The following is a 144,179-nucleotide window of genomic DNA, read 5'->3' on the forward strand; positions in this document are numbered from 1 at the left end:
ACTTGGTATGGGGAACAAGACAAAGACAAGATAAAAACTAATGCAGAATGTAAACCAAGATGGTGTACACTGTTACTGCACTAGTAAAAATCCAATACCACAGGGATAGTAGACAAACTTAAACAAAAAATACAACCAACGTTTGAACAGATAAACTGTCCTTCCTCAGGGACAAACAAAAATATATACAGGAAAAAATTGAATTGGATTCAAAATAAGCTTGCTATCCATCATAATTATGGTTTGTTTACACATTAAGTACCAAAGTGAGCTGCAACAATTTGTTTCCAGTATTATAGATTCATTAAAAAAATACTATAGACAAAGTAGCTCTCTGCAATCTAATTTCAAACTATACTATTGATATTGTATCTATGTTGTGTTTGATAGGTCATTTCAATATATTCAAAGTGTACAAGTATAGAGCCTCTCCTCATTATATCCCAATGCAAGCAGCTTGGAAGGTCTTGGAAGCACCCAACCTCTTAGATGACTTCTGTAAGTTCAAGCATTACACAAAGATCCTGAAGAGATCTAAGATATCAAAGAGTCAGGGCAATGCAGTCACATTAATGCACAATCAAAGTTTACTAGGCACATGGTAAAATAAAGCGCATGCCTATTTTATCCTCCATGGGTGACATGTAAACATGGCAAAGTCCGGACTCTTTTTTTAAGTCTGATCTCTTTGGGGATATCAACTCATGAAATTCATTATACTATTGATCTTCTATCTATGTTGTATTTAATAGGTCATTTCAATAATTTGAAAGTGCTGTACAGTGCCTCTAAGACAGATCCAGGCAAGGGTGCATGTCATCGTTACATCCCAACGGTAGCAGATCGCATCTTGGATGCACCCTACCTCTTAGATGACTTCTGTAAGTTGACATCCAAGCATTAAAACACAGATCTTATGAGATCTGCGATATCCAAAGAGATCATTAAATATTAAAGAGTCAGGACAATGCATTCGACAGTAATCAACACAAGCAAGCACTTTAAATCAAAGTTTATTAATGCACATGGTAAACTAATGCGCAGGTGTATTATTTTATCCTCCATGGATTACATGTAAACATGGCAAAGTCTAGACTCTTTAAGTCTGATCTCTTTGGGTCTGATCTCTTTTGGGGGCCCTGGACCCGGGCCCATCTGGCCCAATGGTAAATCCCGTCCTGCTTTTAACATCTCCGTTATCAGCACTTATTCATAATTTTCGCTTTAGTGCTTGGGGCCCATGGACTTCGCCCACTCTGTCCCCCCGCTTACTACGCCCCTGGTGATTGGTAAGTATATATTATCATTAAGTAGAAATAATGGTCGTGCATTCGTGTTATATTTTGAAATAAGATCGTGGTCAGATTTGCGTACAGCTGTTGGCAGCTGTGTTCATTCAAATAAAAAATTTATTATAGATAATAAAGAGGTAGAATATTAAAAACTTGACTAAGGTAAACTTGACTAGGAAATAGGCAATTTATACCTTCTTGCCAAATTTCCCAGCTTTTGGAGGATTCCACCTCTCTAGTACTCCGAGAAAGTGGTAACTATTTTACTGCAACTGATTTCATAATGAATACTTGACATTTGAAGACTCAACAAATAAAAAAACTACAAAGTAAAATATGCATCTTGCATTGTGGTTTTAATGTGACATTACTGTTTTTCCCCATCAGATCTGACTCTACTAGATTGGGGACCATCCAATTTTGCCGCTGTGGCACTTAATGATGAAATCTACCTGTGGAATGCACAGGATGGCAGCATTGATTGCCTTCTGGAACTTGATGATGAAGACACCTATATCTCCTGTGTGTCCTGGATACAGCAAGGCTGTATACTGGCTATAGGATCATCTGATGGTACTGTGCAGGTAGGAATCTGTTTGGAATCAGTACAATGAACTACCAGATTATTGACTTTTTTGCATGGCAATCTCAAACACAGGGTTCTACTTGCAAAGTGTGTGTTGTTTGTTTTTTCATATTCATATGCATGCTTTAACAACCACATATGCCATGCGAAAACATTCTGGCGAGTTGAGTAAATATGGGCAAGAATAGTGCAAAACGCAGTGGCAGCCAAGAGATGCAAAGGCAAAAAATTAGCTCATTTCCCTTTTTGGCAGATCATTTAGGTGGACAAATGTCATAAAAAAATAAGGCCCAGAATTTTCATCAACCCTTGCATGCTCAACTGCAATTGCCTAGACCAGCTATATTTGACAACATTATCAGCTGGGGTTTTGTGAGGGTTGATTGAATTTTACATATTCATTTGATTAATCATTGAAGCACACTAGATAGTCCAGTGCTTGCCCACTCCTACTCTCTTAATATAAAAGAGGGACATTGAAAATCTTGCTCTCCAAAAATGTGAGAAGAGTGAAAATCACTCTTTCAAGGTATGATATAAGGGAGTATCATACCTTGAAAGAGTGGTTTCCAATCTTTTAGGGAGTGATTTTCACTCTTTTACACATTAAGAGAGTGTATGTGACATGAACTGCTCCATGGGGGCCAAAGGAGGCATATACTGAAAACACCTAAGTTCTAGCATACTTGGTTCCAAAGTTCTGAAACTTTGTGATGTGTATTTTGTCATGTATTTTATTGTTTTTTTACTCCATATTTTAGTTTTTATCTCAATTTCAAATTTGCCACCTTTGGCCCCCATGGACCAGATCGTATCACATTATGTAGATTGGTTGACTTCGTATTGATCTTTGGATCACATAATAATTTTGGGAATGTGTTTTTTATTATGAAGCTTTGGGATGTAGAGCAGAAGAAAAATCTTCGTACCATGACAGGCCATGCTAGCAGAGTGGGAGCCCTAGCCTGGAATGAATATGTGTTGTCAAGGTAAACATGCTGCCAAAAAACCAGAAGTAACTAACAACTTCATATAAGATCAAACATGATGGCTTTAAATAGCTAATAAAATTCTGAGTCTCAAAGCTGCCACACACGTCAGTAAAATCCTCCTTGAAAATCACGAAGTTCAATTTTTTTTTGCTTTTTTTTTAAAAACAAAAATGCAAAAATAAAACTCAAAATTCTTATTTGATTTCAAGTTTTCAACAAGTTTTCAACACAGAGAAGAATTATTATAGCAGTGACTTTATTTGTCTACTATTCCAACATTTGCAACATACATTGGATACTTTCTGCACAAAACGCTTGTCCCAAAGTCTGTACTGACACATAAAAAAAACCACATTCCTCATTAGGTTTTCAATTTCTCACAAGCTTTGAGACTCAGGATTTAAGGTGGCAGTACCTATAATGTTGCACCCTTTCACTGTTATACAGAAGGGCCAGTCCATGTCAAAACAGATTGAGTGTACACCCATCCTCTTGGATTTTGCTCTCCTTTGGCTCAGGGGTACCTTTCATGGATCCAAATTCAAATTCCATTTCGTTTGCGAATGGCGGGCAATCAAAAGTTTGGCGACCTCGACCAAAATTGGGAATTTAAGGGGTCCAAATGACAAAGTGCTCTCTTTGAGGGGCACTTTCTTCTTAATTGAATCAGTTGTGATCCTCTTTTTGAATGTGGTCACTCACTGGCTGTGTCTGAAATACCTAATGCCAAAAAAGATAAGATTTCGGAATTTTGTTGGGATTTCAGAGGGGGTCAAAATCAGCACTTCGTACTGTTCAATCAAATTATCTTGATTTTGAAGGACCCATGATAATGTCACAGTGCACTTATAGGTCCTAATTATGTTCAGAATGGATTAACCATATGCCAATGTCTATGAGCAATTCAAAAAGAGAAATTTCTAGACCCCTACAGAATTTTAGGCCACCCCTAAAGTGGTTCAGCCACAAATGGCGCTTAAAATCGGCAAATTTTGACCCCTAATAACTTTAGGTGTACACCAGATATGAATTTCTAGTCTTTTGCATCTGAAAGGAACATAAGATTTGTTTTGTATTTTTTGTGTTTTAGTATTAAGTTGACGCTTTCAAAAATAGTCATTTAGCCATGCATACAGGATAAGCTAGGATACGGTACAAAATGCCAATTTTAGTACATGATATTTTTTTATATTTTTGATCACTTTATAGCCATTTGTATTATTTATCCTGATATTTCAAGTTGCTCTTGAGTCAAGTAATAAGAAAAAAACTACTTTCTAATCCTCTGTATGGATTTTTAAGGGGGTCAAAAATGCACTTCCTGGCAACGATGCACATGCAAAGTACAGGTTATGGGGGTCAAATTTTCAGAATGCTCCCAATTATGTCAAGTAATATATCAAATTACTTGTATGGTCATGAGGATTCCAAAAATGTATATTTTGTTATGTGTCAGACCTTCCAGGAGGGCGCTATGACGAAAAATGTTCATAGGTCAACGAACTTTTTGAATTCTGACCAAAGTGACCATAGTTAACAACGTCTGATTTTGGTAATTTTGGTGTCTAATTATATATGTTTTCTTGCATGAGAAATACAACTAAGCAAATTAAAAAACTATACAAGGAACCGATGACCCTTTTGCAACATGGCTGCCAAAAGCATCCATATTGTAATAAGGAGGTCATTGGTTCCTTGTACAGTTTTTTAAGTTGCATAGTTGCAGGGGCGGACTGGTGGTTTTAGGCAGCCGTGGCAAATTTATTAAGACCGGCCCTATTACTCAAATAGGCAGCGAAGCGAAAGCGGCGTAGCGACTAGCTGCTTATGGGGTCCAGGGGCGGCGTAAGGGCCCCTGGTAGGATCAGGGCAAAGCCCTGGTCAGAGAATCCAGGCGAAGCCCCGACAACTAAGGGTTTTAGCTATTCTATTGGGTCAGGAAGCCCGGATTTGACAACGATTTCTGAAGCCAAATTCCATTTGTACAGACTTGAAATATTCTTTATCCATTGTCACTCACTTGCAATAATCAAGATCAAACGAACAGTTATTCAATTTATAAGTAGTGTGCATGTTTTATGTTTTGACTCATTTGCACACATATAGAATTAGGCCTACATCTTTGCAGAACTGTGTTATCATATCGTGAGTATATTCAATCATTAAAAGACAAATGCTAAAAATTGTTTAGGCCTACTGGGTAAAGGTTAATAGCAACTTTTTAAAACTATTGCGATTTGGTAGTTCACAGCATCTAGCGAATGGTAGTGAGCTTTGGCAAAAATTGCATTGATCATTTCATAGCGAACGTGATAAAACTCCACAGTGGCGTAGATTTGTTTTTGACATTGGGGTTGGAAAAATATTCTTGAAATAGCACCTTTTGGCGACATTATAAGTTTATTGTACAAATGCGGCGTGAAAGCTTTACAGACATTTTTGGCATATTGAAGCTAAACTGGTGATGATATGCAGCGGAATAAATTCGCGCGAAGCACGAAAAAAATGACACTTTTTAGGCTAAAATGGCCAAATATGAGATTGATTTGGTCAGAAACTCACATAGGCAGGCTACAGGTGTCATCATGGGGCTTGTATGGATCATCCCCCTTTTAAAATATTGTTGTTGAGTAATGTGGCTGTAAGTATTATGTAATGTAATCCCTGTATTACAAGGAGCACCCCAGCCCAGAGGTTTTCGAATGATGGTCTAGCCGTGCTAGTTTTGATAGCTGATGGTGGTTCAAAGGGCCAAAGGCCTGGAGGGGGGCACTCACTAAAAATGAGTGAAGCGATGTGCGTGCAGTGCGGCCACAACCCACATTAACACCCATTTTTCAACTCCCTCTCACTCAATGACCACTTTTTTATTTTTTATTTTATTGAATAACCTGAACTCCTCACTCAATGACCCCTATTTTTTCTTTTCCTGTCACAAAAGACCTCCCTTTGTAAAGAATTTTGACAAATTTCTGGTAGTCTTTCACGTTAATTGTTTCTCAAAAAAATTTGATGACTTTTGAAAAACAATTATCAAAAATTTGTCAACTTTTATATTTTGACCCAAGTTTTGTCCCAGTCTCACTGAAAGAACCCCCTTTTGAGGCCTCCTTACTGAATGACCCACTTGGTTATATGGCGTCGAAGCTCTCACCAAAAGACCCATATACCATGTACCGGTATAGTTTCAAACTGGTGTCCCATGTCCGCACATCCCCGTCACTTCGAAAGTCGAGTGCCTGTCCCGGGGTGCCTGTAGGCCTATCAGCCCCTATTTCTACAGGCCTTAGGCCCTATCACTATGCAGACAAACAGCGGGCACACTGTGTAGGCCCTTATATTACTCATCCCCTCAATGCACTTAATGGTCCCCCTCCTTTCTTCTCTTTTCCTTTCTTTCTCCTATGCCTATATACCAAATGCTCATATCGGCCCTAGCCTCATTCCGCAGCCGCAATGAAATACCAATATTCCATTGACAGCCAGCCCAATATTTTGCTGTTGGCTTAACATTTAAAAAATTTACTGTATTGCATCTATAGTATTGGCCTTTTGCTGTGTTTACTTTCGTAGTTGAGAATTGATTCAAAGGCCATTTGTAGGTGATGCCGCGACGGTGTAGGGGAGACCGGGGATGGAAGTTACACGGGGAAGTTGTTACACCTCTCAGTGTGCCAAGCTGGAATAAGAGAGGGCAGGCTAACTGACATCCATATGTTGCCTACACATCACTTGGGTATACAGCCAAGCGCGAGCTTTCTCCATTGTTCTACTAAAATGTTAAGTCAAAAAACTTTTTTGTCCTTCCTAGTAACTTTCTGACAAAACTGTAATATTGTAATAGCTTCAACAACTGGAGGTGCGTTATGCTAGCTTGTTATGGTAAATATAGTATGTGTAGGTCACTAATATATCCCAGAGTCATGACCTGTAATTCTGCCTCAGGGTTGTGTTATAGTGGCTTATGTGTGTAAAACTCCCTATGGGGATAGTTGTTACACTATAACAACCTACCCCATGTAACAACCTACCCCAATTACATTTTACATGTGTTGAACTAAATTTTGGTTCAATTTTCAGGTTTAAATGTTTCGATATGTTTACTATGTATTTTGCTTTACCTAGAGCTGTAATTGTTCTCCTGTAATGATGCCAAGAACCTGAAAATGTAGATGGAGAGGGAAAACACCTCTTAATGTAACTTGGAAGCTGCTGCCCAACGTGTGTTGGAATATGGTGATTCTTTGCGAGTTGCAGCGGCTGACCATAATATAAGAGCATCATAGTTTAATATAAATGAACTTATTATAGAATAAAAATGATCTAAATGCTTCTAAAGGCCTATAAAAGGTCCATAAAATTTTGTAACATTGTAACAACTTACCCCGCATGGTGTAACAACTTACCCGGTATGCGGGTAAGTTGTTACAAAAATACCTTCATTAATTAATTAGTAGTTAATTAGTTGTTTGATGTTTTCATGTTTTGTATGCCCCAAGTTTTAGTAAACATAATGGGCTAACCACAGACCCAAGATGGAGTGTTTGAGTTCTTTCATTGGAATTATATGGGGCAAAATGTGAATTTTGTAACGTCCATCCCCGGTCTCCCCTACTAGTGGCCGGCCTATAATAGCTTAGTGTTAGGGCCTATACCTTCAGCCCTAGGGCCTATGTCTTAGGCCTTACGCCTTCGGCTCTCGGACCTATGCCTCAGGCCCTAGGGCCTATGTCTTAAGATACTCCTTCCCCATTCTCTCCCTTTTCTTCTATTTTCCCTTTCTTTCTCCTCTTTTTCTGTTCTCTCTTTCTCTTTTCTCCCTTCTCCTTTTTCTTTCTTTTTCTCTCCTTTTTGAGCAACCGGCCCTGAGCGGCCCAGAACCAAGCGGCCCATGTGGCGATCGCCACAACGCCACAGTGGCCAGTCCGCCCCTGCATAGTTGTATATCTCATGCAAGAAAACATAATAAGACACCAAAATCACCAAAATCGGACGTTGTTAACTATGTAATAACAGGATAAATAAGACAATTTGCTATAAAGTGATCAAAAATAGAAAAAAGGGTATGTTGAAATTGACATTTTGTACCCATAACCTGTACATTATTAGTCAAAATTGGGATTTTTGGGACCATCAACTTAGTATCAAAACACAAAAATACAAAACAAATCTTATGTTCCTAGTAACATTAGACTACATTCTTTCAGATGCAAAAGACTAGAAATTCATATCTGGTGTACACCTAAAGTTATTAGGTGTCAAAATTTGCCGATTTTAAGCGCCATTTGTGGCTGAACCACTTTAGGGGGGCCTAAAATTCTGTAGGGGGTCTAGAAATTTCTCTTTTTTTGAATTGCTCATAGACATTGGCACATGGTTAATCCATTCTGAACATAATTAGGACCTATAAGTGCACTGTGACATTATCATGGGTCCTTCAAAATCAAAGATAATTTGATTGAACAGTACTGAAGTGCTGATTTTGACCCCCTGAAATCCCAACGAAATTCGAAATCAATCTTTTTTGGCATTAGGCATTTCAGACACAGCCAGTGAGTGACCACATTCAAAATGAGGGTCACAACTGATTTAATTAAGAAGAAAATGCCTCTCAAAGAGAGCACTTTGTCATTTGGACACCTTAAATTCCCAATTTTGGTCAAGGTCGCCAAACTTCGATGGCCCGCCATTCGAAAGCGAAATTGAATTTGAATTTTTTCTTGTGACCTCACCTAGGGGTCCATGAAAGGTACCCCTGAGCCAAAGGAGAGCAAAATCCAAGAGGGTGGGTGTACACTCAGTCTGTTTTGACATGGACTGACCCAGAAAACAACTTTCCAAAACAAAATAAGCAGTATTTACTTCTTCACATTCTCTCTCAACCAGCGGTTCTCGAACTGGCAAGATCCACCACCACGATGTGCGTATCCAAAATCACCATACCACCACCCTGGATAACCACACTCAGGAGGTATGCGGTCTCAAGTGGAGTCCAGATGGTAAATACCTGGCTAGTGGAGGCAATGATAATGTGCTCAATATTTGGGAATATGGAGCCAATGTGCCACTTTTTAACCTCACACAGCATCAGGCTGCAGTCAAGGTATGTCATAAAATTAACTAGTTTGCATCTGACGTCAGGGCCACAGGATATCATATGCAAACTAGTCTTTTTAACTCAGTCGTGAATCATATTTATAATTGTATGCTGGATAAAGCAGTTTGGAGATCTATAACGGGAGTCCGACTAAAGCAAGCAAGCAAATCATAGTAGGGGATCTTGATTCCCCTCCAGCTAAAATGTGACGAAACCATAAGTTTTTTGTACCCACTTAAATTATCAGTAATTAGTAGAAGGGTGGGTACCAGCTTAAGACTGAGCCTTGTGAGGCTCTGTTGTATAAATATGTGTCACAAACTTGCAGAAAAATGGTTTACAGAAGAGGTGCTTTTTTTTACATTAATAATTGTCTAGTTTATGGTCTATCATAATATTTGAGTGTAATTGCACAATATAGTCTGCCTCTAACCCTAATCCTAACCTGATTTTGTAGGTGGACTAGATTCTGCAATGAAGCCGAGAGCGAGAGTTGGCGTTAGGGAGAGGGAGTTGGCGCAGCAGTAGTTCCCTCGCCTTGCACCACTGAGGTCCCGGGTTCAAGCCCCGGCCATGGCCAAGGACTCTATGTGCATTTGGTTTATCTCGGTTCCATGCTCGCTCTCGCAGGTTTTCTCCGGGATCTCCGGTTTCCTCCTGCTTTAAAAAAAATTGGTGATTAGTTGTTTGGTTATCAAAAACTTCCTTCACCCAATGGAATTTGGGGAGCTGTACAGATACTTGGTGGATGTTACAATCTAAGTGCGGATAGGTCTGCGCCTAAGGTTCGGCTGCAACTGGCCTAGATGATGCGATCTGATTGTGATAATTCACCATGGCAGCGAAATTACAGCGCTTTGAATCCTTCAAGATCTAGCTGGAAAAAGGCGCTACATAAATCCGAAATTTATTATTATTATTAAGCCAATATTTGTCAAATTTGAAGGACCAGTTTGCGGAATTCGAGCTGCACATCCTCATCGAAACCAAGACCTTGCCTTGGCTGTAAATGGTTTTATGGTAAATACATGAGTTTAGATCTTGTTAGAACAGATGCAAAATATCACATTTTATGTCAAGTTTACGATTTGATTTTTTTTAGGCTTTAGCCTGGTGTCCATGGCAAGCTAATGTGTTGGCTAGTGGAGGTGGTACAGCAGACCGGACAATGTATTTCTGGAATGCCAGCACAGGCAACAGCTTAAATCATGTGGATACAGGATCACAAGTAAGTTTGATATCAGACTGATATCACATCAACTTGTCAGAATCCATAAACATCTAAATGATTTGATGGTCATGGTCCAATGTAAAGTTCCAAAAACGAGTAATCTGCGAAATCACACATATTATTAGGTCCAGTTAGAGCCTTGGCCTTGCTGTTATGCCACCATGTTTAACACCTAGATCCATCATTGATATAACACCTGCCCTCAAGATGCAAATCAAAGCATTCAAAATTTAGAGAATAAAGGTATTGTTTTTAGCCCCTGGAGTGCATCTATCGTCTCATATAACACAGGCGACATCATTATTTTAAGTAAAACAACGAGGCGAAGCCGAGTTGTTTTACGCCAAAAATAATGATGTGGCCCGTGTTATATGAGACGATAGATGCACGACAGCTGCTAAAAACAATACCTTTATTCTCATTCTTAAACACTTCAATTCAAATAAAAATATCATACAAATTTTAATCAAATTAAACCTACATTTTGCAAGGAATTTCAGTGATGGCAAATTTAAATTAAAACAATGTCTCTTTAAAATTTACTATAGCATTCTCTTTAGTCTATTGTGTTAAATTCAGACCTGCAAAACCTTCTCTGAATTCTGAAAGTATTGCACACCTTAGTCTTTGAATTTGTCGGTACCTGGTTTGTGTACATGTACAAGGTTTTGGTCTCAATGTCCCTCATTCTGACTTCGGTAGGTTGGCAGGTCTGGCATTTGCAGCTACCGGGCTACAAAATCAAAACAAAAAATCAATTATATGCCCACTGTCCTGTACTTTTGCACAAAAAAAAAGGTTGAGTAGCCTTGGAAAGGCATTTTTAAGGGTCTCAAAAAGCTAACATCCAGGAAATTTCACAGGCGTTGATCCCATGCAAGGGCCGCTGCCCTTGGCATGAGAGTGCCACAACCTTTAGAAGCTCTTTTACTCTTCGCAGAAATCTTTTGCATTTACATATTCCAATGTTGGCAGCTCTGCATAAATATTGTGCTATGTGGGAAATAATACTATTATTATTATTTTGTGCTTCTTCGCTCTCCATCTTGCTTCCTTAATGCAATGTTGGGGTAGACATAATTATAGCACAATCCTTTCTCTGACACTCGTTCAGTACTCAACATAGATGAAGGAGAGTGGGGATGTATGAAATGGAGGAGGTGTCCCAATATTTTCACCCATGATTGTAGATACAACGCCACCTTAGTATTTTAGCCACCAAATAGTTGACTTAATTGAAAGCAGTAATTTTAATATTTCCTAATGTTTGCATTAAAATTTCCTGTAGGTGAGCTGTATACTTTGGTCAGAGGCGCATAAAGAGTTAATATCCGGTCATGGTTATGCCCAGTTTCAACTTACTATCTGGAAGTACCCGACTCTGGCGAAACTATGCAATCTCCGAGGTAAGAAGTACTAAGGAGGACAATTAACAGGCCTTGTCTTTTGAGGTGAGTGAGAGTGATCACTCGCCTAAAATGAAGCTGAGGAGAACTTTTTATCACTCGCCTACATTTGGTGTAATAATAATACAAGTGATTAAAATCACTCGCCTACAGCTCACCTGGCAAGTTTTGAGGAGAGTGATTTGTCACTCGCCAGCAATTTTCAAAAGACAAGGCCTGAATTAACATAGGCACATTCACATATTTCATAAGGATAGTCAACTGGAATATTTTAGAATGTCCATAATTATTTTGACTTCATGATGTGGTACATTCATAATCTAACATGAAATACCAAATTGCATTTGCAATAACATTATTTTTATGATAATTTTCATATTCAACAATTTTCAAATCTGTGAATGTCCCTTTAAAAATATGTTATTTCCTGCACCCTGACCAATCAGTAAACACATTTTATTGATTGTTTTTCAAATTCAGACAGAAAAGAATTCTTTTAATTTTAAAGAAAAAGTTAAGTTTTATTGGCTGTGTATTTTTTAATAATATTCATATTTTGAGTTATTTGGTCAATGTTCCTCACAATCAAATGTTTAGAAAATTCCATTAGTATGTATAGTTCATATGGCTAGCTGTGCACCTAAAGCCCATTCGATAATACAGAATTTTTTGTGATTTTTGCTATGTTTATGTCGCGTGTAAAACCCTTAAAAAATGATTGTCATACTATCAACCAATGAATGAGACTCACACTTTTTGAGTTATGATTAACTATACATCAAATATATATATGGACACTAAATTTTATGTTTAATTATCTTTTTCAGGTCATTCCAGTCGTGTTCTGTCTATGTGCCTGTCCCCAGACAAGACAACAGTCATGTCATGTGCAGGTGATGAAACAATAAGACTCTGGAAATGTTTTATGAATGAAAAGAAGACCACAAAGACGGTCAAGAAATCGAGCAAATCTATGAGCAGTACTCTGTCAAATATGCACATTAGGTAAAGAAAGGAAGGACTAACCAAGATTGCATAATTCACCCAAACTAGATGTTTGCAAGTCACATGTGAATAAATCTTCAATTGGAAGAAAACTAGAAGGAAACATCAACCTACAGCAATTGGTGCAGTGGTTTTTGGACACGGAGATATTGTACTTTGTAGTTTCAAAATTTGCAATAAATGTGCAAGTATCACAAGTGAGCACAAGTGTGCACTTGTAAGTTGTATACATATTTATATAAAGTTACAGATACCAACAATGTAGGCCTCCCGGATACGCCTAGACCTTGTACTCTACAAAAGAAAATGTGGCCCTATTTGTTTTCATATTGTTATTTGTGTAAAACAGAATTGAAAAATTATGTACCTATTTTAGGCTATTTATTATAACTTGACATATTGATAGATATCAACAATGTGGGGCCTACACTGTGCACAAGGACAAAATCAGGATGTCTTTGTTTTACATTAAACATAATGTGGTCCTATTCGCCGTAGAAGTGATGATGTAACAGGATTATTACCATAACAATAGATGAATACAATTTTTGAATACATCACCCTGCACTACAAGCAGGTTGCACTCATCACCTGTTATGTCTGCATCATATTTTAAATACAATACAACTTTTTTCAAAGATACTAATCTTACAAGTGCAAGTGATCACAATATGAATATTCTATAGAATTACGATCCAGGTCTGTGTCCTTGTTCTTTGACATCTTTGGTTCAATGCATTGGTACTGCATGAATGTCGTAGTACAGGGTGATATCAAAAATTGTATCCATCTATTGCTACGCTAGTTAATTCTGTTACATCATCACTTCTATGGCAAATTTGTTCTCATATTGTATTTTTGTAAAATAGAATTGAAATATAAAAGTATGAGGCTTATGTATGCACTCTTTATTATATCAGTAAAGTTAAAACAACTCTACTGAATATATTTAATAAATTGAATTATCTGTCCTATATAAATACAAGTATGTAAAAAACATTTGTATAAAAAATGGATTTATAGTGTAGTATTATTTATTTGTTCAAAGTATGAGGATATTTATAATGCACGTTTATGGATGGTTTCTGCAGCATTCTAATTTGTTAAATTTTGTATGTCATAGTAAGTAGTCATGTGTATTTTGTGAGCTTAGTTATTTCAGTTCGATCTACATTCACATGTTTGTTTAAAGTACACTCTTTACTTTTTGGCACTTGTTTGTTTGTTTGTGTGTTTATGTAAATGGTTGATTTGAAAACTATATCCATGTTGTGTAAGCTCTAAATATTAATTATTATGTGCTATATACTCAACAACAGGGGTGGTAAAAAGAAGACCAGTCTCATTGGAAAAATATATTTTCATGATAAATCTGGACAGAAAGAATAAATATTTCACTGTAGTCATTTTTGGATACTGTACATCTGTTTCCCCTCTAAGCCGGAACAAACTGTTCAATGACCAGGCTTGGTTTTGACCCATACTGGTTACATATGTGTACATCCATATCAAAACGATGCACTTGTCGGCTGCTACATGTGTTTCATTTCACATAGTAGCTAGGAATAAATACCAGACTCATATCAAGTGTAGGTCACTTCAAATCATCCCCAAGTCACATGGTTTGGGAATGTTCTCTGTATCCCTAAACCTTTTGACTTGGGAATGATTTGAAGTGACCTCTACTTCGGAGATGAGTCTGGTATTTATTCCTAGCTATTATGCGAAATGAGACACATGTAGCAGCCGACAGGTGCATCGTTTTGATATGGATGTACACATATGTGACCCGTTCCGACAAAACCAGGAACAACTGGTTACAAATCTGGATGTCATTCAGTCTGATAGTGTACTTTAATGTCAAGTTAATCATGGCAAATATTTCAGAGCCATTCATATAAACTTTCGTACTGCCACTTAATTGATAAATAATTAAGCTCATTTGCAAATGATGAGTGGAATCATTGAATATTTAAATTATCCTAGATGGGACAGTACACCTAAATAAAAGCTCAAACCAGCAATTGAATATAAATTATGTGCAGATGAATTTGCACTAGATGGCTTAATGCATTTATACCCAGATACATGTACTAACCACAGTGATTGCAGATGACTTGTTGTTCTAGCAAATTTCATTAAAATGTCAAAATATCAGAAAGTAAATTTTTAGGACATTCATGTTAAAAGATACTCCATTGTTTTGAATTAATTCGCTTAGTTGATGATTGAGATAAGCAAATTAATTTGCAAAATGATAAATCAATCATTAGTCAATGCAGTTCACATAACAAGCAGCATCGCTTGCAGCTTAATACGGTATTTCATACAGCTTAACTCACTGAGGATTCTAGCACCCATTTTGTTGTATAGAGCCTTCAAGAATCACTAATTCTGTACCCATGTAAAAATGTATTATATTTTTCAGAACTTGCCACAAGTTCTCATGTTTAATCATTCTGTAAATATTTAATGTAGACCTATATTTTTGTAATATCTTGGCATGTAATAAAATAAATATTTTGAATATGATTTACTTGTCTGGTTGCTTCACAATTCTTTTCTAGTCATTGTTGTATGTAAGCTGATCAGCGATGCTGAGAAACACATTAAAGCAGGAAATCAAACAAATCAATTGCATGAACGTAATATTTACATTTATTTGCAATGCCTTGAAACAATATAAATCGTGCATTTTACAGATGCATCATTTTCTTAACTGTTACTTTGACCCATCAAAATATAAGCAATGCGAGATACTGCAATGTAAAATTGCACAGATTTAAGCCAATTCTGATATTTTCTGATAAAAAACCTTAGTGGAAAAAATTAATAAGCATGAACTACATTCTTACTTCCATTTGGGGCATTTTACTCCTCCAAATATGCCCAATGATATTTTTTCAAGATGTTGAATGAACTAAAATATAAATATTTTGAACGATTCATCTTGCTTGATCTCATCACATCACGCCTTACCTCAAGCTGTCTTTGTTCTTCTAAAACTAAGGTTTGAGTGTGATGCATTGATAGAAACAAAGATGGAGAATCAAATTTGCCGCCAGATATTCAGGTATGGCAAATAATTGCGTTTTGCTCAGAAACAAATTGTCACTTGCGCTTGTTACTTGCAGACCATAGGCATAATATGAAGCACTTCATGGTGCAATGTACTGATTGCAATGAAGCGACACGTCGAAAGATTTGACACACAATTATTTTAGTTTGTTGCCGCGTGATGTTGACAATTATTCTCCCACAGATGACAATGCCAATATGCAAAGTGGAATAACAAGTTCACTCTTCTTTTTCAGTGAATGCACCAGGTAAGATCAAAGGTCAAAAACCATGAATGCATCAGACCAAAAGCTTGAAGAAACCCTATGAGACACAACTAGTTTGGTTAGGGAGGGAGGGAGTTGCACACAATGATTACATTTCTCATGCATTAAAAAACACATTGATGTTATGTTGTCCCACTTCCCATTTGGTTTTATAGTCTATATATCTACCTCGAGTCACCAGCACTAGCTTTGATGTTCAGCGTGTGCTGCGTTGGCTTAGCATGGTTTCTTGCGTGTGCATATGCATCATGTATACGCACCAAGTAACGCTAAGCTAACACAGATTATGCTGAACTAGTGCCGGTGACGCGAGATAGCTATATAGACTATAGTTGGGAGGGAGGGGATCGGCTTTTTACGAACTAGTTATGTTTAAGGCTCGTTTGATCTTTTGGTTTGTTCCCAGATCATGCTGATGTCTCCTTTTGGAATTGATTTGTATACCTTGACAACGTGTTGTACAGTTTGTTTAACATGATTTACAAATGAGACTTATTCTCACAAAGTAAGCGGAATGTCGCCAGGAAAGTAAAGGATATAGCTCATTGAACATGCCAAAACAAAGGAATTTTTCATTGAAATATTGTTTATTATAAATCTGGCCATAACTCAAATATTTGCAACCTTCCTCTCATTTTGTGGGAACATGTCTCAAATGTTTACTTCCTATTGATGACATTGTATAGCAGCAGAAAGCTCAAATATTTGCTGAAAAGTTTCACAGAGGCTACCTTTATGTATTGTCCCTTGGTTTATGATTGATGAGCTACACAAGAAAAGTCACCAATGTTTTGAAGTCAATTTTACAGAAAGAGTCCTCGCATTCTTCGCCCCATGCCTTGTCGGTCATACAGTACATTGAACTTGTTGACAAACTGTAGAGGAAATCAAAATAAAAAATGATCAAAATACATAAGTAGACTATGATTTTCGAGTGAATTTTCATATGCGTTGGTAGTTAAACAGCAATAAAAGTTTAAACAGTCATTCAACACTAAAATAATTGAGACCTACCTCAATATTTTGACGTTAAGACAAACGTCCTCATCAGAACACCAGAGATGTCAACTTCTTCACAACGTCTCTGGAGTTCTTCTGATGAGGATGTGTGTCTTCACATCAAAATATTGAGGTTACATTGTAGTCGCCATTGTTTTGTGTTGAATGATTGTTTAAACTTTAATTACAGACTATGATTTATAATTATATAAAAACTGTTGAGAAACCATGAATCAGTTGATTTGTGTAAAATGTTTAAATATGAATCAGCAATGATTCTCATGCTCTATACAAAATTCAACCCTGCAAGTGTAAGGGCTTTAACACCTATGTCCACACATGAAAGTGCCTGTTGATTGAGCTAATGTGACTGCTTGCAAGCAGGTATAGATAGACAAATCCATTTTCACGCATTCCTACACCTCAATGGCAGCCATAGCTGGGTCCTCCTTATGTCTATCCCACCTAAAATGTGAAATGATATGGCCTTGGCGAGGATATTAAACTGCATTCCATCACCCGTGTTACATGTAGACAAAAGAATGAAAGTTTACAACACAATACAATTCAACATTTTTAAGTGGATTTAATCCACCCAATTGGGCAGTAACAACACCAGCTTGGTGCAGACGGGACCCAGTAATGGCCGACTGAATTCTGACCATCACTTGGCTCGTTGGATTCGTCTATATAACCTGCTTGGTCATTGCAAGGGGAAAAGTCCTTGTAATTGGACAATTTGTCCTGATTGGAGGGGCAACATAAAATCGCTTCTGTCCCAATTTTTTGGAGGGACACTTTCCCCCTCCCCTCTAACTGGTACACCCTTGCAAGCTACTTACCTGGTTTATTGTGTTACAACCCTTGGTAATGGTGCCTAAGTATGCCATAAGTGATACATCATTACATTGCTGAAATGAAAACACATAAACATGCAATTATTACTAACAAATTATAAATTATTTTTGAGGTAAACAATATTGCTCTTAATCTGCATCATTGGCTTGAAAACTTCCTTTGTGCACAACGCATTTACGGTGCATAAATATGGCACCAGAAAAATCCCACTACTTGCTCATGAAGCATAAATGCATCAATGGCAAAAGCACTCGGCACCTATAATTTGGTTCATCTCAAGTTTGTTAGTGACGTATGTGCATATTTTGCTCATCCGCAGTATCAAATCGCACGCGTAAAGCTAAACGCTCTCAGTGTACACGCACGCATGCACACCCGCACGCTTGTTGACACCGCGAAGTAGTATTGATGTCACTACCAAACTTGAGGTGAAAAAATTATATCTTGAATATGCCAGTGCAGCAGAACATAATACAATTATTTCATCAACATTTCAAATGATTATTCCTTATTTAGTTTTGAAATTGACTTTTACTGCACATCCAAGATGGCTCCTCACTCTTCATATGCAGATTTGAAATGCACCTCAGCATACAGCATGTCCAAAATTACTGCACATGTCATGGCAGTCATCTTGGATGCACTGGGAAGAAAATATTTGACCAACAGGTTTGAACTATTTTTAAACACACCGTTAAAACACCACACCGTTAAAACACCACACCGTTAAAACACGTTGTTATCAGAAGTAATTTCAACTTGTTGGTCACCCGTTTTGACCAACAGTTGTGTAGTTCACCTGGTGGTTTGTGTTGGTTAGAATTTTTAAAACATGTGTTCTAACAATGTAAGATGTAGCTTTTAAGTCTGTTTGTACAGCGCCTTGACCTCTTTTAATAAGGCGCCAATGAATGCTGTCTAATAATAAGTGCCATTTATGGGTTGTGCTCAGGAAGTGTGTCCTTACTTGTCTTGGAAAATAGCTTTATATTTTTCGTTGCTCGCGTCGTTGCATGCATAGCCCTGCACAGTTGATGACTTTTGTCTACCAACTTGTCCTGGGCGTAAGTCCAGTCTTTGTTTTTCATTACTTTCTTTGTTTGTCTGTTTTGCTGAATAAAGATTGATGATATATAATCCTGTTTACTGAAAAGTTTCTTCTACTTTCATTTGCAATAATTATGCAGCTCAGACTAACAAATATACTAAAACCACACTAAGCTCCAAGATTACAATTTCATGTCTCAATGCTAGATTTAATACTCCCACTCACTGAAAACCCTCAAGGAGGTTACAAATTGCCAATGAGGTAAATGACCAGTTCTTCCTCGCATGAGATGGTATGCATATTGTATAGCCCTCCATTTCCATTATTTATTGTCAAAGTACTCACATTATAGAAGTCCTCAGTAAACCTTTCTGAGTTGAGTACTGGCAGGCGATGACTTAGACTGTACGCCTCTCTCAGCACCTCATGATTATGCGGCACTTCTCCAGCCTGTACTGCCTTGATGTAGTCTAGTATGAGTCGTACTCGACTGTGTAACATCTTGATGGCATTGTGTTGGGCTGTCAGATGCTCAGCAACTTTTATAATCAAAGGAAGAATTAAAATGATAAGAAATCAAATAATGACACTCTTTCAATACAAGATCACAATCCTCTTTACACCAGCATATCTTATTCTTAGCCTTCATTCATATGGCTCAAAATACTGTTGGTATTTATATTGCTTTTGCATAGAAAACAGGAAAAATAATTGGCCCCTAATTATCAGATTATTAACTAAAAAAGGTTGTTGGCATATTTACAATGAGGGTGAGTTGGATGGATTTAAAATTTGGGACTGTGAGGCAATCAGTACAGATGTTACGATTGTTAATGATAATTATGAAAATTTATTTACTGTAATCTTGTCACAACATTGTGACTGACATGCTACGTCATCACTGTGAACTGTGACTGACATGTTATTCCAATATTTGACTGACTGATATGTGTATGCATCAATGGTTTTCATTAAAGTATGCTTTGGCAGAAGTGGCAACACCTTGTTTAGCAACTTTACATTGGTAATGACATCATGATTGTGATAATGAATTTTGCAGTTGCAATTGACAAAGAATTACAAACATTCATAGACAAGTATTCAAGTCTCATCTCAAGTTGAGAGTAACATTATTTTCCTGTGGTAGATTTGAATTGGTGCATTAATGCGGTTGTGTTGCCGGCGTATGACAAATCGCTCTTCTACGTGTGTGAATATGCTTCGCAGGATTAGGTTAGCGTGCATGATTCAAATCTACAACTGCAAAATCCAACATGGCGTTACTCTCAACTTGAGACGAGACAGACTATAGCTATTGTTTGACTGAATGATTTTAAGTATTTATATTCTGCTAAAAACACTTGATGCAATCAAACCAACCATTTTAGATGTGTACAAGGAATACATGAACACACTGACACCACCGATAGCTACTAGAAAATGCTTGCAATATTCACTGACCTGTTAATGTGTACAAGGAATACATGAACACACTGACAGCACCGATAGCCACCAGAAAATGCTTGCAATATTCACTGACCTGTTAATGTGTACAAGGAATACATGAACACACTGACACCACCGATAGCTACCAGAAAATGCTTGCAATATTTACTGACCTGTTGAGCTTTCTGTTGTTTCACTTGTAGATACCCTAGCTACATGATCAACACCTATCCTCTCTGCTTCCTCTGTTGCCAATGTGTATGACAACTCTACAAACAACATGGTTGCCTCACCATTTACTAAGTCTATAACTGACTCAAAGATACTCACAGGTAGCTGGAAAATCAATGGTGTAAAACATTTATCAAACTTACGTAAAAAAACAAAAGGTCTAGTTTTGTTGACACCCTTTCTATCTCCCCATCTGTAACAAAGCTCATCTTTAACCACATAGCTCATATAGTGTCTCATCTCCAGTTCAGAGTAATATCATGTTGGATTTTGCAGTGGTAAGATTCGAATCGGTGCATTTACGTCACCAGTGTACGGACAAATCGGCCTTCTACACATGTGTATACGCCTAGCGGGATTAGGTTATCATGCACGATTCAAATCTGCCACTGTGAAATCCAACACGTCGTTACTCTCAACACACTCTATAGTAATTTTATTTGTATCAAATGTACAGGCAAACCCCTTCAGCACTTCTGCCTCTTTCCACCCAGTGGTAAGATTTAAACTAACTTGATGAGAAGGAGGAATGTTTCCATGTTCCAGTGTATGATGCGTAAGCCTCTTTCTCTGTTTGAAGGAGAAATAACCAAACTCAAAGAGCAAAATATTTTACTGAGGAATCTGGCCTACACATCAAGGAATAACAGACAAATACCTTGCTTGTACACACATGTACATGCAAGTATTGTTCCAGCATGATATCATAAATTTCCTCATCTCCTCCTTCCCCTGTTATGAACCTAAAATGCTTGAGCTTTGGTCAAATTTGTCAAAATATAATCTCATTAACTGACTGCAGAATAACATTGTCATCTTTGTGATACCTAATTTGTAACAGGGCGAGAATGAAGCTGTGGTCATTGAAATGATAAAAGTCACTAATTTTCAAAACTTTAACAATGTAAATTTAAATCAGCTCTACAATATACTTACATCAGTGTGCCTGGATAATGGGTTGAGCTTTAGAAATATGGGACTCTCATTGATGCCACAAATCTGTTGAGAAGGATACAGCAAAGTATGAGAGTTACAAATTGGATCATGAGTTGAATTTATTAACCAATAACCAATATAATGAACAATTTTCCAGATGAATATGTTTTGTATAATTAGTACATTATGACCAATACTACTGGTGAGTGAGTGTGACAAAAAGATGCACACGACAGGAAGTTTTCATTCTTATATACTGATGATGTAAAACTTGTTATTAACCCCAAATTACTGCCCTGGCACTGACCTGCTTATGAACCTTGATATCAGACTCTGTGGGTGGACCATCCGTTGTATACCAACCAAGGAAATCTAAATCCTTAAAAACTTGTTTAACTGAAAACAAAAATGTAACAACATAAATGTTAATAAACAAAAAGAGAAATAAGATCTGTGTAATGCTACAAGTTGAATAAAAATTGTAATACCGTATAAATACATGTGTACATCTATAACATTATCACAGCTACCGGAAGTGACATAACTTCCCGCCAGTCATCAGCTGTTGGATCATCACAACAACATCAAGCTTCGAAAAAGTCAAGTGGTTCACTGACGAAACTGTCAGCAAGAAAGTAAGTTTCTTCAAATTGGTTTTGATAAATCAAAAACTTTTAGAACCTGGGCTCTTTATTATTTATTAGAGGTGTAAGAGTTCAGCTTTTTTGGTTTTGATTTTCAGCTTTCTTTGTACACTTGCTCTGAACAAAATTATAGGATCTTCACAAATTACAGCTTTTCAGTCTCATCAGCTCTTTTTATATGCAATGACTCCTGATTTATAAAGCTGATAAGTTTAAAATTCTTCTGTAGATGGTAGTCTCATGGCAGAGTTGATATTGCCACAGAACTATTGCATCTGGTGAAGGATCAAGGATTTGTACCCAAGGCTGAGCTGTGAAGGGAAGACAAACTTGGACAAATTTATATTCATACATGATAGAGCTGTTAAGTTTACATGTATGGTGGTTATGTCTTCCCTTACAAGAAGACTTCCCATTTTTCACTTTTTTTTTCTATCCAATTACAAAATTCTTCCCCAAAACCTCACAGGGTAAAATTATTCCCTCCCTTGGGGGTAGTAACAGAAGAATAGATGCCCTGAATGGAAAGCTTCTTTTTACACTCAGTAAAATGAGTACTAGTACAAAGATTTAAGGTAAATCAACCAAACTTACACTGTTCTTCTTTTGTGTTGTAGTATTCCTTGTCCACTACAATGTCTCCCTCCACTAGGTCAAAAAGCAACTCAAATGAATTGAAAACCTCAATGTTACGTCCTTTTTGTTTGCCAATGAGAGCACCAAGAACTGAAAATAAGGAAAAGTGTCAAATGCTACTTATATTCCATCATCACCTTTTTCACATTATGTTCAATTTGGTACCATGCGATGACCCAATTTCACTATTTTCAGGGAAATTTCTGTCAAAAAAGAACCTTGTTTTCTAGTATTTTATTAGCAGTGGGCTAAATTACAAATGTATGGGCATCAAAAATGATTTTTTGGTTGTTTCTCTCTTTTGACAGTTTTTTTTCTATTCTACTTGACCTATCTCAACATGAAATGACAAAAGTTTTGGATATAGACCAAACAAAAAAGTGTGCAGCGCCATCAAGCGTCACCATACTTTATCTAGTGAAATGAGTGAATTATGGTGCAAAATCCTTCAGATTATTTAATATTTTGATATGATTTTGGTGTCTAAATATATGTAAATGAAATCGAAATATCAATTCTTGTAAGTTCCATGAAAATTGGATGTTGCGTTTTTGTGAAAATTGACATGTAAGGTCAAAATTGAGAGCAAGATTTTGCGCAAGTTGTTGTTGACCATTCTTTGCTTCTAAGTTTACATATATATATATAGTATGCAAGTAACCCCCCACCATGGTCGACTTAGGGGTTCTTTTCATGCTGAACACGATGGCGCTATTCACAACATGCGATACTCAATCGTTTAGCCTGAAGAGCATGATAAAACATATTGTCTTGTTATGACAGGACAGGATTACCCAATATTGCAGGACAGCAAAGTCCGATTGGTAAAGTAATTCCCGTTATTGCGGGATATGCGTGGGAAATACAACCAATACAAGATACAACAGAACAGGCTTTTCCATACAGTGAACAAAAAACAAGAAATGGAATCCAATGTTAACATATATCTGCACAAGCGACTGATAGCCTATCTTTGGTATTGATGCTTTCAGCTTTAAATGATAGCAAGAAATGGAAATCGCCCCAAAGGAAAGATTTTAATTGTGAAATTGATCGCCACATCTTATGGATTCACATTATCCTCCAGCGGAAATGTCAAACTGTCAATTACAACGTCTACTAGTGGACTGGTTTTTAAATCCACTCTTATCAAACTAATCAAAACTGTAAACTACAATTTTATCGAAAAAATCAAAAGAAGAAATACTAAATATTGCCTAGTTTCAATGATGCTTACCGATCGAGTCGCCTTGATGGTGTATTTCCGATCATTTTGCAACATGGTTGAAAAATATTTATCACCATTAGGCATGGCCCGGTAACCTGGATAAAATTTAACGCAATCGATCGTCCAATCCTAGTTCACCTGAGTGATCACGTGGTTTGCCGAATGAACGGTATCGTGTCGGAACAAGGACTGTTACTTGTAAACAAATCGTTTCGCCGGCACGTTTCAAGAAATTGAATTTACGATCTTTTGATAATTTAGTTAGGCATCGTTTTATTTTAACCTCTGGCATGAGAGATTGAGAATGTGGGTTAAAGATAAGCCACTCTGTGTTCTCATTTTGCAACTAAAATAGGCTTCTCATAAATCTTAAATTTGCGGGCCATGATGCTGGCCATCCATGTATTTGAAACATGGCGGATATACCAAGCATCCTCGGTCTACATTCGGGTCTGTGAGGGTGCTCGACCAGGCATGATAATTCATGAATTGCGGGACAAGTAGTTTTCAAAGGTGTCACGTGAGATGTGTAGTGCAAGTTTATAATATCTTCATTTACATGAAGCCTGCACTTCAGTGGGAGAAAGAAAGAAAAGAAAATTTATAATTTATAATATGAACCTTCTGAACCTTCTGAAGTTGTAGTCAGCAGGGCGAAAACCGCAAATCGCTAACTATGGTCCGGCGTTGCTGACCACCCGAAAAACGACAGCAATGCCAATTTTAGCATCGAATGAGTAGCTATCGTGTGCAAATTCGAGTAACATGAGTAAGTTAAAAGTTTGATTAAACTGGCGAGGACACTGACATGCTCACATGCGAGCTAGGAATGAGAGCAAAAAGTAGGAAGTCACCACGGTACTTTCCATGGAAACTTTTACCAAACCGACAAAGTCTCCACGGAAGAAAAATCAAGAAGCACAAAGTCACCACGGATATCGATCGTGAAGGACGCTATGGTGTCTTTTGAAATGTCCACGGAAACCAAACAGGCAAAGTCACCACGCTGATCGATCGCTATTTGCATAACAATGAAACAGGAAACGGGGGTGCTGGATGAGCTGACCTTTGACTGTTGTCACAAGCAGGCTTAATCAAGTTAATTAGTCGGGTGGTGGAGGAAGTGGAGGAGCTCTGTGTAATTCCAATGGGAAGTTGGTGTGCATAAAGAATTTCTGCACTTTGGTGCATCTAACTTAGTACAACTGCATTTTCATAGTGTTAATCTTAATTTTAAACTTAAGCAATTAAGGATTTAACAAGCTTTTAATTTATGCAGTGGAATATGTGTGTCATGCAATTCCGTGGGGTTTTAACAACTTTTTAAGGCATAAAAAGGAAAACTCAAGACTGTAACATGTACGGTATAAAAATAAATTGCATGATTTATAATAAGATTTTTTTTATTTGATGTTCAAAGTACTTAATAAAATAAGAAATTAGAAAAAACCCTTAGAAAATCAATATTATTTGATATCAGAAGAATTCAATTGGATATGTCTGATGTTCTCTCATGTCACACAAAAAATATTGTCAAAACGTTCATACCAGAGCACTTAATGTAAAATTTCCTTTGGCTAAAACTGGCATTACTTTTATACATATAAATATCTAATTCACATATAGGGTGTTCAAAAAAAATCTGGCATGATGTACGGGTCCGGGGACATTGAAATTGGGACCCGAGTGCACGGGTACTACAAGTCTGCCTTGAAGTAAACTTTATATTAAATCTAATGATATGTACTTCAAGTGTATGTAGCTGGGATGAAAAGCCGACCAAGCCGATCAATTGAAAATTGTGAACTTTCAAATATACATTTTTTTCTCGAAAAGACCTAATTTTTTGTGTGTTTTTGGAAAAAAAATCCATACTGTATATCTTCAATATGTGATGTCATAATTTTCAATTGATTGTCTGCTTTTCATCCCAGCTACATACACTTAAAAGTACATATCATAATCATTAGCTTTATAAAGTTTACTTTACAATCCTGTGTTCTACACAGTGCATTTATCTACTTAGTAATTCCAATCCTGAGGGTGGTGTAACTCAAAGCTCATACGTATTGGTCTGTGTGAGAAGGTTTTCTAACTTAGACTTTTATCTTCACACTGCCATCACAAACAACGCGATATAAATGCGCTTATAATTTTTGAGAAAAATGCAAAAATAGGCACATTAAAGTTGGCCAGGGGTGTAGTACCCCCTTAAGCATTTCAGTCCAAAGAAAATATGCGATATAGCACAAAATTTAATACAACATTTAAAACATGCTCCAAATTCACTAAAAACATATCAAAATCTTCGTCTGGGCCTAAAGATCACAAAAATGTAAGTAACATCTGTGCACATAGAACATAATAATAGTTACTAAGTTATGAAGCTCAGCATGTCTAAGATCAATTCAATTTGCATGTTGTACAGGCCGGTTGAAAAATGAAAGTTGCTCCGTTTTTTGTTAAGTGGGGGCAAACTGTTCCTCAAGTTCAAGTGATTCAGGGAAAGAATAATTACTATGTAAAGTTCAGAAGAGAGATGATAAATAAATATCTAATCCTATTGAATCCAACATTATTTAACTCTTTGCCGTGTAACATACTAACTAGACATGGTAGATATAGTGCAAACTTTTCATTTTCTGAAGCCTCTAAGCTAGATGAACAATTTGTCTTGATTTTTACTAAAGTTGGAGCAATTTTGGACCCATTCACAACAAGCAATTCGAACTTGGACCTTTTGTGTCCCATAACTTCTTAACTGTAGATTGTATGCGCACAAACATTTCTGGGATCCTTGGGATGGATGAATAATTTGACATCTTGGAAAGTGTTCTTGGTATCAAATTTGCCCCCCTATATACTATCCTATTGGGTCTTTTTGAGGGTCACAGTCTCAAAATTCTGCCTGGCAGACAATTGAATCAAATTCAGTATACCCAATTTAAAAAAAAATAAGCTGGTTGTCAACTTTAACGCAAACTTGCTGGTTGGAACACGGTCTAGTAATAGGCCAATCAAATTAAGATGAGTAAGGGGTTAACCCATCACTAATTGCAACAGAATCCATTTAATCACCATTCATTTCAAAAAACATTGTTATTAAAGAAGTCCCCGAAAATCCAAGTAGTGGAACAGTACCTAATTTGCATAAATCCAAAATGGCTGCTTATACAGGGGTGGAATTTCAAAGTTGATCAAATCCTGTTACTTGCTGTTAAAGTAAATTCACACCAAACCTCAATCATTTGTGCATCCTTTTAAGGTTGGTCTGAACCCTGGAATTATGGAAACTTTTGGGCCTCATAACAGGGCTGTCAACTTTTTTGGAATTGCTTGGCGTGAGACAGAGACGCACCGGGATTTGGCGACGCCAATGTTCATTTTGACCCATTATTATTTGAGCCTAGTACACTACCCAACAAACACACTTTTACAAAAAACGTTAAAATGTCCGGTTTTATAAAGGGTATAAAATCGTTTAAATAACACTCAAAACATTTTTGAAAACTTGATGCAAACATTCTAAACAAAATACTATTTTAAAGTGTCGTATTTTGCACAAATATTTGCCCAAAATATATTGCGGCTTACATACCGTACTATATAGGCTAAACATTGATTATGCGTATAATTATTTCACTATTATAAACGGTATTTTTTTGGCCTACTTAACTTAACAGTTTCATATATCATGATATGCCTACATATTGAGGTTGTATATTCCATTATCAAGTCATGTTAGGTTCATTAATGTTTTTTTTCTAATGATTTAGTAATGTCCACATCTCACTTTGTATTACATTTTCATGTCATAATTTGTATTATATATTATATCATATTATATTATATTATATTATATTATATTATATTATATTATATTATATTATATTATATTATATTATACTTTGGTTTTCATGCTGTATAATATTTATATAAGGTATTTTAATGCTGTGTAATGTTTATGTAAGCTCAATTTCTTATGGTTTTTAATAATGTATATTCTACGTGTATTTAATGCTTTTATATGTTTGTCTCAGGGCCCTACTGAAAATCAACATTGTAATATTTGTTGAGTAGGTTACCCTGCTTAAATATGGTTAATAAATAAATAAATAAATAAACAATAGGAGGATATAATTCGATTATCAATAATATACTAGTATATTGTTTGGTTCATATCTACTGATATAAGAGCTTTTAACTATAGAGTATCATGATTTGAAGTGGTCGGAAACCAGGAAATTTGATCAACTTGACCAAGGTAATCAGCTCATATGCAAATGCCGCACTATATGCATAAACAATAGCAACAATAGCGGGGGTATAATTCTATTAGTAGCCTATTATCAATAATATTCAATAATATTGTTTGGTTCATATCTACTGAAATAAAAACTTATGACTAAATAATAGAGGATAATTATTTGAAGTGGTCGGAATCCAGGAAGTATGATCAACTTGACCAATGTGATCGGCTCATATGCAAATATCCTATTGCCCTATTGTACACGCAAACAATGGGAACAATTGGGGATATAATTCGATGAAGATAATTAGGCCTATATGATATGATAATATGCAAAATATAGGATAGGATTTTACGACATCTAATTATTAAAATATGCACTGCATACATTAATAGAAAATAATGATTTACAATATCTTGGTGTAGATTATTCATCTAGCAGTTCAAAACATTATTTTATAATTATATTCAATCTAGGCCTAGGCCTATATATAGTAATAATACTGGAACTAAAATTTGCAACTCGCTTTGCTACGTTGCTTCCGATCAGATGCCTGATGAAATCCGAAGTTTTCGGACGCAACACGACCAAAGTGAGTTGCAAATTTTATAGTTCCAGTATGGCAGTATTAGATTGAATCATAAAATAATGATTTACAATCTTATAAAGATTATAAGATGTGTATCTTTAATGAATGAAGGAGTGAATGAATGAATTGTTGAATGAATGAATCTGAGACGAATATATGAATGAATGTATTGTTGAACGAGCTGATGGATGAATGAATGAATGAACTTATATGACAGCGTTCAAGATTTGACATACGTTTGGCGGACATGTGTGTGAAAAAAGTATTTAGGGGTGAAAAGAACCAAAATTCTTGAATGTTTATATGTTTCCAAGGGTAAAATGTCATTTAGTTTCAGATTTTGGCACTTAAAACTCCCTATCTTTTATACATTTTGAGAAAAAATAATTTTTTGGTCCGATTTTGGCCGAAAATGGCCATTTTGGGGTGACAAAAATTTTGACTTGCAGATTTCCTGTGAGTATATGAACATGAAAACTATCAAATAGTGCCTAATTTTCTATTCTAATTGTGTAACAAGGGTACAATTGTGATATTAAAAGCATTGAATGGGATCCATATATTTCTTTTATTTTTGTAGCAGGGGTAGAAACTTGAGGGTTCGGGTGACAATTGATTTAGAAAAATATACAATATTTGCATCATTTTCAATTTGAAAACGCCATATCTCCACAATGGTATGAGCTATAGGGATGCTTTAAGTGTTTATTTGCTCAGTATTTCATTAGCTAAATGGTGATATAACAAACAAGTAAGCTAGATCTACAGAAAATAAAATAACTTGCAAAATGCTACCCCACCCCTAAGGATTTTGAGGGCGTGAAAAAAGTCACAGATTTTGCAAAAAAAATAAGTCCTTCAAAATTGGGAGGTTTGAGGCTAAACAAAAGACATGTTGCCCTTACCAATGCCTCCCTCTAGAGCAACATGTTTTTTGTTTAGCCCTGAGTATCCCCATTTTGAAGGACTTATTTTTTTTGCTCCAATTTTTGCTCCAATTTGGGGACTCGGGCAGAAATATGCCTGTACAGTGCTATGGGGAAAATTTTCAAGTTGATAATTATGCATTTTTTATATCAGATTCAGTTTCAACACAAAATTTCACCTTAGAAAATGTTCCTTTAAGTAGGATATCTTTCACTTTAAGTTTCCACCATTCTGTCCGCCAAACGCAAGTCAAAGCTTGAACGCTGTCATATATGAATGATAGACTATCACCACACCACCACCCCAAACCCCCCCCCCACACACACACACAAACCACCACCACCAAACACTAACAACATTATAAACAGCAATGATAAAATATAATGTATAATTATCGTCAAGCACAAAACAGTAGTTTCGAGGATTGAATAGTGCAACCAGCATTACGATTTTCAACAAGCGTTTCAAAGCGACTGGATTGATAGACTACCGTGGCTACTTTTACAAAAATAGGGAAGTCACCATGTCTACTTTTACCAAAATGACAAAGTCGCCATGGGTGTAAAATAATGTCAAGTGAGCTCAAACTCTATTTTTCTGAATTCTGCGTCAAAATCAAAAGCTATAAATTAGGCCCTATAGGCCTACATTGAAAATATAGTTAATGAACGTGGGGTCTGCAGGTATACATGTGTGGGGTGTGTGGGTTTTTGTTGTTAGTGTGAATATACGCTTTACATGCTTACTCCAAAAAAGTTGAGACCATTGTATACCGTACCACCAGAAACCCTCATCGGTGCTATCTACTGTAGATAGCAAGCTACACAATCTTACATGTGCTATCTCATTAGAGATGGTATTAATTATGTATCATGCTGTGTTCCATATATATAGAAAATTATAATATATACGAGTGTGTATAATTATGCCCTTATAGTCCCAGTATCTACAGCATGCAGTTCAATTGCGGTACCTCTTCAGGTTCAGTATATAATTTATAGGTCTTTTGGTGCCAAGTTGATCGCTAATCTTAAGGGGCACTTCAGTATATAATCAACATCATCATCCCCCATCATCATCTTGCTCCAAGGCCATAAGATGGTATATAGCCAGTTTTAATTATGTATGACATGGTATGTACTATCATGCTTTTTAATATAGAAAATTAGGCTATAATATGCGAGTGTATAGGCCCTAGACCCAGCAGTGTTCACGCCACAGCATGCATTTTAAGTGTTCAATTGCGGTATAGGCCTACCACTCTAGTCTAAGTTCACTAAATATTTATAGGTCTTTTGGTGTCAAGTTAACAGCCAATCTTAAAGGGGCACTTCGTAATCACTGGCATCATCCCCACCCGACTTGCTAGCTCCACAAAACTATAATATTATACCATCAGAAATCTAGGAGTCATAGTTTTGTGCATGGGCTCGTTTAGCATAGTCATGACAGTACTTTGAGTACAACTTTGTAAACAAGCGATCTGCTAGACACTAGGCATACAGTCACGATAATACGGTGCTATCAACTGCATGCGGTATGATAATATTAATCATTAGGCCTACAAAGCGGTTTAATAGCCATATTTGGCGTTCTCAGCCGGGCGCGATTAAGTGGCTGATGGTGACTGTACCCACTAAGTTTCATGCCCAATATGACAGTTTTTACTAATTTAACCTCAGAGACCCCTGGTGACCCCAAAATGACCTTCCAGAAATTTGGCTCTAAATGTTGACTGTAGCCTATAGGGCCTACCCACCAAGTTCCATGCCCATACAACAGTTTTATTAATTTGACCTCAGATGACCCATGGGTGACCTTCCAAAAAATGGGCTTTAAATGTTGACTGTACCTACCAAGTTTCATATCCACACGACACTTTTAGTAATTTGACCTGAGATGACCACGGAGGTGGCCCGGGTCAGATGACTTAGTGAACATAAACTTCTTCTTGCCAGTACAGAACTACGACTTAACGAACATAAACTTCTTCTTGCCAGGACAGAACTACACCCACCCAAAAATCTAAATGATTTGATCATAAGGATATTCTTCAGTATGCAGAATGCAATTTGGTGTGTCTGATGGCCCCACAAAAACACCATACAAACGCTCCAATTAGCTCCAATTCCTTAAGCCTATTTCAATATTATATAGGTCATACTACTTTATTATACTGAGTCGGTTTATACTTTTTTTTTTATATAGTCTTGTCATGCTATATATCACGCATCTTAGGTAGGCCTATAATATTAGGCGTATTATAGCACTAACCGATTCGTCACGAAGACAAAGCATGAGGATAATTATAATTAAGTATAGGTCTATCATTTATATTGTGTGCAATGTAAACGACAGGAGGGTAAAATTCGATTGTAAATATAATATATATTGTTCGCTTCATATCTACTCAAATAAGAGTAGGCCTATATCCCTATAAGTTGAAAAATGTTGCCAATATTAACACAAGTCCCTTCACTTTATACATGAATTAACTTAACAATTTTTGTCAATTATGTGTTACTATTTATCTTCAGGCCCGGCTTATCTACGGCCCAATTTTTTTAATAACACATTATTTTTTTGAATGTTGAAGACTATAATGAGCAACCAGCATTAATACGATTTTAATACGTTTTAAGCGACTGGGTCAATAGACTACCGTGTCTACTTTTACAAAAATGACAAAGTCACCACGGCGTAAAATAAAATGGACTTGTTATACCGCCCTCATACACGTGATCACTCTAGTGGCGACTTAGCTATTTCTGTAGGAGTTTCCATGGCGTCTTTGCCATTTCTGTTCTATATTCCGTGGAAGCTTTTATGGAGACTATGTCATTTTAGTTAAATTTACTACCTGCACATGCATGACATGACTGAGCTCAAAATTTGGAAGGTTTGCAGTGCAACAACACTAAACAGAACACTGAGTCACTGGAGCGTGTGTGTGCATGTTGTGTGTGATGAAGTAAGCTTACCTTGCGTTGGCTTTCCTTCTTGTGCACGAATCCTCGTCCAGTGTTCTGATATATTCATGATGACAAGTGGATGTAAAGCTACTGTCACGCTTCCAGTTGTACCGCTGGAGGCCATCACAGAGCTAGAATTAGAAGAATTTGATGTTCCGGGCTCTTCGTCCACTTCCATTTTGGCAGCCATTTTCACAGGATTGTTTTTCATTTTTTGAAGGTTATAGCGCCCTCTTTCGTATAAAAAGAAAATTGGTTATATTTACGGAAGACCGAATAAGACAATTTTCTCTATCCAAGCAAAGTATTCCTTTAAAAAAAATGTAGCCCTGTTTGTTTTTTGTTTACAGGTGGTGCCGTGGTGGTGTAATAAGTATGTGTAACCCGGGGTGGTGAATTATAGGGTGGGGGTATATTTTGGCAGACCAAGGGGGGGGGGAAGCAACGTCACCAATTCAGTTGGAGGTGCCATGAGCCTCATTTTGAATTTTTATCAAAATATATAGTGTAGCAAATCTAAACTTCTGATTCATTGTTATGTTTTACTGCCTTTGGATAAAGTTAGGTCTTCTTAAACTGGACTGATGATGTTTTTCTTACCGTGTACGCCTCCTTTAACTCTATTCTATACCCTATCAATTTCGTGCCATGTAAAAAATATTTACACAAACTCTAATTCTCTGATCTTTTGAACTTAACGTTTTGATAATTTATCACTTCTCTGTTCTTTTATTTTAAAATGACATGGGGTTAATTTTTCTTAGAAACCCATATACAGGCATCAACATTGGGGGATGATTGTATGGACCATCACCATCAAAATATTGGGGGGTTTATCCCCCACCCCCGGGATCTACCCTATGGTCATTAACTCATTAGCTAATTACCGTTTGGAGTTATTACTCATTGGAGTCTGCTGTTACATCCAAATTGTAAAGTGCGCACATTTTGTTGATTTGTAGCTTGAGATTACAAAATTGAATACTTAACATTCAAGCGCGGAGCGCACAAAAATTTTGCAATGTACATGCCTTCTCATACATTTTACCCCGGAATTTTACCCTCAAATTGTTTTGATCCCCCCGCCCTATTAAGGACTGAACTTTTTTGATCCCCTTTTAGGACCCAAAATATTTTTGAGCCCCCATATTTTCCAACCCCCAGCAAAGTGTTTATGAACACTCCCTAATAAGGGACCGTTCACAAAAACTTGTAAGGGGGGGGGGACCTGATGCAAAAAAATTTTATCGCGAAAATTTTTCGGGCCCCCCCCTTTACAGACCTCGAAACTTTCAGGGCCCCCCTCTTTTTGATGATCAAATGGCTCCCTATTCTATTACTCCCACAAAAGTGGTATGATGTATTAACTACTGCGTTGCGTTATGCTTCATATATAAAACTTGTTCCCGTTCCTCGAGGGGAGGGGGTGCCAGGTGGTATGCGCCGTGCATTCTCTAAATTCAGTAAATTTCCATCGTCAACCGTGTAATTGAATGGGATTATTTTGAAATTTTAAAACGCTTGAAATATTATCACAAACAAATAGGCCTATGTTAATGAATAACATTAATACAAGCTAAAACCGTTGGGGTTCGATAATGAACCCCACAAAACTATAGGCCTAACCAGCTCTCTCCGCATGCCACTCGCCGCAGTTCCCCCGAATGGAGTCTGTTAAGGAGTGTAAACGAGCGGAATAACTGATTCCCCCCGAATTACCAACAAAAGTGGGGGCATATGCCCCCCCAGTCCCTTTGCCTCACGCCACTGCCGCCTGGGGAGTGCTAAGCAATCATAATTATGGGCCCGGCTGCGGCGGTGGGAGCTGCTGCGGTAATGTCCCGGTGTAATGTCCAAACTAACAAAGATGGTGTAAACTTTTTATTTTGAATGGTTTTACAACATTTTTGGTTAAAATCGGAACATTTTTACGATGTTGACCCCGGTTGAGGTCAAACTTTGGAAGTCTTGTTTGTTGTATGTGCAAGTATAGTATCTTTTTTGCTAATAACTCAAGAACCGTTCGTCACATAGGTCAAACTATACTTTTTCTGAATCCTTATGACAAGAGGAATACTTTGGTGGGGATTAATACAAGATTTGAGCAATTTTGAAATTTGACAAAACTACAGCACCTAAAGTCTTGATTTTTGCATGCAGAGTATCTATATTGACTAAAGTACATTACAATCGTGTAAAAACCAGAATTTAAAAACAAATTGAGTGCGTTCTCTCCTCAGCAAATGTTATAATATGGGTTTAAGTTCGGAACCTGTCGAAATTTGACCGAAATGGATTCATTTTTTTTTAAATGTGAGTTTTTACATTATCGGATTTTAAGGAAGAGGAAGTCATTTCAGTCAATTATGTGCATTTTTAATAATATAACCCGGAAGCGGGCCAGAGCTGGGGTTGTCCGGGTTAATTTCTCTGCTGATTAAAAGGTCAAAAGTGAATTTTGGGCACAGGGGTAAAAACTTAAAAAGAAATGCTCAGATTTTGTTGGATAGTGTGCAATTCAAAGTTTGAACCGGGGTTGATAACACCAAAATAGCTATTAAAGTTTTGAGGGGATGAACTCACAGCCCCCTAGGCCTATATTGGCTGAGTTCAACTTGAAAATTTAATAAATGAATATTTATGAATATAAGAGACCGTATTATTTTCTTAACTGGATGTATGATGTTTAAAGTTAAAAATGAAATTGCACCCTCCTACCTCAATGATTTGTTTCGTCCAGTTAATATCATTCATTCTGTTAACACTATAGAGGTAGTGTAAATGGCGATTTATATGTTCCAAAGTGCAATACAAATTATGGTAAAAGCTCTTTCCAATACAAAGGTAGCGTATTATGGAATGTTATTTCGAAAGATAGTCAAGTCAACTCACTAATGCAATTCAAAAAGAAACTCAAAGAAGACCTGAAATTGTAGCACAGTAATTCTGCAGTTCATACATGTCAAATGTTTTTAAATACTTATACGTGTTTCCCTTTCAATGATTTTTAATTACAAAAACTTGGTTTTCATGCTGTATAATATTTATATAATGTATTTTAATGCTGTGTAATAGCTACCGGTATGTAAGCTCAATTAATGTATAACTTCTACGTGTATTTAATGCTTTTATATATGTTTGTCTCAGGGCCCTACTGAAAATCAACATTGTAATATTTGTTGAGTAGGTAATACCCTGTTTAAATATGGTTAATAAATAAACAAATAAATAACTTGAATGAGTTTTGACGTAATTTAGGTCAAACTGAGCTTGTAGGCCTATATGGCCAGTGGCAGCACCAGGATTTTTTTTTTTTGGGGGGGGTGCAAAATCAACAAATTTTCGCAAATTTTGCGCACTGAATTCCCGCAAGAACGGAAATTTACGTAATTTGGTGGGTTTTGCCTCAAAAGTTGGGGAGTGGGGGGGCAAGACAAATATTGGGGGGATGCGCCGTCACTGTACATGGCAAATAAAGAGTGATTTAAAACATATGGTTCATCCCGGATCCCAGTCCGTTCCCGTAAATCGTTTTGCGGTCCTCATAGTTCACCGTATTGATCGTGCGTCCCTTTAAATTTTGATTACTAGTTTGTCTTCTGCACAATGATATCACTTATCATATTCTGAACTTTATCAGTTAGATTATAGAAAAAAGAGATATACTATGATTATCAGATTAACATATTTATGGAATTCTTTCAAAGTTCTTTGAGTTGAATCGAAACTATACTGTTTTAAAACTTTACATGCGTTTACTGCTTCTAAAATAGTAAATAAGGATTTTAAACGGCAACGACCTCTAGGTGGCTCTCTTACTTTCGCGGGGTTTTTACACGTAAAGGGATTGGAGACTTGATAAACTGTTTATTACACTACGAGAAACCTTGTAAAGAAACGTCGATATTTCCAGCATCCGGTCACAGATTTCGGTAAATACAAAGGATAATGTAGCGTAGATGTCTTTTGATTAAAACAAGTCACTTCGATTGTCTTAGCAGGTCACAGAGAATTACACCGAGATGCGTACAATTTGAGGTCATTATTTTTAAAGGTCTCGATCAAAATATTGGGATGGGTCATTCTTGATCGAAGGGTGATCGTGATCCATTTCCTGAGCACATCAGTTTTGTTTTTGTTCATGTTTGACGACTTGCATGGATGATTGAAGTAAAGGTAGACAATGTTTTTATTTTTAAATATTTTTTTCAAGCTATTTATTGATTGAAATACTGAAACACGACAGCAATTTTGTTGTCAATGTTGATGCCGGTAAGCTTAAACAATTGACATTGTTGATCATTACAATCGAGATCTATAAATCCACTGTTCCACGACAAGAAGATAGTTTAGACCTACATGTAAGTTAAGTAATTCTTGGCCAAATTGGAACATTATGTTGCGTCTATGTAGTGTGTGTACGCAACCAATGTAAGATGCGTGTATCATATGCTTTCTTGATTTGATAAAATTCTTCTGTACCTCGTCCTCGCTATTTGCATGATCTGCGCATGTATTTATCGCAGAGCCACAAGCATTCGTAGTGTTCGCTCTATTTCAAGAATTACTTAATGTACCTGTAGTCTGATGTTGCTCAGACTGATCATATTTATGGGTTCCTGTAGCCTAAGGCTTAGAGGGCCGATGCGATGACACACATTCGATGAGTGTAACTGATATTCTCCAAATTTGGACGGTGCAGGTGAGGTTGGCCTGGATTCAGGCATGAGAATTTTCAGTTTTTTAACTGAATTCAGTTTTTTTAGTCAAAATTTCTGCAACTTTATTTAATTCATTTTCAGCTTGTTTTGGGTACTTTGCCCAATTTCACACACATTTTCAGTTTTTTTAGGAAAGTGCAGTCTCATGCATGTGAATATGTTTTCAATATTATATTCGCATTTGATAGAGAAATCTATCAACTATCCACGACGACAGACGATAGCTACTGTGTGTATAGAAGATACAGTAGCCCCTAGAGTGTTGAACTATAGTATATTAATTACTTCAGTCACTCAATCGTCTCCAATTTTCAAATAGTTAAGACTATGTGAAGTTTAAATTACCGAAATGTGAAGTTTAAATTACCGATTAGCCCTAACATTCTGGCCATATTATCTGTTAAAATTACTTCTAGGGCCGCCAGTGGCACTTTCATTGAAAAACAATGTTGAGCATGCAGGTGTGTTCCCGGACACTTTAAAACATGCCATCATAGGTCCGTTGATTAAGAAATCATCTCTTGATAGGAACATGTTAAAGAACTATAGACCTGTATCGAACATTAAGTTCCTATCTAAGGTTATTGAGAGAATTGTTGTAAACAGCATTACCAAACATATGCAAGATAATAATTTGGGCGAGCCACTGCAATCGGGCGATCGTGCAGCACATAGCACAGAGACGGCATTATTAAAGGTCAAAGATGATATTATGACATCTCTTCATCATCGAAAAGGGTCTTTCTTGTGTTATTAGACTTGAGTGCCGCCTTTGACACGGTCAACCATAACATCCTTTTTCAGCGAATGCATCAAGAACTTGGTATCAGTGGCATAGCCCTTCAGTGGATGAAATCATATTTCAGCGGACGAACCACCAGTGTATGTGTAAATGGTTGCCAATCAGCGAAGTGGGCCCTCGACTACGGTCTGCCTCAGGGTCAATTGTTGGTCCCATATCTTTCAGCATCTACACCATCCCAATTGGAAGAATCATACGCTGAACACCGCCTTTCTTACCATCTTTATGCAGATGACGTGCAACTGTATACCAACTTTGACCCGGCATGTCAGTCGTCCATTGATCGTGCACTCTCCTCTCTTACATCATGCATTGGTGACATTCAATCATGGATGACGTGCAATATGCTTCAACTCAATCGTGAGAAGACTGAATTCTTCATCGCCGCTTCATCTCATGTTAAGAACCAGATGCCTGCTGTCACACTCCAAATTGGAAATGAGGCCATTGAACCATCTGAAACAGTCCGAAGTCTTGGTGTTATCTTCGATAACTGCATGACTATGCGTAACCAAATTTCTTCACTCACACGCAGTGTTTCATTCCACCTTCGCAATATCTCTCGCATTAGACGATTCTTGGACTTTGATACTAGTAATGACATTATCCGCTCACTTATCTTATCCAGGCTTGATTATGGCAATGTTCTCCTCATGGGTGCCAACACTACTGATATCGCTTTCGCCTTCAGACCCTCCAAAACTGGGCTGCTAAAATCATCTTTTGTGCGAAGAAAAGGGACCATGTATCGCCGCTTTTACATCAGCTCCACTGGTTGTCTGTAGAGGATAGAATAACATTCAAAGCCATGCTGTATGTTTTTAAATGCCTTGCCGGCATTGGACCAGAATACCTGTCATCATGTCTGGAACTTAAGAATCCTCGCGAGGGCCTTAGATCCGCCTCAGATCGCACTCGCTTGAATGTGCCGATCATACGCAGTTGGACTTTTAAATCCGCTGCCGACAAGGCATTTACCTACAATGCACCTCTGATCTGGAACAATTTATCGTCATCTGTGCGAAGTGCTGAAACAGTCTCTGCCTTTAAAAAGGCCTCAAAACCCACCTGTTTCCGCAAACATAATTTTGCTTGCTTCATTTTTCTTTTGTTTTTCAATTGTTTCTTGTATATATTTTGCATATGTTTTGGTTTTTCACGCTGTGATCTTTTGAAATGGCGTGTAACAAAAGCTCTCATGTATGTATGCAGATGCTTGAACGATCCAGTACAAAAGTTGAATCATTTTAATGCTAAAATCGAGAACCATGATGGTTCATTTTGCTGACATTCCTCTTGAAATATTCTTGTGAAAGGGATTCAATCAATTAAAGCTGCCCTCGCGAAGTAAACCCAGGCCCTTGCAACTCCTATACCAGCGCAATACAAAAAGGTGTGGACACCGTCGGCTTCCCCTGTGTATTATGCGCCGGTGTCATTATCACGTGACTGAAGAAAAATGCTGCTGCCACCACAGAATTCGAGACAGAGAACCGGGACTCGACCGCCATCTTGATACAGGCATGGAACAAACATTGGGGGTATTTGGTTTCCCTCGGAAAGCGAACGAGGCATTTGTCGTCATGCAAGTGCGACATCGCAAGTTCCGGATCGCATGATGGGCGCATTTGAGAGTCACACCTTTTATATAGGCTCTCATTTCGATAAAAATCACAGTTTATCGCACATTTGATCCGGGTTTTGATCATAAAATCATCGCACACGCCATTTTGTGAAAGTGAAGAAAAATGCTACTGCCACCAGATATAGGCTAAGTAAAACAGCATATTACTATCAAGACTTATGTTTGAAAGCTGTCCTCAGATCGATGCGTCAAGTTTCCAGTCCATCGCACTACGTGCTCTATATTATTAGTCCATGGTGAACCATGCAGATGACATGGATGCTTCACAGAACAACGGTGAAACATAATTGAATAATTAAGTGTGAAACCGTGTCTTTTGCCATTCATTTTAAAGGCCCATATCACTTTCATTAAAAAGCAGTTACATTGTCTCTTGTCCGTGAAGCACTGTGCCGTCCTTGATTTTTGTGAATTTGTCTTTCAGTCTGCATCCACAGTTCATTAGCATCACCATCCACTGAAACTCAATGTATTTTGACAAGGAAATCGATCATGATGTGGGATGTTTTAGCAAGGAGGGGTTTACTATTAGTATTATTGAGCACATCAGTTGCTGAAAGAGCTTGATTAATTAATGAGTACACATCTGAATTTCCTTCTTATTTTAGATCAACTTTGGAGCTATCACCGTCCATCATGACAGAAGGAGTACCCTTCTTGCGAATTGTGTCCAAGTACCCGCTACCCAAAGACCTGAAGCAAAGAGCCAAAGCATTCTGGCAGACTTGGACTCTCAGTCGGAAATCAGAATTACGAGTAAGTTAAAATTGTTGTCAGAAAATAAATCTGCCCATTTTTAGTAATAATATATGCATGCAAGACTTGGTTACAGATATTGAATACATATTGTGGCAAGCAAGTTATTATTTTCTCTATTTGCATTTTTCAGAATGATATCACATCTCTTGCAGTATGCACCTTGTATGTTGCCAGCGTTGACAAAAAGTAAGTTTGAACTTTTAATTAACCCTAACACCCAAAAATCGTACAAAATCTTACGATGCAAAATTCTGCGCATGCATGAATCCCAGGGTCTGCTTGATGATGCAATCACCCTAAGTGTTATATCGCGACGGAATTGCTGGCGGGCAGCAATAACCCGATGTAGCTACCGGTCCGTGATCGTGTGGTTGGCATGCGGGGGGTCAAAGGTTCAAACCGCGGGGGTGCCAAGTCAAAAATTCTTCTTCTCCTTGACTTTTTCGGATCTTCATTGACTTCCGATCCCAAAAAGCAGGGTCCAGTGTTAGGGTTAACTAAGATGTATTTTTCCAGATTAGAGCCTATGTTAACCCTAACACCCAACAATCGTACAAAATCTTACGATGAAAAATTCTGCGCATGCATGAATCACAGGGTCTGCGATGACGCAATCACCCTAAGTGTTATATGCGCACGGAATTGCTGGCCGGGCAGCAATAACCCGTGTAGCTACCGGTCCGTGACCGTGTGGTTGGCATGCGGGGGGTCAAAGGTTCAAACCGCGGGGGTGCCAAGTCAAAAATTCTTCTTCTCCTTGACTTTTTCGGATCTTCATTGACTTCCGATCCCAAAAAGCAGGGTCCAGTGTTAGGGTTAACTAAGATGTATTTTTCCAGATTAGAGCCTATGTTAACCCTAACACCCAAAAATCGTACAAAATCTTACGATGAAAAATTCTGCGCATGCATGAATCACAGGGTCTGCGATGACGCAATCACCCTAAGTGTTATATGCGCACGGAATTGCTGGCCGGGCAGCAATAACCCATGTAGCTACCCGTCCGTGACCGTGTGGTTGGCATGCGGGGGGTCAAAGGTTCGAATTGCGGGGGTGCCAAGTCAAAAATTCTTCTTCTCCTTGACTTTTTCAGATCTCCTTTGACTTCCGATCCCAAAAAGCAGGGTCCAGTGTTAGGGTTAATGGTAAATATTGATCTGTTAGTAATCTGCTTAAACACAGACCCGATAGCCATTTCAGCCTGTGATTTAAGCTGCCACAGGGAGTGTGCCACCATGTGATTAATTACGACCAACAAATTTGGCAATATTAAAATGGTGACTGTAATACTTCCATCCGACCATGATAATATATCAAGAATGTACATATATGTAGAGGCTTTAAATTGTTAGTTTTATAAAAGATATTCTGTTATTAATTTATCCCTATGATTTGTATCCGAATGGTTATGGGTGGCCTGGATATTGTTCAGGCTATCTAAGTTTGCGACTACCTGTGCAAAACACAAGTGGACAGGTTACTGCCTAATCCTGTGTCTGTAGGCTTGTATCCTCTAGGTCTAATAATCCCAATCATACTTGTAAACAAGCCTGTAATAGATTTCATGTGCAGAAATTCTGATCATTATTTTTAGGCTGTTTAAGCTATTTGTAGCCCATGTGCTGAGATATACATAATAATTGCAAGTATTGTGTTTGTGTGTGTTTCAGGCAGCAAGAACCAAATGCACAGGACAATCCCACATTATCACAGCTACTTGCTGCTACCAAAACAAAGTAAGTCAAGTACACATATTCACTTACATGTATTGGGAGGTTAAATTATCTTAGCATTATCAGATGTGCGTAAGGTACCTGGAACGCAGCTTGGGGTGAATAGTTTGTTGAAAAGAGTTACTTGTAAAGCAATCAAAAGCGTACGTACAAACAAACAAAGAAGCATACTTTATACGGTACTGGATTTAAAGAGATACTGAATATGAACAATTGTACTTGTGATAAACTGATCAACCTTGGATTGATTAATTTAAAATGGCAAAATTAATAAGACCAAATTGGGGCTGATATAGAAGATATTAATTTGATAGGCTCATCACAGCACCAGTAGGCACTGATGTTGGGTTGTAGCTACGGTGTAGCTCACCACTCACTTCTGGGTCCCACCACTGAAGGTTTATTTTGATACTAGAGCCAACCACTCAAACTTAAAAACATGTGTATTTTACCAAATTTATCCTTAAAGTGCCCACTTTTGTTAAAATCTTGCTAAATCAAGCAAATTCTGTAAATTGCTCTTGGCACTGAACCGTGCTGATATGTTGTGCAGTGTATCTCTTGTAACAGCCCAGCAAACACAAAATGTTTTACAGAAAACGTTTAAATGTCGGGTTATATAAAGGGTATAAAAACGTTTTAATAACATTCCAAAAACATTTTTGAAACTGGGGTTGAAAAAATATTTTGCGAAAAATGTTTGCCCAAAATATTTGCAATAACGTTTTAAAAACGTTTTTCACAACCTTTGTATAACCCGACATTTAAATGTTATTCAAACGTTTTGAGAAAAACATTTTAAGAACATTTCTGTGTTTGCTGGGAGTACAGTTAACGTGTAGAATGATAATTGTAGGTTGACATTGACAATCAAGCATGAAATAGCTTCAAGGGGTGATGTGTATTTCTACTCAACTCAATTTTGATAGTCTATCACTTTGAAAGAAACTTAAAGATGCCAGGAATGTGGGATGCCTTTTAAATGTTCTCACCAACTGTATTCATTAACTGATAAAAAAAAATGTACAGTAGCATAAACAAAACAGAATGAGCACAATCCAGCTTGGAACCGAGACTAGCAATATAGAACACGGATTTGAACGCTGTATAAACACACGGTACACGCAGCGCCTATGTAACATCGCAATCTCACTAATGTTACACTGATGTTGGTGCATTGATTCATTGTTTACATCGCCTATTTTTGGATGCTCGTATAACCACTGCAAGAGGATACTCACATAATGTGGATGTAATGAAAGTAAATTACAAGCAGAAACCTATTTGACAATTGTGTTTGCTAATTACTTTACACAGTATCGTCACATTCTTCAAAAGCATGAGCATCTTGCAGTCTGAACAGAGGTTGAGCACTGAAGTCAAAAGAGCAGTATTAGCAGTCAAAAAGAAGTATTGTGTCACAGTGGCATTGTTCAGAAAATTTGAAACGTAAGTACATGTATGCACATTTCTTTTACTTCTCTTTCAGTAATCACACACATGTTATTGTTACCAATTCAGATGCTATAATTCGAGACCGAATTAAAAAAGCCTAGTTTGCGTATGATGTCCTCTCATTCAGACTGAAAATGCGCAGGTCAGAAACCAATCATGCCGCGCCTTTGCCGTGACGTCAGACGCAAACTAGTCTTTTTAATTTGGTCTTAGATTACAACATAACATGATTGGCTAATCCATGCTTTGAAATAGTTTTAAACTGTACTAGGAATGCAACATTTCTTGATTGAATATATACTCTGATCAGCTCGTAATAGGCGGGACTCATAACATCGTGGATTGATACAGAATGGCGTACACACAGCTAGGCGCAGCACCTACGCGTTTTGCGTGAATGACGCACGCTTTTGTGATTTTATGTGTGCGTAAGTTGGAACTTTATTGACTCTCGCAGTAACAAAAACCAAATAATTCCCGCCTATTAAGAGCTGATCATAGTATAAGTCAGTTATCCAAGCAAATGCCAGCTGAATGAAACAGGAAAAGGTGAGATACCTTGGCCAGGTTGCATTAAGAAGTAAGTGAAAAAAAACCCTTAAAATGAATTTTGTACACATTATCTTGAGATGAGTTACTGTATTGATAATGCTCTGTTTACTAATCTATTCTAGGATCTTTTCCAAAGTCTTCCAAAATGAGGCCTCCTGTGCAGCAGGGAATGGAGCCATTTCAGATGCTGATGAAGTAACCCACCCAAACCGCAAACACACATGTTGGGCCCTGTATCTTCTTGCCAAAGGTCAGTACATGGGAACCAGGCCTGGAGTGTTACTTTTCAGGGTTCCTAGCCACTTAAGGGATTGGATAGCAACGTTTGCACAGTATTTTTTGTGGGATATGAGGGCACATCAGACACATCAAATTGCAGTGAATATGAGGAATGTCCTTCTGATATCAAATAATTTTGATTTTTTTAAATTCACAATAATACAAATTTTATGGCAAATTATTAAAAATTTATATTTTTGATATTTAACAGTCCTCGAAGTAAACTTTATAACTGTATGTAGCTGGGAGGAAAAGCCATCCATCATTTGAAAATGGTGACATTTTGTATTGAAGATATACATTTTTTAAGCTCTTTTTGGGAAAAAATTGTATATCTTTATTATGAAATGTCAAAAATGTTCAAATGATGGACAGCTTTTCCTCCCAGCTACATACACTTTAAGTACATATCATTAGATTTTTAAAGTTTACTGTTGAATATCAAAAATATCAATTTTTAATAATTTGTCATAAAGTTTGTATTATATTGTGAATTTCAAGAAATCAAAATCATTTGATATCAGAAGGACATATCCTCATATTCAAAATGCAATTTGGTGTGTCTGATGTGCTCTCAGGTCTTCTCCAACTCTAATTAGTTGTTTGAAACAGTTGACACTATGATACAACCTTGGTGAAGTGGAAATATTTCTCATGGAATTATGGAAAGTTGTCAGTGAAATATCAGGGAAAACTCAGGGCATAGAATTAAATATCCTATGTGGAATGGATCCAATGTACAATTGAGTAAATTGTTATTTGTGTATTTGTTATTATTGTTCATTTTTTACCCAGGTACATTTCTCAAAGACTGTACAGAGTTAGTATTACCATTGCAGTTACTGCTTTGTTGTATGGATTACATTGTAAGGCAGTCACCAGTGTTCATGCTCAGAGAGAAATATGGTAAGTATGTGCGGATGGTCTGCAACAAGATGAACCGTAGACAATACAGGTGGAGTTGTAAGATAAATTGATAGCTATTAATGACAATGGCATCTGGGGCTGGAAAGGGGACAGTTTTATCTGAGTTTAAGTATTTGTTGTCTTAAATTGGCCATTCCACAACTCTAAACACTGGAATGAAAGGTGGTTGTTATGGGAATGGGAAAGAGATAGAATTTGAAGCAGTTGCCCTTCATGATGAAATTCCAACTAGTAAGAATATTGTCTAGTTTCATATTCCCTTAGTTTCTGTAGAAGAAAATGTTAATCCATTGTACAAAAACTGTAATTTCCCTATGTGCTCAAAGTTTCTTCAGGTCCTGGGAGGAAAAGTGATAGATATAGCAATATTCGGTACTTGACCTGATCAACAGAATCAAGCAAACTTAAATGTTTTAGGCAATTGTCTATATTCATTATTACATTACTTCAACCAAACACAAACTTGGTTTCTGAAATATCTTTTACTATATGAAGTGATAATATTTTGGTCTTACCCTGGTTGCTGAAAGCACCAAATAAATAATAATAACAAAAATATCTAATAAATCGTCAGCTATATCACATACAGACCTATAAGTTTAATACCATTTAAACAAAATCGTTTTACATACAGAGCTACTATGTTACACAATGTTACTCGAAAGATTGGCATGTAGAATTCACTAAAATTATAAATTTCAAGTATCTTCTTCATAAAAAATACTCTCTGAGGAAACTTAATTTAGCAATATGAAAGTTCGAGGCTAAATCTAAAACCTGTATTGTATAGATCTGTATGTGAATCACTTTTGTCCAGTTTCATATAGAACAGTATGTGATGTGACCAACGAAATGATTCGTAAAAAGGCACTCAAATTTGATATTCTATTCATTTGAATTTGTATTACTTGTTTTACAGGTGCATCTCATTATTCAAGTGGGAACAGAACCTCAAGTAACCAGTCAGCCTCTTTAACAGCACTTTGTAATGAGGCTGGTTGTGGGAATGATACTAAAGAGGTTGAGTCTGTGTATGAGAATTACCTGACACCGTTCTTGGCCACCATACCTGAAGACAGAATGACACAAGGTCTGGAAGGATTACCAGAAGTGAGTATTGGTATATGGAAAAAGGAAAAGTTGTAAAATAATCAAATATACGGTGTGCAAAAAGTTTGTTCCGCCCTTATGTCCGGTAACAAATAGCCTTGAAATGCATTGTGTAAGTTTCAATTTAAACATGTTATAAAAGCTTTTGGGCAGGGGCAGAACGAACTTATTGCACACAGTATAGATTAGACGTTTGCCTTTCGTTGATGGAGGCATTGGAGGTCAAAATAAGAGTACCTTCAAATTATTTTGGCATTTTTCCAGGTGAACTTCAAAAGTGTTTGCTTGTCTCTGGGTTATCCATTTTGCCAATGATGTGCTACGTAAGCAAACCTTTGTAACACTCACGCTTGAAGACACAAATTATCGTTTGATATCAAGCTTTTGCCAATAAATGCTAGTTGGAAAAACAAGCAAACAAACAAATCTTTATTGAGTCACTCACTTACTGTTGTTCTTTTGTCTTGAAATTAGCTGGAATATTTGCAAATGAAATACCTGGAGATTTACCAGCAAGCCGGCGACATAGATGAGATGCAATTTCTGACTAGCACAAGTAACCTCTTACCAAGTACCATGTCTTCATCACCAAACAGTGATGAGCCAGACTCTACAGTGAAGACTGAGGCAAAGACTGCTGTTCCTATGACTCCTGTCAAGTGAGTGTAATTGGAATTCAAATGAATTTGTACAAGAGATTTTCCTAAATCCAAAGCTTCATGCCATGCTGGGAAGAAAGGTTTTCATTCCACCTTAATGCATGCAGCTTCGTCAATATAATTCTGTGTGCAATTTGTGTCAATATAGACATGCATTGTGTGCACATTGTAACCATCATTGCTTACTGAGTACCGATATACAGTGTGGAAACTGCCCTATTTCATTGTCTTGGAGCATTGCTATTGTGAGTCTTTACAAATGCAAGCTATGTGCACCTTTTAAAAAATATTTTGTAATAATGTACCTGAATGTAAATCCAAATATTGGAATGCTATAATGTTTTTTGCATGTCAGCAAAAGCAACCTGTGTATTAAATATTGTCATTTTGTGCCATTGCATTTCTACAGGCGAGCCATCACAACAGTGCAAGCCCTTAAGACATTACTTAGTGGTGCCAGTGATACACCAAGTCCTTCTCTTGCCAAATATTTTGAGGTAAGTGCACAGATGAATACAGCAGGTGGACAAGAGTGCAAATTGTTTGAGGGCTAATGGTTCCAATAAGTGACAAAATCAGCGCTCCCAACTGTGCATATAGCTGTTTAGCAGTATGTTCCTTGTCCAGGGGAATTTCAAACTTTAGTTTAATGGCGGGAAATGTTAGGTTTTTACCACTACGTCGAAAAGCAGACCCACGTTAAGAGTACTATAGTTGACAGGTCTTGCCTATATATTGCGTGTTAAAGAAAGTAGACAAAGTATAGGATTTGGAATTAATAATTTGTGATGCTTCTGGGGAGTGGTCTCTAGACAATTCTCAAAATAAAATATATTGATATTAATCAGCGATGTTATAAGGCCTGCTGATTATGAGCTGATCAAACTATAGCTCGTTTTTTTTCTCAAAAGAACAGTATTTTGACTTGGGGTGGCTTACCGATTGAGCTAATGGGCCTTCGTTACTGGAAGTTACAACCAAAGATACTACAATAAATAGTTTGACACTGGCATTGTGTACTTCTTAATTCTTGTATTTTCCCATGAACAGAATTGTTCCACCAATCCCAGTAGTAGTATTCAGGAGAGAATATCACAACTAAGAGAGGGCTACACAGAACACTTCACTGCAGAACTTGGCGTACAATCTATGGATGTAGCTAGGAGCAGGTTTCAACTGGGAGTCAGGCTATACTATAGAGTTATGGAAGCTATGTTGAAAAGAGTAAGTAGGGTACCGCCAAAATTTAACATAATTTACAGACTCTGTGACTTTCATTGTAAACAAATATTTCATCTATAGGGTTTTTCCAGCTCAGTGAAGCCAGTGATGCCAGGATTTTGGTACACCTGTGACTTCAAATATACCACTTTTGGGTGCTCATGTAACATGTATGTATGAGTAAACAAATGTGATTTGTTACTGGGACTTCTGGAAAATACACCTATGTCACTGACTCCTCAAAATAAGAAAAACATACAATGCTGAGTGGCTCTAAATAACCTATTATTGGATTGTATTATATAATTTGATTTTAGCAATAATGTTCTTGTCAGCAGCATTGTTTCTTGACAATACTTGTTGGAATTTTTGTGTTGCTCTGATTAAAACCATATGTGACAAGATCAAGGGGAATGAGTCACATGTCGGCAATTTTCAATTAGAAGTTTTGTACATACTTTACTGGCAGTTTACAAATGCTACATGTCGATGCAAACCCCATCAAAATTGGACGTCTGGTTACCGAGTTATGAGCAATTAATCAATGGCTGAAAACAATATAAAACAAAAGAATTTGAACACTGTTTTTGCTAATATCCCAAAAACAATATTAGTGACATCCGACTCATTCCCCTTGATCATGTCACATATTATGATGGCTCATTACTGATGTCCTAAATAGAATTGAAGGTAACAGGATATCTGACATCTGTTTGTTTTGTATGCTAGGAGGAACAGAGACTTTCTACCAAAGACTTTGGGTCATTACTTAACAATGACCTGTTCCATAGGTCATTGTTGGGCTGCTCCTTAGAAGTTGTCATGGTTACCTATGGTTATGCAAGTAAGTTTCAATGTCTCACAAAACATGTCTCAATCTGTAGATCTGTCTGTATTTATCTTTATTTCTATCTCTTGTAACTGAACAAAAGTTCAATTTTTGAGACAATTTCTAATTCAAATAATTGTAATTATCTGACATAGAGATGGATAGATAGATAATGGTGTAATAGCTTGTGAAAGGACATAGTAACCATCGGTTCAATTTGGCGTCAGAGTTCATAATAATCGGACCTGAAATGTTTTAGCTTTGTAGTGGATGTCAGCTTTTTTTGTTGCTCAAATTTACATTTAAAATAAACCACAAAACATCAGTTTCAGGTCTGAATAATTGAGAAAATAGACACAACATGTCTAGGACGTGTGACACGGCTAGGACGTGTCTTTGAACATTTTCTAGTTATGTGTGCAGATGCTTGTGGGCTTATGCCTGTGCAAAGTGCACTTTAAATCATGACTCTTTTTTTTAAAATGCCTGCAGGGTTTGCAGGTTTTTGCCGCAGCTTTTGCCACTTTTGCCAAGCAAAAACTGACAAAATCAGGTTTTTGCCGGCAAACCCGAACCCTGAATGCCTGTATTACAATTTACACTGCATCACTAACTTCATAATTTCTTTGTAACATTCATAGTGAGCCCAGGTATGTCAGGTGGTCAGCTACTGTTTCCATGGATACTAAGAGTGTTTGAGTTGAAGGCATTTGATTTCTGCAAGGTCCTAGAGAGCTTTGTCAGGGATGAGCCCAATCTAACCAAGGAGGCCATGAAGGTGAGAAAACAGCAATGTAGTGATCCAGTTAAAGTTTGTTTGGCTTATGAATATTATTCAGTTTTTGTATTAAGTCCTAATTTACTCTCAATATTACGGAAATATTTGCAGATTCAGACACTCTCATAATAATATAATGAACAACATTTGCAAGCTCTCTTATATTATACACACTTTCTTGATGTGACTCAATTAAATGTAAGGTTGATTTTACATCTGGTTTTTTGCTTATTTTCATTGCAGCATTTACAATCTGTGGAAACTCAAATAGTTGAAGGGTTAGCTTGGGAGACAGGCTCTCCTTTATTTGAGACCATCAAAACCATCGGTGGAAATTTACTCATGTCACCAACCAGGGTAAGACCAAAATACTATCACTTCATACTACACTGTTTCTTTTACTGTCTTACATGTGAGGAACAGTATCCATCTCAAAGTTGAACTAAAATGGCATGTTTCAAAGAAAGGTTTGCATGAGTATGCTTTTTGTACAAAAACCGACTTGCGGTTTGGTCAGAATAATTGTTTTGTAGTCTTCATTCCTGGATAATAAGCTTTGCAAATGTGAACTTCTCAATAAGATAATTAACAATTGCAAGTATATATAAGCAAAGATTTAATTTATGCATGCAGACATTTGGAATCTGTTAATAGTCGTAATTCTTTTCACTTTGGCTATTAACCATGTAGATGAGTTGAATATTGGGTTAATTTATTGACATTAATAATATTTATTTCAGCCGCCACCTGGAACTCTTGCTACGGGTCACAACGGAGTGTCTATATCTAAAACTACTGCTGCTGATATGTAAGTTATCCAGTTATATTAGTATGAAACTAATAAAAAATGTGGAATCATGGAAGCTTATTTTTAGAGAAATTTTGGGAATTGGAGGGAAATATTGCTTCCCCATGTAAGAAATACATAAGTTAATGCCTCCATTCTTGCAGAAAGCGGACAAAATTCACAGAAATTGCAAGTAAAACGGAAAACAAAGAAATCATGAAATATTAAAAAAAACCTAAAAATCTGTGGTAAAATAATAAAAAAATTCAAATATTTGAAAAGGGTTATTATAACATTGTCAAAATACAAACATAGGCTTGATTACAGGCGAGAAAGTTTGGCAGAAAAACATACCACTGAACTTCTATGCTGTACATCAGTGGTGACATTGAAGGCCGATTGCAATAAGCCAGCAATAAATTCAATATCATTACAGAGCAATTGCTATGTAAAAACCTAACTTTTTGCACGTGGTTTTAGAGAATGGAAGAAAACAGGAAATGGCAAATTTACAAAACCGAATTTAAATTTTACAAAATTGAGGAATGGAGGCTTTAAACATAAATAAATGGCAATTTTGGTATATTTGAGTGAAATTTTACTTATTTTCCTGTGAAATAGACTTTTACATACTAAAATGTTTGAACTTACATGCATGTTGATATTTTTTTAACTCAATACAGGTACTTATCTCCAATGAGACCGATGAAATCAAACAGAAATCTTCCCACCCTACCTCCATCTACACTAGGTAGTCCCCCCTCATCAGCTGACCCTCAGTCAAGTACCCAGCCTTCCCCTAGTAAGTCCAGCAATCAGTCATCACTCATGCCACGGCCTACCAGGTCTGTGTCATTGAATATCTTTTACAACAAGGTGCTTCAGTTGGCATATGGTAGACTACAGTCCTTGTGTAGATTACTCAGGGTGAATAGTGAACTAGTAAGTATTAGCTGTGTAGTCTTGTGGGATTGCATTAATCTGGCCTAAGTTGGGAAACTTTGAAATGTTGGCACTGTGAGATCAATTTTTATCAGCAACAGATTTATTTAATTCATATCAAAATGTGAGATGCAGTGTCCAAGTTGTACTGAAGTGATTGTGCTAATAGGTCACCCCGGTCATCCGGGTACTTATTTTACATGACGCTACAGTCGGCTACACTTACGCTTTTCAACCCACAATAGATCGTGCAGCTGAGCGACTACTTGAAGACTTGTAGCAGAGCTCATTCAGTTGTTTACGTTCTGCTTTGACCTTGAATCGAGCAAATTTCTCGGCCGATTTCGGTAAAATAAAGGTTACATACTTGGCGAAAATTGCATTTTATGTGAAGCTGAACACATGAACATGTAGAGGAGAGTCTTTATTTTTGTTGTTGGCTGGAGGCCCCATGTCGAGAAGTTATAGAAATGCTAGTATTTTGGCTGATTTGAAAAGGTACAAACCACAGAAAACTACAAATTTGACTTCTGAATCGGATTTGTTGTCAACGGAGGTCAACGGCTTGTGACGTCACTCCGGGGTCACCTATAGCAAAATAAAAATTTTAAAGCTAAAATTAAAATTATAACTTTTTTATTTTTGCTTGATTTTAGCCATCTACTAACAAAATATGAGGATACTATTTTGTCTTGATAATGTATGAGCGATACTTTCTACTTAGCACTTCAGAATAAGAAGGACTTGAGCAATTTGGGTTTGTACTACAGGCAAAAATATATATAAACTAATTTATTTGAAGCTAATTTATTTGCAAACTTAAGTTAAGAATGTAAACTGTCTTGATATTTATATCGTTGTCATTTTTTCTTTCCTTTTGTTATAGCATTGTTCAAAAAAATTACCTTGCCGTAACATTGGGACCACCTTCACAGTACACTGTGCTATTGTTTTGTGCATACACAAATATTATACTGTGCTATTGTTTTGTGCATACATAAGTATTATACTGTGCTATTGTTTTGTGCATATACAAGTATTACATTGTGATATTGTTTTGTGTTGCAGGAGAGGTACATATGGACATGTGTACAGCATTGTGTTACAGTGAAACCAGATCTACTCAGGGATAGACATCTGGACCAGGTCAGTGAACAGAGATATTGTTGCAAGCTTTTTTGTAAAGATTAATAAGGCCTTTCACAATTACGGAAATTTCATATTTCATATATTCCTTGCTTGGAAGATGAACATTGAGGACTCACTAAGGATTTTTCAACTCATTTATTGATTCTTTTACTACCTTCCTAACAAGCAATATGGATATATAATATCATCGTAGAGCTTATTTTGAGGCGAATTGGCCTGTCCAATACCTCAAGACTGAGTGAAAATGCTGACTTTTAATAGATCCTTTATAGTGCACAGTCACATATATGTTTTGTTAATTTTGAAGTATCATTATTTTTGTTTTTCAGCTTACAATGTGTAGTCTGTATGCCATCTGCAAGGTTGCAGACAACGAGTTGAAATTCAAAGACATAGTCAATGTGTACAGGACTATGCCCCATGCACAAGCTAATGTGAGTACCATTTAATTGTTGTTTTGTTTATACTGACATGGCCTTGTAATGTGTATGTCATGCTTCAGTCAATAATTAACATAATAATCAATGATCAAAGAAGAGGAGCATACTTTCTGGCACAAGTGAAATGATCAAGTTATTGGTTAGCTAATTATTGCTTGATTAGCAATTTATTGCTTGTCATTCATAACTTCATGAATTGATGCAATAAGTGTGATCCATTTCAAGCAGATTATTTGCACGTAAAGTGTGAAGTATAGGATATATAATGCTGCTATATGGGTGGCTGCATACAGTTCTTCGTAAAATTCAGCATATTCCTATATAGACTACCGTAGTTAAAATGGCATTACTTGACAACATGGCAGCCCGCATGAATAATTAATTACTTGCGGCTGCCGTCCAGCATATAGGCCACATAAAATTTAGCATATTGATGTATTGATATCAAGGCTTGTGGTCAAAGAATGATGTCACTGTTCTAAGATCGAGTTGTGTAGTTGCAACTCCAATGAAACTAATTCATTCAATATGGTTAAAGCATTGTTCCTTCATCTTCATCTGTTGGTATAATCTATTCATATGATGTTTACATTTCAGACGTATAAGTTGGTGAGAATTAGTGATAACCAGAGGGACTCCATTATTGTCTTCTATAATGTTGTTTTTATGCCTGAGATGAAGAACTATATATTGAGATTCCAACCAAAGAAAGCTGTAAGTACATAAATTGTTTGACTTAAACCTAAATCATAAGTCTCCTCTTAGAGGAGGGTGACGTGGTCTGACCAACATCCTCATTCATACTTTTCTCCATTGAAATGGAGATTTTGGTATCAGTGGAAAGCCCATATGATTATTATTGACCATGTTAAATTTTAGTACTGAAAGATATTTCTTTGGCTTTTATGAGCCAAAATATTATGTCTGATGTGGGTTAACCACTTTTTATTCACATATTATGAGGGCCTTCAAATGCCAACTCATATCAAAAGGGATTGAAGTACTGGCATGAAACCTGTAGCTGGGGAGTCGGGTTAGGGTCATTCAACAAATGTGGAAATGGCCTAAAATGAAATGGGACCACCCTCTAAGTGAGCATTACGTTCTTAGATTTTGAAGCACATCCTTATTCCTTATAATGTGTGAATGTATTTGATACTGAAATCAACATGTGTCAAATCATAAGACTCCTTTAACCTTGATATGTAGAAGTCCAGACACTGTTTGCAGAAAAATAACTTATTTCAGTTTGTCTTTGGAATTTGTGTAATAACCCAAACTTGATTATTGACATAAACCTAACTGAATGATATTTGTTTACTGATGTTCAATTTTCAGACCCCTTCATTATCTCCAGTGCCTGCCCGTTGCCAGTCTTTGTTCAGATCACCAGGAAATAAGTAAGTATAGATTAAACCATGGTAATATATGTGTTTGATTTGGAAACTGATATGCAGAAATTTGTTTGATGTTTTTAGTGAAGATATGCGAGAACAAAAGAGTGACATGATTTGAGGCCAAATATTGTCAAGTTGTATTCAATTTTGGATAAATAATCAGCTATCATTAAATGTGATCCAATTTAATATTTAGGGGTTCATTCATAGGATTGAGGGCATGATTGCTGTTTATAAATCAACGATCATGCCCGAAATCCTATGAATGAACCCCGTTCATACATACCAAACATTCTGAAAATTGTTAGCAATTCAATACAAATGAAAATAATAAGGATTTACAAGTTTAAATAACATTTCCACACTGTTTTCCTTCAAAAATTGGGAGAAAATGAGTAGGCCTACTTGCAGGAAGCAGCTCGGCTCATGAGGTGAACGGCCTGGAGTCAACGCGTTAGTCTTTGCGCCCAGCGTGAGGCGGGCGCGGTGACATGGCGATGTACACAACACTAGCAAATCGTGGATCGCGTTAATTGTGTTCCAACGATGCGTGACGCAGCTTGGTTATGCCCTTCGTACTGGTCATAAGCGGTATTTATGACCAGCAAAAATGGCCCAAATCCAATCACAAAGCGTTGTTATATCGTGAGTATGTATGAATAGTTTATGATTGTCAATAAAACTAAAATTATGTATTGATATTGATAAACTTGCTGCTTTGATGGAATGTTGATACTGATTTTACACTTTATTGACCTTGGTTACTTGTGCAGTACAAATTGGACCTGTTTTTCAATAACAATATATTAAATCAATCTGTCTTTCCTCTCAGGACTCCATTAAGCAAGAACCTGTATATATCACCAATGAAAGATTCACCATTCAAAAGTCCACAGCCAGTGAGAGGAGTGTTGTCACCACCAGGGGTACATATAACACCTAGAAAGAGGTAGGACCTTATTTGATTCTACTGAGTCAGTTTTAATGATCTTCTGGAACATCCAAATGCAATTAATACAAAAGTGCAATTTATGGAATAGATATGGTTTGGATCTTGAAGAATAATTTTGCGTATAATGGTTGTTTTATACTTTCCTGCCACTCTGACGATAATTTTGCTTCACTGCGCAGTCACACCAGAAACGCTAGCAGTGACCAGCGGCAAGCCGATATATCGATCACTCCACCGCTTTGACCAAAGTGGCAGATCACTAAGAGTTGAATCAAGTCAACTCGGGAGCAACGCCGCTCCGGCGTATAATAATAATAAATAATAATAAGAGAGACTTAATATAGCGCCCAACGCTGACAGCCTCTGGGCGCTGAACAATAAAATACCTTAAGCTACAAATACAGAAATACTTAACTTAAACATGATAATAACAAGCATATCTGACACAAGCAAAAACATTATAAAAGATCAAAGCACATAGTTTCAAATATCAAATCAAAGATATAAAGAGAGCGTGACCAGCACCATGTGAGTTGATTTAATTAACAAATAAAATACCTTAAGCAATATATTAAACACCATAAGATAAGCAAGATAATACAAAACCAATTTACATTTACGAGTATATTGAGTCAAATATTACTTCAACAATATAAATTAGGATATACAAAAACAAAGTACATATTTAAAAGTATCATATTTACAGAAAAAGCACAACTTAAAATAACTTTGGGAATGTGAAGACGCGTGACCAGCACAATAACAGGAAAAATGGTAACCCAGGAGAGGAGAGGTTACCAGCACTTCACTCTCAGTATGTGCAACAGCAACATACTCCCTGAAACACTAGGGCTGAGTTCACGAGAATGATAAAAGCGATGTGCCCGGCACAACAATGACGTAGAAAAATCCCTGGAGAGGAGAGGTTACCAGCACATCACTCTCAACAAGTGCAACAGCAACTTGCTCCGTAAGATGACACATCGGCAGGGTAATCAAATTAAATAAACATATACATGAAAAATGGTTGTATAACAGCTAGGTACATCAATATATATAAAACTCCAAACTGTGAAATCAGGTTAATCTGGCAGCGTGAATAAATGCGTTTTTAAGCTGGTCTTGAACTGCTCGATGGATCTTGAACCGCGAATGAATGGTGGGAGTTTGTTCCAAAGTGACGGCGCGGATGACGAAAATCGCGATAGCCGTATGTAGCAGTCTTGAGTGATGTAACTGGCGGTGGTTTTAGAAGCACTTCAGGCGATGAGCGAAGAGTGCGAGCAGGCTTCGAACTACAATGATCTCCTTGATGTAATCAGGCGCGAAACCGTGGATGGCTTTATAGGTAAGCAGAAGAATTTTGAAGATAATTCTTTTCTTCACAGGCAGCCAGTGGAGTTGGCGCAACACAGGTTTCATATGACAACGGCCTTTTACTCTGGTAACCAAACGCGCAGGCGAATTTTGTATTCGCTGTAATTTATCCAATTCAGAATTCGGAAGACCAAACAGCAGCGAATTGCAGTTGTCTAATCGCGAGGTGATGAAGGCATGTACCAGTTTCTCTGTTGAAGGTTGATCAAGGAAACTACGTAGTCTACCAATCTTGTACAGCGCAAAGCGAAGCACTCTTGCAGATACTGCTGACATGCTTGGACATGGTTACGTTGCTGTCAATAACAACACCGAGGTTGCGAGCTGAAGATGTTGTTTCAACGTCGAACTCACCGATATGGAGAGAAGAAATCGGTGTTGTTGGTACAAAACGAGAATGAAGATGCAAAATCTCTGTTTTGCTGTCGTTTAGCATAAGCATGTTTTGCACCATCCAGCACTTGATATCCTTTACACAGCTTTCGACAATGGGAACAACGTTGTCCAATTCACAAGATTTGAAGGTGATATACACTTGTGTATCGTCTGCATAGATAATGCACTGTAAGCCGTGGGCTTCTACAATTTCTTCAATGGGCGATATATACATTGTAAAAGCGAGAGGGCCAAACACCGACCCTTGTGGCACACCACGTGTCACGGGTACAGGATTAGATTTCGTACCATCAATCACAACATACTGTTGACGCTCGAAAATATGACTCCAGCCACTTAAGTGCAAGGCCACAAATACCAAAGCGATTTTGCAGACGGCGAAGGAGCGCATGATGATCAATCGTGTCGAAAGCTGCCGACAGATCCAACAGCACCAGCATGACTTCACAATGTTTATCAACGGCACGAAGGATGTCATTTGTGACACGAACTAGAGCTGTCTCGGTGCTGTGGAACTGTCGGTAAGCAGATTGGGCTTTTGCATGCAAGTTATTTTCAGACAGATACTGCTGAATTTGAAGAACCGCAGCACGCTCCAAAACTTTATGCAAAAAAGGCAGGTTCGAAATTGGACGATAGTCCGCCAGCACATTTGAGTCTAATGTAGGCTTCTTGATCAGAGGTGAAACCAACGACACTTTCAACTCAGCAGGGATATAACCACTTGAAAACGACTCATTGGTGATCTTCGTGATGACGGGTAAGACCGAATCCAGGATCTCAGCGAGAAGCGGTGTCGGAATTGGATCCAGGGTGCAAGATGTTTTCGAAGACTGCATGATAATCTTGCGAACCGTCATCTGCCACATTACGAAATTTCGCGAACTCAGTTGTACAGGAGTCAGATATATCAACAGACATAGTTCCCGGATCATAAGTGACAAGTTGCGGCGAATATTGTCTACTTTTGAATCAAAGAAATCTTGAAACTGACTGGTGAGGCTCTGAAGAGAATTAGAGTCCGGAAGGGTCTTGGCTGGCTTAGCAGTGGTGAGCTTGTCCACAGTGCGAAACAGTTCGCGTTGATTACAATTCGAAAGTTTTGTGTTGTAATAGACTCGCTTTGCAGACTCTAGTGATGTACGATAGTCGGAACAGAAAGATTGAAAAATCTGCTTGTCAATAGTAAGACCAGACTTGATCCATTTTCTTTCCAGGCGACGTTTCTCTCTTTTTTGAAGCACGGAGACTGTCATCGTACCAAAAGGTGCGTGCGGCGGAGGATATTTCACGTTCACATTCAGGTGCATGTTTGTCAAATGCATCATGAAGCACTGAGTAAATGCGTTTTAACAAGAGCTGAAAGATCACGATCTTCATGATCATTAAACAAAGAAGACGACTTGATATCATTTTGCATGACTACTCTGTTGATATTGCGAAGTTTACGAGATCTGATGACACGTTTACCCGGCTGAGGTTGGAAAACATTAATGGCACAACACACAGCAGAATGGTCAGATTTAAGACCATGAACCGTGAAAGGATCACTAACTGAATCATCACACTCTCGCGAAATGATGAGGTCAAGTGTATGACCATGTTTGTGAGTACTACCCTTAATGTGTTGCACAAGATTTGCTGACATCAAGATGTTTAGCATAGTAGTGGCATCAGAATCTTTCAGATCATCAACATGTATATTAAAATCACCGACGACAGCGAACTTTCCTGAGTAAGCAGACAGATCCTCCAGTAGCAAAGAAAAGTCACTGAAGAATTGCGTCATAGTGATTGGATTAGCCTTCGAGCGAGGTGGATGATAAATTGTCAATAAGCGGAAGGGCGATTGGTTTGTAGAAGTTATTAGAAGATCCAGACACTCAAGCGACTGGAACTTTGCAGAAGTATACTCTCTAACCTTGAATCCCTTTCGATAACGATGCATAAACCACCCCTGATCTAGCAATTCTTGGGGCACAGTGGACTTCATAATCAGGGAGGGTAACTTTAATGTCGGCAAGGACATGGTTGTCACGATGATCTCCAGTAAGCCACGCTTCCGTGACAGAGAGTATGTCAAGTTTTTCGGAGATAATAAGATCACATACATGGGTTGCTTTCTTTTGCATTGATCGTGTGTTCCATGATGCTAGTCTAGTACAGCACTTCTTACGGATTTCATTTGATGAAAGAAGTGGAATCTGAAGAAGATTACTTTTATTAACAGTTCTAGCAAAGTTATTTTGAAGGTGAATGTCCTTTCTTGGATTAAGGACCTGTTGAATTTTACGCTTTTTATGAGTTCCACCACGACAACCACGAATATTCACTTGGTAATTATTTTTCGATTGCGATCCTTTAGTGAAACAGTTGTTGATCACACCTTTGCAAACACGATTTAAAAGGTCGCGGTTATAGCAAAAAGGACGCATGATACATAAACTAAGTCAAAGTGAATGAACAATCGGTGATCACATCATGAAAAACAGATCAATATGGTCGATGTAAATGACCGAAGACAGGCAGCAGAGTAACTAACATAATACTGATACAGTAAATTCAACACGATAAAATCTTCTCAAAATACATAAAAGCAGCGAGAATTCAGAGTTTTGAAGTTAACACAGTTTATCTTGGTGTACTTACAAATCACTTAATAAGAAACAAACAGTTATTCGATGCTTCGAAACAGTGAAAAAACCATATCATAACAGAGAGGTAAACACTACGTGCCGCAGGTCGAGATCAGCGCATATACGAAAGATCTGTATAAGAACAGAAAACAATTTTTGACAGTGCTGACGGCAACATTGGCTTTCATAGTCATGCTCCACTTGCAGAAAAGTGCAAGCGGCATGATGAAGTGTCACACCGCTCAGAGGCAAGCGGCAGAAAGTATGAAACCAGCATAAGACTGGTGTTGGATTTTTGGTGTGTATAGGTTACTAATTTTGTTTTATACTTTACTTTTCAGAACAATGTACAGCTTTGGTGAAGGTCCAGGGGTGAGTACTCTTCTTTAATTGTATATTACATGTACATTGCTAAAATATGCATTTAAGGCTTGCATTGTTTTTATTTTAATATATATAATGAGATGTGTTGCATAACCTCTGTCGGCACAGATTGTAATTTGCATAACTTCATAGAGTCTGCAAATTTAGAAATCTATGTTAAATGCTGATTTCAGCTTTACTTAGAAAAGCTAATAACATGTCTGTTTGAATTCACACTTCAAATCTCAGTATTCATTGAAAAGTTGTACTGATAAAAGCTTCAAGTGTTTAATAATTTGGTTTGTTTCAAACATTTCACTTCTGTATTGACCTAAAAAAAATGATTTTCACATTACAGGCTTGGAATTAATGATGATTTTAACATAAATTTTCTTTTCTTGTATTTGCTCCAGTCTTCAGAAAAGTTACGTGAAATCAATGATCACATGCGAGAGGCATAAATTCAAATTCACCCCACAACACAAGATCTTCTACATCCAAACGGCTGAAATTTGAGATGTTGGATGGGCCAGATATGGATGATGATATGCCCCCAGCAGAACCAGAACAAAGGTAATACAGGAATGATCCTAGCTGGTATTAGATGTAACTTCATGATATTTTTGTGCTCTCATTATCCAATGTCGATAGATTTGTCAGTGTACATAAAAATTCTATTAATTGCTTTAATATGCTTTGAAGCCTCTGTTTAATGTAACATTAGCAAAAAACAACAACAAAAAACCATTGTGCAAACAAAGTATGTCTTAAAGCTTGAAGATTTCAAAAACCAATGTGGAATATGTTTTTTCGCCGACTCAACTCAATCAGCATGAACTTGAGAAAAATGGAGACAATCTGAACTTTCAAAAGTTACATTCTTAAACATATAATGAAATATTGTCACTCATATTAAGTCTTGTAAGATTAAAATTACACAATTCAACCAACAAACACATTTTACCAACATTTTTGTGAACAAGTAGCTGCTTTGAGACATTGGTCATTTGTCAAAAAAGTCATTTTGACAAACTAACGATTTGATTTGTCTAATACCACTCTCCTTCATTCCAATTTTATAGCGGTTTAAGAAGTTCTCCTATAGATCCATCGGTATCATCAACCAACGGTCACTCCAAATCACCAGACCCTAACAGTAACGGGAACCACAAAGATATTGAAATGGCATCACCTCTTATGCACAGAAGAATGTCACAACTAAGTAAGTAGAATTTTGGTTAGGTTTCAGATGTGGTTGATTTGTTGTCACTATAAATGCATGACCCAAAGGGGGATGTGTGTACATGTAACAAGACCACAAAAGCACATACTGTATTTCCTCGAATAGTCACCCCTTCAAATAAACGCCCCCACCACTTTTTACAACAAACAGGCCTTGCCGTCTAGATTTTAAAGGCGAGTGGTTAATCACTCGCTAGCATGATGGTGGGCGAGTGGTTGAATTTTCACAAATACCATTTATTTAGGTATAATCAAGTAGAGTTTTGGTCTTTAAAACGGTATGTTAAAATTTCTGACTTTCTCCGCTTGAAGAGGTCACATAATCGATTAAATGCTGAATTGGCTGGTTCAATTGCTGATTTTGGGAGATTCACAGCGAGTGATATTTAGTTTCTATGGTGAGTGGAAAATCGCTCGCTAGAAATCGAGTTTGGGCGAGCGAGAGCTATCGCTCGCCTCAAACGGCAAGGCCTGAACAAAGATGTTTTAAAAGTACTGATATTTCCATGCTATCTTGTGTAGTAAGCTTACCAAGGTGCATACATCGGTAATTGGCAAAAATCTGGTAGTGAACCCGGAAGTCGTCATTACTAAGTTAATAGTTCATCATTTCAGCGTGGGTTTTAAGCTTACCTAATGATTTTAATGTGAATTATCGTTCTAAAAATGACCTCTAATAAACGCCCCCCCCCCCCTTTGAATTATATTTTGGTCACAAGCAGTCAATAATCAAAGTCATTTATACCATTATGTTTTTTCAGATTCTGCCATGCAAAACAGCAAGTGATCAAGACTACACATAGCTATCAAGTTGTGGACTGAATGGACTATGTTATTGTGGGTAATGTTGAGAATAAAATACCATAAAGGATATACCAAGAATTAACTGATGAACCAATCAATAAAAGACCAAGTTTGCTTAGAGCATGGTGCTGCTTACCCAGACTGTAGTCATGGTTGAGTATCAAACCATGGTAACCATTCTGATTTGATAGGGACTGTCCATGTGTTATGCTTTCTTAATGTAAAAAATACAGACGGCTTTCCCAACATGAAATATAGGGATTGGCCAGATTTAGGAAATGAGGACAAAGAAATATCATTCATTATTAAATTCTTACGCATATACTTAAATTGTGCCAAATAAAAATATGTCATTGATGGCATCAAGTAGCCTCATCTAGGTTTTGAAAATGTTTGATCTACGAGTTTTGTAAGGCTGCTGTGATGATGCCTCCTGACAAGACTTGAGTCTACTGTGCAGATATCCGACGACTCATTTTAACAGGTATGTCTAAGCTGTCCCAGGACATGCAACTTGATTCCACAGATCATGCAAGGAAATCCAATTACACCATATGTTCACACAGGTTCAATATTTTAAAGTGCCTATATGGTGCTCGGCAGGTAAGGGGTAAGCATTAGTTATTGGTGAATTGATATATATGACATGTGCAAGTTCCAAGTTGATTTTTTAAACATAACAGAAATCGCTGATTACGATGACCCAGAGTCACCCCATAAACATTTTTAACATCATTACCAAAGTTGATGGTAGTTTTTAAACCCTTTGCTCAAGGTCTTACCAAGACTGGTCTAATTTTGAGCATTGGGCCATGTATGTAACACTGTGTTTTCCCATTTGATGAAGTGTTTCAAACAGTTTATAGCAAATTTTATTTCATTTTAGAACAAATTTTAATAGTTTTTTTCTCAAATCGAAGAGGTAATGACAACAATAATGATGAATTATTTTAGCTTTTAAAGCGATGTTGATAGTCTTTGTGTAGTCCAGATTACATTCAAATTTCTGCAGTGTTTAAATAACACATTTTATCATACATGGGCATTTTTTAATAACTTATTATTTTAGTAGTGGTCCATATAATTATGTTAGTGACACTGTATTACAATTTGTATATCCCCATGTTGGTGATGGACAGGATTTAGACCTACGTGTATTCACCCCTTGCATGGTTCCGCCATATTGGGTAGAGCCACTTTACACAATGTTATATGACTGGTTTAATTGAGGCATGTTGCCAGATCGAGGCTCTATCTTCAAATTTGATGACCATGCAAGAAGTGAATCGTTGATAAAAAAGTATAGTCAATAGTGTGTGTATGTATTTATAGTTGTAAATTGCATTTTTTAATTAATGTGATTTTCAACCAAAGGAGAAGCAAGTGGTTCTCTGCAGTTTGAATCTTGTAGAAACAAGAAAATAAAATGTTACGATGGATTCAATAGCAAATGAAAAAGAACCAGTGAGTGGTAGATTTTTCAAATGAGTTTGGGGCGTAGGTATGTATTGATTACAGTACAACTTTGGTTATCTGGCCATTTTGGCACAAAGCAAAGTGAAAAATCCAAAGAAGCAAATTACAGATAATTCTGAATTGTTTACCACCGTTTTTGTGGCATTTAATGTTCGCAAAATTGATACATTTTCTTAAAGGCCTTAATAATTGTTGGCATGAAAATTTCTGGAATCAATGTATTTGTGAAATGTTCATGCACACAAGTATTTCATGCTTTACAGTATATCAACCAATCTCTTGGAGCATAAAGTTGCAGGAAGTTCTTGGAAGAGAACTGGTTTTGTTGTACAAGATGCCTTATTAGTATCATTAATTGACAGGTGCTTCAAGTTTAAACATCTATTTATTGATTGCCAGCTTTTTAGATTAATTTGGTTTTATCAACTTGGTTTAGTATTAATTATCATGTCTAATCTTAATTGGTTTTTATCAAAAGATTTTCCACATTGTATAAACTGTACCAAAATATAATATAAACTGATTTCAAAATTTTGAGATGAAAAAAGTGTTAATAGCTGTAAAGAAAAAGTAAGAATTTAGTTAATTTTACACAAGAGTGTTTGTTTAACTTATGTAACAAATTAAGAATTTTGTTTTCAATGTTCCAAGCATGTAAAATATTTCCCCTCTTGGCAAGGTCTTGGATCTATTTTCAATTTGTACATAAAATGATTTGATGTTTTACATATTTTGCAATGAACATGTTTAGGAATGTTGTCTTTGGATGGTATAATTTCTGGGTCTAACGTTAGACTGATAAGCTCAGCAGCTTGAAGCTCATGAGCTATGGCCAAAAAATAAATGTGTTGTTGTCCTTAACTAACTGACCCTACTTCTTGAGCCGACTCAAAACATTTTAAGATTTTAATTTTTTTTATTTACCATTATATTGTCACATTATAAATGTAACACAAAATTTACATGGCACATATACATCAAATCTGATATTTGCCAATCATGTTTAATAATGTAATTTACAGTATAAATTTGCAGCAATAATTTTACAAATAAATAATTATTTTCTCACTTCAATTCTGTAACACCAAACGATTGTTGTTCCCCATGATGAAAATCCCTACAGTCAGAGCTATGGCTTTTCAGTAATTGCAATTGAATTTCATCGCTGATCACAAAAAATTCTTACCAACCGACTCTGCCTTCCAAAGGGTGGTTGAGGACTACCAAATAATTTGTTGGCCTTATGGTGCATGAGGCATATCAGTCAATCAGTTCACTTTTTAAACACTTTTTGTGCATGCTATTTGATTTTGATGACACTTGCTTGTAGAAAATTCAAATTAAGTTTTGCAAATTGTATGTTGCAACTTGTGAGACTCAAATAGCTGATTTCAGCCAAATTAATTGATTCCTGATATATTATTCCTTAATATACAACATGTGCGAAAGACTGTGTGGTTAGAGATATTGACCAAGTTTTGTGTCAAATCTGATCACTCTACACTAACTGAAATATGAGGGGATGACAAAAAATGTTTTGTCAAAAATGTATGTATATTTACTCTTTGATTTGAAATAATTATAATAATAAAACAATGTCAAACTGATCCAATGCACTGTGGAAGAAAAAGTTTTAAAAAACTAGGGAACTGAAGTGACTTGTATGCATAACGTTATTGGTGCTATCTAGAGATGAGACCATCCAAATTTAATATTCACCAAAGATGATCAACTTTTATTCTGTTATTGTTCTATTTTAATGATAAGAAGTTGGTACTTACCTGCTGACATGAAAGGAATGGATCAAAATATTGATGTTTTATAAATGAAGGGGTGGGGTCAAAGAGTGTTTATGTTTGAGAAAATAACGGTAAAATATTGATGCTGAAAATTATAAATGTTCAACATTTCACAAGTATGTTTGAGGCAGGAGGGAGGGGGTCAGATTTATAGGACATTGTCAATCTTTTGGTTTTGTTCCCTAAAAGATGACATGTGTGTTTTGTTTGTTGTCTGTTAATTAAAACAAACAATATTTTTCTTGTGAATTCCAGTAATTCAACAAAGGTTGTCAAATTTCAAGATAGACAATTAATGTTGTCACGATTTCTGATGCATTCTTTAACATAATTGGGTTATTCCAGTTGAAATCCATACACCCCTACCCAAACCACACAACCAATCACACATTGCCTGCAAGTTTGATGATAATAAGTTTGATAATAATCGATACCATGATTTAGTCAGGTTTATTGCTATTGATTAATGTTGACTTGCTTGATCCAAGGTGTTGCACTGATTTAAACCACTTTCAAAATGTCAAGTTGCTAACAGAACTCCCATTTGGGCAACTTCATGATTTTCTCATCATGTGACCTGCTACTTTTATCAAATTGAGCAGGATTCAACTGTGTAATATTAGCATATGTTATCCATTCCCACAAAATGTGCAACATGTTGGCAGACCTCATTTTGAGAGTTAAGGCCTACAATAATATAAAAATTGGTCTACATTTAGAAAGTTTGCTTCGATGTTTTGGTTGTGGTACCAATAATACTGTCCAAAGCACAAAAAAGTATTGATGAAAAATAATTTATATATTTTGGGCATGCATGATTGTAAAAGTCGTGAAAAGGCCTGTTACATTTACACAATTTTTCCAAAGAACAAGCCAAATAATGTATCATATTTTCAAAAGTATACATGTGCAAAATCAAAAAAATGTATCATTTTAACGTTTCTTTTTTTACTGTACAGCTGTATAAAATACAAACTAAAGTAACATTTTATGATGTTCCTGCTTTTGTGGGAAGGGGTCACATCGCATGTATACACACACTGTTTCTGATACAGAATTTTGCCGGCATATGATGGTTTATATGTTTGCAACCTTAATTGTGTGTTATAATAGCAGGTCATTGTTGAAATCAATTTCCTTTTGAAATAGTGTATATTTGTAGATTTAGAGTATACAGAAGTATACGGGTATGTGTATGGATTTAATGTTGTAATTTTGTTAATATTTGTTGTATTAGAGACTGTTGGGCATGTTTGCAGTACCCTTCTTGGGTTAGTATAGAGAATTATTGTCAAAGCACATGAATTAAGTGACTGACAGGGTTAGAGGCGGATGTAGTGTGCTATATGGTTGTCTTGTCCATATCATGGTTGTCATATTCAGCCCATGTGAGTCCAAAGTCAACCTGATCTTCAGCAACCACAGTTTGTGCATGACAGCCACATATCACTCTGCATCCATCCACCCTGTTCCTGGGTAGTGTCATGAGTAAACACACATCACTAACAAAGGAACCAGTACATTAATACATATACTCATATTTTTCCACAGTGTGTGTACAATTTTTGAAATTGTTAAATGTATACCACACAAAGAGATTCGTCTCTGGAGTCCAGACTCGGGATAGCCCGCGGTGTGTAATACTATAATGCGTCTCATCTCAAGTTGAGAGTAACGCCATGTTAGATTTCACATTACGCCTAATCCTGCCAGGTGTATATACATCCGTAGAGGAGGGATTTGTCTGTATGCTGACGATGCAAGCGCATACAGGGTGTATCAAAATGATTGGTACCCATCAATATCCAATGAGTATGGAGAAGAATGTCCCATCAAAATGCAGTATAAGATCCATCTTTTTGATAGATTGATGTCATAAAAGGTCATTAAACAATAAATTACAGTCATTTCAAGAGGGTTAAATGTTGAATTTGGGAGAAGCAGGCATTTTATTAGACAACAAAGCTGATGGGTACCAATCATTTTGATACAGTCTGTACATGCACTGATAGTCACGCTGAGCCACTCTCAACTTGAGACATGACACAGTATATGGTAGATGTGCCATATTGGATTGTCATGCAAAATAGTGCATCGCCTGCATTTTATCAGCAAAAGCCTGATGAATATCAAAATATAATTTTCATCTGTAAGCTCGAACGTAAGGGTGCGTGATTAAACCCAAAATGCAAATAAAACACTCACTTTAAATCAAACTTTTCGGACACAAAATGAAATAATCCAGTGGTATGCTATTTTTGCCTTTCTGTTGAGACATTCAAACATGGTGGAGTCTATTTGATACTCATTAATTGTTATCATCAGCTCTGAGACTATTTTGAAGTGTTAAATTGGCTATTCCATTTAATATCCACACTCCCCTGTGGAAGATTTCACTGCCATCACAATTCCAGTTGCACCTCACATACGGTCAATCCAGCTGGACATTTTTGTTACAGGTTTGTGTGAAATTCAAGTTGAAAATTGTTGGAATTTATATAAATCCAGTTGAAATTTGCACAAACAATTCAGGACTCAAATTTGGAATTCTTTTTATGGATGAAAATGGTGATATAAATGGTTGAAATTTGGTTGGAATTCCAAAATCGTCCACAGTGGGGTTGTGGTTTTTGAAATGGAACGGTCAATTGTGTTCATGGTTGAGTTTTCATGCTGCAACAATTTTAAATATTTCTGATTGTTCTGTAATTCACTATCTACATGCATTGATCAATACACTATATTATGACTTCAGTCCATCTATATACCTCAAGTCACTGGCACTAGCTTTGAAGTTCAGCTTGTGCTGTGTTAGCTTAGCGTTACTTGGTGCGTGTACATACTTTTATGCGCGAGACCAACGTGCCGCATATGTATACGCAAGAAACCACAATAAGCCAAAGCAGTACATGCTGAACTTCAAAGCTAGTGTCAGTGACTTGAGGTAGATATTTAGACTATAGACATGTTTTTGCACATGTAAATTTACTGAAGCCTGGAAGTGGATTTGCAGAATTAAACAATGTGTACACATGTATTGATGTGAAAGGTACCTTGTGTTCGCCATGACAGTTACATCAATTCCAATGGGCTATTCCAGAAATTGTCATGTAATCTCAAGATGACAATGATAATTTTTTTTTTTTATGTACAAAGTTTCAAATGCACACCTTAAATTTTGGACAGGTAAATCCCACTGTTTCCAGTAGGGTATTCCAGAAATTGTCATATACCCTCTAAAGATGATAAAGTTAAAATAATTTTGATGTGGGATTTCTTGTAGATGATTCAACAAAACTATATGGAGTTTCCCAAGCTATCCATAACATAACAGTGGGATTTACCTGTCCAAAGGTGTGCATTTGATACTTTGTACATTACAAATCTGTGTGCATCTGGATACAAAATGGGATGTTTGTATGAAAGGCATTTTCAAGAAGAGAATTCCCATCCAATATTCGAGGGGGAAATCCCAGTGTCATCTTTAGGGTTGGATAATTTCTGGAATGGCCCAATACAGCTAGTCATAAATACCAGGCATTTGGAGCAGGTGCTGTTGTATAGAGACCTGACTATTATAGGATTTAGGATGGGATTAAAATAGCTTTGTTTTTACATTGTGTAGGGATAAAAGACAAAAGGTACCTTTCTATAACATGTCACACATGGATGTTGCATAAAACTAAGCTACTCAGTGTTCCTTTCATGTGGGTTGCTGACTTTTCCAGTTGAAATCCACACATCCCATATGGAAGACATTACCTTAATCTTCCACACAGGTTGTGTATTTCAAATGGAGTTACCTGAATGGGTGACTCAATTTGACATTCACACTCCCTGTGTGGGGATTAAAGCCATGTCGTCCATAGTGGATGTATGGATTTCAACTGGAATTGCCAGATCATGTGTGGAATATTTCAGCAATTCCAGATGACATGTGTTAATTAATATAATCCATTTTGCCTAAACTGTATGTATGTACATTTGAATCACATTCATGTTGTTGAAACTATGCATTTGTTGTTTTGAAATAAAACCATGTTATTCTGGTTATAAAACATATCAAACCCTTTCTTTAGTATTTTAATGTGTCTAACCAAAATAACCAAATGATATTCAAAGATTAGAATGCCATTGATGTTAAACTGATTTCTGTTCAGATATTGAATGGATATATTTCCTAGGAGCACCAAAGGGAAAAGAGTTTGGATTCCGCCATGATTGCATTCACTCATGCAGGGCAAAAGAGTGTACATTTTAGGACTTTTGACCCCTTAAATGATTTGGAATCAGTACTTCCAAATTAAACAAAAACCACTCTCAAACCTTACTTCATACCTGCCAACTGTAATTGAAATGCCCAAAAATTTGAACATTTTACTGGGATATCTATGCGGGCAGTGCAAACAAAATTGTCCGTCTAAATTCATACTGATATAGTCGGGCTCTCATTCACGCGCGGATGGGAAATAGTGTTCACTTTATGTTTGATACGGTTTCTAGACTGAAATTTTTGCGTAGAACACGCTCCGTAGTCCACTTTAATTAAAAATGTGCCCAAAGTGCTTTTCCCGGGGGGTGCCCCTACAATGGGGGTCAAAATTACTAAAAATGTATTCTAAGGCCAATGGTGGTGATTTTGGTGTCTAAATATATGTTTATGGACATGAAAAAGTCATTTAGACAGTTTACGAAATCCAAAATGGCTTCCTTATGTTCCAAAATTCAAAATGGCGGCCAAAATGGTGAATTTTAGCCAAACTTATTTGAACGGCTTTATCAGGCCGATGGTGATGATTTGAGTGTCTATGAATATGACTGTGGACATGAAAAAGTTATTTACATAGTTTATCAAAATCCAAAATGGCTGCTTATACCAAACAAATTCAAAATGGCCGCCAAAATGCCGAAAACTTATTGAACGGCACTCTCGGTCCGATGGTCGTAGTTTGGGTGTAGGTATATGTTTGTGGACATGAAACAGTCATTTATATTGCTTATAAAAATCCAAAATGGCTGCCCTATGCCCACAAATTCAAAATGGCGGTCAAAATGTCGAATATTAGTCTATATCATTTGAACGGCATTCTCAGGCCGATGGTGGTGATTTTGGTGTCCAGTTATATGTTTGGGGACATAACAAAGTCATTCAGCTAGTTTACAACATCCAAAAATATTGCCCTATGGTTCAAAATTCAAAATGGCGGCTAAAATAGTGAATTTTAGTAAAAATTACTTGAAAGATATTCTTAGGCTGATGGTAGCGATATTGGTGTCTAGGTATATGTTTCTGACATATAGGCCCCTATAGTGTACATGACCAAGTCAATTAGATAGTTGATGAAATCTAGAATGGCTGCCCTATGCTAAAAAATCAAATGGTGGCCAAAATTGCAAATTTTATATTGATGTTATCTAATTATCATATAGACACCCCAGCTCTTGGGACTTAAATTTTGTTTTAAATCTTAAGTCGCCGTGTCACTTATAAATGGAACATAGATGCCCAAAATATTCAAAATGGCGTCATTAAACCAAATGTTAATACTAACTAACACTATAAGGATCACATTTGATGTCCATTGATCTATTATGATTTAAAAAGGTAGTTCTATCTCTAAACCTAGGCACTTGAAGACCTAATAATATGAAACATCATAATGGAAATCATTATAACGCAATAAGTAAAGTGATAAACCCTAGAACTAAGCAGGGAGTTGTACCACCCCAAAGATATTTCATCCGCCATAAAAACACACACGCGTATTTACGTCCAAACGACTTAAGCTAATCGTAAATCCATCCATTGCGCTCATTAGTGATAAAATGTTTGCCCAAGCATCTTACCCGGGGGTAGGACCGACCATCAAAGATGGCCATGGTGAGGCTATCATGATTTTCATTTCACTCTTGTAAAATTATTCCAAGATATATTGACTTTTTACTTGTTAATTAGGTTGAAATAGTCATTTCCTTTTGAGAAAATTCGGTGAAAATCGCACTTTAGATTTAAAATCGTAGATTTTTTTGGCCGAATCTATTTTGCTTATACTTTTGTAGATTAGCCCAATTTTACAAGGGTGTGCTCACATTATGACGTCATAGCGATATTATGACTGAGGAATGTGGACTTTTTTTGGAATCACTGGAGAGAGTAGACCTATAGCTATACTTTGGTACCAAATATAACGGCATATGACGTTTGTAATTGATAATTAGGGGGTTGCAACACCCCACCCCTTTGTAGTCCGTGTTACAAAATATGGCTCAGTAGTTCTAGGGTTAAACTTACACACGTTTCCACTTTTGATCTGTTATGAGTGAAATTAATGTGCTAAAAATGGAAATTATTGTGTATCATCTATCCTTGCTCAATAGATACTCGCCTTTATCAGAAGGATATCAGGTCTTGGTCAATAGTATTACCAAACAAGCGAATGTGATGGCTTTCTTACAGCTTCTAACAAATCCAGCTTTCGCAGTTAACTACTGACTCCAAGGAACAGTCGCTATATACCCCCGGGGGGGGGGGCCCTCAACACAAATGACCATACGGATATGCTCCCCGGAAAGACCCTCCTTTTGGGTTTCGCAGCTCCGAAAGACCCCTATATTTGACCAAAATACAGCTCCGAAAGACCCTTGATTTTGATAATTTCAGCTCTAAAAGACCCAAAAATTGCTCATTCCTCATATTTCTTGTTTTTTCAGGCGATTTTCAACCAAAAAGCCTAAAAAGACCCTTGATTTTGACTTTTCGCAGCTCCAAAAGACCCCATTTTACTTGTTCACAGCCCGGTTTGCAGCTCCGAAAGACCCCTTTTACCCCCGGGGGGGTCACTCCCATTGTGGCCTGTACACCATCCGCGATAATCAACTTTTGAAAAGCACCCTAAACAAGGATTTAACCCTTGGCTAAAACGACACCCTAAACAGGGATTTCATTCCTAACATCAAATTTCATACCCTAAATTTCATTTCCGCGTATTTAGAAATTGCAATTTTGCTACCCTTTTTTTCCAATTTTTCATGTTTTTGACACCCTAAACGCGATACGCGCGGATCGTGCCTACCCACGAAAAACGACCCTTTTTACGCGTTTTCATTATCGCGGATGGTGTACAGGCCACAATGGGAGTGACCCCCCAGGGCTTTTACCGGTACGCCGTCAGCTCCCAAAGACCCACCACCTCAAAATTCCGGGGAGCATACCCACCAAAATTTTTGATGTGCCCCCAGGTATATACCATCATGGTAATTAGCGGCATGAGGTAGAAACGCCTAAAAGTTCACTCCCTGTCCCTGGCAAAGGCTCCTTGACCATGCAGAAAATCCACGAAATGTCATATATCCTGCGAGTAATATTCGTCGCAAATGGCATTGTTAACTGCTTTTATGATTTGTATAAACAGACATATCCTCTCAACTACGGCTGGTTGCTTGAAAACGGCATCCCTGGACTCATTTTAACTCATAACAAATCAAAAGTAGAAACATGTGTACGTTTAACACTAGAACTGGGAACCTGGGAACCAAGGGAGAACAGTACCTGTGCATTGATTGGTCACCCCAGGTTAAATAAATGCCCCTAATTTTCAATTGTATTTGCTACCAATGTATAGCTATGGGTCTTTGTCTATCCAGTGATACCAAAAGAAGTACAAACATTCCCCACATCATATCGCTATGACGTCATAATGTGAGCACATCCTTGCAAAATTAAATATGAATGCACAACCCACCCAAGTCCATACTTTGGCCAAATTGAGTTAAGCATGGAAAAGTGTTGCTTATACATAGGCCAATCTTATGTATAAAAGTTGAACCCAAATCAACCCTCTACGTGGGTCTATTAGCATGTGAAATCCAAAATGGCCTATACCCGGCATGTATAATACACATTTGTTTTTTAGGTTTCTCAAAATCACTTTCGATGGACTTGGGTGGGTTTTGTATTCATGTATTCAATTCTGGTTATTTACAAAAGTATAGGCAAAATTGATCTTCTTCCAAAAATTCTACGAACATGCGATTTTCACCGAATTGTCTCATATATATAAAAGAAATTGACTATTTCAACCAAACTAACAAGTAAAAAGTCAATATATCTTGGAATAATTTTACAAGAGTGAAATGAAACTGTATTTACTGTAGAAACCTATGGTGGGCCTGACCCCCCCCCCCTCTATGATCAATGATCTTTGATGGTCGGACATACCCCGGGTAAGGTCCTGGGGTAAAAATTATATCACTTAAAAGAGCGTACATGATGGATCTACGATTAGTTTAAGTCGTTTGGGCGTAAAGACGCGTTTTTTTTATTTTATGGCGGATGGAAAACCTTAGGGGTGGTACAACCTCCTACGTAGTTCTAGGGTTAATCACTTTCCTTAATTGCGTTATAATGATTATTATGTTTCTTATTATGGCCGATCTTCCCCAGTTTAAAGATAGAAATCGCTTCCCTTTTACGGGATATACAACAGTTGGCCACCTTTTTAAATCATAATAGATCAATGGACATCAAATGTTATTATTTGGTTAATGGCGCCATTTTGAATAATTTGGGCATCTATGTACCAATTACAAGTGATTATATTGTGACACGGCGACCTTAGATTTAAAACAACAATTAAGTCCCTAGAGCTGGGGTGTCTATATGATAATGATGTGAAATCAATATAAAATTTGCAATTTTGACCACCACTTGAATTTTTTAGCATAGGGCAGCCATTTAAGATGTCATCATCTAAATGACTTGGTCATGTACACTATAGGGGCCTATATGTCAGAAACATATACCTAGACACCAATATCGCTACCATCGGCCTAAGAATATCTTTCAAGTAATTTTTACTAAAATTCACTATTTTAGCCGCCATTTTGAATTCTGGACCATAAGGCAACTTTTTTGGATCTTGTAAACTAGCTGAACGACTTTGTCATGTCCCCTAACATATAACTGGACACCAAAATCACCACCATCGGCCTGAGAATGGCGTTCAAATGATATAGACTAATATTCGACATTTTGACCGCCATTTTGAATTTTTGGACATAGGGCAGCCATTTTGGATTTTTATAAGCAATATAAATGACTGTTTCATGTCCACAAACATATACCTACACCCAAATCACGACCATCGGGCCGAGATCGCCGTTCAAATATGTTAGAATAATTTTCGGCATTTTGGCGGACATTTTCAATTTTTTTGTATAAGGCAGCCATTTTGGATTTTGATACACTATGTAAATAACTTTTTCATGTCCACAGACGTATTCATAGACACTCAAATCACCACCATCGGCCTGAAAAAGCCGTTCAAATAGGTTTGGCTAAAATCCACGATTTTGGCCGCCATTTTGAATTTTGGAACATAAAGAAGCCATTTTGGATTTCGTAAACTGTCTAAATGACTTTCTCATGTCCATAAACATATATTTAGACACCAAAATTACCACCATTGGCCTTGGAATACATTTTTAGTAATTTTGACCCCCATTGTAGGGGCACCCCCCGGAAAAAAAGCACTTTGGGCACATTTTTAATTAAAGTGGACTACGGGAGCGTCTTCTACGCAAAATTTCAGTCCAGAAACCGTATCAAACATAAAGTGAACACTATTTCCCATCCGCGCGTGAATGAGAGCCCGACTAATAGTTGATACATATTTATTTTGCATGAAGCGTACCAAAATTTGCAACTTGTATTATTTTATACCCAAAGCAAGGTGTGCGTATTTAAACATTACTAAGAACAACAAATTTCTTTTAATTCCCCCCCCCCCCCCTTGTCATGGGGAATGCTACTACCAAATACCACTCAGTTCGGTTCATTAGCTCCAATTGAGTAAAACTCACAAAATTGTAGCACTTTAGCCAAAATTGGGAAAAATTCTTCATTAGCTATATACAACCTATAATTTGGCTCAATTTTAATTCACTAGACCCAAACACCTGTCGAAATTTCAGTTCAGAAGCCTACATTTATGCTGGAAAATCAGTTCTCAGTTCCCAAAGTCCAGTGCCCCATGCTACACACCCCTTCCTTGGGGCAGTAATTTAGATATTGTGCAGTTTTTGAGAAATTTTGATTTAGTTGTCTCGAGGAAGGCATACCTACATTGTACTATACCAAATGAAAGGTGAGTGGCACTGCCCAATCCCCCATGATTTTTTGTTGATTTTTTGTTGGTTTTGGATAAATAGTCAAGCATGTGTCTATTTGTGATGGCAAATCTTAATTAATTGGAAGAGATTTGCTTCATTACACATCATTGCCATGGTGAAATCACTTACAGGGGTGTGAAATCTCCTCTTTTAAGCTGAATTCCTCTTTTTTGGAAATTTCTTTCAGGCAAAATTTTAGCTTTTTCTTTCATTTTCAGCCCATTTTGAGCATATTTCAGTGCTTTTCCTCTTTTTTCCTCTTTTTTGAACAAAGTTCCTCTTTTTTCAATAGTGGTCACTCACACCCCTGCACTTACCAACCACCAGATAGAATATTATTGCTTGATGTACCTGGTATCAAAAAAGTGGATATCTTTACTGTTGGCTGATTAAGTTCTCGTTTAAACGTCTAACCGAAAAAAATAACACAATTTGATAGACATGCAGATAGTAGTAGCCATATTCTTTGCAATTTTATTCAAAATTTACACATAAAAGCAATCATGCACAGTAGCAAATTGTCAACATGATTTCATTTTATCACATTTTAAAAATATTAAAATACATTTGACAGGGTGAAAAATACTGCTAATATATACTACATAAAAGGCACTTATTGGTTGCGTTGTAAATGGTTAAGCATGGTCAATTTGAAACTACACTAACATAATTCTAAAACCTTCGTTTATAAAAACATTGCCCAATTATCAGTGTATTACTTCTGGATGGAATTGGTGGGCTGCCAAGCACTGTGAACAAAATTGCAACAAAAAATCTTTGACAGTTTTTTTTTTATGGCAGAATTAATAAAAAAAAGTATAATTAATCGTCATGTATTGAGATGGGCTATTCCAGATTTCCAGTTGCAATCCATTCACTCCTCTTAAAGACATGACATTTAATCTTCCACACAGGCAATGTGAATTTCAACTGGGGTTACCTGAATGGGTAACCCCCATTTGAAATCCACACCTCCTGTGTGGAAGATTAAGGTCATGTCTACCATCGGGGGTGTATGGGTTTACACAGGACTAGCCCAATGTATACTTTGCTCAATAGGTATTACCAATTTACCGTATTATCATTTCTGACCAGTTTTAAAAATGCCATTATTTTAAATAATGCATTAACAATCTGATGAACTCTTCTGAAGTAGAAATTCTACTCACTGATTAATATAACTTTTACAAAGCCATCTTTTGCCAGAGGTGCACATTCAATCAATCATGCATTTCAGCATCATATATTTAAGCATAATTTGCAACTTCACAGTAACTGTATTACACTAGCAAATTCATCTTTCTTCCTCATAGTAAACATATTGCTTCATTATCCAATACCATAAAAAGAGTCATTACTGCTTGCTTTGAAGAAACATGCAATGGAAATACTGACACCATTTTCTATTACACCTGTACGTTACAAAATTGCTCAATGCTCAGATGTTTTCAGTCTCCAAAACATCTGGGTGGGTAGGGCTTATAGAACAGGATTTCTTTTCCTGTTGCTTCGGCCTTTGCATGAAATTATTTCCTACACCAATTCTTAATGGATGTTTGAGAATTATTATGCAGTACTTCACAAATGTGTAAAAACAGTGGATGCCTGCACCCATATTCGTTGTGACAGTCAAGATGAGCAATAGACTTAGATGAGTGCAGTTAATAAGTAAGGTTACAGGCACAAGCAGACACATGATATAGCATTATCATGTACTGACCCATCACCTTATCAGTCAGATCAGCAAGGAAATTATATCACTGCTATCAGTAATGTCCTCAAGCTGTTTCTGGTTCAACCTCCTTTTTCTCCTCTTCTTTCTCCTCCTCTTTCTCTTCTTCTGCTTTCTCTTCTTCCTTTTTCTCCTCTTCCTTTTTGTCCTGCTCATCTTCTGTTTCCTTTACTTTCTCTTGTTCTTTAGTATCTTTCCCTCCATCAGTCTCTTCCTGTTTTTCTTGAGCTGCAGCAACTTCATCCACTTCATCTTTCCTCTCCTCCTCATCACTCTCTGTCTGTTCTTCCCTTGATTTTGTTCTCCTTCTCTCACGTGGTGTTCTGCTCTTTCTGCCTTTGTCTTCTTCCTGTCGCTTCTGAAAATGTAAAAAATAGCAATAAAACTCCATGAATATAAATATACAAAGAGGAAATAATTGACTTTAAAAATATACATGTACAAGAATCATTGTTAGTGGCATAGCTAAGGGTTGTGGTACAAAAATACAGGGGTACCCCTCTTATTCCTGAAAAAAATGGCATAATACCAATAATTTTGTTCTAATCAAGTTGAATTTTGGTCTGACTATCTATGTTGGTCTGGTCATTTCAAGTAGATTCAATTAGGAAGAGACAGGCTTTTCAAGGAGACCAAAAAACAGATGGAGAACAATCAGTTTGATACATGGCATATCCATTTGGCCAATAAACACTGAATTTCAGAATTTGCAAGCATACCAAGCAAAAAAAAATTGGGGTTTTTATGCTTTTTTGACAAAAAGTCCACATTTTGGGAAGAAAGTTCACTTTTCACAAAATCGCCCCCCCCCTTTGGAAAAAAGTTCACTTTTCACAAAATTGCCCCCCCCCCTTTGGAAAAAAGTCCACTTTTCCACAATCAGCACCCCCCCAAATGGAATCCTGCGTACAGGCCTGACTGAAGTATACGTATATGAAGTTACTTTAGTAAGCACCAGCAAGTAAAAAATGTATGAACTACAATTGTGATCATATTGACCTAGATATATTCATAGATTATTTCCTGGTGCAGGTACAGGGAAAATGCACAGAAAACTTCCTCAAGTCCCTCTTATTATATTCATAAATAACATTTAATGAACCCACCTTCTTTGCTTCCTCTTTCCTCATCTCCTTTTCCTTCTGTTCCTGATCCCACCAGTCCCGTGGGTAGCGTGAGATGTTATCCATAAAAGCTTCATTTTCTTCCCATTCTTTATCCCATTGTAAGTGATTGTATTCTGGTTCTCTGGCAAGGATTCGTTTCAAGATCTCTTGGTTTTCTTTTGTTACTCGCAGCAGCTCTCGTTGTCTCTTTTCACGGTTTAAACTGAAATGATAAAATAAAGAAATCACAATTACTTTTCATATTTAGCTACACTTTATGTTATTTCTGGTGGAGTTCAACCCGTTTATTATGCAATGTTAGTCAAGAATTTTAATTATTTGCATTACTTGTTTGTTTGGCTTATAACAGATGAAAATTATTCTGTTTTTATTACTACGTAGATCAATAAAGTTCCAGCGCACGCCCACGTAAATTCAAACAAATGTGCACCAGTCACACATTAGGCAAAGCACAACTAGGGTAACTGAAGTGCAATTGTGCGCATGCCATTCTATCAATACACTGTGTTACATTCTACAAAGTCCCCAACTTCAAGAAGTTGTTGGTTGCTTTTTGTTCTGTTGTTACATGATGGCTTTAATAAAACTGTAAGTCGCCATTCAGCAATTCTTGCCCGTTTCCAAAGAAATTGTAAGGTCACATCGATTGTAAAGTTACTTTAATACTTTCTTATGACTCCAAAGATAGAATTAATAATTTTTCCAAATATATACATGGAATGTTAATTGTTATAAATCTTAGGAATAACATATCTGCTTAAGAACATGACACACATTTGGTATAATGAACTTATGAAATCACAGCTTTCTAAAAATAAACGAGAACATTATTATAATATTAATATTATTATCTTACCTTCTATGTACATAGTTATTCCTGTGGTCTACTCTGCCTTTTGTTCTCATGATCTGAGACATCTTTTCTAGTAGAATTCGGTTATCTCTTTCAATGGTTGCTAATCTTTCTTCTTCAAGCTGTAAAGAACAACAACAACATAACTTGATCACATACCGATATATCCTGATTTTGTTGCAGATTTGCACATTTAATTTTACAGCACTTTTTTTATGAATTAGTTTTATTTTAGAAAAAACAAGGGTGAGAAGTTGGATAAATACCCAGGTAAATTCTAGAACACAGACCAGATCTGGGTTGGCTTGATGGATCCACATAAAATGAAAATAGTCTGTCGTTCTCAGGTAGGATATTAATTATATACTTCAACAAAAATTACATGAGAATTGAGATGAATGTGAACATCCATCTACAATTACAATGAGCTGTTTTTTTATTTTCCAGGTAGTGCAGTAAGCAGTGTTTTAGTGGTCCACACAAATTTACAAAACTATCCTTGACAAAATATAGTTAAATAATTAAAATAATATTCAAATACAAATATTGATATTAAAATATCATAAAAATATATTTTGACTCTGAACAAAGATTACATTACTTATTATCAGCACAAAGTTGAACTTTTTTGCCAGAATTTAACAAATGCTTCCATCTATACTTTCATCTACATACCTGTAACTTCTTGAGTTTTAAGTGAAGATGTACATAGGTCCGTGGTGCTTTGGTATCCACCATTGGTTGAGCTTCTTTCACCTGTGAATAGAAAATAATCAAATATATTAATAAATAAATAGTACAACCGCAATATTTGTATTTCTACATAAACATTTTACTTGTTCAGCGTTCCTAGACCCAAACTAAAATGGTATACTTTACACACAAATCGACCAGACATCTAAATATAAACCCAAACCATGAAATTGATATGGGTGTGATCGGTCAACTATGCATGTTTACTGTAAATCATAAGCAGAAATTTATCATAGTTTTAACTCACCTTCTGTCGATGTTCATCGTAATATTTGCGGTCCCATCTCTCTTTGAGTATTCTACTGTTACAAGGTAATATACTTTGATACGCTTTATGCATCTTTCGTTGTTAATTAATCGCCAAATTTAACACGATTTTGGTTTCTGAAAGCTGAGACTGTGTAGTGATTGTGATACGGTTGTCGCGTTTCGCCGGGTGTGTTATGGTCTGTGTGAGTTCTGTCCAGTGGTGTAAATATTATACACCTGCATCGTCGTGTGCTGGTATCTAAGACAATCAATTATCACTGGCTGGTTTCCTACACGCATAGCGTTGTATGTGATTCGGATGCACGGAAGATAAAAGACCGTGAATCATATATGTTTACCTGTGACGCGGAAGTGTCGTCAAGGAGATAGATGGAGAGTTGACAAGTGCACACAGGGAGCATCAACATGTAAATGTTTTTATTTATTGATGCCGCCATTTTTCAATATTATTGTCTGATTCCTTTTAGCGAGCAGGGTCTTACTTGGAAGAGAAATCAATTTAAAACTTTGGGTATAGAGTTTTCTCTTAATTCCCGATCTACAAGTACTTGTATGTTTGATCTTAATTATAAAGTTAAGTTAAAGCAAATTCAAGGGATCTTGAACTGTTGGCGTGCAAGAAATCTTTCTATGATCGGGAAAATATGTGTCATAAAACTCTTCTCTTACCTCAGCTTCTCTATTTATTTACGGTTTTATGTATTAGGATCCTAAACATTATTTCAAAGAACTTGATAAGATGTTTTATAAATTTATTTGGAATGGTGGTAATGATAGAGTGAAAAGAGTTTATCTTTGTAATAATTTTGATTATTGTGGTCTTCGTATGATTGACCCATACAATTTCTGTTTGGCACAAAAAATGGCTTGGGTTAAATTACTTCTTGATAATGATTTTAATAATTTTTGGAAAAAAATTGAGCTCACAAAAATGGATCAGCAGTATGGTGATTTATTATGGAAATCATATGCTCCTGAGAGTCTCCTTAATAAACTTGATTGTACTCAATTAGCTGACTCTCTCAGGACTTGGTATGTTTATCGTGACAGGGCCTGTCAACAAACTTATAATAAGAATTTTTCTGACATGGGTTTTAATCAATGTCTTTGGTACAATAGAAATATTAGGTCCAAGACCAAGAAGTATTTTTGTTATGATGAGTGGTGTGACATGGGTATTGTGTATATTAATGACTTTTTAGATCCTCACTTACCAGGTAGTAAATTGTTTGAAGAATTGGTTTTGGACTTCGGTATTTCAAATCAAGACAGAAGGAAATATAATTTTCTCATGAAATGTATTCCCAGTTCGTGGCTTCGGGGTTCAAATGCTGATAATGTTAACATCTTTGATGATATTATTTCTGGTCTTCTTCAGGCTCAAAAGGTTCCAAGGTTTTCTTATTCTATTTTGACAGGCACTATAATGCCACAGAGTCGTATTGATTTTTGGGAAACTGTTGTTGAAAAAGATTCTGATGATAATGGCCATGAAGAAACGGACTGGGAAGAAATTCATTTACGTAACTTTAAATGTTCTATCGATACAAGGCTCCGTTCCTTTTATTTCAAAGTTTTCCATAAGGCAATTGCTTTTAATGATTTTTTATTCAAAATTAAGCGGAAAGATTCCCCACTTTGTGATTTTTGTGATAAATTTCCTGAATCAATCATTCACATCTTTTGTGAATGTGAGCATGTTAAACCTATTTGGGATAACTTTGTTCAAATTATTCAAGATAAACACGATATTGATTTTTCCATTTCAAATTTTGATATGATCTTTGGGATTAGTAAAGATAATTTCATTACATACTTAATTTTATGTATAAAATATTATATTTATGTTTGCAAATTTCAAAAAAAGAAGCTTAATTTTTTGAGCTGTAAGGCTTTTATTAAAAACAACAGAGAAACCGAGTATTTTATTGCCAAAAAAGGGAAAACTTTCTGCCCATTTCAAAAAATGGAGGTTTGATTTTTAATTTTTCTTTTGGTACCACGCATGTAAGTACATGTACTGTATCTTATTTGATTTTTAAAGACTGGTTTTCAGATAACATGATTTTTTGAGTATGCTCTTGTATTTTGTTTAAGTTTAAAATGTAGTAACACTTTGTAATTAATGCTGCGTTTGTAATTCTTTGTGATTTTTTGTGATTTTTCTTAATTGTTCTTTTGTATATAAAAACAAAAAATAAAAGCACTGGCACCTATGTGCTCAGTGGAAAAGAGAAAAAAATATTATTGTCTGATGTTTATGATACTACATATAAACCCCAATCTACTATTTTTATTTTCAATACAAATATCGAAATGTAAAAATAGTGAACGAATAAAAATAGAAGATTAAAATAAATAAATGAATAAATAAATAAATAAATAAATGAATGAATGAATGAATGAATGAATGAATGAATGAATGAATGAATAAATGAATAAATAAATAAATAAATAAATAAATAAATAAATAAATAAATAAATAAATAAATAAATAAATAAATAAATATCTGTGATACAAAATAGAAGATTAAAATAAATAAATAAATAAATAAGTAATAAATGAATAAGAAATAAAATTTATTTAAACAAGTAACACATAAAATTAACGAAATAAAATTAATTAATATATAAATTAGTTAATAAATGAATAAAATGATAAATAGACAAATTCTTGACTTGGTATGGCCGATGGCCGTAGAAAGAGTCTTTTATCAACTTGAAATGTGAACCATGCTAATGGTCTATAGGCAGATACCCGTGTTTTTACCAATTCTGAGACTAGTGTTGGTCTACTGAAGTTAGCCTAATCCGGCCGAATCATCTCATGATAATGCTACAGATTTCAAATCAAAGGAGATTAGTCCGATTTCATCACTGTGTTCCCCTGGTTGAATGAACTTGTCTTCATTTCCCAAGTCCCCACGGAATATTATTTCAACCCCCTTTGTTCGTCCATTCATTCATTTAGTTAGACCTATTTTTAAAACAATATTAATGGCTAAATTGTGGGAGGATCACAAATTGAAAATGTATCTAGAATCAAGTATAACAAACATAACTGATTATGTATAAAAATAGACAAGAGCAAAAATTGATGAAGATTGAAGACCCTTCGGAAAACATCCCGGAAAACATCTTATATTAGTATTACAAGCGGTCAACACGAACGAGAAAAATATATGATAATAAAAATTAAAATCCCTATAGCACTAATAAATATATGGCGCAGGTGTGTAGGGGTGTGTGTGTGTGTGGGGGGGCATGGCAGCACTATGATGTGGGGTGAGGTAATTGATCGGACCGTCCTACTCACTGTGGTATTCCTCAGGCGAGTTTCTAAGGCTCAGTATACTAGGAACAAGCAGCAAGACACATGTGTTTTTTTAGTTCTCAAAGTTGACACCAAACCCGCCTTAAACGATTTTTCTCACATGAAAATAAAATGCGAAAATAAAAAGAACTTCGTTAACTTCAATCAATTTATTCAGCCACTTTAACAAATCATTATTAAATCAATATACAAGTTTAGACATAGAATACAAATATCTGAAATACTTATTGCTTTAAAGTCACATAATATAAGTTAAGTATTTTATTCGGGATTTTATCAAAAGCATCCGTAGAAATTACAAGATGTCGCACATCAAAACCACATGTCTGTCCTATATGACTTTTTTCCTACTCGGCCTATACAAGAAGGCTTGCTACAAAATCGTTGCAGCATTATCATTAATACATTTCCATAATAATATTGATAACTTATAGTGAATATTCATACATAGTACGGTAAATAAATATATTATTGCAAATAAAATATTTACACACTTGAATTTTAACACCTGTATTTTATTACACTGCAAAAACAGTGTTTAGAAAGTGATGGCAAGAATGTGTTTAGAAACGTTATGTTTAGTATATGGCTGTCAGATGTTTAGAAACTAAACACCATCACTGACCATTGTTCAGAAATGTGAAACTTGATGTTAAGCTTCTAAACGTGTTTTCAAAGTGATGCAAAATTGTGTTTAGAAAAGTGTTTAATCGCTAAACACTGTTTTTGCAGTGTATGTTTTACAAATATAATTTAAGGCGGTGCTGCGTTAAGAATTTTTCTGAATCGTTCCACTATTGAAAATAAAATAGAAGAATTAATAAACAAAAATAAAGAGCGTACCACATTTGTTTATTTCAGCCTGGTCTGATTTTCAAAAATGACCATGGGCCACAACAATGACTTTGATCATGCTGATCATATCCTCCTAAGAGTCACAAATCGTGTTTTCATCTAGCTGGGGCCACAAAAATAAATTGTTAAATATACTGCCTGGTAGGCATCATCTTAAATAATTAATTGTTTTGCCCTAACTTATTTTATATAGTAAACAATATATACAGAGAAACGGACCAGGTAATAATATTAAATGAAGAAGGAGGGCAAAGAAAATTTGGCTGTAGCAGGATTCGCACCGGCGACCTCTAGTTTGCGAGACCAGTAGGTCTACCATCTGAGCTATCCAGCCCGATCATAGACAGTGATCACAATTACCAATATATTTTGTTAGAGCTCTCGCAAACCAGAGGTCGCCGGTTCGATTCGCGCTTCAGCCAAATTTTCTTAACTTATTTTATGATAATAGAAATAAACGTGAGGATGATATGTTTTCGCTTAGTAGGCCTATACATGCAGAGATCACTGCTCTCTATAAATATATCAGTATAGGCCTACACACAAAGTCAATTTGAAATAGAAAAAACATACATTAGATAAACGTTAAATATTAATTTAAATGCTTATGGTTCCTTTGCCATTGCCGTAAAAACTCGATAGTTAGCACATGTGCTTACTATTATATCGAGCGCTTTGTAAAACATGAAATTGTACCAAAGTCCGGCGCTTTACCAACTGAGCTATATGGGGTTGAGACACACATTTGCAGGTTTACTTGTTCGTATATAACTATGTGTATCAAATTGATTTGACGAAAACCCTTTACACTTTTGTGGATGGGGCTCTTCATGTTTGTATGTTTTAAAAGCGCTGGATAGTAAGCACATGTGCTAACTATCGAGTTTTTACGGTATAATACTATACGGTACAACTAAAATATGCCTGCGTTTTTGGTGTTTATTGCACATTTATCTGTTTTTGTATACTAGCGCAAAAACTGTTATACAGAGTATTACATCAAAGTTGTTTCAATCAGTATTTAACTCCGTCAGTATTACTCCAGATTAATTAAGGGGTACTACACCCTCGATAAATTTGTGTCTATTTTTTGCATTTTTCTCAAAACTAATCACACACTGGTAAAAAAAAGTTTTGTATATTATTGGGGCAGGAATCAATTACTACACTGGAATTTCAGTGACCCAAGGCAAGCGGTTCGTTATTTATAATACGAAATATGGTACCGCTAGGATGTACCTCATTTCCTATCATATACATAGAACCGCTTGTCTTGAATCACTGAAATTCCAGTGTAGTAATTGATTCCTTGCCCCAATAATATACATAACTTTGTTACCAGTGTGTTATTATTTTTGAGAAAATGCAAAATAGTCAAATTTACCACAGGTGTAGTACCCCTTAACTCAGTTCCACGACCCTCTGCTTCTTAACGTTTCCGAATTCCGATCATTTTTATTTACAAAGTACGTCGGTACTTTCTGCAAAAGCCTAATGGAATGATACAAGTAAATCGTATAATTTTGAAGTCTGAATTATAGCTGAAAAGTGAAATGGTATGTCATCATTCCAGAATATGTATGGTGGCACTCTTAAGTAAACTTTGATTGATACTTTAATTTACTAGATATAGAACAAATCACTGATACAGAAGACATTGATTAATAAGTTAATTATTTACAGGTGATTTAAGGGGGTACTACACCCCTACCCAATTTTGTGCCTATTTTTGTAGTTTTCTCCAAAATTATAGCGCATTGGGGACAAGTAAGATATGTATATTATAGGGGCAAGGACTACAACTACTGCACTGGACATTTTATTTCAGCACAGACAACGGTTGTGGAGTTACAGTCAAAAATGAGGGAAAACCAATATTTGATCAATAAATCAATAACTACTTGCTTTGAGTTGCTGAATTTTTAGTACAGTAGTTGTAGTCCTTGCCTCTATAATATACATATCTAACTTGTCACCAATGTATTATAATTTTTTGGAAAAATGCAAAAATAGGCACAACATTTGCCATGGGTGTATAGTACCCCCTTAATAATAATACATACTATAATTATATTAATAATAAGTTTTTATGAGAGTGTGAAAATTGTAAACGTTTTTTGGTTTTTTTTCTGTTTTTATTTTGCGTATAGGCCTATTGTTTTTTTTCTAAGCAAAAAACGAGTGAGTTAAACAAACAAACAAACAAACAATATTAACGATTAAGTTTATAGTTCAATTAATTAAGACAAACAAGTAAAAGCTGCTGAACATGTTCCATGTTCTCCATACAAGGAGTTATTTCATTGATCTTCTTCGCAGTCTTCTTATAGCATCAGAATACCACCGTCACAACATTCTCTCATCTCAGCCAACCTTGAGTGTGGGTCGGAGGCTAGCATAAACGCTCCAAATGAGCTACCCGTCATCAATGCATCCTCCGGTAAATTGGCGTATCGATAAATCAGCCGCGTCGTCGCGTCGCTGAGGGGACGCACTCCTATGTAATCATTGGTAGAGAGGTAAAACACCCCAGCTGTATAACCAGAATCCTTGGGATAGTTCGGGCCGAATCTGAAGTCTGTTGTCCTGTAAAAAATAAAAAAATAATAAAACCATGTTGACGTTTTTCGAACTGAATTACACGGGTTTTATGCCTTCTTTCTATAAATACTTAACGAATTGCAATAAGGGATATACAGGCTGTATAAAACTGATTGTTCTTCATCATCTGTTCTCCGTCTTTTGGGTTTTTTGTTTTTGTTTTTTTAAATGCCTGCATCTCCCAAACGCACCATTGTATCAACTTGAAATAATCAGACTTTTACATATACCGTAAAACCTCGTCTACAAGCATAAGACTGTTTTTGATGAAAGCTAAATTAATCCAGGGGCCATCCAAAAACAAAATTATGACATGGAGTTTCAGCAAATAAATTACAGATACAAACAAGTATTATTGTAAAACCAATTTATTATAATGGCATATTTTCGGCTGTTTCGTATCAATTTGTCTTACACTCTATGTGCTTGTAGTCGAGGTTTTACGGTATAATGTATTAAGTATAAAGTCTAGTCATTTCAACTGGACCCAAATGTTGTCTTGGAAGAGGCAGTCTTTTTAAAGAAACGAAAATATTTTTGATACAGCCTGTATAATTAACTTTAAATTTTAGGAATTATGGTTAGTTAATGAGGGTTCATTATACCAGTAGAGTAGCCATCAAGGTACCCAGCAAACACAAAACGTTTTAAAAACGTTTTAAATAAGTTATATTTTGGCTTTTGGTTTAGGTAAAAACGTTTTAATAACATTAAAATGTAGGGTTATATAAAGGTCATGACAACGTTTTAAAACGTTTTGTATGAAAACACACTACAACAATATTTTTTAATGTCTTCCAAAAATGTTATTGTGAACTATTTTTGCAAACATTTTTGCCAAATATTTTGTCAATACTTAAATAACATTATGTTAAAATATTTGAACCCAGCAAACACAGAAATGTTCTTAAAATGTTTTTTCAAAACCTTTTAATAACATTTAAAAGTCGGGTTATATAAAGGTCATTAAAACGTTTTTAAAACGTTATTGCAAATATTGGGCAAACATTTTTCGCAAAATATTTTTCCCCAAAATAACATTCTGTTTAAAATGTTTTGTATCAAGTGTTCAAGAATGTTTTTGAATTGTTATTAAAACGTTTTTATACCCTTTATATAACCCGACATTTAAACGTTTTCTGTAAAACATTATTGTTTGCTGAGCAGTAGATTATCACAAAATGTTTTTTTGAGGTTATGAAAACGTTTTATACTCTTAATATACCCTTTATATAACCCGACATTTAAACGTTTTCTGACAACCTTTTATAACCTTTTGCGAATGTTTTTGAAAACGTTTTGTGTTTGCTGGGTATAGATCTCGTCTGCATAGAGAAATAACAGGATTGAACCTTTCAAATGGGTGTAACAATACCGGGTACAATTTTTTTTAAAAGTAAGCAAAAAGGGACCTGTATGCCTGACTGCAGCGCTCCGAACCCCGATTGCCATCGGCACTTGAAGTTCTAATGCATAGGCCTATATAAAGCAGACTCTTCTGAAACTATTTTAGGCCTAATCCTAAAAAGGAGCTGGTAAAGTCCCGAAGTAGATAATAAGAAACAAAAGAAGAACTGTACTATACTCCACCATTTTAGCCTGTAAACCAAGTTAACATCTAATTTCTAAAATCAAGAAATATCATGCATGGCTATGTTCTAAACAGCAGCAAGTCACGCTTTCTTTAAAATAGACTATTTTTAAGTATTTTATTTTCGAGTATTTTAGTTGGGCAAAAGGCAGAACAGGTAAAACGCGCCAAATGACAATTGTGCAGCAACTGTCTTTATACAGACTATTAATTTTTAGCATACAGATCGTCAAAAAGAGACAACTAAAGCTACGCATGTTATGCGACGGACGGTGGAAATACAGGGTGTCCAAAAAAAGCGAGCCCCAATAATAATGTTGATTTCTTTAAAGTGTTCGTGTTCTCAAGCTATTTAGCATGTTTAGTATTTGGCTTAGAAATTATAGGCCTATATTTTGCATATATTTTGCATATTTTGTTTAGAAACAATTAGAAACAAACTCATTTTTTGTGTGAAAAGAAATCAGTATGTTGGGATGTGCATTTGGGCACGCTGTAAATTGGACACGCAGAGGAAGGGAGCTAGCTAGCCGAGCAAGGAGAAGGGAAAGCATTTAAATCGTAGCTTGCTTGCATACTTGGAACAAAAATATCCAGCCACCAATCACCTGCATGATATCTTAATACTCACATGTTTGAAACCTGTGCCACACTGTATACGCAAAAATGAACCAACAAAAATAAAAAAATTATTGGTAAATTTGTATAGAGGGTTGGTTAAAATTTCGTAAGGAAGCACTGTAAACGTTAGTCAAAAAAGGTCTAATTCAAAAATCTAATTTTTGATAAATAATTAGTCATTTAATTAGTCATTCAATTAGTAATCAATTAGTAATGGACGTAATTGACTAATTAAATCACGATAAATCGCGAAGTCATATAGATTCGTCATTAGTCATGCAATTTCTTATTCTTTATAAATTGAATATTATAAGGCAGGTTGAAATGATGCAAATTAATGTGAAATGATATTACTGTTCTTTTAGTATTATAAATACATAATTTCAGCATTATTTCCTTGAATAAAAATATATTTTGTATGACTAATTTTAGTTAGTCAAAAATGTGTCGAATTAGACCTTTTTTGCCTACTTAAGTTTAACAGTGAGGTATGGTTTAAAAAGTTGTAGATGAGTATTTTTTAAATGCCATAATGACTATTAACTTACTCAATTTGAGACTGCCGGCTGCTCAACAAGATGCGGTCATCTCCTTTTCCACAGCTTGACTTTTTAACAATCTCGTGTCCAATAACCCCTTCACTATAATATCCTATGTCGCTGTAGGTTATCTGGCTGTACACGAAGTAATAACCGGGCTGGTTGATCTCGATGAATTTGTTTTTGTTGAATATCATGTGTTGGCTGGCTAAGTCTTGGTAGGTTTCGTCTTGGTCGGAGTGCCAGGTGAACCAATCTCCTGAAGAATGCATGAATTAAAGAGAAGAACAATGTTTAAATACAAGAAAAACTAACAAAATTGGTAGTTTCATGTGTCTTCTCCCGGGGTGGGACTGAGGGGAGTGGGGTGTTTGAGGGATGTGTACTTGTTGGGGTGTGCGGACGCGGTGGTTTTTGATTTAGCCTATATTAATCATGTGCGACAAAGTGCACTCAATTTTGATGTTAGTGTTGTCTTTCCTGATACAGCAATAGATGACGATAATAATGTGCGAATGGATGTAAACTAATGGTGTGTAACTTGATTTACATGTTCGTGAAATGAACCCTGGGAAATGAAGCGTTTGGTATTTTGTGCGTAGGGGGCCTATGCTGCTAGAGACACGCGTGTTCATATTTCATATATAGCACTGTCTTTCCTGTTTTAGCAATGCCTTTCAAGACGACCCGCAGTATGCGGTAGTGTTACATTTTGGTATATATAATTAGCCGATAGTAGCGATGCATGGTATACATGTGTGTGTAATGGAACTTGCATTCATTTCTGTATTGAATTCAGACTACTTTGATTTTAAAAAATACCAAAAGGCAACAGCTTACCTCTTTCCAGTTCATTGGAGGTAATGTGAGTCACGTGGATGAGAGGCTGGGTGTTCTGTTAGAATAAAAAGCATTTGGAAATAGATTAAGAGCACATCTTATGGTATTATGTTTTTATTTTTTCAACTATAATTATGTAAATGCTACACTCTAATTTCACAATATTCAATTTTTTGAATAGAATCCCTATTCATTTATTTTGGATCCCGTAACTATTCATTTTGATGAGATATACTATTCATTTTTTATTAGGTATATTAACACTTTAAACCGACAATCTTATCAAAATGAATAGTTTCCGTTTTATTTTAACAAGTAACTTTTCAAATTGATAAGATTTCCAACTCATTATTTGATAAGAGTACCCATTTTATTTTGAAATGATTCTTTTAAGTCCCTCTCTGACAAGACAAACTATTCAAATTTCATTTTTAGGTCATTTGTGATAAGAACTTATTCATTTTTAACAAGAACCTATTCATTTTTTAATGACAAGACAATCTTATCAAATTTGATGAGTTTCTTGTCATTTTGATGAGAATAACCAATTCATTTTGAATAAAAATCTATTCATTTTGAAGAGAAATCTATTATATCCCCATCTGAATAGTTTCCCTTATCAAATTTGACAAGTTTCAAAAATGATAAGATTGTTTTAAGAGTGTATTAACAAAATCAGAAATTGAAGACACGTTGAAAACTATTAATTGTAAAGTTGATACTCACATTCTGCTGATTTCCAAACGTGCTCCAACCTAAAAGAGGAAAATATAAAAAATAAGAGGTTATTACTAACAAGTCTATAATTATACTAGTACCATATAATTAACCATGTATACGGTATGTTTTTGTGTTGTACCCAATTGCTTGCGCAAAACGGTAATAATTATTAAATGCTTGCACAAATTGTCATCACCAAAATGGCTGGTTAACAAGTTATATAAATTTGGGTTTTAACATTTCAAAACGTGTGCAGGAAGTTGTTATGTAGGCATATATGCTTGTCTTAAACAAAATGTCGATGACCTATATAATAAACAACGAATGAAGTAACATTAAAAAAAACTTTTTTAAACGTACCTGCTCCCACTGCTTGTCTGGGACTGGCATGTGAGTCTCGTCTTGAACGAAACCGGGAATTAGTGTCGCCATGCTAAAAGAGAAAAGAAATCAAGTTCGTCATACAAAACACCTCTGACAAAAAATGTAAGATGGCTATTTTTCGAGAGGGTGATGGGTAAAATGAAAAGCAAAGGAGAAAATCGAGATGCGATTTTATATTTTCAATTTTACATTGTCAGTATTATTATAGAGTAGAGTTTAGTCTTTCTAAATATTATTCACCTCACATGAGCCTACTCCCTTATTCCAGAAAAACAAAAAACAGCACGATATTTTTATCTTGTTTTGCCAAATGAAACATAGCTATTTTATAATAGTTCTATAACTGGCAATAAAAGTCAAATTTAGAAATTTGGGTCAATTCTTGGAAAACAAAAGGGCCGTTTAGGGCGTGTGACAATCAAGCACAAGTGTTTTAGAAAGGCTATGTTATGCATTCTAGTATTTGAAAAAAAAAAAAAAAAACCCATTAGGCCTATAGTCTATTTTATAACTAATAATGAAAAACAACATAAAATAATAAAAGTTTTAATTTGAATGTTGTGACTTCATTGTAAGAAAACATGCAAAATTGCATGTTTTTGACCAATTTCCCCCGCAAAAATACTAATATTTGACTTTTATTACCAGTTACATCTAACTAAGGATAAGGATATAGGCATAGCTATGTTTCATTTGGCAAAACAAGATAATTTTTTTTAATTCCGAAAAATTATAGCGCTGTAAAAATTCGTTTCACGTCCACACTTTTTTTAAAAAAAAGTAAAGAGGGAGGTTTTTTTTGACAACATTGACATTGTGATGCAGCAGTTTGCACGTAAACCTGTCATTGCTATAGCAGTTTTTAGAATCTTCGAGGAAAATGATGAGACCCTTTTTGATTTTAAGATTCTGTGTGTTAGACCCATATAGAGTGCCACAAAAACACTTGAAAGAGATTCTGACTTGCTTATCAGCATTAACATTAATAAAGTATCAAAATTAAAATTTAATATGAAATTATTGGAAAAAAGAACTGTTCACAGAAAGTAAGGAGGGAGGTGGACGTGAAGCGAATTATTTTTTATGTGGCCTAAACATGGCAAATTAAATCATTGAGATATATTTGCCAATTAAAATAGTCTAATAAATAAAACAATAAAACACTTTTGGAACGTTTCATTTTATACAATGCAGCATACTGAGCATATGGATTATTTAAAGAGCGCTATATTGCACTAAACGGCATGCGCACTTGCGGTCGGAGACAGTTCATCATTTCACTTACCGATTGCATCTGTTGGGGAATTCCCGATTCCATCTGCGGTGTAATTGCTTCATTCTGTTTGAGCTGGTGTACCTCCGAAGAAAGCCAAACCAATGCGACTCCCAAAACAATTATTATTGCCCATAAGAATATGTTGTGAATTAGCTGGAAAGACGAGGAACATCGCGATTTCTTTGGAAGAAATTCTACAGGACCTTCTTCAGGATTTTCTGGACGTTGATATTTTCCTGTCGACATGGTAAAGTGCTTCGTCAAATCACAGATCCTGGTCAAATTTATATTAGGCTATGAACGGCTCTTCAATTGGTGATGTGTAGTATTTGCTTAACAAACGTCTGTAGTATTGTGACTTAATCCCACCTTTGTAAACCTTTATAAACCTTTCAAACATTCTGAAAAGTTATTTTTAGCCCACTCATACAAAATAAATCACCATCTCATCTCACTTGTATAAATTCCCAATCGCTTTTCGTCATCGTGACTAATCACGCAATCGTGTCACTCAAATGACGGCGCGGCGGCGGAATCGATGGATGCACAGCTCAACTCCGTGCTTCATGCACACGGTTTTACTCTTGCTCTGGTAACATGTGCAAATAAAATGTATATTATAATGTGCATGACGTCAAAAACATCTGTTACATTTACACCCACCGTGCATTACACCACAGCGATGAAAAACACTGTCACTTGTTTTTTATCTGTCAAATTTTGTGATGATAACGTGTAATGTTTAAGAATCTTCTTTCAATTGTGCGATCATTATGTGTTGCATAAATATTTGCTAGAATATTTAGGTCTTTTGGAAAAAATGTATATCTTCAATCAGAAAAGTCAAAATTTTCAAATGATGGGCGGCTTTTTCTTCCATCTACACAGGCCTATCATTAGATTTGTAAAGTTAGTTTCGAGGACTGTTTTAACATTTAAAAATATCTTAAATGTAAAAAATATCAATTTTTTAATGATTTGCCATCAAATTTGTATTCTGTCGCAAATTTCAAAAAATCAAATTATTTGATATCAGAAGGACATTCCTCGTATTCAGAATGCAATTTAGTGTGTCTGCTGTGCTCCCAGATCCCACTGGGGAAACGTTGCTATCCGGTGGACTTAACCCTGGAATTACGGAAACCTTTGGGCCACTTAACTGCTAAATTGTTGGTCTAAAATAAGTATACATAATTAGAATGGCAAAGACTTGATGAATTCATCAGTGAGGTCAAATTTGGGCGAAAATGCTTATTTTTGGAGAAAATCCCCCAAAACGGTTTTTGGCCCAAATTGTTTCGGACCACGTAACAAAACAATTCTTGACTTAAAATTTGGGCAAAAATCGGGCTTTTTAATGATTGTTTTGAAAATTGAGCATTTTTCAACCATTTTTCAGGGATCAGGAAGTGAGATCTCATTTCCCGATACAGCTTATTCTATTGGCTTTAGAGCAAAAGGAAGTTATGGAACTTGAACTTTCCCACGGTTTAAACTATATAATGTTGTGTAAACTTGGCATTTCCTTGACACTTTTCTCAACATTGAAACATAATCCGTTCCATATTACAGAAAGCAACAAAACAAAACATATTATGATATAGGCCTATATGGTTTTGATACATTTATTGTTATAATAACATTTAGGCATATACCTATAATAATTATCATGATTATAGTGTAGGGTATATTTATATCAAGCATCGAATTTGAATAGAAAAATACTACCAGGAAATATAGTTGTGTATTAGTTCATATGCAGGGAACAAAAAGTATAGAAAGATTAAGGGGTTTACACCCCTCGATAAATTTGTGTCTATTTTGCATTTTCTCAAAACTAATAACACAGTGGTAACAAAAGTTATGTATATTATAGGGGCAAGGAATCCAATTACTACACTGGAATTTCAGTGACCCAAGACAAGCGGTTTGTTATTTATGATCAGAAATAAGGTACCGCTAGGATGTACCTCGTTTCCTATCTTAGATACTAAACCGCTTGCCTTGAGTCACTGAAATTTCAATGTAGTAATTGGATTCCTTGCCCCAATAATATACATAACTTTTGTTACCTGTGTGTAATTATTTTTTGAGAAAAATGCAAAAATAGTCACAAATTTACCACATGGGTGTAGTACCCCCTTAAGACATTCAACTGTACCCACCAGATTAGTTTCCCATCAGATAATTTCAGGACCAACTACACGCTTCCTTTCTCAATATAGGTAATTGTGGTTTGAGATGCTACCAAGAAAAGTTTTTATGTAAACAAAATGTAAAGAAAACATATTCTAAACGTTTAGATAATAATTTATTTGCAATCGTTTTGCAACAATATTTAAAACCGTTATGACGTTAGATAATCTATAACCCCTTTATAACACTCGCATATAGGTATATTGGCACGGGTCATGTGCCTGTCAATAAACCCCCATTTTTCAGTAAATCTGCCACCCAGTAACCTCTTTTATCAGCTAATGACCCCACCCCCTTGTTTTTAGAAATTCATATCAAATCTGCAAAATCTGCCACCCAGTGACCTCTTTTATCAGCTAATGACCCCACCCCTTTGTTTTTAGAAATTCATATCAAATCTGCAAATTTTTTGCGCGCTTCGAACACATTTTGAACACTTTTTACCTTTTTGTAGTAATTTTAGCTTCAAAATGTAATGTTTGATGATATATTGCCCAGAAAGTTATTTTTCACGGTCAATGACACCCAATTTTGAGCGTTTCCACACATAATGACCCCCATTTTCTAGGAGCCGCCACTGAATGACCCCCTTTTTTTGGACACAAATTTCCACTGATATATGATAGACCCTAGTGGCGTACTCCGGTAGGCACAGGTACGTCACTTTCATATACGAGTGCCCCCACGAACCCAACATTAATTTTAAACGCTTTTCTGCCCACCGTGTGCTCCCATAACGTTAACACTATACATTAACCTTAACCCTTACCCAACCCGTAACCCATATCCTATGGGGTGGGGGTTAACGTCAGGTGGGTGGGATCGGAGCGGATGTTTATTAATGATATCGTTGAGGAAAATGTATTGTGTGTGTGAGTATATCCAGAGTCAGGAAAGTCTACCTTGATTTCTTCATTGCAGACAGCAGATGACAAGGTGAGTATCCAGAGTCAGGAAAGTCTACCTTGATTTCTTCATTGCAGACAGCAGATGACAAAGTAAGTATCCAGAGTCAGGAAAGTCTACCTTGATTTCTTCATTGCAGACAGCAGATGACAAGGTGAGTATTCAGAGTCAGGAAAGTCTACCTTGATTTCTTCATTGCAGACAGCAGATGACAAGGTAAGTATCCAGAGTCAGGAAAGTCTACCTTGATTTCTTCATTGCAGACAGCAGGTGACAAGGTAAGTATCCAGAATCAGGAAAGTCTACCTTGATTTCTTCATTGCAGACAGCAGGTGACAAGGTAAGTATCCAGAGTCAGGAAAGTCTACCTTGATTTCTTCATTGCAGACAGCAGGTGACAAGGTAAGTATCCAGAATCAGGAAAGTCTACCTTGATTTCTTCATTGCAGACAGCAGGTGACAAGGTAAGTATCCAGAATCAGGAAAGTCTACCTTGATTTCTACATTGCAGACAGCAGATGACAAGGTGAGTATCCAGAGTCAGGAAAGTCTACCTTGATGTCTTCATTGCAGACAGCAGGTGACAAGGTAAGTATCCAGAATCAGGAAAGTCTACCTTGATTTCTTCATTGCAGACAGCAGGTGACAAGGTAAGTATCCAGAATCAGGAAAGTCTACCTTGATTTCTACATTGCAGACAGCAGATGACAAGGTGAGTATCCAGAGTCAGGAAAGTCTACCTTGATGTCTTCATTGCAGACAGCAGATGACAAGGTGAGTATCCAGAGTCAGGAAAGTCTACCTTGATGTCTTCATTGCAGACAGCAGATGACAAGGTGAGTATTCAGAGTCAGGAAAGTCTACCTTGATTTCTTCATTGCAGACAGCAGATGACAAGGTAAGTATCCAGAGTCAGGAAAGTCTACCTTGATTTCTTCATTGCAGACAGCAGGTGACAAGGTAAGTATCCAGAATCAGGAAAGTCTACCTTGATTTCTTCATTGCAGACAGCAGGTGACAAGGTAAGTATCCAGAATCAGGAAAGTCTACCTTGATTTCTACATTGCAGACAGCAGATGACAAGGTGAGTATCCAGAGTCAGGAAAGTCTACCTTGATGTCTTCATTGCAGACAGCAGATGACAAGGTGAGTATCCAGAGTCAGGAAAGTCTACCTTGATTTCTTCATTGCAGACAGCAGATGACAAGGTGAGTATCCAGAGTCAGGAAAGTCTACCTTGATTTCTTCATTGCAGACAGCAGATGACAAGGCGAGTATCCAGAGGCAGGAAAGTCTACCTTGATTTCTTCATTGCAGACAGCAGGTGACAAGGTGAGTATCCAGAGTCAGGAAAGTCTACCTTGATTTCTTCATTGCAGACAGCAGATGACAAGGTGAGTATCCAGAGTCAGGAAAGTCTACCTTGATTTCTTCATTACAGACAGCAGGTGACAAGGTGAGTATCCAGAGTCAGGAAAGTCTACCTTGATTTCTTCATTGCAGACAGCAGGTGACAAGGTGAGTATCCAGAGTCAGGAAAGTCTACCTTGATTTCTTCATTGCAGACAGCAGGTGACAAGGTAAGTATCCAGAATCAGGAAAGTCTACCTTGATTTCTTCATTGCAGACAGCAGATGACAAAGTAAGTATCCAGAGTCAGGAAAGTCTACCTTGATTTCTTCATTGCAGACAGCAGATGACAAGGTGAGTATCCAGAGTCAGGAAAGTCTACCTTGATTTCTTCATTGCAGACAGCAGATGACAAGGTAAGTATCCAGAGTCAGGAAAGTCTACCTTGATTTCTTCATTGCAGACAGCAGATGACAAGGTGAGTATCCAGAGTCAGGAAAGTCTACCTTGATTTCTTCATTGCAGACAGCAGATGACAAGGTGAGTATCCAGAGTCAGGAAAGTCTACCTTGATTTCTTCATTGCAGACAGCAGGTGACAAGGTAAGTATCCAGAATCAGGAAAGTCTACCTTGATTTCTTCATTGCAGACAGCAGGTGACAAGGTGAGTATCCAGAGTCAGGAAAGTCTACCTTGATTTCTTCATTGCAGACAGCAGATGACAAGGCGAGTATCCAGAGGCAGGAAAGTCTACCTTGATTTCTTCATTGCAGACAGCAGATGACAAGGTGAGTATCCAGAGTCAGGAAAGTCTACCTTGATTTCTTCATTGCAGACAGCAGATGACAATGTAAGTATCCAGAGTCAGGAAAGTCTACCTTGATTTCTTCATTGCAGACAGCAAATGACAAGGTGAGTATCCAGAGTCAGGAAAGTCTACCTTGATTTCTTCATTGCAGACAGCAGGTGACAAGGTGAGTATCCAGAGTCAGGAAAGTCTACCTTGATTTCTTCATTGCAGACAGCAGGTGACAAGGTGAGCATCCAGAGTCAGGAAAGTCTACCTTGATTTCTTCATTGCAGACAGCAGATGACATGGTGAGTATCCAGAGTCAGGAAAGTCTACCTTGATTTCTTCATTGCAGACAGCAGATGACAAGGTGAGTATCCAGAGTCAGGAAAGTCTACCTTGATTTCTTCATTGCAGACAGCAGATGACATGGTGAGTATCCAGAGTCAGGAAAGTCTACCTTGATTTCTTCATTGCAGACAGCAGATGACAAGGTGAGTATCCAGAGTCAGGAAAGTCTACCTTGATTTCTTCATTGCAGACAGCAGATGACATGGTGAGTATCCAGAGTCAGGAAAGTCTACCTTGATTTCTTCATTGCAGACAGCAGATGACAAGGTGAGTATCCAGAGTCAGGAAAGTCTACCTTGATTTCTTCATTGCAGACAGCAGATGACATGGTGAGTATCCAGAGTCAGGAAAGTCTACCTTGATGTCTTCATTGCAGACAGCAGATGACATGGTGAGTATCCAGAGTCAGGAAAGTCTACCTTGATGTCTTCATTGCAGACAGCAGATGACAAGGTGAGTATCCAGAGTCAGGAAAGTCTACCTTGATTTCTTCATTGCAGACAGCAGATGACATGGTGAGTATCCAGAGTCAGGAAAGTCTACCTTGATTTCTTCATTGCAGACAGCAGATGACAAGGTGAGTATCCAGAGTCAGGAAAGTCTACCTTGATTTCTTCATTGCAGACAGCAGATGACATGGTGAGTATCCAGAGTCAGGAAAGTCTACCTTGATGTCTTCATTGCAGACAGCAGATGACATGGTGAGTATCCAGAGTCAGGAAAGTCTACCTTGATGTCTTCATTGCAGACAGCAGATGACAAGGTGAGTATCCAGAGTCAGGAAAGTCTACCTTGATTTCTTCATTGCAGACAGCAGATGACAGGGTGAGTATCCAGAGTCAGGAAAGTCTACCTTGATTTCTTCATTGCAGACAGCAGGTGACAAGGCGAGTAGGCCTATCCAGAGTCAGGAAAGTCTACCTTGATTTCTTCATTTTCTTCATTGCAGACAGCAGGTGACATGGTGAGTATCCAGAGTCAGGAAAGTCTACCTTGATTTCTTCATTGCAGACAGCAGGTGACAAGGTGAGTATCCAGAGTCAGGAAAGTCTACCTTGATTTCTTCATTGCAGACAGCAGGTGACAAGGTGGGTATCCAGAGTCAGGAAAGTCTACCTTGATTTCATCATTGCAGACAGCAGGTGACATGGTGAGTATCCAGAGTCAGGAAAGTCTACCTTGATTTCTTCATTGCAGACAGCAGGTGACAAGGTGGGTATCCAGAGTCAGGAAAGTCTACCTTGATTTCTTCATTGCAGACAGCAGGTGACAAGGTGGGTATCCAGAGTCAGGAAAGTCTACCTTGATTTCTTCATTGCAGATAGCAGATAACAAGGTGAGTATCCAGAGTCAGGAAAGTCTACCTTGATTTCTTCATTGCAGACAGCAGATGACAAGGTGAGTATCCAGAGTCAGGAAAGTCTACCTTGATTTCTTCATTGCAGATAGCAGATGACATGGTGAGTATCCAGAGTCAGGAAAGTCTACCTTGATTTCTTCATTGCAGACAGCAGATGACATGGTGAGTATCCAGAGTCAGGAAAGTCTACCTTGATTTCTTCATTGCAGACAGCAGGTGACAAGGTGAGTATTCAGAGTCAGGAAAGTCTACCTTGATTTCTTCATTGCAGACAGCAGGTGACAAGGTGATTATCCAGAGTCAGGAAAGTCTACCTTGATTTCTTCATTGCAGACAGCAGATGACAAGGTGAGTATACAGAGTCAGGAAAGTCTACCTTGATTTCTTCATTGCAGACAGCAGATGACAAGGTGAGTATTCAGAGTCAGGAAAGTCTACTTTGATTTCTTCATAGCAGACAGCAGATGACAAGGTGAGTATCCCGAGTCAGGAAAGTCTACCTTGATTTCTTCATTGCAGACAGCAGATGACAAGGTGAGTATCCAGAGTCAGGAAAGTCTACCTTGATGTCTTCATTGCAGACAGCAGGTGACATGGTGAGTATCCAGAGTCAGGAAAGTATACATTGATTTCTTCATTGCAGACAGCAGATGACAAGGTGAGTATACAGAGTCAGGAACGTCTACCTTGATTTCTTCATTGCAGACAGCAGGTGACAAGGTGAGTATCCAGAGTCAGGAAAGTCTACCTTGATATCTTCATTGCAGACAGCAGATGACAAGGTGAGTATCCAGAGTCAGGAAAGTCTACCTTGATTTCTTCATTGCAGACAGCAGGTGACAAGGTGAGTATCCAGAGTCAGGAAAGTCTACCTTGATTTCGTCATTGCAGACAGCAGGTGACAAGGTGAGTATTCAGAGTCAGGAAAGTCTACCTTGATTTCTTCATTGCAGACAGCAGATTTCTTTGTGTAATGACACGGCGACCACCGAGATCTACACTTGATGTCTTCATTGGAGACAGCAGGTGACAAGGTGAGTATCCAGAGTCAGGGAAGTCTACCTTGATTTCTTCATTGCAGACAGCAGATGACAAGGTGAGTATCCGGATCCAGAGTCAGGAAAGTCTACCTTGATGTCTTCATTGCAGACAGCAGATGACAAGGTGAGTATCCAGAGTCAGGAAAGTCTACCTTGATTTCTTCATTGCAGACAGCAGGTGACAAGGTGAGTATCCAGAGTCAGGAAAGTCTACCTTGATATCTTCATTGCAGACAGCAGATGACAAGGTGAGTATCCAGAGTCAGGAAAGTCTACCTTGATTTCGTCATTGCAGACAGCAGGTGACAAGGTGAGTATTCAGAGTCAGGAAAGTCTACCTTGATTTCTTCATTGCAGACAGCAGATGACAAGGTGAGTATCCCGAGTCAGGAAAGTCTACCTTGATGTCTTCATTGGAGACAGCAGGTGACAAGGTGAGTGTCCAGAGTCAGGGAAGTCTACCTTGATATCTTCATTGCAGACAGCAGATGACAAGGTGAGTATCCAGAGTCAGGAAAGTCTACCTTGATTTCGTCATTGCAGACAGCAGGTGACAAGGTGAGTATTCAGAGTCAGGAAAGTCTACCTTGATTTCTTCATTGCAGACAGCAGATGACAAGGTGAGTATCCAGAGTCAGGAAAGTCTACCTTGATTTCTTCATTGCAGACAGCAGATGACAAGGTAAGTATCCAGAGTCAGGAAAGTCTACCTTGATTTCGTCATTGCAGACAGCAGGTGACAAGGTGAGTATTCAGAGTCAGGAAAGTCTACCTTGATATCTTCATTGCAGACAGCAGATGACAAGGTGAGTATCCAGAGTCAGGAAAGTCTACCTTGATTTCGTCATTGCAGACAGCAGGTGACAAGGTGAGTATTCAGAGTCAGGAAAGTCTACCTTGATTTCTTCATTGCAGACAGCAGATGACAAGGTGAGTATCCAGAGTCAGGAAAGTCTACCTTGATTTCTTCATTGCAGACAGCAGATGACAAGGTGAGTATCCAGAGTCAGGAAAGTCTACCTTGATTTCTTCATTGCAGACAGCAGATGACAAGGTGAGTTTCCCGAGTCAGGAAAGTCTACCTTGATGTCTTCATTGGAGACAGCAGGTGACAAGGTGAGTATCCAGAGTCAGGGAAGTCTACCTTGATTTCGTCATTGCAGACAGCAGGTGACAAGGTGAGTATACAGAGTCAAGAAAGTCTACCTTGATTTCGTCATTGCAGACAGCAGGTGATAAGGTGAGTATCCAGAGTCAGGAAAGTCTACCTTGATATCTTCATTGCAGACAGCAGATGACAAGGTGAGTATCCAGAGTCAGGAAAGTCTACCTTGATTTCGTCATTGGAGACAGCAGGTGACAAGGTGAGTATCCAGAGTCAGGGAAGTCTACCTTGATTTCTTCATTGCAGACAGCAGGTGACAAGGTGAGTATTCAGAGTCAGGAAAGTCTACCTTGATATCTTCATTGCAGACAGCAGGTGACAAGGTGAGTATCCAGAGTCAGGAAAGTCTACCTTGATTTCGTCATTGGAGACAGCAGGTGACAAGGTGAGTATCCAGAGTCAGGGAAGTCTACCTTGATTTCGTCATTGCAGACAGCAGGTGATAAGGTGAGTATTCAGAGTCAGGAAAGTCTACCTTGATTTCTTCTTTGCAGACAGCAGATGACAAGGCGAGTATCCAGAGTCAGGGAAGTCTACCTTGATGTCTTCATTGCAGAAAGCACAATGGGATATTTACAAACCATGAAGATTGTACTTATTTATGTGTCTGTGCTGGGTTTGTTGTGATGGTGATAGTAATGAGATTACTGTTTATTTTGCGAGAGCACCCAAGAGCAGGAAAGTCTACGTTGTGATATTAAAACAAGACCATGTAATTTCATTAAAGGAAATGCACTTAGGCATATACCGAGTAGCCTACATTAAGCTATGCGCTAGCGCTATTTTATAATAGATGATGAACTCAGACATGATTATGTCAAACGATGTACTGATTTCTCTCCGGGGTTTCTTTATAGGTGGGTTTGTGGTATTCTGTTTTGTATATAAATGGGGATGTATGATTGTGAGAGCAAAAGTCAGGAAAATCATGGATATATTCCTTGATGACAGCTGGTAATGGTATAAACACAAATCATGTGTTTTTTTCTTGATGCGAGTGTGTGAATTTGGCATGTGTGCAGGGGTGGGGTGTCTATGTGTTAGTGGGCGGGGTGGTGGGGTGAGAGGGTATTGTGATGGAGATATTTATGAGATGTAATTCATTTTGTGAGAGCATCCGAAATCAGAAAAGTCTATGTTGCGATAAACACATTCGTGTGGTGATTTTTTTGTTGGGATGGATGGACCCTGTAATTTCATTATTAGGAAATGGCTTAATACAGGAAGGCTTTGGGTGAAAAGAAATTGGGTGAACAAAATACTAATTTTTTACCCTGCTTAAAAGAACAAGGGAAAATGTTCTAAAAATGTTAAATTGTTAATTATTTTTTAGGTTGCTAGCGCCTATTATGCTTTGCTTTTCTTTTCTTTTTTTTTTTCTTTCTTTCTTTTTTTTTTTTTTTTGCTCTTCACTTTTTCAAACCAAAAAAAAAATGGGTCAAAAATTCTCAACTTCCGTCGGCAAAAGTAGTTCCGTCCAGGCCTGGTTCCGTCGGTACATTTACAAGTTGTACCCCCTCAGTTCCGAAATCCTGGCTACGCCACTAAATATAATAGCCCTAATCCATGTAATCTGTACCCTTTAATTATTGTGGCTAATATTTCTCACGCGACAGTTGCAGATGCTTTCAGTTGGAGTCAAATAATTATAATTTATATGTGATGTAGATGATTATGTATGAGTGATCATGGCGGTAAACCCCTGGATAAACCCGTATGCCGGTGTTTGGATGAGATGTTAGATGTTAGTGTTAAACATTATGCAGGCTTACTTATTGGTCATATACCCCAGTTTATATACATCTTGTGTATTTCGCCATGGGTATGCTTTAATATTGAAGCTATTGAACAATAAATCACACTTTCGAAGACACGAATACGTGAGTTGCGCAACATTGATGTACAGCACTATTTCATCAATAATCGACTACATCACAGCCCCGATCACAGCACATTAACATCTATACTCATAACATTTTGCTTTCTGCCAGTCTGTATTCTGGCCGCGTATGAGTTTGCGCCCTCGCTTTTTCTTTCTAGTGCCATCTCTTCGCTCGAGCGAGGGAGGTAGTCATTAGTTTTCGAAATGCAGTTCAAAAGCACAAACTTCAACGTCTATGGATAATAGAGGATTATCTATTCAAAACCACTCTGACATGAAAGCCTCTAGAAGTAGAAGTGAACGCGAAAATCTGTATTGAGCAGTAAACAATGAGCGAAAATACGTCAATTTAAGAGCAATAAGCGCGCTTCAGACTCCGTATTGTACGTACAATATTGTATGTACAATACTTTTCGTGACGTCAAAAAGTATTACACGTGCAATAAATAGTATGTACCGGGAAAATATATATTTTGCTACAATCATTGGTTGCTTAATTGATACGGAGTTGCCAAATTTCTAAGAGTGGTAAATTTAGTGAGTTTTCGTGCACGGAATGATGAACATCTTTTTATGTCTTCTTGTATTCAACTGTACTTAATATTAAAAGGCCTATTAATACTAATAATATATTAAAATTGTAATAATAATATAAATGGCACATTCAGTTTGTATTTATTTATTTATAGATTTATTTATTTAGGCCTATTTGTTTATTTATTTATTTATTTATTTATTTATTTATTTATTTATTTATTTATTTATTGGCTGATTGATTGGTTGATTGATTGATTGATTACTGATTGATTAATTGATTTAGCGATTCATTTATACCGACATTTAGTCATATATTGATTTAGTCAGTTTCTTAAGTATTATTTGTAGGCCTATGTATTTATTCTGGTTTTGATTTGATTGATACCGATATTTTCATTGTTTTTTAAAGTTTTGGCATATAACATTATACATAATAACACGTTGTGTTATGAATTTGCAACAGCTTTTTACATGTTGATATCGTTGAGGCATGTTATGATGGTGTATGTTATAGACCTACTTATGATCATCCCAATACATCCATAAACGTGTTAATGTGAAACGAGATTAATTGAAATATATATTTCAGAGTTGAAAGAGTTTCAACGATACGAACATATTTCTGAAATATGTCTCTCTGATTGGTTGATTGTCAAGAGGATTACGGCATCCTCAAAGCCTCCTGCTGTAATTCTCTAATCGATATCTATTATAGGACCGATCTTTTGAAATCCATACAACCGTGTCATATGAAATAGTCTCGGATCATAGTTTGTGGACCGATACAACGTTGATACGTCAGATTTCGGAATAAAAATAGGCACAAATCACATTGAACAGGTTGAATGGTGGCAAAAGTAGATAAAATAACTATGGGTCGAATTTACATTAATCAGTGTCCTGGGCCAGGATAACATTTAGGACTCCTTCGCATTCTAAAACAATACTTTGAACCGGAACTTTGAACACCAAAATGTCCTTGCTTTCATTTTCTCATTTAATTTGTTTTAATTGTAATTAATTTCTTTATCCACTGGCTCTGTGGTAAATCCGGTATTGCCAAATATTTATCATCCATTACCCGTGTTAATCTATTTATTTATTAAAATGCACCATCTATTAAATTCCTGTAATACAACATAGGCCTAGTGTATTTGATAACAAATTTGTTTTTATTTTTGATTGGAATTTGGGTGCCATTACACGATTTCATATTATATAAAATATGTTTGGGCATGGCGGAATTAGTATATGATTAAAAATAGACATACTCTAAGACCCCCTTTTTTAATGTTTGTACATTATTAATATTAATATTTATGTACAAAATGCAAACGAATGTATATATATTTTATTGTTTTGTAAACATTAAATTTGATGTTTACTCATAATTATGTCTGGAAAGTCAGGGAAAAACTAAGGAGTATCGGTATTTAGTTTCCTGGGAAAGTGGATCAGATGAGCAGTGATTAAAAACATTCACCCTAAATCTTTATTTGATTTTTATTTTTTATGAATTTATTAGGCCTACTGGTAAAGTGCAGAAAAAACCTCCAAACGCACTCTAGGATTTTTCATCAGCAGCAGTAGAAATTTATCTTGCATAGATTTTCTGGTGTCCTCGCTTGGATTTAGCAAACAATGAACCGTCAGGGTTATAGCGCGTTATTTAATCTGATTCAACTAGTCGTGGCACGTATATTTATTGCACGTGCAATAATTTTTGACGTCACGAAAAGTATTGTACATACAATATTGTACGTACAATATGGAGTCTGAAGCTAGCCATAGTGTCTGCATGTTCTCATCATGGAAGAAAGAGATGAGAAGGAACCACAACGACTTCGATCGGCCAAGTTTTAATCCGCTTATCTATTGACGCATGAAAAGAAAAGCTATCAATGGTACTTCCTTTCATGTATAATCCATTTACCGCGATCGATGCTTGGCGAAATCATTACTGGAAAAAATTTATAACAAACCCATCCACGAACAAACAAACGCTACCCAGAAGTAAGATTCTGGAATTTCACTGATGCTCTGAACATGTATAGTAGCTTTGTTTTGGGGTCTACAGTCAAACTGTTTTCTTGATCGTGTTGTGTAGAAATTGTCCTATAAAACATCGAAAAGGTAATCAAAATCGGCCGTTTTTTGCTGAGTTTCATCTTTAGCAAATAAGGTAAGATTTTGGTGACTTTTTCGATGAAAAATAGATGTAAAATGTTCTTAAATAATGCACAATGTTCCGGTTGAGTCCGGTACATAAAACCTGTTTAATTTAATAGTTTATATGTGTATAATCGTAACTAGCTAACTCGTTTCAGTGCCAAAGACTGCCAACTCTGAGAAAAAAGTCATCAAAGTTCGGAAAAATTGGGCAAAATGGAAGAAAAAGATGTAGGCCATCAATGACCGATGATCACGTCACCAGAGAAAATCCTATAGGGTGCTTGCACGGAAGGTCATTAGTTCAAATCATCCTTCACACACGCTCCAGAAGACATGCAAATACATGGAATACAATACCAATCACCTATTTAACGCGGGGTATTGATCAAAGTAAATCCTCATGAATAACAATGTCAACTAAATGTCGGTAAAGGGAATGGACAAAGTGAATGCGTTCGTTGTGGTTCCTTCTCATCTCTTTCTTCCATGATCTAAGGAAGAGTCTTTTGACCAATAACCCACTTGACCAAACAAAATTGAGAGATTTATTGTTTGAGAAAATTTAAATGTTTTTGCTGACAGCAGTAGAACTGCGGTTTAAAACAAGCCGTAGGTACCCTATGCGCTTGGGAGGGGAGGGGGAGGGTGAGGGTGGTCGGACTCAGTGTGTTGGTGTCTCTTGGCTGGTGTGTGTGCTTGTGTGGGTCTTTGATGGTGATAAGATTAATTTTGTGAGAGCATCCAAAATTAGGAAAGTCTACCTTGATGATTTCTTTGCTGACAACGGAGAACAATGCGATTAACACAACTAGACTGGTTTTATTTTGGAAAATTCACGATGCGCCGACAAATTCGCACACAAGCTTACGGTCAACCAGCTTACAAACACCTACCAATAAGTAATTACCCCTCCCCTTTAATGAATGACTATTATTCCAAAACGGTTAATTGTATGCACGGGATATGTATTTGAAGCAGAATTTATTTCTGCGCATTATGACACCTCATGGTCCTAATATTGATGTCGCAGCGTATATTTAAATTAAAGTAACCCAAGATTTGAGTTGCAGCACAATCCTATTGCCTCGTATTCAGTATTCACGGAAAGAAATGTTTTCGGCTCTCATTGGATTATTCTTCTTGCTCAAAGTATGATCATATCATTTGAGAATCTTTAGTGATATTGAAACCGTATTGAAACAACATATGGCAAACAGTGTTTACTATATCGTCTTTCTGTCTTACTTATTTGAATATATACATTTATTTTATAAATTATGGAATTACAGGAGCCACCAACAAATCATTTTTATATTGCGAAACTCAAACTGGTTGTATTAATCGCATTGTCACCAAAGAAACACAATGTAGACTTTCCTGATTTTGGATACTCTTACAGACTCATTTACCTATATGACCATGCGCTGGTAAAATACATGCGAGTGCTTCTTTGGTTACATAACGCGATATTGTGTTAGTGGTCACGATTGCTGTTATGTTGAAATATTGAACACATGAGTTGCGCAACACAGTAGTATTTCAATAATGATCGACTACATCACCTGCTTCTCTTACCTGCAAAACCATAGTGATAATAACACCTTTGCATCTGCTTTGAATTCTGCGTGGTTATGAGTTTGCGCCCTCACTTTTTCTTTGTGTCTTCGCTGTGGAATGTGGAATGTGCGATTTGTTAAAAATAGGACAGGTCGTGTATCTGTGCAAAATTGCAATTGTAACATAATTCGTCTTTGGGTAATAAAAACAAAATATTTTACGTTAATCTGTATACTGAAAACTTTATTCACATTTGAACACTGAATGATGTAATACATTTCATCAGAGATCTGAATAATTCACATTAAATCATAATCCACGAATACAGTTTTATACCCGGGGTTTTATAACATAATTAAAGTCCAACTGCCTGAAAAGACGACTCTTTAAAAGAGTACAGGAGATGAACACACATTATAGTTATAGACTATACAAGTAAAGGTATATATTATCTTGGCTATATCATCTTACAATTCCGTATGGTCATGGTTCGACGTCATTGGTCCACGCAGTATATATAAACATCTCAAAAAAAGTAACTAAACCCCCTTAAATAATGGCCATTATTCTAAACGGGGCTATTGTATTACAAATCTGTAAAATACGTTGGAAGCAGAATTTATTTCTGCGCATTTTTGACACCTCATTTGATACGATAGCCCAGAAAACAATAAAACACCGGTCAATTTAATGTAGTGAGGTCCAGATTTGAAAGTTGCACTTACATACAAATTTTTACAATACAAAAACACTCAGATATCATTACACAGAATTCCTTCCATTACACTGAATGCAAAATCAATAGAATTTACTGCAACTTTCAAATCTTGGGCTACATTGATTAAAATGTACGCTGTGACGTCAATATTTAGTCAATTGCTACAAATGAGGTGTCAAAATGCGCATAAATAAATTCGGCGTCCAACGCATTTTACAGATTTGTAATACAATCACCCATTTTGAATAATGGTCATTATTTAAGGGGGGTTAGTTACTTTTTTTGAGATGTTTAGTTCGACGTTTTGTGATGTGTTTGACAAAGGCAGCGGAGATTTTGCGGCAATTTGCCGTAGCGTTTTTCACAGCAGCAATATCGAATATCCGATATCCCAGAACAAAAATCACTTGATCGAAAAATCACAGAACCAAAAATCGTTGTAGGGAACCGAAATCGCACACAAATCGCGTAAAAACTATAATATACCACACACCGACATCGCCTGGTTAATATAATAATTGCATTGTACAGCAGACCCAGCAAACACAAAACGTTTTCGACATCATTCGCAAAAAGTTATAAAAGGTTGTCAGAAAACGTTTAAATGTCGGGTTATATAAAGGGTATATTAAGAGTATAAAACATTTTCATAACTTTAAAAACATTTTTGATAATCTACTGCTCAGCCAACAAAAATGTTTTACAGAAAACGTTTAAATGTCGGGTTATATAAAGGGTATAAAAACGTTTTAATAACATTCCAAAAACATTCTTGAAAACTTGATACAAAACATTCTAAACAGAATGTTATTTTGGGAGTTGAAAAAATATTTTGCGAAAAATGTTTGCCCAAAATATTTTCAATAACGTTCTAAAAACGTTTTCATAACCTTTATATAACCCGACATTTAAATGTTATTAGAAGGTAAAAAAAAAAACCATTTTAAGAACATTTCTGTGTTTCCTGGTTTCAAATATTTTAACATAATGTTATTTAAGTATTGACACAATATTTGGCAAAAATGTTTGCAAAAATAGTTTACAATAACATTTTTGAAAACATTCAAAAATATTGTGGTTGTGTGTTTACATACAAAACGTTTTAAAACGTTATCATGACCTTTATATAACCCGACATTTTAATGTTATTAAAACGTTTTACCTAAACCAAAAGCCAAAATATAACTTATTTAAAACGTTTTAAAAACGTTTTTGTGTTTGCTGGGAGACACTAAAATGAATACACGGGATCGATACACGTGAATGTGCTATGCACATTGCCCCGATATCTTCATGGCAGAAACCCGGGGCAGAAATCGCCAAGGGACATCCAACTAAGGCTACTGACAATAGCCTGGTAACTGACCTCTCTGTGTGTGAGTGAGCATGTATACGTCATGAGGTCATCTGCTTTTAGACCGACTCCACGAGTGAGTGCAGCTAGCCTACGTTGTGCTATAGTTCGGCACATATAAAATCAGAATTTTTGTCAGTTTTTTAGCTCAATACGCACGCTTCTTTCTCAACACGCAAGCTAACGACTATCATATCCTTTCAACACATATGTTAAGTGCAAGGAAAAAAATATGACTTCTTTAGAATAAAAAAATTACGGGAGATATTTATCATTTTCTACCGTATCCAAAAATTTATCGTCTGAATGTCAAATCGTGCATAGCACATTCACGTGTATACATTCATTTTAGTGTCTCTGCTCTACAAAGTAATTATTAACCAGGTCTGAACCAGGCGATGTCGGTCACGTCTTTAGCGTCCCGTAATAAACTTTTTAGGCTTCTTGTGAGAAACACGCCATCTCGCGATGACCTCATGGCATGTGAACCAATCAAAATCCAGCTACTATCCAACCTGAAAAAGGACGTGCGCTTGATGTAAAAAGGGATAAAGTCAATACGTGATTCTGAGAATGTGTACGCATGGTGGTGATTGTATTAAAGTATATTGTAAAACGCCGTCGCAAATTCGACGTTGCCAACATTATAGGCTATCAGCAGTTTTGCGTCTGCCTGCATTATAACAATGCATAGCAACGATTATGGGACTGGCTCAACAAATCAGATACCGGTACCATAGGATTTAATAAAGTTCCAAGTTCATACAAAGTAAAATCGTTCGACGATTGTCATGGATAAGAATTTACGCACTGGAAACATACATGTAGGCCTATCATAGCTGAATAGCTCTCAAAAATGATGACATGATAATCGATAATTAGCATGATCAAACTCAGAACTGCAAAAGTCAGATATCTGATAGTATGATTCAGCAGCAGGATGTCATGACTTAATTTATTCTTTATGATTACGATATAAAAAATAACAACGAAATAATAATTATAATTAAACGATGATAATATTATATACTATAATGTATAGGATTTTGTTTTAAATTAAAGAAATTATAAACATTTTTTTATCATAGGCCTAATTTAACATGTTAAATATAGGCCTAGGCCTATATATCATTTCGCAACATCTTATAGGCCACACAAACAGCATGAACATGATGAATATTATAAACTTGTCAAATAACTTAAAAACACTCAGTTGAAAACGATTGTCATTTTGTCTTTATTTATACAATATTGCTTTTTGTATCATTTGTTTTTGTGTAATTATTTTAACAAAACAATAGCCTACCAATCCAATTTAGCAGAAAAATGTTATATTAAAATGCGCTTTGCGACATTTGTAGGCCCTAAATTCAATTAAAACGCCATATAGGTCTAACTGCACGCGGTTGGTATAGGCTGAGAGAGAAACTTTTTCAGCCTACAATGAAATTATTATTATTATTATTTTTTTTTGGTTAAAAAAAGCAGGACAATAAATCTGAAGTGTTTTCCAATTTATACAAATACATTTTTGTAGAAGGCCCTAACCCAGCGAACACAAAACATTAATTTTTAAAACGTTCGAAGCAGGTTGTATTTTGGGTTTTGGTTTTGGTAAAAACCTTTTAATAACATTAAAGGAGTATTTCGTGATCATAGCACTGATGATCCTCTTTTTATGACAATTTTCAGTATAGATATCCACGAAAAAAGCTTATTCCCAAAATTTCAGTTGATTCCAATTTTGCGTTTGCGAGTTATGCATGATTATACTGCTCCATAGACTGTGTTGTAATTTCGTTCTGGTATACCAGAATGAAATATTCATATCTTTGCTAAACGAATTAATCTGCAAGAATTTTTTTGTACATAAACATTATGTAAAAGTCTCAACTTTTTTTTGAAAAAAGTGGGGGAGATGATGCTGTGGATCACGAAATGCCCCTTTAAATGTCGGATTATATAAAAGTCATTAAAACGTTTTAAAATGTTTTGTTATGAAAACACACAACAACAATATTTTTAAAATGTTTTCAAAATGTTATTTTTAATAAAAATTCCAAACATTTCTTTTGTGAAATATTTTGTCAACACTTAAATAACATAATGTTAGAATATTTTTGAATGTTATGAAAAACGTTTTATATATCGTCTGTATACCCTTTATATAACCCGACATTTAAACATTTTCTGACAACCTTTTTAACCGTTTGCGAATGATCTCGAAAATGTTTTGTGTTTGCTGAGAAGGTTGCTTCATTTTAGTAATACGTTTTATTTATTTTCATATATTTAGTGTAGCAACATTGAATAGTATTGTTATTATTCTATATTGTTTTATTAAATTTTGAACTATATATGTTCAAAATCTCACCTTCTCTGGTTCAACTATGGTCTTTCAGACTTTCACATTAAAATGTAGATTATGTGGTATCTTTATACTATAGGCTATATAAATAAATGGCCAATGATTTAACATAAAAGTGGGAATATTTTAACTTTATATCATTAAGTTTTAAAGTTTTAATATTTATTTAATATTATTATTATTGTTATTATTATTAGTAGGCATAGCACACAACGCACAGTAAAACCTGCCAACCTTGCAATCATGCACAAAAACAGATTTTCACTTGATTCAAGTCAATGTTTCAACAATCATTGTGAGAAAACAAAAGTAGCTATAAACATAATCATTTCACCATTATTTAGCTTGATATGTCCTTGTTATTACCTTTAAATATTATTATTGTAATTACTCCAGAAGTATTTAAAAAAAAATTATTACCGCACCCATGTTTTCATGCACGGCACAAATGATCACTTCAATGGCCGTAATTAACCAGCCTTCAGAGAGTCCACTCAGTTTTGCAAAAACCCCTCTTTTAAAATGGACTTTCCTGATGTGTTACACTCCATATAGAGAGAAACCCTTACCATATATGGTAGCCTGTGACCTGCTCTACATGACCTTCTGTTCATCTTTTGGACAACACAAATATTTTTGGAGTTACGGTCGTTCAAATGAATTTTGTGAACTTGCCCAGAATTGCTTAATTTTTGACCGTTTTGACTAGATGAAACTATATTATAGAAGTATAAACACCATATTTGTCTGTGATCTACTCATATTTTGTGTACATTGAGTGTAACACTCCAGAAAATGCGCGAGAACTTTCAGTTCAACTTTCACTCAACTGATTGAAGACGCCAAGCCATGTGCCAGTGCATGAACAAATTCTTCATTTGACAGGCTGGCCGGCCGACGAAATAACCCATCTTGTGCATGATCGGACTTATTTTGGTAAGATATTTTGATTGTTTTATGTTCTTAAACATATTTATAACACGTGTAATAAATAACTTGAGTATCAGAGGCTTAATAATGATAGAATAAATGAGGAAACCAGCACATATTTTAAACATGCATATTTTAGGGAGTATGTAAAGTAAAGAGCACTGCGACCAACAACTTGTTGCATGGAAGAGTATGCTGGCATGTACATGTACGTGTGTATTGTGCGTATATGGAAGTACTTTGTTGTGGCTGTTCCACTGATTGCGCTTACTCCAAAGGAAAAGAATTGCATAGAAGAGTTCCAGCTAAATACAGGGAAAACTTAAAAAATTCTAGTGCTGTATTGGCAAAATAATTGGAAGTTTTTAATGTGTATAATTTTAATATTATCCAGTTCCAATACATGTAGATAAATATATCATATGCTTAGATTTAATAGGCTTATCACTTTGTTGCTCTTTTTAGTTTTACGTTGGTTGGTCTCTTGTCTTGATTTGTCTCTGGTTTGTTTGAATTGATAGTTTTTTAAGGGGAAATCTGACATAATGAGTTTGAAAAGTGTGATCTTCAGTAAAATAAATTTTATTTGATCAAAAATATTTTGTTCATCACTTTGATTTATTTTTATGGAAAATTTTTCCAGGGTCAGAAATTCGCAACCAATTGCGAGAATTCTCCCAGTGGAATTTCGCAAGAAACCATGGAATCTCGCCATATAACTTTGTATGATAAATTGAAATATTTATGAGAATCCATTTAGATTCTTGCAATTTTGTTGACGAGAATCTTTGCGAGAATGAATTCTTGGATTCAAGCCGAATTTCTGAACGTGTTTTCTGTACATTGTATTTTGTAAAGGAAAAATATGTTGTTAATTGATAATGACTTCCATACCATGATATAGGCTTACATACGGTATTTATTATTTCTTTTCTTTGTGTCATTTCAGATCACTTGTATGATGACCCTGCCAAGACCAACCTTTGCACCGATGGAAATTGGAAATTATCTGACAATGAATCCATTATGGAAGGAACTTTAATGAATCCTAATTAATCAGCTTTGCATATGCAAATAATGTAATTGTTTACACAAGTATTCAATACAATCCAGAAATGAAAATGTATGAATCCATCAGCTGTCTACATGTATACAAATGTATATGATTTTGTTCACAAATTCAGCATTTACAAGAAATAAAAATGTTGAATTATTATGATTTGAAGATTTGCTGGCCTGTATACCATGTTGTGTTTTCGCATATTTAATTAGGCAATCAAGGGCTTTCTTTACTTTAAATTATTTGCATTTGCCAAATGTTTAGGAGTTTTAACATCTTGTGAATGTATTGGCATATATTTATTTATGATTGTTGACCAATTCTGAGATGATATGTAATTTGTTTGCTGGTTAGTGGCTCAACAAAGTTTTTCGCATATTTAATTAGGTGATCATTTACCATGTTATATTTTCAAACTTAAAAATAAATTATTTCTTTCAAATTGACAACAATATTCATGTTGCATGTGGTGTAAAGTGTTCTGATATATTTAAACATACTATAGATATGTTGTGGATTACATTCATGTTGAAAAAGTGCCGATATATCATACTTAATTTGCATATTTGAAATTTGAATATGTAATTAGCTAATTTGCATATTTAATGAGATAATTAGCTGAATTGCACATTTTAAGATACATCTTGGCACAAGTAATCATGATACCAAGTTTCATCCCTGAACTACTTGTAGAAGTCCAGATATTCAATTTACGCATATTAATTAGCTGTACTTAGTCGTTTTTTCATGATTTTCTCATTTGCGGTTGTGATTTTTGCATAAATTGGCATATCCGAGAGTGTATTGTACAAAAATGGGATTAGTAATACACCTGATTTTATTAAATATGTATTAACCTATGAAAAGTGTCTTGTCTCTGTCATTTTCAGTCATCCTTTTTGTATAATTTCATTTTTAGGGGTGTTTGAACTTGAGAAAATCTCATTTTTGGCCAAAAATGGCTTTCGGTGGCAGGTTTTCGGTCATTTTTTCCGAACTTCAAATGACAATATCTCAAGAACCGTGAGCCCGATCACGATGATTTTTTCACCATTCTTTTTCTTTTTCAGAGATCTCTTAAATGTACCTAATTTTGTAGACCTACTGTGTAATTGAATTTTGTGTGTGCTATACCTATTATTAGTGTTATTTTTGTAGCTAATGAGTTAATGACCATAGGGGTAGATCCCGGGGAGATGGGGGATAAATCCTCCTAATATTTTAATCATCCCCCAATGTTGTGGCCTGTATATGGGTTTCTAACCAAAATTAATCCCATATTTGGTAATTTTAAACTAAAAAGTGCCAATTTTTTGCCAAATTAATTCCGGTTTTGTACTATATTTCACCAGTTTAGCTTCAATATAGCAATTTTTTGCGCGTTTCGCGCGCATTTGTACCATAAACTTATTTTGTCGGCAAAAGGTGCTGCATTCACTAGACTTTAAGAAATTTTCTCCAACCCCAAAAAGAAATCTATGCTACTGTTAGTGATGTATATTTTTGGTTTCTTTTTTAGGTCATGAAAGGGAGATCAAAAAAATTTTAGACCATGAAAAGGGGGAATAAAAAAATCCACCTTTTTTAGGGGGGATCAAAAAAATTTGACGTCCGAGGTTCCAACTTTTCCAACCATCCCCTCCCCCACCAAAGTATTTATGAACACTCCCTAAACTGGCACAAGTCTCTGGCACAAGTCTCTCTTGTTTTAGAAAAGATTAATTTCCGGCTTACGCGACACCACCCGGATTTAGAAAATTCCCGGGAAAAAATGGCCTATTGGCATTTCAACTCAAAACTTGTCATATTATCTTTCCGATTTAAAAGCACCTATCCTAAAGAATATGATCCCGAATCACACATAAATTCGCCCAGTCCCATTTCCCAAATATGAAAGTGAAAAAAAAAAAGTGAATTTCAGTTTGGCAGAGGTGGGACTCGAACATACGCCGCAGCTGCATACAGTATCTCCAAGTCCAGCGCGCTAATCCATTGGACCACATGAGTTGCTGGTAGCCATATTGAATTTTAAACATATAGCTTATAGGCAACTCCAACATTTCTGGGTATAGAATAGAAATACAACAATACGTGTATTGTGCTGAGCACAATAGATAATATCAACTTTGACTGCATCGTGCATCATGGTATTGATATATCGGTCCGTACAATGTAGGCCTATAGGGAATCTGCCATTTTCTTGTAGGCCTATAGTCCCCGGAGTATAGACGTTGGGTTTTCCCCCAGTTTATTCAAGATTTTCACATAGAACCCCAAGATGTTTTTTAGAAAATAGAAGATTAGATTACCATAAAAACGACACAGTAATCTTTATCGGGGTTCTATGTAAAAATTACATTAGATTTTTCATCATTTTTTGAGCGTTTATTTTCAGGAAATTCAAAAAATATTTTGACGTATATAAAATTGAAATAAAATTCTCCCCTGCTAAACAACAACAACTGTACCACAATTGGGTATCACGAATCGTCCTACATGTTGTGCAGTTAATATTCATATATTCCTTTATACATAGAATGCTGCAGTTTTTACACAAAAAATATTTCAGCGAAAACCCGCCCACTCGGCTATTTTATAATGATAATCAGACTTCCTTGGAACATGCAATAATTAGCATTAAAACCAAGTTGTTTTTATGCATTTAAAAACACTTTGGCTGGACGGCGAAGGCCGCTGTGATCCCGAATATAGAGTGCTTGCACGAAAAGTCATTAGTTCAAATCATCATCCAGACCAGGAGGGTGAAAGTGCATATAGGAACAATGCCAAAAACTACGTCACGCCGGTCACGCTATTGTTCGACTTAAACTACATCATTCGCCATTTTGTAAATATTAACGCATGATCGTTGCTTTGAAGTTTCCACCGGATAGTCTGTGGATAGCGCAAGAGCATGCTTTGACCATGCGAAAAAAAATGAATATCATGAAGATGTTTAAGATTGATTCTTAGATGTTTCAAAATTACCGTCATATTGCATAGATTCATCAAAGAATGGTTTGAAGTACTAACCTTATTAAGAAATTCTAAAAAATCGGGAGAATTTTACAAAATCAATGTTTTTACCTGTCGGTATTACAACTCGTGAAACACGTTAGTGATGTGCCTGGGTGACCTAATCTACTAACCTTTAACGTTTCCTCTATGAACTCTAACCCTCCTGCAATATGGCGCCTATTGTCTAGAGTTAAACTACATCTTTCGGTGTGTTACGTAATACTACGATGCCTATCCCATTATATCGATCCCTGTCCAGACACGCTCCAGAAGATATATATGCAAATACATGGAGTACAAAAGAATTACTTTGATCAATACCAGTTAAACAGGCAATTGGTATTGTACTCCATGCATTTGCATGTCTTCTGGAGCGTGTCTTGAGGATGATTTGAACGAATGACCTTCCGTGCAAGCACCCTATAATTATGATAGGGTCACGCATAAATTCAGCGCACACTTTAAATTTTCGTCTTGGGTAAAGACTATGCTGCAGGGATCGTTTTAAACGTAAATACCTGAATAAATCATGCAAGTGGCCATATTTTTGGGAATTTGTTGTGACGCACCATGATCTTTGCGAAGGTTGCATTCATAGAACACCTCAATGAAATATGATATGTTCCATATATATGTTTACTTTAAAGTCGAAACTAATTTATAGGCAGAAAAAATTAAAATTTACTGGCCAAAATGTGATATTTTGGCATTTTTCTAGTAACATTTTTATGGAAACAAAAAATACAAAAAACCTCGGTAAATCTGTCAATTTACAACCAATTCTACCACCCGAAAGAAAAAACTGTCCGTGTTATTTTGCTCACACAATAGTTCTTGTTCAAAAAAGCAAAACAGCAGAATGCGTGTTATCTCTAATTTTAAAAGAAATGTTCGGGACTTTTTATCACGATTATTGTAACACGACAAAAGAAGTACAGTACATACATCCGACACGTAGCATACATCCTTTTGGTCTGATAACATACCAACATAGCACCCGGCTATATGGCCACATAAATTTTTTAATTCGTTTCGCATCCCAGTTGGAAAAGTGAGGAGGGAGGGGCTGTTGATTTTTGTTTTGTTTTTTGCTGAATTGACCAAATAAAGCAGTTTTCATGTAAAATTGACATTGCTAGCAGTTTTCGGGCATTTCAGCATATGCCATGAAAACGACGAAACCATCATTAATGAGGGGTAAGATCCCTTAGAGTTCCACAAAAACACTAGCAAGTGATTCATGCTGACTAATACTCTTGTTTATACGCATTAACATTTCACTCATGTATTGAAACCTTTTAATGTAATATGAAAATTGAAAAATGAAAAATGAAAAAATATAGACTGATCCCAGAAAGTGAGGAAGGAGGTGGACGTACAACAAATGATTTTTTTATTTGGCTTAGCATGGACTAACCGGTGTATGTCTATTATTCTTAACCGTAACTGCGGGGTCAACAGTACATCCGATTTATAGTGATCTACAATCAGTCGCCAAGCTGTGAGTTATTGATTAGCAAACAATCAAGTAAAAGCACTTTCCTACAATAACAAAAGCTTCTAGTCCTGTCTCGCAGTTAAGCGACCAGTAAGTATAAACTCAGCGCCATGGGTTGTTCCTGGGATATTATATATAGAGGGAGACATTCCAAACCCAGAAAGATTATCGCTGTAGGACCTATGCTATGAAACACTTGTGAAGGATCCAGAAAAGTAACGTTCTTGAGTTATTAGGAAAAAGGTCAAAGGTCAAATTTGACCATCGCAGGGTCAATGTCATAAAAACGCTCCGATTTAAATCCAAAATGTCTCAAACTGTACCGCTTGCAAAACATTGTTTTTGCCTATATGCCTGACAGGCATACATTTTTGGCAACTATGATTTTTTCATTCCAAAGTGATACAATAGCCTATAGGGCTACAAGCTTTCTGATTTTAAGCGCTCATCACTGATAAATGATCACGATTTTGCGAGTTCGATATATTTCATTCTGTTATATGCTTATATGGTTTGCTGGGATTACTGTAGTTCATATTATAGAATAAGCCAAATAATTGAATAGTTTGGATGGATCATTGGACTAACGGCAAGAAATAGATTATTTAACAATAAAATACTATAAATGAAACACTGTATACATTAAAGACATCCGACAATTTCATAATATATACGAGGCAACAATATTCACAATGTGCACAATTTGAAAAAATATTCGTAATTGTCATATACGCAATTGAGTTGATATCATAAGCACTTGAAAGTTCATGTTTAGGTACAAACATCCATTTCATAATCTGTGTGATAATAAACAGTCCCCTATAGATTGCCCCCATCATAAACATGATAAAAATACATTGTTATTCTTCATCAGAAACCAATTTTTCGTTGTCTGAATCACGAGGTGTTGTTATCGTCGCAGTTGATATGATGTCTACAAGTGTTGTCAACGAACTCTTCCTTCCTCCCATATTTTCAACGTTCAATGAGTCGTTTCGAACTTCTTTTCCGTCTGGAGATGCTGGATCAGTATCTGGAGACCGCTCATCAATTGAGGAGTTCTGGGATACCTCTGGTATTGATAAGCCCGCATCTTCTGATTTCTTTGCATCCACATTAGCAACAATGGACTCTGATTGGTCATCACCTTTGATGATGTCGACACCTCCATTTGAATTTTTCGCATCGAAATGTGCATTTGGATTGATATCATCATCTTCAACAAATGTTGGATTAGAGTGCGCTGTACTACTTTCCTCTGTATTTGGACTCGCCTTAGATTTTACAGGTGGATCTTCAAGGATTATTGGTAGTGAGCCATTGGTATCAGTAGCAACCTGCGATGTATCATCGGGTGTATTAAATCCCACAACCCTCCGTCTAGTGCTATCACCAATGGATATGTGCGATACGTTTCGTTCAAATTTAAACCGTTTTGGACGTTTATCTGCTACGTTGTCTGGGCTAGATGGGGTAATGGGCGGGTACAGGATCCTCCTTCTGCGACTCGAGGCGCCTTTATAAAAAAATTTAAAAAAAGAAAGAAAGTAAAAACTAAATAAGTGCAAATGATACGTTATCACAATTCCCAAGTTCAGGTATTTCACCACAGTACTATCACGTTTCAAAATGTAAACCGTAAAACTTCATTGTACACTCTAAATTACAAGGATTTAAAAATAAATCCTTAAGGATTGTAATTAGAGACCAATCAATTTTAGAGACTTAATTTTAGATTTTAACGATTTCATTTTAAATCTGTAAGATTTCATTTTAAATCTAATACTTGATTGGCCCTAATCGCAATCCTTTAGGATTTATTTTAAATCCTTGAAATTTAGAGTGTAGAAGTACATCCACCTAACAAGCGAATCCTTCGGACAACACGTTAAAATGAAGTGAGCCCCCACAAAATTTCAGATGTTTTATGGAGGACGCACTTCATTCTGTCGTGTTGTTCGATGGATTGGTATAATAAGCGGATGTGCTCTATAAGTTTAACAGTATACGGTTACAACTTACAACTTACCACAGTATATTAGACAAAATTATACATGCATAACAAATAAGCAAACAAAATATCATAAATATACACGGTAGATTAGTTATGAATATGGAAGTCGTATTACAATGCAGTGAGTTAAAAGAAAGCTGAAGAAGTCACAAAAAGTACTGAACCGAACAGGTAAATACAAGAAAACAATCACTGATCCAGAAAATATAGCATGCCAGACTGATGCCAAACAAGCTACGAAAACATAATGAAATTCACATTTGGGAGGGGGGGGGCGCAAAGCCTCCGGCAAAGGTATAACTCATCATTAACTTTCTTTGAGCTATACCGCTCAAGTGTAATAATCACAAGCAGACATGCTTTGGACAAACCAACATATTAATTTGCAGTTGAAAGTTTCGATCTTGAGAGGCATTTGCAGTGTTGACGATCACTTGGTAAATCTGCGTGGAATGTTATAGCTCGTCACAGACCGAAAACATGTCTCAGGATCAGTTCAGATCTTTCACTGTGTGTAGTCACTGGTTGAAAAGTTGCCCCATGCTCCATTACATCTTCAACGCCACATCTCTTAGCGTGACTTGAGATCCAAAATCATACTAGGACGTTTTTCCCTAGCGTCCAACGTAATATTCATAAATATGTGATTATAATGTCAGTCGCAATGTTGATACGTCCGATTAAAGGGTATTATATATGCCAGGGAGATATGTCAGTTGCAGCGTTTCCAAGATGAACAAATTCAGATTTTAAAGCCATAATCATATTATATACACACGGTAGAAAACTTGTCATGCAAAACAAAAGCTAACAAAAAAGCGCAAACAGATCTAAATATAAGAATGAACATGATGAATGAGTTGGGTGGTGTTAGTGCAACTTACTTAACCATGTTAACCAAAGTGTTAGAGGATAAATCTGCTCGAAAAGATTGCCGTATAGATGACGACCTAAAACTGCTGGTTGTTGATATATAGGTATTTGTTAGTCCAACCATTCGTTTTTTACGCCCTGTATACAGGAAGGAAACAATGTTAGTATGAAGTGAAAAACGTGTTGGACAAACTTTTTGATCAGTAAACCTGTTGGTAATTCCTCCACATCCGTTAGATTATATACGGCAGAATAGTATTACCCGGGTCCCTTGTTATAAGGCTTTATACTGCGCCAAAAAGTATTCGAACACAAAAAAAATCCTAATTTTAAAACTAAACCATATGGGTAAATATTACATTAAGATGAGATGCATTATCTAACCCCAATATGACACCCCAATGAATCCAATTGGCCTCAATAAGCAAAGTTACAAGCATTTGAAGGTCCAGTTTTAAAGGTGACAAACCAAGGCGAAAAGATTCCAACAAGCGCAACTAAGAGACAATACAGTGTGTCTTCAGTCAAGCTTTATTTAAAGCAGCACATTTTTATTTCAGTTTTTTCTTCTCTGTACTTTGCCGCATAACTTATTTTATTTTTCAGTAATTTTGTTTTAGGTTTCTTTTGTTCCTTTTGTTTTAAATTTAAATAAAAAAGCACGCATAATGTCTAGTCCGTGGATTTTTGAATAGGCCAGTTTGTCACTTTTGGTCATAATGTGCAGGATTAGATAGTGCATCTATTAAAAAAATTAATATGGTTTTGTTTTAAAATTAGAATTTGTTCAAGTGTTCGGATACTTTTGTGGCATAGGCAATAGTTAAAATTAGGGTCCAGGATAAGTTTGTGTTAGGATTAGGGTAAGATGTTATTATGTTAGGACGAAGTCTGAAGAGAAAATGGTATGAAGAAGAAACGAGAGAGGATGAAGGGCGAGAGGATCAATTATAGCAATATATAGGTGCGTGATGTGTTCCTCAATTGACCGATGGCAAATACAATATGAGTTAAAGGTGGAGAGTTATACTGTTTTGAATAAATTGTGGCAGCATTTTTGGGCACAGCCCTTCGTCGTTAACCTAGCCAAAATCAATAACCAGGCTAAAGAGTGGGAGGCTGTGCCCACAATGGCGCAAACAACAAAATAAATAAATAAATAAAAAAAGGAAAAAAAAAAAAAAAAAGCTTTCCACTTCAAACGCGCTGCGCAGGGAGCAAGGGGAAGCCTCCCTTTTAAAAAAAAACCTCAGCTCCGCGCACCACCCACACCCCCATACACCCTACCCATTACGCCCCTGATCCATTGAGCATTAATGGTACTAATCCAGGGCCTGGATTAGTACCATTAATGGTCAAATGTAGTGTGGAGCATTAATTATGTCAATTTGTCAAACATTATGTCGGCGGATACCACAGATATGACAGTAAGTGTTTTTACTTAGCAATTAATTTATGTGCGTGCTTGGTAACTGTGGCACCAATGCTCATCTTCTCATCATCTATTAGCTTCTATTGGCGATGTATTATATATCAAATCAGTCATTTTCAAGTCTCGCACAAAATATGCCCGGTTCGTACTTTTTATTTGAAGCATATTCGAGAAGTATTCGGTATTCAATATATATATATTTCCATTCATTTTTAACTTCTAACGAATGTTTGTAAAATTGACCTTTCAGGGTAAAGGGACAAGAACTCTCATTCCCCGTCTCATCCATCCCCATACAGTAACAGTAAAATTGCTTGTTGGAAGTGGCTTTCGTTATTTCTTTCTTTTTCAATGCCAGCATGCTTTTAAGAGCCTTCTTGTCTGGGACTGTTTATGTTTGATATATTATCATGATATTAGTCTCAGTTTATTGTCCTTGCTTGCGCATCTTGTATAATCTTATAGTGTTTTTCCACATATGATATTACGAGGTGTATGTGTGTCCTTAGCGTGTGTCCTTACACAGCAAACACAAAACGGTTTGACATTATTTGCACGAAAAGGTTACCAGAAAACATCTAAAATGTCGGGTTATACAAAGGGTATATAAAGGGTATAAAACGTTTTCATAACATTCATAAACATCAGAAAACGTATTCCAAAATATTCTACCACAACGTTAGTTTTAAATAGTGTTGGCAAACATAATATTTGCACAAATAGCTTACAATAACATTTTGACAACATTTTAAAAATGTACTTGTAGCGTGTTTTCAAACAAAACGTTTTTAAAACGTTTTCATGATCTTTATAGAACCCGACATTTACTGTTATTGAAACATTTTTACCAAAACCAAAGCCCAAAATATAACCCCTTTAAAATGTTTTCAAAATGCTTTGTGTTGGCTGGGTAAGGACTAACCGTGTTAAACAAATAAAGCAGTCATCATGGTCATTTGACTTCAAATGTAATGGATTTTCGTCAACTAAAATTCGTCAGAAAATGAGAATGAATTGATACAGATAATTGATTAACGAATACGAATATTCCACGTCAAATATATGGAGTATGCATCAGCCATCATACACTTACATTAATGGGGTAATTATTATATTGCAGACATAATTATCCCCGTAAAGTAGGTAATGGGGCTATGCATCCTGCAGAAGAACATATAAACACATTGGAATATGCATCTTATAGTTCTACAGATGCATCAATTTGTTCTGCGCATTTTTATAACTTAATGTATTCAAAATATGAATGCGTGTTCAGTGGAAATCAATTAGAAATTTTGAGATGTTACCTTTTGTTTATTCAACTGGATACAACTTGGAAGACTTTAATATCATTGTGCTAAAGGGAGGTGTCATTAATTTATATAGAACTAATTAATATCGAATTCGTTGATTTTGCTATTGAATGTAAATTTCCTAAATAAATTTATAGCGAGTATCGATACTTTTGTGCGCAGTGTAAATACAGATAGTGCTGGTGGAAGGAGATGTACGGAAATAATATGTACTTACGTCCCTTTGCAGGTACCATGCCGTTTTCTGAAAATAAAATAAAAAAGTACTTATTTATTGAAATACAGTTATGATTGAACATGCAAATATCATGCATGGACCTATACCAAAGAAAATGCGTACATTCCTCAAGTTCTTCAAGATTTTCCTGTATTCTCATTTCTCATCAAAATCGGCCAGAGTGCTCCTTTGACAATTTCCCTGATTGTATATCTTGAAACCCCAATTTGCTTCAATTGAGCTCACTTTGGTATTAGAAATGTAAATTTTCGCGCGCCATTTTTTCCGGTAAAATAATCCTGCAATTGGGTCAGCGTAACTATGGTAACGGCTTTGAATTTTAAAGGACACCTTTTCACAAGGGTGTCGAAATCTTTTGTCAATCTTCTGCTCCTCCTTCATTTCTCTTTCTCCCTCTTCTTTTCCCTGTACTTGCTAATAAACATTTAAAAAAAAAAGTAACTAACCCCCGTTAAATAATGACCATTATTCAAAAATGGGTGATTGTATTACAAATCTGTAAAATGCGTTGTAAGCAGAATTTATTTCTGCACATTTTGACACCTCATTTGTTGCAATTGACTAAATATTGACGTCACAGCGTACATTTAAATCAATGTAGCCCAAGACTTGAAAGTTGCAGTAAATTATATTGATTTTGCATTCAGTGTAATGGAAGGAAATCTGTGTAATGATATCTGAGTGCTTTTGTATTGTAAAAATTTGTATGTAAGTGCAACTTTCAAATCTGGACCTCTCTGGACCTCACTACATTAAATTGACCGGTGTTTTATTGTTTTCTGGGCTATCGTATCAAATGAGGTGTCAAAATGCGCAGAAATAAATTCTGCTTCCAACGCATTGTACAGATTTGTAATATAATAGCCCCCTTTTGAATAATGGCCATTATTTAAGGGGGGGGGGCGGTTAGTTACTTTTTTTGAGATGTAAATATCCCAGACTCTCTCTCACCATGCTCACACAAGCGTAGCCAGGACATTTTCAGCAGGGGGAAAAAGGAAGGGGGAAAAGTAACTTTCAAAGGGAAATTTGAAGAAAATTGTCAAAAAATGGGATAAAAAGTACAAAAAGGGCCGACAATTTTAAATATCAGGACATCTGGGGGGGTTAAGGGAGAGGCTTCTCGGGGGGAATGTCGCCCTTCCCCTGTCTACACCACTGCTCCCTCCATTCTCTCTCTCTCTCTTTTTCTCCTATTTACCACGTTTACAGTATATACAAAGTTAACCAACCTGTTTGGATTGTGGTAACTTGATAGCTGCAGCAGTGGAATATCTCCAGGAATGCCTTCTTGAAGCTTCTATTTCTCCACCCATAGATCACAGGGTTGATAGCAGAGTTGAGGTACCCAAACCAATAACAATATGCATTGGGCCATATAGGGATGTTATCAAACCCCATAGTAAATCCAAATATGTTGAATATAATGAACGGAGCCCAGCAAATAAAAAACACGATCATAACTATAAAAAGTGTCATGGTGATCTTCTTTTGCTGTTGAAATATTCGGCGTTGCCCCATACTGCTATTTCGTTGCATTCGTGCACCGTGTTTCCGAATATTCCGGAAAATGAATCCATAACAAAAGGCAAGAACAGTCCAGGGAATAAGAAAACCCATAAGCATTGAATACGCAGCATGAATGACTCCTTTGGCGTCATCGGGAAATTTAGGTCCACATTGCGAAGTCCCTGGTTTGTATTCATTGACAGTTAATCCAACAACAGGAGCCATTGCAACTGTGAACGCGACTAACCATGTACCAACTATCATGATTGTTGCCCATTTCTTGTCTACAATTCGTCTCAGTGGTTTGGAGAGTTGGAAATATTTATGAATACTTATATGCATCAGTCCATGGATTGAGGCAACGAGGAATAAAGCTTCCAGAAACCCATTGATTGAACAAAACACATCTCCAAAGATCCAGTCCCCAGATATCACTGTAACTAATGACACAGGCATACATAATAAACTTACACCAAAGTCCGCCACTGCTAGATTTGCAATAAGAACGTACGTTTTCCTTTGCATGTCTTTGAAGTAAACTACAGATATAATGACAAGAGCATTACCAATTAATGATACCGTCATAATTACAATTAGAATGATTGGCAATATTATTGTTTCTGCTAAACTCCAATATGGAGGCTGGAGACCTGTGGTCTCATTATTTGTGATATTGGTCGTGGTGACCATTACGATGGTATTACTATCAGTATCCATGGTCGTATTGTGTGACAAGAATGCTGGTCCTAGTTCATCAACTGGTAGCATGTTTGTTCCTGATTGCACTTTACTATTGCCTCGTCATAAAAACACTGTTATAAATAGCTGAACGAGTCATATGTACCCGGTAAAAATATCGCGATTTATTTAGGCGTTTCAACAACATGCGTCCCCATCATGTTTGTATGTTTTTTTGCCATTGATGGCCTTTTCAGGAAATCTATACGCATTTAACAGATAACCTTGATGGAATAACTTCGATTTTGAGCTTGAGTTATAGCAAACTGTCGCTTGGATTTCCGCAGATATACGTGTTATGGTTTGTAAGTAGCAAACAATATTAAATTGACACATCAGGCTGCATAGTAAACACGTCTAGATCTCCGCTGGTAAGTTTGCTGTAACCTTTCCGAAGATATGACATTATTGATTATGCCATAGTTTATGTTTTACGAAATTATTTGCCAGTCAACAAACAAATCAGTGCATGCTTTGATGCACCACATTTATATACTTTCACTCACAGGCAACCAGAAAGTTACATGGATACCATGTATAAATGGTATTATTGAGGCTCTTCCGAAATATTGCACGAAACAGGCTGCTGCAACTGATATTATGATCCTGACTCTGCACCAAACAGACGCAACAATTATATAAATTCCTGTTTTGTGTAAATAATAGCGTAGAAACTAAAAACGCAGCAAGTTGTTCCTGGATCGGTTCATATTGTAAACCCGAGATAAACTTCCCCTTCCGACTTCAAATGATAATCCACAATAATAGCTATCAGTTGAACTGGTTCACCTCGATGTTCACGGGTTAGTGTAAATAACAGGTAACTTGACTTCCGTATTCTGTAACGTCACCAAGCTGGGCAATGTCGATGTACTCATGGAAGAAAGAGATGAGAAGGAACCACAACGACTTCGATCGGCCAAGTTTTAATCCGCTTATCTATTGACGCATGAAAAGAAAAGCTATCAATGGTACTTCCTTTCATGTATAATCCATTTACCGCGATCGATGCTTGGCGAAATCATTACTGGAAAAATTTATAACAAACCCATCCACGAACAAACAAACGCTACCCAGAAGTAAGATTCTGGAATTTCACTGATGCTCTGAACATGTATAGTAGCTTTGTTTTGGGGTCTACAGTCAAACTGTTTTCTTGATCGTGTTGTGTAGAAATTGTCCTATAAAACATCGAAAAGGTAATCAAAATCGGCCGTTTTTTTGCTGAGTTTCATCTTTAGCAAATAAGGTAAGATTTTGGTGACTTTTTCGATGAAAAATAGATGTAAAATGTTCTTAAATAATGCACAATGTTCCGGTTGAGTCCGGTACATAAAACCTGTTTAATTTAATAGTTTATATGTGTATAATCGTAACTAGCTAACTCGTTTCAGTGCCAAAGACTGCCAACTCTGAGAAAAAAGTCATCAAAGTTCGGAAAAATTGGGCAAAATGGAAGAAAAGATGTAGGCCATCAATGACCGATGATCACGTCACCAGAGAAAATCCTATAGGGTGCTTGCACGGAAGGTCATTAGTTCAAATCATCCTTCACACACGCTCCAGAAGACATGCAAATACATGGAATACAATACCAATCACCTATTTAACGCGGGGTATTGATCAAAGTAAATCCTCATGAATAACAATGTCAACTAAATGTCGGTAAAGGGAATGGACAAAGTGAATGCGTTCGTTGTGGTTCCTTCTCATCTCTTTCTTCCATGATGTACTTCAGTAGCTTCAGTTGCTGGGTTATAATCATAATCCACCTGTTCATCAATGAACATGTTTCATCATTGCCGTGTTATCAGTTTTATTTATGACTGCAGATATCACTTTTATGAAGATACGTCCTTCCTTCCTAGACTCTTTCTTCTCCTCAACTTGGTCCTGGAAAAACAACAGAACGATTGTATCGTTAGGGATATGTTATAATTATTGGAACATGTGGAAGGTGGCATGTCATACATTCTCTGCTAAAAACAAACAAAAACAAAACAAACAAACAAACAAACAAACAAACAACCCCGCTCAACAAAAAAAACCCAGAAACAAAAACAAACTCCCCCACAAACAAACGAAATAACACACGTTTTTCAATTGACGAGAGTATAAATCAAGATTCTTAAGGGGTACTACACCCCTCGATAAATTTGTGTCTATTTTTGCATTTTTCTCAAAAACTAATAACACAGTGGTAACAAAAGTTATGTATATTATAGGGGCAAGGAGTCAATTACTACACTGGAATTTCAGTGACCCAAGACAAGCGGTTTGTTATTTATGATCAGAAATAAGGTACCGCTAGGATGTAGGTCGTTTCCTATCATATATACTGAACCGCTTGTCTTGAGTCACTGAAATTTCAGTGTAGTAATTGGATACCTTGCCCCAATAATATACATAACTTTTGTTACAGTGTGTAAATATTTTTTGAGAAAAATGGAAAAATAGTCACAAATTTACCACATGGGTGTAGTACCCCCTTAACACGATTGGTAATGTATGTACGTCCACACCCTACTCGTAATTTCGGCTCATATTCGTGACGGTATACACGCCGCGTTAAATTAACACACCTTGTTGAACATGACGTAAGCGTTTCCTATTTTCATTATCGCAGTAAATTTAAAACGTTTTTACACCAATACGATCATTAATGTTATCCCTGTATACAGTACATTACATCCCGTGTGTGATGCGAGTCAATTTGAGTTTTAGTCTATTATTTATTGCTGGTCTCTTTTCGTTCGGAGTTGATTAATGAGCTGCGCGTTGGCGTTCTAGTATTTTAATAATTATACGACCATTTCTAAGAAGAAGAGGATGCCACTTGTCTGAAATTGTTACTAGACTTCGAACTCAAAATATCCTCTCATCCTTCTTACAAAATTAGACAGCAACGCATTTTTTGTGTAAAATTTCAAATCAGGGTTTTTCATAAATTGGTGTCACTATTTCCGATTATATTTTGTCGACATCGACACTTGTGCCTTTCTATAGACAACTTGCATCCAAAACATCTGTGAACGATACAATAGGCTGGTTCAAATCATTTGTAATGCATAACAATGGTATAGGACTATTTTTAGGCTGCCTATATTGTCCAGTCACACAAGGATTGATTGACATGCGTATTGACAATTAAAGATACCAAAACGGTTAAGATGTTTTGGTTTTGTTAATAATGTTGTTTGAGTTACAAAAGTTGAGCAGATACTGATACAGAAAGACCTGATCAAGTTTATGTCTTCTATTCAGCCTTTCGTCTTTTTTATTCCGGTTGCCGCAGAAGGATTTTCAAGCAAATCCGAGCCCAAGATAGCAAGTTGCCAATCAAATTACAAATTTCATAAAAGGTCAAAAGGAGTTACAAAATATATTAAACCCAGGCGTCATTTATAATAGTAGACTAAGGTGTTTCACGCGACACGCATCGATCCAATCACTTCAACGACCCTGCTTGGAACCTAACAATATTTTCAAATAAATCTGATACAAAAACTTTTATTATGCCTTTGATCTGAGTCACTGTATTTTGTCCAAAATGATACTGTCACCTTTTCACTGCCAGCGCTGTACTTGATAAAACGATCGAAAATTATGCATTAGCAGCTAAGGGTATGTGCAATTTGTGTATATTGTGTAGATGATGAATAACATTCATAAAACCTGATGCCTGTATTGTAATTTGTTGGTCGTGTCCATGATGTGTTTGCAGTCGCGCCCAGCACGTGTCAAGCCTTGAGTAGCGGCAAATCCATCAGATTGCATCATTGCAGTGTATTCACCTGGTGTTAACGGAGGGTGGAATGTTGACCAGGTGCAAAAGCTGCACTCATTCAATTTGTCAAAGTTAACGCGGGCTCGACTTACATCACTAAAACCAACAATTTGGTTAGAACTGCGACTCTCAAGAACTGTCTGGGCAGAATTTGGTTTGTAACATAATTGAAACTATTCGTTACCCTCCTTTAAAGCAGATATTTTGACCTTGAAAATCTTGAAGTATGTAAGTGTAGTAGGATGCTAATTCATATTCATTTCTCACTGTATCTATTTACGTAAACTTCAGGAACTGATAGCCTTCATCGATCTTCTAATGACGTCAGGTAAACATGCATACACGCGCATTTAACCATGAACACATAAATCAACAAAAGCAATATTTTCAAGCCATCCAAATTTGACAACGTTGTATACAAATCATAACTGAAGCCTATTAATTTTTGCGATATTGACGCTTGCGTTATAAAGCCTGATCATTTTTATATTCAAATGTTTAATGGTGTATTTCGTGGGGAATATTTTTGGCAAGTAACTCGCAGACAAAGAAAAATCAGCTATGATAAATAAACAGCTGCCATGTTTATGTTTATGTTTAATATTTTCAACACATTTACAAAAAAAAAAATCCATGGATTTGTTTTTTGTTCAATGCACTCGCACAAGGTTTTGAGGGTTATGTGAAAGTTTTCACCCTCGGAGTGGGTACATTACAAAATTTAGTTGTCACACCAGACTGTGTACATGATTTATGTTGTTTGAGGTCAATAAGTGAGCAGATACTGATACAGAAAACCCAGGGGGAGTTTGATTCAAGCGTTCGATCTGGTTTTGTTTTATGACTTGTAATTGCATTGAATGTGTGTTGCCGCTATAAAGACCTGATCAATCCATTTGCGTGTTTTCGTATTTTGTCCAAAATGATACTGTCACCTTTTCATTGCCAGCGCTGTACTTGATAAAACGATCGAAAATTATGCATTAGCAGCTAAGGCTATGTGCAATTTGTGTATATTGTGTAGATGATGAATAACATTCATAAAACCTGATGCCTGTATGCAATACGTCAAACCATACAAAATTGTAATTTGTTGGTCCGTGTCCATTATGTGTTTGCAGTCGCGCCCAGCACGTGTCAAGCCTTGAGTAGCGGTGAAATCCATCATATTGCATCATTGCAGTGTATTCACCTGGTGTTAACGGAGGGTGGAATGTTGACCAGGTGCAAAAGCTGCACTAATTCAATTTGTACAAGTTAACGCGGGCTCGACTTACATCACTAAAACCAACAATTTGGTTAGAACTACGACTCTCAAGAACTGTCTGGGCAGAATTTGATTTGTATTCATTGAAACTATTCGTTTACCCTCATTTAAAGCAAATATTTTGACCTTGAAAATCTTGAAGTATGTAAGTATAGTAGGCTGCTAATTCATATTCATTTCTCACTGTATCTAATCACGTAAACTTCAGGAACCGATCTATTAGGCCTATTTCGGCTTCATCTCTTATAATGACGTTTGGTAAACATGCATTACACTCGCATTTAGCCATGGACAAACAAATCAATAAAAGCAATATTTTCAAGCCATCCAAATTTGACAAATGGAGAAAATGTTTTATACCAATCATTATATTGTGACATTGAAGCATTTTATTATATCATTGCGACATTGACGAGTGCGTAATAAATCCCGATCATTTTTATATCTAATTGTTTAATTGTTTCGATTGTTTAGTTATTTCAATTGTTTAATTACTTCAATTGTTTAATTATTTCGTGGGGAATATTTTTGGCAAATTTTGGAAGTCGATGAAGATCGAAAATATGTTTGAAAATTCACATTTAAATTTACATCCAAAACATTTTGTAAACGGTAGCTCTATAAACAGAGTAATTAAATATAGACCAAGAATATAGATACCATACGGTAGCTATAATAAACAGACCAAGAATATAGATAGATACACTAGCTTGATACAAGTTGGATCTACATTTGATCTGTAACTCGCAGACAAAGAAAAATCAGTTATGAAAAATAAACACCTGTCATGTTATGTTTAATATTTTCAAGACATTTACAAAAAATAAATAAATAAATAAATTTAATTTAATTAAATTTAAAAAAAATCCATGGATTTGTTTTTTTGTTCAATGCACTCGCCCAAGGTTTTTGGGGTTATGTGAAAGTTTTCACCCTCGGAGTGGGTACATTACAAATTGTCAGACCAGACTGTTTACATGATTTACGCAAGTTTTGCCTAAAATGTTTTCTAATTCTGAATCGGAGACACAAATGGGTAAATCAGGTCTTACGTAAGCTGCAAAGAAAATGGAATCACAAATTACAAAAACCAAATGAAAACTAAATCAAACACTTGAGTCATTCTATATATCTCTAGTAGTTTGTCTCATCTAATAACGAAGCTTTTAGTATTTCTGTGTTCCTTGACCCCAAAATCGGCCGAAGTTGAGTGTTTCGGATAAATTCAAAACTGCATTCCAAAAACTGTATTTAGCAATTCAAAACATTTTTACCATTGAAGCCAAACATTCGTCTTCTTCTTTTGGTTAAGGCGGTGAAAATAAAATGCAATATGTGCATATCACACTAACTGAAATGACCTGGTGACTCGCATGAAGATTCCAGTGACTTGAGAAATGCTTTGTTGCGTTGACTTTGAAGCCGGGCTTTGAAGGCTTCCACTGTCTTTGAGTTGATTACAAAAGCTGGCATTTTGTTCCATTCAGCTATTGTTTGGGGCAGAAGGAGTTCTTGTACACTTCTTTGTTAACAGATATTCAACAAATTTCTGTTGATGGCCCCTGGTATTTCTAGTATTCAACTTGAGATGAGGTGTTGGAGAGATGGCCACAAGGTTGTTGTGTATTTTGTAGAGCATGGTCAATCTCTTGATTTTTCTCCGTACTCTTAGATCACCCCATTGAAGATCTTCTAGAAGTCTTGTGACTGTTCCTTTTTCTCTACTGTAGTTTCTTCTACAGAATCTGGTTGCTTGTCTTTGCACCCTATCCAGAGATTTACTGTTGCAGATTGTATGTGGATCCCATGCTGCCATAGTATATTCAAATATTAATATTCCATTGCTAAGCGTTATCATGATTATCCATCAATACTCTACTATTTATACCTGGTATTTTGTTAAAAATAAAAACATGTTTGTAAGGTTATAGCAAAGTATGTGTTTAGAAAAGTGTTTAATTGCTAATGTGCCTCATATGTGTGTTTGTAAGGATTAAAGATAAGCGGAACTTGGCACAGCAAAGTGGTATTGCATTAGCAGCTAAGGCTGTAATTTGTGAATACTGTCCGTTTGGATATAACTTAACCAGATAGCTCCAGATGCCTGTATTAACCCGTCAAACCATACAAAATTGCAATTTGTTAGTCTGTGTCTATGTTTGCAGTCGCACCCAGCACGTGTCAAGCCTTGAGTAGCGGCAAATCCATCAGATTGCATCATTGCAGTGCATTCACCTGGTGTTAACGGAGGGTGGAATGTTGACCAGGTGTGAAATCTGCACTAATTCAATTTGTGCAAGTTAACGCGGGCTCGACTTACATCAGTAAAATCAACAACTTGGTTTATATGATCAGTGTTCGAGAACTTCTATTTTCAAGAACGGTCTAGACACAATTTGATTTGTAACATTGAAACATGTGTTTAACAATATATACACGAAGACAAGCAGTCGTTGCCCTCCTTAAAATAGATTGTCGACCATGAAAATCTTTAAGAAAGTGTAGCAGGTTTTAATACATATTCATTTCTCACTGTATCTAATTACGTAAACTTCTGGAAATGATCTATATCACCTTCATCTGTAGCATTTTATCATGACGTCAGATAAACATGCATTACACGCGTTTAACCATGCACTAATCAATATAGGCCAATGCAATATTTTCAAGCAACAAATGGAGAAATGTTTCTATGAATCATAATTGTGAAATGTTATGAAAGGCCTGTATTTTTTTTTTCAATTAAAATATAGTGGCGTAGCGTCATAGGGGCATGGGGGCCCAATCGATCTGAAAATCTAGCAAATCATCAGTCCCACAGGAAAATTGCCGAAAAATGGCTTGTGCCCCCATCAGACCCGGTTCCCCCCAATCATGGTCGGTACCCCCCACAATATGATGACCTACACTACGCCACTGATAAAATATCGTAAGTGCGTTTTATTTTTGCTTTCGTATTATACGCAAGACCAATGCACTCAAGAAAAAATAAGTGTTGAGCGCAAGACCTTCGTTAAGTGCCACTTACGATGGTCTTGCACTAACAGCAAAATAAATCCACTTACGACATCGAAATTTAAGAATAACTCTTTCATTATCATCAACTTCATTTGCAACAATTATGATATATATTTTTCTGAATATTCAATCTTTGGTATGAACAGCTTCGCAAAACAGGAAAATACATGGTCCTGCAAAACCCGCTGCAAAGCCATGCAATATTTTTTACGATGGTCTAGCACTCTACTAACGATTTGTAATCATATCAGGTTGTTTCGATCACTCATATAATTATATAAAATTAAGAAGTCACATCAGCCTTTATTAAAATGAGAGAACATTCCTGCTATATAATATCGCCTAATGTGGCCAGATTTGAGGTACACAAAAGGCAACACACTGTAAACAACGCCAAACATCAAATTGATACAAAAACACCTACTGACACACAAACGCCCGTCCGTATGCATTAAGAGCACCCCTCCACACACAAGGAGCTGATCAATGTTTTTGTAAGGGGTCCACTCGTACAAAAATTTCCCAAGCACGTCACGCGTCCAAATTTGACAGCAAATGCGACTTTATTGGCCTTGATGGGAGGAGACGGAAAAGCAGTCGAACATTTTTTGACACAAATTTGGGCAAAATCGCCCAAAAAGTAGAAACCACTTACGTTAAGATACTATATATTGCATTATTCTGATAATCAAGCAACAACCTTTAGACAATCATTCCCTGAATAAGAAATAACTAGGGCAGTAGCTTCACCTTTTATAAAGTGAAGAACAACACAGTCCTTTTTACATTGTATGTCTGGTTCTTGTGATCCAGGAACCATTATGCATTAAGTGCATAATTTCAAAGAATTCAATTAAGCCGACGAAAACATCACTGTTTCCTTTGACCTTTGCTGAATTATTTTGTCTATTCAACAGACAGCAGCAGCCCTTCGAAAATAAGAAAAAACTATATAAGGGAACACAAAAATATGGGATAGATTCCAAAAACGCTTTTAGACTGTTAGAAGTTTGGGAGAGGGCATTGGACCTTAGAAACTAACACGAAGTGCCACAGTATATCATTCCTCCCTCTCTTCTGACTTGGTTGCAAGATCCTCGTTAGGGGAGGGGAAGATCATAACATGGCTTGGGTGAGTTTAGTGTTGAAGTCATTGATGTTTGGAGGTTACCCAGGGAGCAAACCCCCATATTTTGATGCAAACTGACTTGGCAAGATATAAAAACGTGTCCTATATAGATGGATTCTATGGACTATAGGCTACATCCCTAGGGTGGACACGTTTTGAAATCAGCTGCACAGGGGGTGTTATGGGGGTCAAAGTTTGCCCCCGGATACCCATTTTGCAGCGTAATACTTAATATAGTGCACTATAATGTGACAAAATCACCTTTTATTTGCATAAAGATTAGTAAAGTAATGATTAAAATTATGCCATACATTTCATTGCACTGGGCCACCATGTTGGGGGGGTGTGTGGTGGTGGTGGGGGGGGGGGAGCTCTGGATAATGTGTGGGCGGGGGGGTTATCAGATGAAGTAGAACTGCGCATATATGGCACGTGTGGTATCATATTTCGTTAAATTTTGCAATCAATACACTGATCTGATGTGCTGTTTCACATTCTTTCCATGTTTTTTGATATATAACAAGTAGCTACAATGCTGGCCATAAGTGTTGGGACGGTTTGATAGGGTAATGTAAATAAGCCCCCACTCCCCCGATCAATGTTGAATTCGACTTTTTTGGTCACACGAGCCTTGTGGCACCCAACATTGATTGGTGGGGAAGGGGGAGGGTTGGGGTGTTAGGAAAGTGTTTAGGCTTGACACCAAAGAAACCTCCACTTTATCACGTTAATAATAACGGAAATAAGGTCATACTATAGTGTACGTTTTCCATAAGTGTCCCAACACATTTTGGCCATGGTTGTATTTGAAAAGTTGAACAAAAAATCATCTAATTTCAGTTTTTTGCTTATAACTCAAAAAGTAAATATGATATTGACACCAAATTTGGAGCAGTTAGAGATCTTATCATGTGGCTTTACCAAAAATTTTTGGATGGCTACATTTGAAATTTAGGGACTGGTCACTTAAAATGTCTTAAAACGATATTTTGGCCCTGTCTAAGTTCACTATTCGTCACTTTAACTGTCAAAAACTTGGGTTTTAAAATGGAAAATTATTGTTTCCACCAATTAAAATGTTACATTACAGCTATAGAAGAAAATAAAAGTTATCACAACATATCGTGATCAAAAAACAAATAAAGGAATCGAACCCATGCACACTTGTTTTCCCAATTTACCGCAGTCTACCACAAATGAAGCAACAAAATACAGAAAAAAAAGAAGGACGGACATTGGCAAAATTAATAGAACGACGAATATGATATGATGAAGGATATTGTAAAATAATAACAAAAAAGAAAAGAAAAAGATATATAAATAAATTCAGGGCTCGAACCCGTGTCCACTGTGCCTGTGGCAGATGCCGTATCCATTGCACCACAGAGCTGTATTACTTTAACAGGCTTAAACTGTAATATAATGCTATTCAAGATGCATGTATATAAATATACGCTCTACGGACGATAAACAGTCAAACAAATCACACTTTTACGGCATTTGTTTCATTAACTGAATATTTATCATATAGCAGGTGTTGGCTGACATTTGTGCTCCATATATATTTCAGTTTTGGGCCGGGGTAAAATGATTTTGGGACAAAAACGAACGATATACACGTTTGTAAAAAGAAAAAGAAAGTAATATCATATTAAAATTTTTACTCTTTGTGGCGCAATGTATACCGCATCGATTTAGTCCCGCAGTACCGGACAAAAGCCCTGAATTTATTTAGATTTCTTTTCTTTTCTTTTTGTTATTATTTTACAATATCCTTCATCATATTATATTCGTCGTTCTATTAATTTTGCCAATGTCCGTCCTTCTTTTTTTCTGTATGTCTACCTATATTTTACTTTCTATACTTACTATAAGTTTCTTTGAAAGCGCTTTAATAAATTTCAGTCATAAAATGTAATTTAAGCCTACTCCTGCCGACTATGATTATATTTACACGATATACTCGTTGCAAATACCACATACGTTTTTGATGCAAACGATGAAAATGATTAAAGTTTTGTTTTTTTTTCTTCTAAAAATTAGCTTTTTTAATTTTAAGTATTTTTTTCCCAAAATCACTCTTTTAAAAGACTTCAATCAATTCCTGTCAACAAATATCATGTATTTCTGGTGATTAAATCACTACTCTTTCAAAATAAAACGTCATTTTACGCAAAATACGTAGTTGGCATAGGCTAATAATGTTCAGAACGCACTGTAAAATACATGATATTGCGTATAAAACGTGACCGTATCCATAAATCACATGAGGAAAATGCAATAATTTTTATATAAGTGAAAAGATAAATAGTTTCTCCGTTTTCATGTAAAATTTGATGAAAATCCAAGCTATGGTTGAGGAGATATGGGCCAAAACACACATTTTAAAATTAGATTTTTTGTACCTTAGAGACAATGCTGGCCATAAGTGTTGGGACGGTTTGATAGGGTAATGTAAATAAGCCCCCCACTCCCCGATCAATGTTGAATTCGACTTTTTTGGTCACACGAGCCTTGTGGCACCCAACATTGATTGGTGGGGAAGGGGAGGGTTGAGGTGTTAGGAAAGTGTTTAGGCTTGACACCAAAGAAACCTCCACTTTATCACGTTAATAATAACGGAAATAAGGTCATACTATAGTGTACGTTTTCCATAAGTGTCCCAACACATTTTGGCCATGGTTGTATTTGAAAAGTTGAAAAAAAATCATCTAATTTCAGTTTTTTGCTTATAACTCAAAAAGTAAATATGATATTGACACCAAATTTGGAGCAGTTAGAGATCTTATCATGTGGCTTTACCAAAAATTTTTGGATGGCTACATTTGAAATTTAGGGACTGGTCACTTAAAATGTCTTAAAACGATATTTTGGCCCTGTCTAAGTTCACTATTCGTCACTTTAACTGTCAAAAACTTGGGTTTTAAAATGGAAAATTATTGTTTCCACCAATTAAAATGTTACATTACAGCTATAGAAGAAAATAAAAGTTATCACAACATCTCGTGATCAAAAAACAAATAAAAGAATCGAACCCATGCACACTTGTTTACCCAATTTACCGCAGTCTACCACAAATGAAGCAACAAAATACAGAAAAAAAGAAGGACGGACATTGGCAAAAATTAATAGAACGACGAATATGATATGATGAAGGATATTGTAAAATAATAACAAAAAAAGAAAAGAAAAAGATATATAAATAAATTCAGGGGCTCGAACCCGTGTCCACTGTGCCTGTGGCAGATGCCGTATCCATTGCACCACAGAGCTGTATTACTTTAACAGGCTTAAACTGTAATATAATGCTATTCAAGATGCATGTATATAAATATACGCTCTACGGACGATAAACAGTCAAACAAATCACACTTTTACGGCATTTGTTTCATTAACTGAATATTTATCATATAGCAGGTGTTGGCTGACATTTGTGCTCCACATATATTTCAGTTTTGGGCCGGGGTAAAATGATTTTGGGACAAAAACGAACGATATACACGTTTGTAAAAAGAAAAGAAAGTAATATCATATTAAAATTCTTTACTCTTTAAAGACGTGTATACCGTCCGATTTTGTCCCGTAGTCATTTAATCCGGACAAAAACTGAACTAAATGTGGAGCACAATGTCAGCCAACACCTGCTATATGATAAATATTCAGTTAATGAAACAAATGCCGTAAAAATGTATTTTTTGGACTGTATATCGTGTGTAGAGCGTATATTTATATACATGCATGTTGAATAGCATTATATTATAGTTTAAGCCTGTTGAAGTTACACAGCTCTGTGGCGCAATGGATACGGCATCTGCCACAGGCGCAGTGGACACGGGTTCGAGCCCCTGAATTTATTTAGATTTCTTTTTCTTTTCTTTTTGTTATTATTTTACAATATCCTTCATCATATTATATTCGTCGTTCTATTAATTTTTCCAATGTCCGTCCTTCTTTTTTTCTGTATGTCTACCTATATTTTACTTTCTATACTTACTATAAGTTTCTTTGAAAGCGCTTTAATAAATTTCAGTCATAAAATGTAATTTAAGCCTACTCCTGCCGACTATGATTATATTTACACGATATACTCGTTGCAAATACACATACGTTTTTGATGCAAACGATGAAAATGATTATAGTTTTGTTTTTAAAAATAAAAAAATTAGCTTTTTTTTTAATTTTAAGTATTTTTTTCCCAAAATCACTCTTTTAAAAGACTTCAATCAATTCCTGTCAACAAATATCATGTATTTCTGGTGATTAAATCACTACTCTTTCAAAATAAAACGTCATTTTACGCAAAATACGTAGTTGGCATAGGCTAATAATGTTCAGAACGCACTGTAAAATACATGATATTGCGTATAAAACGTGACCGTATCCCTAAATCACATGAGGAAAATGCAATAATTTTTATATAAGTGAAAAGATAAATAGTTTCTCCGTTTTCATGTAAAATTTGATGAAAATCCAAGCTATGGTTGAGGAGATATGGGCCAAAACACATATTTTAAAATTAGATTTTTTGTACCTTAGAGACAATGCTGGCCATAAGTGTTGGGACGGTTTGATAGGGTAATGTAAATAAGCCCCCACTCCCCCGATCAATGTTGAATTCGACTTTTTTGGTCACACGAGCCTTGTGGCACCCAACATTGATTGGTGGGGAAGGGGGAGGGTTGGGTGTTAGGAAAGTGTTTAGGCTTGACACCAAAGAAACCTCCACTTTATCACGTTAATAATAACGGAAATAAGGTCATACTATAGTGTACGTTTTCCATAAGTGTCCCAACACATTTTGGCCATGGTTGTAGATCCTCTTCACGATTCACATTCTTGTAGACCCACTCCTACTTTAGAATTGACACCTTTTTCTATCCTTAGTACCCTCTGCCTAGTAACAGAGACCCGACGCCATTGACCTTACCCAACCCAGTCCTTGACCCAGCTAGCCATCATCAGTGGCATGTCTGGGGTGCTTTGTGGGTTGAAGCCCCCCGCACTTTGTTAAAAGTCATGTAAAATCAGCCATTTTATGGCGATTTTAGCCATTAAGCCCCCCGCATAACTCTGAAAGCCCCTCTGAGCCCCCCGCAGGAACAGATCCTGTACATGCCGGTGATCATTATAGCCTAATGTAGCAATGCAGCATCATATCTGCGTCTCTCAGTATTGGTCACATCTCTCTTTCTCTCTCTCTCTGACCACAAGCAAGCATGGATGGACCCTGAGTTTGAGTCTGGGTTTGAGAGCTTGGGTCAATACAGAAAATCCTGCCTTGTGAAAGCCCTGAAGGAGGAGACTGGAGTCAACCTAATGAAGATATCTGGCGTCCCACAGATTCCATTGTTAGCACCAGTGTGATTGTTGATGCATTGTCTGTCATTCGCAAGTGACAGAGATGCTCCTTTTCCAGATATTGCTGACCAATACAGACGATCACTAATGTCCAATATATCCCAACGTACAGAGAGCATACACTTCTGTTGCGACGGATATTATGCCAACAGCCTGAAGTCTGCAGAGCGTATACCAGATGGGCTGAAACAGGTTGTAAAGTGTATGAAGTGAAGTGAGCAGCCAATTTTGTGCGCTTGATCCCAAAGCTTTTTCAGCGTATCTAACAACAAATCAGCATTGCCTGTGTACCTCTGTGAGAAGTGGCTCAGTGATGAGATGGTCAACCCATGTTTAGGATCGATGAAGTTGTTTCTTGCGGGAGGTTTCCGTGTTGAACAAAAATGCACCCTGTTGACCAATGGAAGTGAGATTGCAGTTGAGCAGAGAAGTTGTAATTACTTCCTTACATCTTCTCTGGAGCCAAAACAATAGATATAAGGGATTAAATTGACCCTTTAGCAACCTCTAAATGGTAATTCTGTCCGCCAAAAGCTAAAAGAATGCGCCTATGACCCCATGGCGCGAGTTAGCACTACCCCTCGTGTCAGGCTCTTCCACTGATCCACAGTCTCAGTGGACGAGACATTACGGCCAGCTACCGTTTCTTCATAGGAAAACCTACATGGTTAGAGAAAAGCAAGACTGTTCCACTGGATCATCTTGCTAGTTTTGTTGAGGCTGATCACAACCTAACAGATGACGTCATTGACCAGGCGCGGCAGTTGTTCATTTCAGTCTACTCTTCCAGCAATGACATCGCGCGCGCCCGGTGTAATAGTCTTACAGAGCTCAGGGCTCACAAATTACTGAAGAATGGAACTAATAACTTAAAGAGATTACCACCAACCGAGGATGCATTCGCTTTCACCTGGAGAGAGCAGCATATGCATGCATCATAGACAAAACAGCATAGGCCTACATCGCAAAGGAATGCGGATGGACTTTAGAGGGGGAGATCGTAGTTCCACAAGCAATGTGAAAGCCACCATGGCCACCAAATGTGTCAAAAGGAACCAACTGCTCCTGCAGGAAAGGGTGCCAGAGAAACTGCAAGTGTTCAAAAGCATCCAGATGCTGCAATATCGGCTGAATCTGCAGAGGACATCCTGACGGTAGTCGAGCAAAGCTGCAAGAAGACTTGGAAATGGAACTGGCAGGTGAACTGGAGTCAAGTGATGAAGAAGAAAGTGGATCTGAAGAAGACATCCAATAGGATATTATTGTATGACTTCAACATTTGTCATGATAACACAATGTAACTAAGCTTAGTACGTTTAATGGACTCTAAGACAAGAGGTACAAAGTTGGCTTTGATGTGCATGTGAATGTACATGCAGTATCATCCATATATGTGACTCCTCGCCACAACTGAGCCCGGATGTCGCCAGTGCCACTATTGAGATATGCTCCATCGAACTTAACAATAAACAATAGGAAAGAAAGGATTTATTGACTGTTTTATTGATTTTTCACTACTTAAATGTCAAGTACTATAGACATGATATACATCATTTTAAAGCTAATTTCAAGCAGAATATTTTGGTTGAATATCTCAAAAATGATGATTGGCGACATCCGGGCTCAGTTGTGGCGAGG

The 144,179-nt window shown here is 36.4% G+C and overlaps 6 protein-coding genes across 6 annotated transcripts in view; 2 read left to right on the forward strand and 4 right to left on the reverse strand.

Annotated features, from left to right (window-relative positions):
• The window catches only part of LOC140155920 (cell division cycle protein 20 homolog), an 18,243-nt gene extending 5,500 nt beyond the window's left edge, over positions 1-12,743 (forward strand). Inside the window, exons 5-11 of the mRNA XM_072178939.1 lie at positions 753-881; positions 1,680-1,876; positions 2,773-2,867; positions 8,757-8,973; positions 10,070-10,195; positions 11,487-11,604; positions 12,432-12,743. Of these exons, the coding sequence (XP_072035040.1) occupies positions 753-881; positions 1,680-1,876; positions 2,773-2,867; positions 8,757-8,973; positions 10,070-10,195; positions 11,487-11,604; positions 12,432-12,613 (1,064 nt within the window). The 3' untranslated portion in view covers positions 12,614-12,743. The remainder of the gene's footprint in view (positions 1-752; positions 882-1,679; positions 1,877-2,772; positions 2,868-8,756; positions 8,974-10,069; positions 10,196-11,486; positions 11,605-12,431) is intronic.
• Positions 12,744-15,244: 2,501 nt separating this feature from the next.
• On the reverse strand, positions 15,245-32,928 carry LOC140155921 (COP9 signalosome complex subunit 6-like). The gene is made up of 8 exons (XM_072178940.1): positions 32,727-32,928; positions 22,710-22,841; positions 21,779-21,867; positions 21,472-21,534; positions 20,478-20,640; positions 19,204-19,397; positions 17,795-17,863; positions 15,245-16,828 (listed from the first exon to the last, which is right to left on the reverse strand). The coding sequence occupies exons 1-8, from the start codon at positions 32,926-32,928 to the stop codon at positions 16,757-16,759; spliced, it is 984 nt and encodes a 327-aa protein (XP_072035041.1). The 3' UTR covers positions 15,245-16,756.
• Positions 32,929-36,547: 3,619 nt separating this feature from the next.
• LOC140155922 (retinoblastoma-associated protein-like) lies at positions 36,548-69,234 on the forward strand. The gene is given in 26 exon segments (XM_072178941.1): positions 36,548-36,649; positions 40,494-40,641; positions 40,775-40,830; positions 42,315-42,380; positions 43,695-43,826; positions 44,507-44,634; positions 45,459-45,569; positions 46,510-46,700; positions 47,175-47,359; positions 47,769-47,856; positions 48,410-48,583; positions 49,310-49,424; positions 50,051-50,187; positions 50,431-50,544; positions 50,928-50,995; positions 51,658-51,916; positions 52,985-53,062; positions 53,395-53,499; positions 54,103-54,219; positions 54,844-54,905; positions 55,735-55,851; positions 60,605-60,635; positions 61,040-61,084; positions 61,087-61,199; positions 61,709-61,848; positions 62,630-69,234. Coding segments are annotated over 25 exon segments (2,778 nt in total). The 5' UTR covers positions 36,548-36,649; positions 40,494-40,521; the 3' UTR covers positions 62,656-69,234.
• Positions 69,235-76,969: 7,735 nt separating this feature from the next.
• On the reverse strand, positions 76,970-81,085 carry LOC140155923 (sperm axonemal maintenance protein CFAP97D1-like). Its single transcript, XM_072178942.1, has 5 exons — positions 80,830-81,085; positions 80,505-80,585; positions 79,833-79,951; positions 78,956-79,178; positions 76,970-78,207 (listed from the first exon to the last, which is right to left on the reverse strand). Exons 1-5 carry the CDS (start codon positions 80,920-80,922, stop codon positions 77,896-77,898), a joined length of 828 nt encoding a protein of 275 aa, XP_072035043.1. The 5' UTR covers positions 80,923-81,085; the 3' UTR covers positions 76,970-77,895.
• A 6,190-nt stretch (positions 81,086-87,275) lies between these two features.
• On the reverse strand, positions 87,276-93,859 carry LOC140154722 (uncharacterized). The gene is made up of 7 exons (XM_072177289.1): positions 93,623-93,859; positions 92,314-92,386; positions 91,960-91,988; positions 91,234-91,288; positions 90,403-90,652; positions 89,865-89,885; positions 87,276-87,627 (listed from the first exon to the last, which is right to left on the reverse strand). The coding sequence occupies exons 1-7, from the start codon at positions 93,857-93,859 to the stop codon at positions 87,366-87,368; spliced, it is 927 nt and encodes a 308-aa protein (XP_072033390.1). The 3' UTR covers positions 87,276-87,365.
• Positions 93,860-120,072: 26,213 nt separating this feature from the next.
• Positions 120,073-128,852, reverse strand: LOC140155924 (histamine H2 receptor-like). Its single transcript, XM_072178943.1, has 3 exons — positions 126,968-128,852; positions 125,715-125,741; positions 120,073-121,381 (listed from the first exon to the last, which is right to left on the reverse strand). The coding sequence occupies exons 1-3, from the start codon at positions 128,010-128,012 to the stop codon at positions 120,726-120,728; spliced, it is 1,728 nt and encodes a 575-aa protein (XP_072035044.1). The 5' UTR covers positions 128,013-128,852; the 3' UTR covers positions 120,073-120,725.
• Between the last annotated feature and the right edge of the window lie 15,327 nt (positions 128,853-144,179).

Source organism: Amphiura filiformis, chromosome 6, assembly GCF_039555335.1.
Source record: "Amphiura filiformis chromosome 6, Afil_fr2py, whole genome shotgun sequence".
NCBI classification, from domain to species: Eukaryota; Metazoa; Echinodermata; class Ophiuroidea; order Amphilepidida; family Amphiuridae; genus Amphiura; species Amphiura filiformis.

What these genes read in the sequence shown, in the direction of transcription:
- LOC140155921 (XM_072178940.1), bottom strand. Translation starts at nt 32,928, where the DNA reads ATGAAAAACAATCCTGTGAAAATGGCTGCCAAAATGGAAGTGGACGAA. An exon ending in ATATCAAGGTTCATAAGCAG is followed by an intron (nt 21,535 to 21,778) that starts GTCAGTGCCAGG and finishes CCTTCTCAACAG; the next exon opens with ATTTGTGGCATCAATGAGAG. An exon ending in GTTGTAACACAATAAACCAG is followed by an intron (nt 16,829 to 17,794) that starts GTAAGTAGCTTG and finishes TTTCCTCTACAG; the next exon opens with TTTGTCAACAAGTTCAATGT.
- LOC140154722 (XM_072177289.1), bottom strand. Translation starts at nt 93,859, where the DNA reads ATGTCGACAGGAAAATATCAACGTCCAGAAAATCCTGAAGAAGGTCCT. An exon ending in CTCCAATGAACTGGAAAGAG is followed by an intron (nt 90,653 to 91,233) that starts GTAAGCTGTTGC and finishes TGCATTCTTCAG; the next exon opens with GAGATTGGTTCACCTGGCAC. An exon ending in GTGGCACAGGTTTCAAACAT is followed by an intron (nt 87,628 to 89,864) that starts GTGAGTATTAAG and finishes TATTTTTTACAG; the next exon opens with GACAACAGACTTCAGATTCG.
- LOC140155923 (XM_072178942.1), bottom strand. Translation starts at nt 80,922, where the DNA reads ATGCATAAAGCGTATCAAAGTATATTACCTTGTAACAGTAGAATACTC. An exon ending in ACGATGAACATCGACAGAAG is followed by an intron (nt 80,586 to 80,829) that starts GTGAGTTAAAAC and finishes TTCTATTCACAG; the next exon opens with GTGAAAGAAGCTCAACCAAT. An exon ending in AATAACTATGTACATAGAAG is followed by an intron (nt 79,179 to 79,832) that starts GTAAGATAATAA and finishes TTATCATTTCAG; the next exon opens with TTTAAACCGTGAAAAGAGAC.
- LOC140155924 (XM_072178943.1), bottom strand. Translation starts at nt 128,012, where the DNA reads ATGCTACCAGTTGATGAACTAGGACCAGCATTCTTGTCACACAATACG. An exon ending in AGTTACCACAATCCAAACAG is followed by an intron (nt 125,742 to 126,967) that starts GTTGGTTAACTT and finishes TTTTATTTTCAG; the next exon opens with AAAACGGCATGGTACCTGCA. An exon ending in CATGGTACCTGCAAAGGGAC is followed by an intron (nt 121,382 to 125,714) that starts GTAAGTACATAT and finishes TTTTTTATAAAG; the next exon opens with GCGCCTCGAGTCGCAGAAGG.